This window comes from Aricia agestis, chromosome 7 (genome assembly GCF_905147365.1).
Source record: "Aricia agestis chromosome 7, ilAriAges1.1, whole genome shotgun sequence".
Lineage (NCBI taxonomy): Eukaryota > Metazoa > Arthropoda > Insecta > Lepidoptera > Lycaenidae > Aricia > Aricia agestis.
This window is the reverse complement of record NC_056412.1, coordinates 15,740,712-15,884,890: the sequence shown is the minus strand read 5'-3', so window position 1 is coordinate 15,884,890 and position 144,179 is coordinate 15,740,712. Positions and strand designations below refer to the sequence as shown.

Sequence of the window (144,179 nt, the reverse complement as noted above, 5' to 3'; positions counted from 1 at the left end):
TGTAGTACTTCTCGTAGGTGTTGACGATGTTGATTCTCGTTATCGGAGGCTAAAATGACGTCATCGACAAACGGGAATGCGTAGTCGAGTCCTCGGAGTACTTCGTGAATGAATCTTTGGAATGTTTGGCCGGCGTTTCTTAGTCCGGGGCACATTCGAGGAAATTCGAAGAGTCCGAACGGTGTTGTGATTGCAGTTTTCTCTATGTCCTTTTCTGTGATAGGTATTTGCTGGTAGGCCCGGTTTAGGTCGATCGTTGAGAATATGACCTTCGAAGACAGCTGATTGGTGAAGTCACGTAGTCTCGGGATCGGATAGCGGTCGGGTGTAGTGACTGAATTTAATCGACGATAGTCACCACAGATGCGAAGATCACCATTTTTCTTCGATACTACGTGCAGTGGGCTCGCCCAAGGACTTTTGCTTGGCCGGCATAGTCCTTGCTGCATCATGTTGATGAATTCATTCTTCACGTCGTTGTATCGGTGCGGCGGTAGTGGTCTCGTTCGGCAATATATAGGCGGTCCGGTCGTTTCTATGACATGTTCTACGTTGTGCTTGTTGTTAAGTTTCATGGCGGACAGACGAGTTGTACCAGGGTAGTCGGCCAGGATGTCGTAGTAAGACTGATGCTGGTCGATGCTTCTTATTGTAGGTATCTTCGTGCTGGTCGCTGGAGCTGCCACGGTGAGGTTGGTGATGTTATCTATTAGTCGACGGTTTTTTAAATCGACTATTAGATTGTGGAAATTGAGAAAATCTGCGCCAAGGATTGGTTTTGTGACATCTGCTACGACGAATTTCCACTTGTACGGTCTTCTCAAGTTTAGGTCAAGTTCGAGCGTCTTTTCTCCGTATGTTGCTATTGTTGTATTGTTGGCGGCGTATAACTTGAATGGGAGAGATTGAACTTTTGATCCTTTTTTTCTCGGTATGACGCTAATATTTGCGCCGGTATCAACCAAAAATTGAAGCCTTGTTCTCTTGTCAGTGATAAAAAGGCGGTAGGATTTGCTTGATACGTTAGGTTCCGCCGCTGCTAACGTTCTCCTTAGTTTTCCGACGACTTGTTTTCTTCTTTAAATGTGCACGGAGTTGTGCATCTTCTTGCATTAATTCCGAAGCGGCGATGATAGTAACAGTACGGCGATGGAGTACTACACCGTTCGCGCGAGCGAGACGGCAGGCGCTGTTGTTTATTGTTTCTATTGCTTGAGTGGAAGCGATAAGAACGGCTCGATCTGTACGGTGAGCGGCCTCTGTAGTAATGTTGCGACGACTTGAGTTGGGCGATTTCGTTTGTTAATTGTTTTATGATTTCTAGGAGTTCCGGATCTCGGCTTGCAGGTGAACACGACGATGACGTTGAGGCGACGGCGGAGATTTCTTGATTTTGTTCCAGCATTTTGTCGGCGAGAAGTGCTAATTCATCGAGAGCAGCGGTCTTGCTGATAGTGTCGCTTACTACGAGTACCGAGCGAACGTGTGCAGGAAGATGATTCATCCACATTAGACGTAATGTTGAGTCGGGTACTTTGTCGCGAGCGAGATTGCGCATGCGACGAAGTTCCATTTCTTGTAGTAATTTTTGGAATTGACGTCCTTCGCTTTCTTCGTAGACTGATATGAGGCGTTCTTTCAGGATTTTGTACTGGTTCTGGGCTGGCGGACTGTAAAGAAGATCGGCGATCTGTTCGACATCTTGTTTGTCTAGCTGGGCGATTACCATCTGAGAAAGTTGGGCTTGACTCTTCTTCAGGTCGTGGGTTGCGGCTTCGAAGCTGATAAACCATAATCTGGGACGATCGCGCCAGAATGGTGGTACACGAAGGCTTAGAGCAATGGATCCGAGCTCGTGTGTCTCTTGTGACTGCGGGGGCTGCGTCGGTGGGTTGACCTTCTCGTGGGCTTGGGCGGCTTCACTTCCTTCGGACATTGTTCTTGTTTCTTGATTCCTATGTTTCTTGCTCGGGGTCACCAATGTAGCGATGAGTAGTGCTACTTATTATTGTGATGTACATTCGGAGGTAGAGACGTATTAAAACACCAATGGTCGGAATAGGAATGTGTATTTATTTACATTACAGAGCTGAGCTATATTTAGATTACAATACTTAAGGTTAGTGCGTGCGAGCGGGACGGACGACAAGTACCAGTGCGTCTCTGTCTGTCTGTTGATAAGGAGGACATCGTAGTCGGTAGAGTAGCAATAGGCAGCTACAATAACATTTTCTTTTGTTTGGTGGTGATATTTTATATTATTATAAGGGTACTGAGTAGCCCATCATTACCAGTCATCCTATTATTGGCAGCTTAGGTTTTTGTTTGAAAATACTAGGAAAATTATAGGATTTTCTTTGGTATGAACTCATTCAATGCCAATAATTGGGTGTTTACCTAATATTTAACAAAACTAAACTCCTCCCAAGCATCATCGGCTTGCTGACCCACCGCACCGGGAAGAACCAACATTTAATGATTATTGATTACTTAACTTTGACAAAAAAAATGTATGTAGCATATATAGCCTACGAACTTCCAACCAAAAAGTTCCCGCACATAAAGTGGGAATATGAGCAAGTACACGAACCTCTATTTCAAATGTAAAATTTAAAGTTCAAATACAAAGTGCATACGGAATTCCCGAGAACCGCAGCGTAGTGAGTTCCGTTATATTTCAGGGGCCTGATTCTCGTGATCGAGTATCGCTTCAAGTGCAGACTGTAATGGCCTTATCACATGCCTGATACTCCCAGTGAGGGCGGCGCTGTGTATCTGTCGTGTCCGCCGTGATCAAGCGCGTCTATGGGCCAATTGCCACTGCAGCGTGACACTTAGGGTCAATTTATATCTTCTAGCGCAGAGTCGAAGCGCATCGAAATGAATTTCCAATAACTGAACACAGAAAATTCAACCTTAACTCTAGAGCTGGTGCCTTCTCACGGCGCGTATTATCGCAAGTCGCGCCGCGCCCGCCCGAGCCACGCGCCGTGTGAAGGGGTGGCTCGGGCGGGCTCGAGCAGGCGCGTTTAATATCACGCGCCAGCTCGAGCCACGCGCCCTAAGGAAGTGGTGGCGTGGTTGCGTTCTCACGGCGCGTGCTACCACGAGCCGCGCCGCGCCCGCTCGAGCCACGCGCCGTGTGAAGGGGTGGCTCGGGCGGGCTCGAGCAGGCGCGTTTAATATCACGCGCCAGCTCGAGCCACGCGCCCTAAGGAAGTGGTGGCGTGGTTGCGTTCTCACGGCGCGTGCTACCACGAGCCGCGCCGCGCCCGCTCGAGCCACGCGCCGTGTGAAGGGGTGGCGCGGCGCGGCTCGTGCAGGCGCGTCCCGATCCGATGAAAGTCGGTAACTTCAAAGGCGCGGCTTGAGCAAACAGGCGAGCACGAGCCACCCCTTCTCACGGCGCGTGATATCACAAGCCGCGCCACGCCGACAAAAATTCAAGTAAAATGAAACTTTATTAACACGATAATAGATATCATTTTGCTCTAAGTCACTTCGTTAAATAAGTAAATTTTAATGCAACTTTATTCACTAGGCAACTAGGTTGCATTTCAATCTATGCCGCTAATTTTATTAAGTTAAGTGTTATTCATTTATTTGATAACAGATTCCACTGCTTGGCGGCTACATCGCGCTATAGCTAGCACGAAGATTTTTATTATAGGTGATTAACTAATATGAAACTCTCTTCACTTACACTCATTTTTGGTGTTGTAGAATTATCACGCCAGGGGGATTAAAGTCCCAGGGTGGGATACCCTGGGGGCTGGGACTAAATTCCTATGACGTGCGTGTATTGGTCCTCAAATACTGGTGGCAGTTCATTCCTGAGTTTTACAGTGCATGGCAGGATGTTACGAAAAAAATGCACGGTGGAAGACTGCCACTCACCAACACAAAACACATTTACTCCTTAAGGATTGATGATGGTATGTTTTTCGCGTGAAATGATGACGAAAGCTTGCAGGATGTACGATTCCGAACAATAATACTTAATTGCTCAAAACCTTTCCAGTTCCCCGTGATGCTTTACTACTTTTATAATTCACAATAATAATTATTATTATGTTTCCACTCGTACTGGTGATGGTGGAAGAATGACGCTTCTGTTCGAGCACAACATCACGAAATCCGTCTGTACTCTGTAGACTGTACGGCTACCCTAGGACTACTCGTAAAATCGCTCTGGCATGATAATTCTACAACACCAAGTGCGACTATGAATGGAAATAGTTTCACCTATAACAAATATCTTCGTGCTACCTATAGCGCGATGTAGCCACCAAGCAGCGGCATCTGTTATCAAAATAAAGGAACTAAACTATATATAATAAAATTAGCGGCATAGATTGAAATGCAACCTAGTTGCCTAGTGAATAAAGTTGCATTTCATTAAAATTTACTTATTTAACGTAGTGACTTAGAGCAAAATGATATCTATAATCGTGTTAATAAAGTTTAATTTTATTTGAATGTTTGTCAGCGTGGCGCGGCTTGTGATATCATGCGCCGTGAGAAGGGGTGGCTCGTGCTCGCCTGTGGCTCGTGCTCGCTCGTAATAGCTGGCTCGGCGCGGCGCGGCTTGTGATATCACACGCCGTGAGAAGCCAGCCTAACGCACACGACATTACTTCTATGAGGCCAATCAGCGTTGGGCGGTCGCATCCAAGCAAATCCGCCCGGATGCAATGGGAGTTGACAATTATATTATGATCTTGTGACCGCCACCCAACTCGCGCGTGAGTGACATTCGAGGCAAGAGAATCGGACCCCAGTACTGGCCGAGTCCGACGTCCGTGGCCCGCATACCTGCGAGATTGGCCGCCGCCGTAGACATGGAGGGAGGTTTGAGCAATGAAAATATACACAATAATTTGCAGCAACAATAATTTAAACAATATTCTGGTAAATTGTATATTAATCATGAGTCTTTCCAGAGTTTATCTGTGAATTGTCTCAATGAGCTCGTTATTCACGAGCACTTTAAGTGAAATGTTAAAACATTGAAAGAATCTTGATTTTTTTAATATGCAAACGCGTTATTATTTGTGAATAATATGAGGTTTTATTTGAGACTTTAATCTGAGTTAGAGTGTGTGCTAAAGTCACTAATTCTTAGTTCTTACTATGAAGACTATGGAGAATAAGCATGGCATCAAATTATTTTATTTTTGACATTGTTTGCCACTAGGGGCGTTATTTCTATGCCATAGAAATTATAATTTACGTCCACCTGGTAAGTAACTTAAATTCGTATTCAGCTTCTAAACTACTGCCTTTCAAAAGACTTGTCTAAGAACGAAATCGAAACGAAGTACCACTGAAGTCTCGGGGACTGCTCCTGTAAAAATATAATATGTCTGCGGCGAGTACTGCAGACGTGATAATCTTTTTAACTCACCTCTGGCGTTTACGGGTACGTTTCAATTCCGTAAATAAAATTTTACTTGAGTTCGTGATTTTTTAATCATTTCGCTGGTCAGACGGTCCGTTTGTGAGGCGAATCAATACTTTTGTAATTTGTTCATAAATAAATTTTCATACCGTTTGTAAATAATTTAATGTAGCCACATAATATAATTTACAAAAGGGTTACGTGTGTTGACATGTATGCAAATTCATCTAAATATATCAATAACATACAGTCCTTTGCCTGTGGTTGCCTGGAAGAAATTACTTATTAGTAATAAGGCCGCCATTGTGGTACACTGTAGTCGTTATAAATTAATAATTGTTGTATTTTTACTTCTTAGTGTGTGCAGAATAAAAAATACTTATTATAATAATAAGTATTATTATTATTATTGTTGTTGTTTCTGTTAAAACTTGAGTTTCTGTAACTAATTTGAGACGGATGGTCCTATTCTTTGGTCTAAAACTCTAAACCAATAAACCAAGCACGCAAATCATCATTTGCTAGGTCAACTAAGAAAACTTTGACCCCACCACATTTTCAACTATGATTTCGATCATAATATTGTGTAGGATTTCATTATAATTACATTAAACAATGCTATACTAGTCTTGTACACAATAATTATTAATAATAATAATAATAATATCTATGGACGCTTCAGACCACGTCAGTCTAGCCCCGTGCTAAGTACCTGAAGGACTTGTGTTACGGGTACCAGACAACGGAAATATATTTAATACTTTTATAATATACATATATTTAAGATTTTTATTATAGAATACATTAGATCCAAATAATTTAAACAATACTGTACTAATATATTAAGTAATATATTTTTTTAAAGTAATCATAATATTTAATATAATAAAAATATCTGTGATGTTTAAATGCGAGCTGCGAGCACAACAATGTATGCAGATGTAATCTTTTAAGGAATTAATAAAGGCTTTTTATTTTTATTATTATAGAATACACAATATATTTAATACACATCCATGACCCGGGAACTTTGAAAACTTTTTGTTCCGTGGGCGGGATTCCAACCCGCGACCCCCCCCCGGCTTGAGCTGTCAACAGTCCACTAACTGAGCCACAGAGGTCGTCAAATTATTGTCATTACTATGCCAGTCTCTGTTGAATTCAGTGTCATTTCAGAACTTAATTGCCATAAGGATCTTTTGTCAGTGGACTATTATAATAATTATTGTTGGTTGTGCACTTAATTTTGTTATAATTTAATATATTATATTTCCTTAATTTCCTTAATAATTAAATAATAAGTTCTCAAATTACACTCTGGATTTGTGTTGTGTTTGATTTCCACTGTTAGGATGTAGCTCAGTTTGGGAGTTTCTGTTCATCAACCGTTGGATGAACCTTTAACATAATATGGCAATTCACCACTGTCGGAAGAAGACGAAGAATACATATCTTTGACACTTGACAGATGACAAGTGTTTGCTGGCCGCTTTTTGCCGCTGACCGGGCTTGACGGCATTCGAGATGTGCTGATAATTTTTCCTTGAAAAGGCTTAATCCAGCTGGAATTTCAAGTTTCTTTCCCTTTTGGTTTTTCAATATAATCGCTATGAACCTTTTGTGTGGTCTGCCGACCAAAGTGAATCAAAATTCAAGAGTACTTCAGCTACGCTCCGGAGCGGACCACGCGCTACAGAAGACAATCATCTTGCTCCTACAAGATCCAACGGGCTTGCTGCTACTGAAATTGCCTGAGGAGCACCCCCTGCTGACTATGGAACAGGTTAGTCGGGCATGATACGGATTCCGGAGTGTCTTTTTTGAGAACTTTGTATTATCCCGCAGGCAATTTAGCTATTAACACGCTATTGCCTTTCCAATTGTGCTTTGGCATATTACCTGATATAAAGGCAGGCATGTTATTGTTTCGTTATTGATCGGAAACCATGCGACAATAATTACAATACATTGATGATTGCACAGACTACGGTAAGGATGAGTCATTAGGAACAAACTGTGAAAAATTACATGATTGACCAGAAAATCAATCATGACATGTTTACAATTGATGACTTGACTGCCTAAATCATTAATCTAGTTGTGAGGGTTATTGACTGGATTTTATCTATTTAATGAGGCTGTTGATTGGTTAATGTTTTGTCGTTAAACTCGTTAGCTAATCGAAAGCGCTAGTGGATAACAACAAGATCTTTCATCCGTTGTGGATTATTTATAGAGTGTTTTCAGAGCGAAGTAACTACTCCTCAAATACTGTAGTGCCTGCAGGGACAAGATTTTTAAATGTGTGTATGGTTGCACAAGCACATACTGCATTCTTGCAACATAGTTGGCCTAGCCCAGAGGAAAGAACTAGTCAATACGTCTGGGACCAACCATGTGCGGGTTTTCTCACGATGTTTTCCTTCACCGTATGAGTGTCCGTATTATGTACTACCAGGAACTACGCTCGATGTATATGCATCCGTACGATCGAGCGGTTAGGCCGCTACACCACGTGGTCACAAGCAATTGTGGGTAAATATAGCGGTGGGAGCCTTGACATATTATTTTGATGGTTGTATGGTTATTTGATTTAGTACTGATATCGTTTAAAATTGTGTTTCGCTCGCATTATTACTATCGTGTTTTATTTCTCTCATTAATTGATGTTGGAGACATTTTGCGGCTAAAATTGGCCTGTCCTTACGACAGCAATATAACTCAATGCATACATTGCCGATTCTACATACATTGCCGATTACACGTCCCATGAAGACTGTGCAATGCGGCGCGGATTAATATTGCAAGCAGATCCGCAGGTGCAAACGGGGCCAAATTGAAAATAGCTTACGATATCATAATACTTTTACACCACACGACATTAATTTCTTAAACAATGTTCATTTCAATACAAATGTAGAGTTGGTCGATACTCGATAGTTAGCAAATGTCGTTGTTTTTCATCTGTCATTTCTATTGTTTGAAAAGTAAATGACAGACAAATATACTTCGATGTCTTAGTAATAGGGTCCCGTTTTTACTCTTTGGTTTCGGAACCCTAAAAAACAATGCATATTTTAATCCTCGATGCTATTAAATGGTACAGAAGTCGGAATCCTCCGTACGCGTTTCTAACTCGCAATTAGCGGTTTTTTTCGTATGTATTTTAATTCCGATAGGGGGCGCCGAAGACATCTCGTCCAGACATTTTACCATCAATTATACAAATCCCGCGCAAATGTCGTGTCGTATCAACATCGTGTCGTACCTGTGAATGCATCCGTATTCCTGGCGCGGCAACATGTCGCAATTACACGACGAGAGTCGAAGATGAGCCAACAGCAATAACGCCGCAGCCGCATGTTTGTACTCAACTACTGGGACTGGGGCCTGGGGGACAGCTAGCAAAATTTAAACTAGTTCTGATATACTATAATATCCATATTACTAATATTATAAATTGGAAAGTCTATCTGTTTGTTTATCTGTTACCTCTTCACGCTTAAACCACTAAAACGAATTTTGATAAAATTTAGCATTGAGATATTTTGAGCCCTGGGAAAGGAATTGGGATATTTTTGGCACGAGTTCGTTCGTTTCGGGCAATATCTAGTCTTTTTTTAATAATTAAATATTATCGATATTGTTTGATCCACACTGGAGGTGTGATCCAGTAGTTTAAGAGTTTAGCTCTTAATTCGGAAGTCGTGGTTCGATTCGCGTATGAGAAAAGTATTTGCAAGTTCGGGTATGACAATGCTGACTGATCAGCGGGGCTAAAATGGTCACATTTAGCAATTCCTCTCAATCAATTCAGCAAACGTGTCAAACTGACAAATCTCAAATCAGTACAAAAATACAGAAATGAATTGCAAGCAGAGTTGCATTTTGCGATTGTAGAAAAATGAATCATATTATGATTCATATCATGATTCTTCAGAGCGACCATTTTAGCCCCGCAGTGATCACCGATAACAAAAGTATTATTGCGCTCAAAATGCACGCAGCAATTTTTATTATACTTTATACAGAGTGGTTTTTATTATTCGTAGATACAGAGTGTGACGAAACAATATGATAATAGAATGTTATATAAAAGAGGACAATATAATATAAAGCTTACTGTGAAAACAGCAGTGATATAATAACTTTTTTTTCAATTTTTGTATGGACTTATCTTTGGCGTCGCATTGGGTCATTTTTATACAAACGTAGAAGTCAAAATGTAATTCGTTCAACGCCGCAACTTTCTCAATGAACTCTACATAAAGGACAGATACACACCCTAAAATATTATCACTTTGTTTTGTTACGCCCTTATAGCTATATCAAACTTATTTTTTGGCGCGAAATGTTTGCCCCATTGTCAGGTATGATAAAATAAAATGTATTTGGATATAATAACCCTGGGGGAAATCAAAAGCCTTAGAAAGCCTACGAAATATTGAACGATGAACGTGAGTCTAGTCAGTACTCGGATTCTTCTTTAATGCTGAAACAATATAGCTTCAATCCAGTGCAGGTTCTATTTTCAGTTCAAAAAATGTATATTTACAATACCTTTTTTGAATCAAAATATTTTTAATTAGTTATTAAACATCAAGTTTTAAAAAGACAGACCTACGTCATGTAGTCAGGTTATATTTATTTAATCTGAGGCAAGTTTTGATGTTACATGACCAAATTACGTAAGTCCACCATTTTCCTATGTATCAAGTTCTCTGATAGGACGTCTATACAATCGCTGAACAATATTAATTAAAGTGTTGACCAATCAGACAAGTTTAACGTTGATCCGACATAGACAGGTTTGACATTACAACGAGATTGCATCAAAGCTGCATTAAGGTAAGATTGAAATATCTGAATTGGGGTACAGGTCACAGGTTCGAAGCAAGGGCAGACGTTTGCATGAATAATAAAGTTACTTGTCATACTTTTGTAGATTAGTTTTTCGCTTAAGTGTTCGATGTGCATATTATAATTAATTTTGGTATAGAATTCTACGAACAGTGCGTACAGAGGCAAAAAAAACCTGAATACCTAATCTTTTTTTTTTTATGAAATAAGGGGGCAAACGAGCAAACGGGTTACCTGATAGAAAGCAACTTCCGTCGCCCATGGACATTGGACATTCGCAGCATCAGAAGAGCTCAGGTGCGTTGCCGGCCTTTGAAGAGGGAATAGGGGAGGGTAGGGATGGGAAGGGTAGGGAATAGGGAAGGGTAGGGAAGGAAATAGGGTAGGGGATTGGGCCTCCGGTAAACTCACTCGGCGAAACACAGCGCAAGCGCTGTTTCACGCCGGTTTTCTGTGAGAACGTGGTATTTCTCCGGTCGAGCCGGCCCATTCGTGCCTTAGCAATGCTCTCCCACGTATAATAATGGAATTGTAATAATTAAACGTACTATAGTAGGTACCTTTATACTTTACACCCTTCTTTTCAACAATAGTTATTGTAAGTATAGTTACTTACATATATATTCATAAAATAGTATAACCTTAGGCACGAATCTAAGCACGGTTTCCATAAATAAATTACCTTTATTGTATTAAAATATAAAACATCGTACTAAATGTTATTTACATATTGGATTATTTCGTTTGTACATTTCGTAGTATCAGGTTACAATATCAAGTTTCTCCATATTTTCCTTCGTTTTATTTTTGTATTTTTAGTATCGAATGGCCCGGAACTTGGATTTTTCCTTAAATATTATCTTCATTCTATTTACCTTTGTCTTTTGAGTGTGTTTTTCTTTTTGTAGTAAACGTTGTAATAATAAAATTGTTTTGGATAAAATAGACTTTGTAATTTGACTTTAGTTGTGAATCTTAGTTTGATATAATGCTACCAATTTAAAAACTGCGTTATAAATAAATGCAATGGCACTAAAAAGGATGCCTTTTATTACTGCAAATTGTTTTCACAAATCAGTAATCACTATTTCTTTTTCACTGTTATTCCAGACTTTATGAATTCAGAAAATAGCAAGACTGCTTACATAGATATATTCAGTATAACCATGATGAGTGATGACTGATGATGAATGGCTATGGACATTATTACCTTGATCGTGGGAATCGCAGACACAATAGATTTTCAATTGCTATGCGGCAGCCGGATGCCGCTTGGGGATAGATGGGTTAAATAATTGTTTTCGTTCATAATTTTTTTTCTTTTTTTTTCCATTAGCAGATGGTGTGTTCATTGGTAGTCACTTTTATGAGAGGTGCTCCATTGAACACTCAGCTCTTTCATTACTTTAGAACGATTATTCATTCTCTTTGGTCTAGTATATGCAGACGTTTCAGTCTTCTTATGTCGTGATCCCTTAGCAGGTCCCTAGCAAGTTTTATTGGTGTGATTTTCTAATCTTTTCTTGTATGTTTGTATATATTTAGGTACCTCTTCGTTTATGGTGGTAATATTTAAATATCCATGTATCTCAGAGTTTGTTATGAACCAAGGTGCATTGGCTATTGTTTTCAGACATTTATTCTGAAAACGTTGTAATATGGGTTCATAAAAAATAAAACATTTTACTATTGCCGCAATGCATTGCGAAACAGGCCAACTCGCGCTCCGTCAGTTCTCATAATTTTTATAGTAGCATAATAGAATTAAACCTATATTTACTAAGAAACAGCCTACTAATAAAAATACAGACTAAAACCCCACTAAAAGCCATAAAAACTGTGTTAAACGAGTCTACATCGAAGCCAGGTAGTAAAAATTGTTTATAGCCCAAAAGTCCATATTTAACACGAAAAGGGCAACTGTACTGGCAGCGAATCAAAACGTGATTTATCCATTCAAAGTCGTTTTACTTCGGGGTTCTTTGATATTGAACTTTATGTAAAAGTAATAAAGGTCATGAGAACTTTTAAAGGAGGATATTTCAAAATGCACCCAGAGCGATGTGCAATCGCGGATCCTTGGCACATGTTTACAGAACGATTTGGATGTGGGTTTTAGCTATTGCGGAGTTTAATGGTTAAAAAAAAGTGGACGGATGGCATGAATAATTTGGCAAAAATCCGTGCCGTTTCTTACACTACAACGATCAGAAAATAAAAAAAATCAAAGCCGGTAAATTGTTACTGGCGGGAGAACAGACTCAGGACCGCCATTTTACTTATTGATCATCTTCTGTAGGTGGATAGCCATAGTTAGAGAGAACTATTTCAGTAAAAAAAATAGATTAAAAAGATTGATTTGGGAGCACGGCAGTGCTCCAGCCAAGTTTTTTCGCAAAGGCACGGCCGTAGCATACTTTTCTCGAAGCGGTTCGCGGCTTTTTCACACCCCCTTTATCTTCGATGTTAACAAAGCTAGGGATTTAGAATTTCAGTGACTAGGAGCAAGTATTAAAACTAGCTTAACCTCCAAATTACATAACATTTCGATAAATTGTTTAATAGTTACGTCAAATTTACTACATTTTGTAACTCACTGACTGACAGATCATCAAAATTCTAAGGTACTTCTAGCATACTTAGAACCTTGAAATTTGGCAACAAGGTAGGTCCTTATTCACAATGAAAGGAAAAATTATGAATTGGCCAAGTGCGATTCGGACTGGCGTAAATAGGGTTCCGTACCGTAAATTTGTATGAGAGCCCCCTTAAATCACAAGTTTATGTACTTTTTATTACTTATTATTAAAGTTGAAATACAATTAAGTATTTTCTGAAATTTTCAAAAACCTTACTTTTACAATTATGGATATAGAGCAAAAAAGCCAAAAAACGTGTTTGTTGTATGAGACCCCCGATGAATCATTTATTTTATTTTAGTTGGACTATTAGCTTTTATAGCGACAACAAAAGTACATAATTTGTAAAAAATTAAAATATCTAGCTATTGCGGTTCTCGAGATCTAGCCTCGTGACACACGGACGGACGACACACAGATAGCGAAGTCTAGACTCATTAGGAATAGGCTCCCGTTTTCATCCTTTGGGCAAGGAAACCTAAAAACTGAAAGTATAATATAACTTTATTAAATAAAAGAAAAGATTTTTATGTTTGTGGCTTTGCGAGAACATTAAAAATGAGTTTCGACTTCATAATAATTATTTTACGTACAAAAGGAAAAATAGTGTTAACAAAGTTAACAATTAAACTATGATAATTAAATCTGATTAAAATATAAATGAAATCAGAACTGTGAATTACGATGTACACTCCATACTCGCTCAATAGATGGTGTAGCACTCCCTTTATATCGCGGTATCGCTTGTTTGCGGAGTATGATTATTATGGTTTAAAAAAATCCGAAATAGGTCGTAATACTCAATCGAAAGTAACATCGGTGCGCGAATAACCTCCTGAAAGTTCAAAAGTTGTTGGGCTATCGTCATAGAATTTGTACTTTGTAGAAGTACCTACCTGTTATTATCAATTAATTTTAAAACCTAGAATATATACCTAGAGATAGAGAATGGGTGCTAAGCTAAGTACAGAAAAGTTTTAACGTGACCTGAAAAGAAAAGAAACCTTAAAAAAAGAAATGAAATCCCACCAAAACATTAAATGTAAAAAGGAGCCAAGCAAAATATTGCATAGCCATGCAATATATCTATCGTAAAAAGTTTTCAGATCACATTCAAGCCAAGCCTTCAACTTATTTTGTAATTTAAATCAACATTCAGTGAATTTATCAATAGTTTTCTTTATTTTATAATTATTATAGTGGCTTGGCAATGAGCACTAGAGAAATAATTAATCAGCGACTGATTGGAATTATTGGGTACCATCGTCCACATGCGTCGTTACATACTAAAAAACACTTTACGCTTGCCGTTTGTGTAAGTATGAACTATCCCATGAAGTTTTGAATTTGTATAAGTATGAAGTTTTATATTTGTTTTTCTTGTGCTCATTGCCGAGCCACTATAATAATTATAAAATAAAGAAAAGTTTTGATAAATTCACTTAATGTTGATTTAAATTACAAAATAAGTTGAAGGCTTGGCTTGAATGTGATCTGAAAACTTTTTACGATAGATATATTGCATGGCTATGCAATATTTTGCTTGGCTCCTTTTTACATTTAATGTTTTGGTGGGATATTATATTCAGTAGGAGAGCCGCGAAATATTTATTAATACTAAGGTCACATCATAAAAAGGGCTGAAAAACAGGGCTCTAAACCACTGAACCATCGACCACGAAGGCGTTAGCATTAGCTTCTTCTTTCGACCTTCGAGGCGCCAGAGTTCTGGCCTATGTTTGTGGTCTACCGGAGGTTCTGGGGGAGACTCCGGAACGAAGCGCGTCACGTCGCCCTCAACACGTAACAAAGTGTAGTTTTTAAGGGTATAATAATAATATGTATATTAGTCTGAAAGGTATTTGTATTATGGGCCTAGATACCTGAAATAAATGGTAAAATAAAATAAAATTAGTGGTGAACTTCAATATATATTAGGAATGTCACACGTGAAAAGTAACTCGCATCGTGGATTATTGAGCGCTTTATTTTGGCCGCCAGTGATGAGGATCCGCTAGTGTAGCCATGAGTTCGTACGAAAAAACTAAGATATGTTAACTTTAGACCTCCGTACATGCGTACGCCTATCAATGGCGTCGGACTGAACGCAGGCCGACCTAGCCGAACATACATACGCAGCGTCCGATGATCTGCCTGCAATCGGTGCCAGCCATAAAATTAATATACCTAGCGGAATAGAGAAACAAAGGCCTGAGCAAGAGACATGTCACTATCAGTAACACTTCGTGTTAAAAGAGACGTGTGATGCATGACCGCAGCACTCTTTTTTTGATGTCCAGTCGGCACGTGCCACACGTTGACAATTTAATCTCATAGAAATCATGTTCAATCATGTGTAAAGTCTGGGCAAATATCCTAAAGAATATTAACCCTACCTAACTGTCTATCTGTCTGTCTGTACTTAAGTTTGGAGCTAAATTTGTCGGTTGTATGTCTGATAATATTTATCGCCTACGGCTTACACACAATTATAAAATACTCCGCTATCGGGATTCGAACCCGATGTGTAAGCAATAATAAGGAGGATAGGTATACAATGCGTGAAGCGCTTAACACTGAATGAATATGAAAGATGAAAGGAAACAAGATAAAATACAGAATGAAATTTATTATGAGGATGAATACACAGTAAAGATAAAGCACAGTGAAAGCACACGGTAAAGAAATAGCATAGAAAACAATATGAAAAAGGACAAATGAAAGTATGAGATAAAATTATGAGAAATTATAAAATGATCGAACTACGCAAGCAAAAAGGTCTAAGTACAAGGGACACAGCCCACAGGCGGTGCGTATGAGAGCCTACAGCGGAGTGGCGTGTGCGCGCGGAAGCGATAAGCGTAGCGATTTTGTCGTACATATAACAAATATCGCTACACATGCTTGTGTAAGATTTTTCTGTGTCTGTTTTTACACACAGATGAAACCAATTTCGGTTTCGTTTGACAGCTAGAGATTGTTACTCTATTCTGCTAGGTATATTAACTTTATGGTCCCAGCGGATACTTACGTTCTTACATTAAACATTATTACCTGTATATTGTTAAATATCAAATCTATATAGTGCTTGAACAACTTGCATTCAAAATCTTGCGAGATTTTTAGTGAGACTTGACAGTGCAGCTTGTGACGCAACACTCTGCGTATAATAAAGAGTCTGATTGAAAAGTAGTGTATAATAATATGTCAAAATCTACATGTAGGTAATTAAAGCTTAGTTACTGGTAATAATATTAAATTTCTAGCGGCCGTCTGTACTAAGTTTTGTCCTAATCGAATGTCAATCGGTGGTCACCCTCATCAGATCAAGAAGTCGGTTGGCGCGGTGCCGAATTACATTCACTAATGGGGACGCCTCGCGCTCAACAAAATTAACTGATTGGTTACAACACTGATAGGGGTGACAAACCTTTTTGTTTGCTTGATAAAGAGCTTACTTACGTTTCTTTTCACGAATACTCTACTGCCTTTTGTTCCGTTGTGAAAGCTATCAACCGATTGCTTCAATTAGTCCATTGGCGTAAAATTGGCAGAGAATACTTGTGGTTTTTAACCGACTTCCAAAAAGGAGTTATATTATGTTCGGCAGTGGATATTTTTTTTTTGGAACGTAGTTTCTTATCGCGCGTTGCGCCTTGAGCTAGACTGAAAAAGTTGTATTAGTACCTGCATCGTAGGGGCAGAGGGCGTTGATAGTATTCCTGTGCGTCAACTAGATGGCGTTTTTTGTGAATAAACAGCAACGCGTTGTTAGTATTCTTGGGCGTCAGTAGATGGCGTTTTTTAATAATTTTTGTGAGTGTATAAATTATGTATGAATAAGTACAGGTTTTTTGAACATAAGAAATAACTTCGTTCCATTCGGGCGTCCCTTGACACCTCTCAAGTTTTTTTTTTAATTTCATAAGTTTTAGCGAACATAATCAAATAAATATGTTACCTGCAACTGAACAGAAAAAACCTTTTTTTTTTTTTTTTTTAATGAAATAAGGGGGCAAACGAGCAAACGGGTCACCTGATGGAAAGCAACATCGTCGCCCATGGACACTCGCAGCATCAGAAGAGCTGCATGTGCGTTGCCGGCCTTTTAAGAGGGAATAGGGTAATAGGGGAGGGTAGGAAAGGGAATAGGGTAGGGGATTGGGCCTCCGGTAAACTCACTCACTCGGCGAAACACAGCGCAAGCGCTGTTTCACGCCGGTTTTCTGTGAGAACGTGGTATTTATCCGGTCGAGCCGGCCCATTCGTGCCGAAGCATGGCTCTCCCACGTATACACCTTATTTTAACACAATCAGTCTAGCCGTATTAGAGGGGTTTGGCAACATTAAATTTAATGTAGAGGTATATAGCATGGATGTGCATTTTACTTACATATTTTATTAATAAAGGCACCCTGAACTTGAACGCCTCCGTGGTCTAGTGGTACAGAGCGCGGCTCTTGACTCGGAGGTCGTGGGTTCGATTCCCGCGTTGGAAACATGTTATTTCCAAGTTTGGTTAGGACAATGCAGGCTGATCACCTGATTGTCTGACAAGTAAGATGATCCATGCGTCGGATGGGCATATAAAAAGTCGGTCCTGCGCCTGATTTCTCGCCAGTCGTGTGGGTCTTCCGTCCCACTGGGTTATGAGAGTAAAGGAATAGAGAGTGCTCTTGTGTACTGCGCACACACTTGGGCACTATAAAATTACTCCTGCGTAGCTGGCCTGGTTTCAATGAAACCGGCCACCGTCACCGAAATCGGTGTGGGAGCTATTATTATTATTAATAAAGCCGTTTTCTCTATCTAGCTCTATTATTTTGTCGTTCCGTTTTGAAATAATTCGTTAATGTAAAAAGTAAAGTATCAGTTGACGATCCCTGGAATCGCCAATATAGAGCGATTGGTTGCAATAATAAAGCGTCATAATATTTATGTGTTCGTCGTAAATTGTAAGATGACATGACATATTATAGTGTCGAAGACTATTTGTTATTTAAGTACCCATAATTCAGTAGATTCGTTTATTTTTTGTTACACCCATCTAATATTATTACTACATCCAAAATATTGCCTGCAAAGCTTTGTTTGCGATAAAATTTCTCCCAGAAACAAAATTATCTTCATACGAATGTCTATCCAAATCGTGTCAGTGGTTTTAGAGCGAGAGAGACTCTCTCAGAGAGTAGCGAGAGGTAGCGAGAGAGTAGGAGAGACAGACAGACCCGTCATGGACAGCTGCAGGATCTAAAACCTTTTGGTATACTTCATTATTCAACTCAACGAATAAACCGGTAAAGCCTTAAATATTCCAAATCTCTTAATCTGACTAGGAAGTGATTCCGCTACCACGGCATTACATAAATCCGGCGGGCTTAGGTGACTCGGCTTAAGAATCCGGGATTTTGTTTAAATTAACACCAGGCATCAGGTGCGCAGACAAGTTCATTATTTATAAAAAAAGTTTAAGTTTATGTCTGTAACTCTTTTAGAAGCCAATCAACCCCTGAAGGTACATTTATTTTAAGCCATAGCGGAGCGAGCCGCATTTTTAACTACTAATACAAGATGAAATTTTCCGTGGCACTTGGTTATTTAGATATTAACTCAGTTTTCATAGGTTTCTATGAAGTTTTCGTAGCCATCTGCAAAGTTTTCGTAGACACTTACACGGTTTTCGTTAGACGTGGGAGAGCCTCCCCTATTACCCTATTCCCTCTTAAAAGGCCGGCAACGCACCTGCAGCTCTTCTGATGCTGCGAGTGTCCATGGGCGACGGAAGTCCAGACAAACCATGCAGGTTTATGGTACACTCTCAATTAGACATAAGTTATAATTTGTATTACTTAAATAAACAAATAAGTAAAGTTGTTTTCCATCAGGTGACCCATTTGCTCGTTTGACCCCTTATTTCATAAAAAAAAAGTTGTAGACACCTACAGTCTACAACTCTACACGGTTTTAGTGGACACCTCCACGATCAAACTCGCAAATTCTACGTAAAAATCACTTCTTCAATTATTTATTGCTCAAAAGTAATATTCATTTACTCGGTTATCATGAAATTCGTAATATTTCTTTCATCGCTAATTGTTTATTAAATTTATTTCATCAATCGTTGCGTGAAATGCTGTAATTATTCGTAAAATATTGTGAATAAAAGTTGCTCTTGAATAATGAAAGATCCAGCGGGCGTAAATAGTGAGTGTTTGTTTGACATTTTCGTGTAAATTTGCGAAGTTGACGCCCGGAGCCGTGCGGAACTGTAAAATATCCACCAAATAAGTTTGGTGTGTGTGTGAAATCGTAGCATTCAAACATTTATATTTATATGAAATTCAATAGGGTATTTCTATTGAATTTCATATGTTATAGTTAAATCCTTTTTTTTAATACTACTTTCTGTTGATACGTCCAAGTCACTTTTTGTTATAATGCCGTTTACACAGCGTACGCAACGGAAGCCTCAGATATGTGTGAGAGAATGTATGAAAGTAGTAAAAGACACCGGTTCTATGTCACAAATCTGCAAGAAAGCATTTTAACCGACTTTCAAAAGAAGGAAGTTCAATATTCAATTACTGTAATATTTTACAGCAGAAAGTGCGGTACCTTCCAAAGTAAATAAAGTACCTACCTAGCTAGCCTTACAAGTTACAAATGTATCTTTTTAAGTCCGAACAATGAAATGAATGAGCACAATTGCATACCAAACACAAAGAAGTTGCATGAATATTTCAAATGTTTTAGTCGGGTTCAACAGTTTGGTTCAACTCAGGCTCAAACATGCTCTTTATTTTTCTTTTTTGTATTTTTTTCTATTGAGTCTCCTCTATAACCATTGATTTTCACACAGAACAACCTAAGACGCACGTAATAGCAACGCTGCTTCTGTATCACAACGTTTTTCTTTCTATCATTTTCTCATGTGAATATGCATGCCCTATTACGATGTTTAAGCCTTTAGAATGAAATAGCATATTTAACATCTGTAATGCTTTTGCCGCGAAGCAAAAACGTGTAATGAGACCGTTTAGTTAACATTTTCCCAAATAATCTCAACCACTTCAAAGGTATTTAAAAAATCCAGTAGCTAAATAATTAACACCCACTTCAGATAAAAGGATATTAAAAATAGCATGATGTCGAAAAATATATCAATCGTAATCATCTTTACAAAGAATAATTTATTTTGGCATCGCAGCTTCGCAACGCGCCGTTTCACAGTTCTGTATGCAAGCCTCTGAGATAATGTAGTGCATTACACTAATTACTGTGTACCTCGGTAATGTATTATTTGTACTCAAATGTAATGCAAAAAAATACATTTTTATCCCTTTTAGCTTACACGACTCAAAATATAACGTATGGTTTTATATCCTTTGTTAGCAAAGGTTTAGAAATATAAAATTTTAGTGTCGCTATGTTTGTTGACAAGCTCCTCCGAAACGGTGGAACTGATTTTGATGAAATTTTGTGTTCTCATTTTATGGGTCCTGTTCGGTCGGAGTGCTAATAATAAAAACAATTTACTCACCAATCTTACTATACATGTTAAAAATCATTCTTTATTAATTTTACCAGAAAATATTCGTAATTACTGGCTTCTACGAAATCAAATCTCCTATTTCACTAATTGAAATTACAAAGAAATATTCTAAGAAAGTTTAATCAATATAAAGAAGCAAAAAATTAATTTCTTTCGAGTCACAATATTGGAACACTTAAGTTTTACTGTGGATGTGAATCATTGTATGAACAAGTCTTTAGGTTAAAATAAAATAAAAAGTAAAAATTGTCTTATTTCTGAATAGATTTTAGGAAAATGCTTTCAGAATGTTGATACTACTGGTGTATACCACCATTCCGGGAACTAACCCGGCGAGAAGAACCGGCGTAAGAAACTCGCACGGCGCCCACTTTTTTACCAAAAAAAGTGAGAAAAAAATTTGCTTTAAGATGACAAGAGATAAGAAAAGATAACATATTTTTAAAAAATCTCATGTCGCTACCACACATTTCAGTATCACACTTTATATTCCTATCCTTTTTGCCTATATCGTAACTTTACCTATAGACCTACAATGTAAAGAATAACGGAAATACGGAAAAACTTACGACGTTCGCCGGAAAAGCTGTATTTTATGTGATATCTCTTTTCAATAGTGAAACTATTAATCAATAGCTCGTCGAAAAAGGGAACCCTTTTTAATATCGATACAGATGTAAGTCTCAGACCGCCCTAACTCAATGTGGCTTAGTTTCAATCGGCGACGTGACGGGCATTCGACGGACGAAGCTCGTCTGATGCCGTGATCTAACTCCGTCGAGCGTACCAAGGGCTTTATTCTCGTCACTCGAATGTCGCTTGGACGCAGGCCTACTTAAGGCTGATTTTCCTGTCACGCTGACTGCGCGCACACCGTCGCGTCGGCGCTGGTGGCCCAAGATGTATGAAATTGTTGGAAACGTTTTTGAATAACGCGTAGCGCTCTGCGCTGATATTTCATACATTTCGGTATCGGCGCCGACAGTCAGCGAGCAGTCAGCGTGACAGGAAAATCAGTCTAAGCGCATACATGATTACGTGCAAGTCTGGCTGCGATCGTTTAATATTAGTTTAACCCTTAACCACTGACGTGCAATTAAGTTACATTACCACTGACGTACGTATGGGATACGTATGCCATATTGAATGCCTCCTGATGTACCGATAAAGTTTAATTCTGGTGTCAATTGCAGTCTTTTTATTTGGATATTTTCAAATGACATAAAGATATTAAAAAAATAATTATATTTATTATAAATAAATTTTTATGTTACAAAAACCTTAGTGACTTACAAAGTAGGATACTTATACTTTTTATAAAAAATTAACAAAAATATTTTCTAAACATAGGAACTTATTTTTTGGTTTATATTAATTATTAAGGATTATATTAATTAGTAAAAAATCACAATCACCACAAATCAAATTATAAGGCACTTTTTAAGGACAGTTGTTGCAGGTCGACTTAGAGCACTGCAAGCAAACCGATTTATGCAAACAATTGACATCCGTTTCGGGTTCTGCGACGTTTTTCTTTGAAATATACATGGAAAATTTTCATTGTGTAAAATTTATGGCTTTTGTTGCTTTTTTGACCAACTTTATACAAGGTGTAACAAAACTAAGAGATAATATTTTAGGGTATGTATGTGTTCTTTGTAGAGAGTTCACTGTGAAAGTTGCAACGCTGAAAGAACAATTTTTTTTTTACTTTTGTAGAAGAAACTCGTGACGCTGAGGCGCTTGCCCATACAAAAGTGAAAAAAAATGTTGGTCTTTCAGCGCTGCTACTTTGACAGTGAATTCTCTACAAGGAACACGTACACACCCTACAGTATTATTACTTAGTTTTGTTATACCCTGTAAAATCGCCGATCAAAACAATATATTTTGATCGGAGCAATGATATTCTATGTTACTAACGTAACTAGATTGGAAGTTTACGGTAGCAACGCGTTGCCACTTCGAAGATGCCTGCAGGCATATCTCACATACATAATGACATAAAGAATATATGACTTGACATTGTCTTTTGAACAAAAAAGTGGTTACGCATTTCTGATAATCTTTTGTAAGACATTGCTACTCTAGTATTTTAGAAACTCATTGGATCGGAGTATCTATAAAGAAGCGATAAAGAAAACGTTTCGGCTACAGGCTCTCGAGTACCTAAGACATACAATTTTACCATGGTAAAATGTATGGTAACGTAAACAAATTCCCGGGCAACGTCTAGTTTACGATATATTTTGGTAAAACTACGATAGAGCAGGAAAGTCCGAAGTCAGCAAACCGAAGTTGTTCGTAGTCGCTCACTGCAGCATGCTCGTACTCCATCTCCAATAAACTTTAGCTGAGTTTCCAGATTGCTTCCATTAATTAAATGATTTAAACGTATTTGTGAGAAAGCTATTGGTGTTAAAAATATTTACACAGCCAACGATACCTACATATTGTGTATGCCTGGCAAAATATTGGAAGCGACATTAAATTTTTGTGAAGACAGTGGGCTGAAATGCGTTTGGCCGCTACATCGTAAGATCACGAGCAAGTGTATGTAAAGGGTGACAGACGTGCGAGTGAGTACGCGGACTTACGGCTCGACGATCTTAATCGCCTGTGCGGGCTGTGTGTCAGCAAAGAGGCGCGAGCCTGGGGCATGGTAGTCCAGTGTGAGCGATTCTCGTGTGTCACCGACTCGAGCCGAGTAAGTTCGCGAACTTAAGAGGATTCCACACCGCCCTTTTTTCCATACAAACGTTGTCCCCTGTTTCCTCCCTGGATAATGCTAGTAGAGTTATAATTTTTTTCCTAAATATCTACGGCCACTAATACAATGTCCCTATGTTTTCTTTTTTTTCATAATTTAATTATTAAATAAGATATGAACGTTCAAAAACCCAAAAAAATGGCCAGATTTTCCGCTGTGTTTAAACGTCCAGAAAACAGATTTGGCTAGATTATACAAAAAAAAGCAAAACATAGGAACACAGCTCAAGCCCTTTTTAATCTTTAATGAAAAAAGTACTTAAATCGGTTAAGTTTTGGAGAAGGAATCAGGGGACAACGAATCGTTGATTTTCTGGATTTTCTGCAGTTGTCTCTATCGCGTTCTGCGGTATAGGCTTGAGGTAAGGGAGACAGCTATAGATATTACACGTACTTTTTTTTCATTTCTCTAGCCCCTGTTGTATCCTCTTAAAACCCGCGTACTTTAAGTTCGTACGTCTGTCAGGCACTTAACGATTTATTTAAATAGCGCGTGGTCGCGCTGCTATAATTTACATAGGTACATTCGCTTGTGATCTCGCGGTGCAGGGCCGCCAAACCGCGCGTTTAGACGGACCCATAATAATATAAAAATCCAGTCTATACGTTGCGTAAATTATATTTTTAGTGGAAATACCTATATTGAAAAGAAAACTACCAAATGTATCTCTAACTACATAGTAATTAGTAGTATATTTTGTAAGGGAAAGCTATAATTACTAATTTAATTTTTAATTTTCTATTTAATATTGATAGATATCTTTTGTAAACTACCCTTTGATATCTACTTATTATCACAAAGTATTTTTCGAATGGTTTTATTTACAGAATGTTTTTAATAAAACCATCGGAATGGTTTAACTCTATTCAAATCTATAGACGACTTTATAATAAGCCATTGTATGTATAGTAGAGATATATCTCACTATAAGCTTTTGCGAATATACAGCTGACAGACAGATTCTTGTCACGTTTGATTCCCCCGACGAAATATTGAATCTGTTCCCCGCAGTCATTGATGCCACATCGCCATATATCGCCATGCCACGTGCCATATATTGCCATGCCACGTGCCACTCTCGACGATAAAAACACATGCCACATCTGGTAGGCTATAGTTATAATGTATAAATATTTAAATGTAACTTAGGCCGCATCGATTTGAATATTAAAAGCTATAGAAGTTTTGTGGGAAGTTTGGAATCTGATGTATGTCGTAACCAAGGTTTTGCTGTAACTCATCATGGCTAACCATTTGATCACTTAGTATTTCAGTATTTTAAACCTTTATCTAGTAATATAATTGGCATATACTGTATTTTATTATATGCTTAATACCTTTAGTTACAATAGATTTATAAGGAAAGCAGTTGAGGTTTTAACTTTGTTCATCAAAAGCGGTGTAAATAGATAAACTCCTTTTAAAAATTCTCAAAAACCGGCTAGCTTTTTTACAACATATTCCTTCAAGTCTTATAAGTCTCCACGACGTGGCAGTATTTTCCGCATTTTCCCTTCCCTCTAAAATCTTTGCTAATGGAGTCATTAGTTAGACATACTTACGGCGTACTTACAACGCCTTTTAAAATACTTCGTACACGCGTCAAAACCCAAGTTTGCCATATGAAATAATCTTTTGAAGGTTCGTTCCGTGCATGTTAAATAGGGAAGTTTAATTGCTATAGCAATTAGTAGCGCAATGAGCCTTTCAATTAAGGCGTCATTAGGCGCCGCGTCGCCATCGACAATCCATCTGGCACGGCAATTTTATCAGGGCAATAATATCAGCCTTTACTGTACCGATTCGCTATTACAGAAATCTTTGTTAATTATTCTTTTAGCGGGTCCCTACAGACCTACAATAATATTGAACAATATCACGTATTATGCGTTATACCATTGACCGTCTAGGGTTATATTGAACATCGTGCGCCTTCAATCTAATTGTCAAATAAGTTTATTTGATAATTAGAACAGTTGTTTAAAAAAATTAAGCGTGATATTGACAATATAATTGATCGTCTAGGGGTCGGCTTACAGGGGTGTGTTCTGAATAACCATACTGGTCAGTGCTTATGTAGAATTGACGCCATACTATTGCTTTGTTCCAATATAATATTATTATACACCCGTGCATTGACGTACTATAATATGACTTTTTGGGTAGGGTAGGTGGGATAATTATAATACGTCACACTTGTCTCATCAGTGATACACCATTGCAATACGACGATTCAAGATGTCAGGAGCACTGCATGATCTGTATACTAGGTTATATTTTAGAACTCACGCCTGGTGTAAAATGACTCCGGTTACCGACTTTGATGTCGTACTGTTCAGTCCACTGCCGAGTTAATGCTGATGGCACTGCTATAGGGTAAGTTGATTTAAAGTGACTTCAAAATTCACGCTAATGGGCTAGTAAAAATAATATAAAATACCTACTCATCTTTATAAATTATATTTTATTCATAATACGTCTTCATGTCATAACCGCGAGATGACATCTGTCTTCTTGTCTTTCATCCCGATGGCCTCAGCTTGGTGCACGGTGTCCGGTAGTGATGTGGAGTCTATGTCAGGGACGAGGAAAGTGGCTGTTCCGGCGACCGCCGCGACGACGCCGAAGATGATGGACGGGAGACCACTCCAGTATGGCATCTTAAAGATTTTTAATCCATATTAATACCTCATAGGGTCGATTCAGAGTTCAGACCGCAACGCAAAGCCATGGTGTGTTTAGAATTTAGACAGGGCCCAAATCAGACCGCAAGCGACGCGTAGATGCATTTCTAAATTTGTATGGATTTGACAGATTTGCAAGACGTCTCACCACAAGCGTCTCACACTCACGAAATTTGTCAATTCAGTACTTTAGAAATACATCTACATCTCACGTTGCGGCCTGAATTGACTCTATATATACTCTATAGCTAGATTCTAATGAAATTCGCTATAGAGATACTTAATTGCATCCCAGGAAAGGACATAGGATAGTTTTTTTGCGGAAATATGTACGGTTGCCGCGCGATACTTATCACGGCGCAACGTAGTCCCATCTAGTTGAAAATGATCTACTATTCAAGTTAGTCATACAAAAAACGTTCAGTCACATTATATATTTTTTATAGAAGGAGATAGAGTTACGTGAGTATACGTCGACGGTATTAATATTAAAAGCCTTTAGTCCCGTCTAAAAAATTTGGAAAAGTATTTCATGCCGCTGAATTTATTAAATTCGATGTTAGTTAAAAAATGTTGCGCCTGACAAAGTTCAGCGGGCGCGCATCAAAGGCTGCGTCAATATTAAACAGGCGCTGAAACGATTTAAAGTATTTTAATTTTGTCATTGAGAATGCTTAATCGTCTGGCCATGAGATGCGCGCGGTAGGGGAGAGCGATCCCGCGACAGGTGAGCAACAAGTTGCAGATGTTACAATATAATATTATGTGCTGTCAAACGCCGGTTGCTTACGCAAAACCTATGAAAGTAAATAGATTTTTAATAGGTAGTAGGTAATAACACGTTGAATGTTTTATTCTGTGAAATCACTTGATCACTCAAGTGTTCGGAATGTTTGAAATAAATCAACAATTTATTCATTCATTGGTATAATACAAGTTGAATGACTGTCTGAAAAGAAGGATGATCCATGCGTATCGGCCAATTTAGACCGCAACGTGACGCAGACGCATTTCTGTATTGAATTGACTAGACTTCAATTGCGTGAGACGTCATGGAAATCTGTCAATTCAATATAAATTTAGAAATGCATCGACACGCCGCGTTGCGGTCTGATTTGAGCCGTGTCTAAACAAACCATGCCGAAGTTCCGCGGCGAAAATTCCGCATGATTACGTCAGCAATGCCAAACGCATATAATATAACGCGACGGAATTTCGGCATGGTGTGTCATCGGTAATTTAAAATACATTGCAGGCGGAATCAAGCCGAACTCCGCGGAAATTCAGCATAGTGTGTTTAGACGCTAATTCGCGCGCCCGTAATCTTCGTGGCTTACCAGAAGTGGTGTCTGCGGGGCGAGTATCGAGCCTATACGTCCGAGAGACGAGCACAGCGCGTGCATGGAGTTGCGAGTATACGTCGGGAACAGCTCCGACGTGTAGATGTACGTGATGTTGAAGTAAAAGGAGCTCATCGTCTTCCCTGATATGTACAGGGCTACGGAGAGCCAGCCGAGATCTGAAAATACCGCACAATTCAAGATACCGGTTCTTCTCGCCGGGCTAGTTCCCGAACCGATGGTAAGCACCATGTAGACTTTCTGAAAATATTTGTTTGAAATTTATTCAGAAATAAAACCTTTTTTTAATGTATTAGACCTGTAGTTTTAATAATATACAGATGTTAGTGCATGTTCAGCTACTATAGATTTTTAAGTCTATGTAATGCGTTTGTCCTACAGAATCTCCTCGTGTAGACAAGATTTTTCTATGTAACTTAGACAGCATAACACTGCAAACTTTATCTCCCAATGCTGAATGCAGAACCTTTATGAATGTAGTTTTCTCGTCCAATGTCCACAGACCACAGGAAATTGAAAAAATGGAAAAAAAAATAAAAATAAAAAATGTTTTATTTCTGAGTAAATTTGAATCAAATTTTTTCAGAATGTCTACCTGATGCCTACCACCGGTTCGGGAACTACCCCGGCGAGAAGAACCGGCGTAAGAAACTCGCACGGGTTCCACTTTTTACCAAAAAAGTGAGAGAAAAATTATTCTTTTAAAATAAAGTTTACAATTTAAGAAAGATCCAGCAACTCATTACACTAACCTACCAAATGTGGCTTACAATAAATAAATGCTTGCACATAGATACATAACTCAACAATACTTACTACTAGGCATGAATGGTTGAACGAGGCAGAAGATGGCACCAATGTAGAAGGTGAGGAGCAAAGGGAACTTCCTTCGATAATGCGTCAGCACGTACATGATGCCCCAAATGGCGAACAACTCACACACAGAAATGAGCGCATAGTTCACGTATTTATTGCCCTGCAGAGACACCGAGTTTATCGTCATGCCGTAGCTCACAAACGTGCAGCTTATCCACCACACGAGGCACACCAGAAACCGCTTCCGAAGGGCACTCGATTGGAAGGTATTCTTAAGCAGCTTCCCCAAAGGCACCTTCGATTCCGCCTCCATTGATACCTTTTCCAGCACATGCCTGTCCAGCTCTTTGCCGTTTATCTTCGAAATCTTTACTAGCAGATCCGTAGCCTCCTTCTTCCTGTCTTTAATTTGGAGCCATCGGGGACTCTCGTCAAGGAAGAATATGTAGAAGATGAACAGGAGCGCGGGGGTGTACAGGACGAGTAGTAGATGTCTCCAATACGGCACCATCCATGCGGCCAGAGCAAATAACATGCTCCCAGCGGGATACCCGATGGTGCATATGGACGAGAAAGCAACACGCTTTTGTTTCGACACGAACTCCAACACTGTAAGAAAAGTGCATTTGTGATACTACAGGAACCGAATTAAATGCATTTATCAACACCTTAGCTCAGGGAGTTTTAACAATTATTAGTTAACTTTAATTCAATTAGGGCCTCTTTCACCACTTCCTGATAAGGCTATCCACCACTTAACTTGACACATAGAGTATGGAAGATCTGTCAAATAAGCCTATCTGGCACCTTATCGGGAATTATGAAACATGCCCTTAATATTTAGACATAAACTTTATATTTTATTTTCTGTCAATATCTTCATTTAGTAAAAGTTAAATAATCATCAGCAGGGTAGCTTCCTAGGGAAACATCGATCAACTTTACAAGCTCTGTTTCTTTTGTCTTACACATTCGAAAAGTTGAAGACAAACAACTGTCAGCTGACCTAAAATTGGTGTGTGAAGCTTACTCACTTAGTACAAACGCTGGTAAGCAGGAGTCACCGATTGCAGCCTCGAGGAATTCCAGTGCGATATACAACCAGTACCATGGCGATAGGCTCCGCAGCATGCCGATGACACCGCCCATAACACCAGTAGCTATTATCAGCGTCTTCCTGCCGAATCTGAAAGCATTTTGAAATAAAACTTTAGGCGCGTAAAGAGTGAGATTTCAAGGTCGCGTCATGAAAAAGAGGGTCGAAATAATCACAATATTACATCACGACGCTCTGTCACGATTTTGGACAGAAGATTCACTTCTGACCATAAAGTTAATAAGTATATATTATGCTTCTGACAAAGGTATTCTGTACACACGCTCTTTTGTTTAAATAACAATTTTCCTACGCATTTTCCCATCTTTTTGCTAAAAGATGGCCCTGTGCGAGTTTCTTACGCCGCGCTGGTGTTTTTCGCTGGGTTTTTTCCGAACCGATGATAGACAATAATATCAATTAGGACATCCCGAAAAAGTTATTATAATATAATTATAGTGATAATATATTTGCTTACCAATTTGGAAATGAAAAATTTATTTGCAACAAAATATCAGGCAGCATAGCTAATATTTTAAATTATATGTAACATAAAAATAACAAAATTATAAAAAAATACTATTTCGCGCACATTTCGCGTCATTCTTACATAAACTAAAGACACGTAAGATAGTAAAAATAATTGTATTTTTATCGCTTCTTGACTAAGTTTTTAATTTGCCTTGCAAGCACGCAAGAGCACCGCGCTTTGAAGAATATTATTTTAATTTGTGATGATTTAAGAAATAGGTAATTTACTCTGTCAAGCGCTGTGACGACTATAATAATCCATAACTAACTTGAATAATACAAAAACTGTAAAATTAACAATCCTTACTATTTACTACAGCAGCTGTGACAATGATTATTTTCTTACACCCTAACTAGTTTTAAGTTTATAAAACAATTTTTATGATACGAATTAAATAACATGCGATTTGAATTACCATTCCAATAATGTCTACCTGACTTGAAAATGGCTTTTCAAGTTTATGGGGTCTTCATAGATGTTTTTCCTGTCATGCGGGCAACACCCACGAGGCCAGGAGCATGTTGTTACCCGTACCACCAGGGGTCGCACCACGAATCCGTTGTGAGACTCAAATGAATCGGGATGCTGCGTCCAGCTCTAACAACGTCATTTCACGTTTGTTAGAGCAGGACCCGGCATTCCGATTCGACCGTTTGAGTCTTAAAACGGTTTTATTTTAGGCCTCGATCCGGTGGTATTCCATATAACAGCTCTTAGCGGGCCCCTAGACGATTAATTTTATTGTTCAATATCACGTATTCTGCAATATTTTTGATCGCCTAGAGCTAATATTGAACGCGCCCGCCTTTCAATCTTGCTGTAAAATAAGTTGTTCAATAAAATATATTGCGTGTGATATTGCGCAATAAAATTGATCGTCCAGGGGCCCGCTTACATAAACATTAGACTACGACTGTACCTATCAGATAAGGGTCCGACTAGCAGCAGGCCGAACATGTATCCAGTGCTGTGCGCCGTACCCACCAACGTTCGCTTCCAGTCCTGGCATGCTAGCTCGAACTGAAACATTAGCATTTATAAGCATTTTAATATCATAAAAGTTAGCGGGGCAACCGAATCAAGAAATTCCGTAACGAAAAACACATAACATTCGTCTAGCGTCGCGCGTCGTTTCAGTTCGGCAGACTTCGGCTCGGTGTGGCTCGGGGTGTGGTGCTCGCGCACCGACCGGCACAGCTGTGCGGCGTTGCCAGACTTCGGCAAGGTGTGTGTGTGCGTGCGACTACACGTATGCGAATTATTATTCAAGTTGATAAAAAAATGCTATGCAATAGCTTTACCGCAGCAGTCCCCGACTGCCACACATATTTTTTTAATAATACTGTATGATACTGTGTTATGAGTTATGACTTATCGAATCATCGTATTATAAGATAAGCGAAAAGCAAAGCGATAAGCCCTTATATTATTTGTGTTTTATTGGTGTCAATGCAATTTTGAACCTAATCGGAATAGTTATGAAGCCAGTAAGTGGTATGTTTTAGAGACCTTTGTATTTTAAGACATAATCAACCCTGACTTCTTCTATCGTGAGTGCACAAAAAGAGGCTACGATTCCGTGATTTTCAAACAATGCACCGTTTTTGTTACTTGCTAATGCTATTCATTATCCGACTTCAGAAAAAATAAGACGGTTCGTCTGCATAAATATTTTTTGTCAATTAATTTGGTATAAGTCATCTACCATGGTAGAATTCTAAAAAGCCACGCTCTAAAATACTAGACCGCAGGGGGCACCATCTTGGTTGTTGCATTATTAGTGTCTAAACACTAGGCGGAAAACACGCGACTGAACTCACACGTTCCGACGCATTTGACTGATATGACACATGAGAACCGAATTTACGCGGCGCAAATTCAATTACGTAACTTTGCCCGAGTATTCAGTGTCTCGAGCGCCACCAAATTGACGCCGAAAAAAAAATTGCCGCCGAATCGCTGCCGAACTTACGCTCGACTGTACGCTATAACGCGACGTAATTTCGGCATGGTGTGTCATCGGTAATTTAAAATACATTTCAAGCGTAATCATGCCGAACTTCGGCCGCGTTTTTTCGGCCTAGTGTGTTTAGAAGTTGATTTATAGGCAAATGACGATTGACGGTAACTTATTAGCGACAAACCAAACTTTTAATTAAACTTAACCGAATGACGTAGGTCTGTCGTCTGCCTATGAATCAATTTCTTCGAATGTACATACAAAACATTGCAATTTGCAATATGTCTGTGTGTACTCACCTCAGCTACAAAACTGTCGGGATTGTCGTACACCCACTTGTCGCAGCCGCCACACACGCTCGAGTTGCCGTCTGCGCATCTATAAAAGAAATTTAAAAAATCTAAAAATTCTAAAATTAATTCTAAATTCTAAAATTATGTTATGTGCGTTTTCCTTTGAGTCCCACCTGCAGTTGTACAGAGAGGTTCAAATCGTAAGGGTTGCTTCCCACGGTGCTCTATGGATTACCATGGAAAAGCTTTAATTATTAAATTAAAGCTTTTAAATCCCGCCTGGTTAGAAGTTTTGTCAGTCATTAGACATATTTTTGTAAACAATTAATTTTACAGTCATTATCAAGAAAACTACCATACGGACCAAGTACCACAAATATTTTATCGGCAGTACTATCAATGAATATTTGGTTAGGTTGTCAAGACTAGCTAACAAACATAACTATATTTTTAACTTGACATAACCCACCCAAATAACTTAGGTCTACCAACTGCCTAGGAATAAACTTGCATGACAGCATTTTTGTTACAATATGGCCATGAGGCTTAGTATTGGCTATTGTATTCAACTAAACAGGTGTGCCGTATCGCTCTGTTCGACACTCTCAGATATATAAGTAGCAACAAGTGAACAATAAGCAATAAAAAACTTTTTCAAGGTGTTATTATGGCACTGAGACGCTATAATGCATTTTTAACAACTATTTACATTAACTACGCTATATCTACGCCGCCGGCGCGGCATAGGAGAGGAGGTAATTTCCTCCCCTTTTTTTGCTTATGGCGTAAACAAATGCCTGCCTATGCTGTTTCGTTTTGCTGGCACTCTCGGAATGTTATTATTCATTGTTAACAGTATTATATCACGTATAAAATCGAAAGTTTGTGTACGTGTTTTTGTTACCTTAACGAAAAGACTTCACACTACAACATGACGAGGCGATACGATTAGATGCATTTTTAAATGAGCCATTCAACTTTTGGGTAACACAACCATTCAGACTTTGGGTGTACAATGTACCATCCATAAAGTTACCAATAGAGAAACAAAGGCCTGAGCAAGCGAGATGTCACTATTAGTAACACTGCGTGGTAGAAAGAGAAGCGTGATTTGAGGTGGTATACCTCTTTTTTCATCTGTTTTTGTTCCGTCCGACTCGGGCGTTGGACATCAATACACTTTTCTAAGAATATTTTCGGTAATTTATTTAACTTTAGACATTATTTTTAGGTCTTCTCATTAAGAAACTAAAGTGTAATCAATTGTAAATGATTACTTCGTTAACTATTTACCAAGTATAAACATTATTTTAATATAAGTAATACAGTGCTATCAAACAAAAAAGGCAGATTAACCGAGTAGTGGTATTGGTCGTGAATATCCGACCTTGGCGAAATGGACACGAAAATATTTGTCGGATTATTACGACCTTGGCGGCTAAAGGGTTAGTGACAAAAGTAATCTTTTTTTTTCAAAAATTACAATATTATTATTATTCTATGCAGTTTTATTTTATCCCATTTTATTATTTTTACAATCTTACAATTATTATTCCATAATCGATATTCGAATTACAAGATGTATACAGTACATCACTAACACGCACACGAAAACATAATTGTATCCACAGATGTAAATCAATTTTGGTTACGTTTACGATAGGTAATATTAACTCTATGGTACCATCGAGTAAATTTTTTCATAGACAGTTGACTGACTCACGTTATCATTATGGATCCTGAGATTGACATAACCTGAACGAATTACGTAGATCCACCATCTGCTTAAGAATAAATTTCTCTTATAGTAGATACAAACTCCCTATTTCTCTAAATAAAATGCGGTAACATTAATAAGTGAGGCACTCCCAACAAAATCCAGTTTACATTAAAGATCGTGACAATTATGAGTTAAAATTCATGATCACGCCTGCAGGATTATTGCCTTTGCTTTATAATAAAAATGTGAAGCCTTTCACAGGCTAATTTATATTTAAAATTAATCCTGAAACTAAGCACTAGATAATAATATTGTACATAAGTACATAGAATCTAAAATACTTTCTAATATTGACTTTTTTTTACTATTATTTTTATACACTTCACAGACAGCCTTTAAATACAAAATTTAACGCAATTATTGTCACATAATGATTTTGATATAACTTTAAACAGGGTCTAATAAATATTATTTTACTTTATAAATTTAACTTAACGACGTGATGAGCCTGCATTGTCCAACCTTGGAAGTAATTTAATTTTCCCAACGCGGTAATCGAACTCACGACCTCTGAGTCAAGGGCCGCACTCTGAACCTGGACCAATGGGCATTGAAGTTATGATAAGATATAATCGTACCTTTATGTTTCTAAATATATTATATTTTTTTCCTTTACATGCCCTAATATTTTATCATGCATAGGACTTATACCTTACTTCCTTTTCCTTGACCTTACTGATCAAATATAGAGTGATGAGGATGTCCTCAAAAGTCTTAAAACATTCCTTCCTTATTTCCTCATGTTTAAGGTACCAAGTAATTAATATTTATGATACCAAATATTAAATAGGCCGTTATAGGCCATGGCTTAGGGATGGCAGCGTCCATAGACAGGACCCGATCTAGCCATTTAGCCGCTCCAGGCAAAAATAATTTTCGCCGCCCTTTACATATACAGGAAACATATTCGTTGGGGGAAAATGGGAGGAATATTTAAGTAAAATACTCAAATATTTCCACAAGCAAACTTAAGGTAGGTTAGCTGGTAAAATTCTCAAATTTAAGTGGTGGATGGCTAGGTTGGAAGATAGGAATAAGTCAATATCGCCGCCCCTCATTTTTGCCGCTCTGGGCAAATGCCCGGCTCGCCCCCCCCCCCCCCCCCCCCCCTTAGATCGGGCCCTGTCCATAGAGGCCCTACAGACCTACATATTACGTACACGGTGTGGAAATAAAGTGGCCAAACTGTTGCACTCAGAGTGGAATATTTATTACTTAAATTTTAAGTAATTAATATTCCACTCTAATTAATTACTTTTAAAGTAATTAATTAATTTTAAATTTTGAAATAAGCCTCATACATACAATATTATCTGTCAAACTCTTTATAAAATTGAAGGTTAATCATAATTAAATGTCTCTGTGTACGTCGGTAAGTGACCTAAGCGTGTAAATTCGGCACTGATTTGTATAAATACCTGTATTTAACATTGTCTACAACAAACACGTAGTTCGTAGAGAATATAGAGTTGGTGATAGACACAAATATAATAAGTAGAGCCAACGTCGTGTGGTAGGGCTTGAACAATCCAAACTCGTCGAGAACATCATCCAAAACCTTCCTCTCACTATAAACTGATGCAGTCATTTTATTGTTTTTTTTTTTTTATTTTGTTACTCAAGTTTTTTTTTCACAATACATGTAAAACACTTTTCTCAGACCAATTTGTTTCATGTATGCGGTGATAGCGAGGTACTAACATTCTTAAGGTTATTATACAACTACTATGTATTTTATTTGTATTCTAAACTACTTCTTCAACTTATTATATACCTGCCTAATATATTTTATTTTATGAACTTGACTTGGTCAATACAGACTAACTACTTTATTATATAAGAAAAAAAATATTTTTTACGCCAAAATATGTGGTATTCAAGTATAACACCCACTTTTCCCCTCTTGCTTGTAAAATTAATTTAATTATATAATTTAAATAAATGAATGATCTTTTTAAATAAAATCATCAGAGAGAAGGTTTTATCTACTTTTTTATATTAATAAGTACCCACTAGGAAAAATTTAAATGGCAAAACAATGTTTGCCGGGTCAGCTAGTCATGTTAAATACAAGGTGTAATACAAAATTAAGTGATAATGCTTGTGCCTAATGTCAAAAATATTTTATCATTGTTAGATACTATAATACTTTATCTATGGTTGGAAGTAGGAAGTTCTCTTTCAAAGTATGAATGGGCATTGTCCAAAAAAAATCACATGTACTTTTTTTTTTTTCGTTAAAATACGGTATTTTAAAAATATAAATTAAATAATTTTGAAATTCATTGGCTAGTTTTTCTCAATAAATTTTTAAAGTTTCGCTCTGACGTCATCATCGGCGGCCAGTAATTGACCTCTGCAGTATGTTTTTCCTTTCAATCTTATTTATAATGGCTGGTTCGTCAAATGCAAGTTCTCATTATGTAAAAGCTGATACGAGAAGCTTACCAAAAGTTCGAAACGTAATGTTGGTCGAATTTATTGCTAATTTGCAATAAATTTGACCATTGAAGGTCAAACAAAGGTTAAACATATTTGTTCAAAAATATAAGTAACTAATGGGTATTTTTTTCGTTTATATACAGAAAAACGATCACTGACCTTATTCCTCGAAATGTTTTTGTAATGAGCAAAATTAAAAAAAAATGGACAATCCCCATTATTTGTTTGACAACATAAATAATTTAATAATATAATATTTAACGCTATATTACATAGATCAAAGAATGACATTTTCACGCATTTTGTCTTTTACTTAATTGCATAACACATTATGATATTAGGATTTTTAGTGTGTCTGTCACCAGTTTTAACGCATAATATTACAATATTCACTTCTTATGTAAATTATTTCAAAATTTGTTACAAAAATAAACAAATATGCTAATAAGCCTTGTGGTTTGAGCATTTATTATAATGTTATATCCTTAATATTTTATTTTATATATTTTTCCTTTTTAAATTAATTGTAATTTGTAACTATACTATTCTACACAGTTTTTAGAATACTTTCTTAAGTATATAAAAAATATATTAATAAAATAATGAATGTATAATAACACAATAGTGGTTACGATCTACACCTATTTTAGTCGGTTTCAACAAAACTTTTTTCTCTTCCTTTACTCCAATGCAAATAATAAAAATACTAAATACGTCAAATAAAACAATCTTTCATAAGTATTGTATTTCTTATGCGGTTTTTCAGGTTCTTAAAGTAGGTCTAAGCCAATGTTTCCTAACCTTTTTCAGCCAAGCCTATGAATTACGAAAACAAGAACAGTTTTCACGGATCCCCTTAATAAAATAAACAGCAAAGAAAACTCCGATTATGTATAGTCTAGACACACCGTACCACCGTGGACACACACACAATAATATACTCGCGGACCCCCAGGGGTCCGCGGACAACAGGTTGGGAAACAAAACTAATGCCTTAGCCCCGGAAAACCACACGTTTAAAAGTTATTTATGTTTTTCTTTTTTTTTTAACCCAAAGCGAAGGTCGTTTTCTCATGTACTTTCTTTGTTAACAATTATTATTTGAAAATAATTACTTTAATATTACAAACCAAGTTTGTATTATGTATAGGTGTCTTAAAAATAGCAACTATAATATTTTTACTGTTTACACACGTGCAAACCGATCGCGATTATTTGCAAGGTTTCCGAAGATAGGTAATTAAAATCTAATATACAAAATTCTCGTGTCACAGTTTTCGTTGTCATACTCCTCCGAAACGGCTTGACCGATTCTCATGAAATTTTGTGAGCACGTTGAGTAGGTCTGAGAATCGGCCAACATCTATTTTTCATACAAAAAAAAATTATATGGCAAAACAACTTTGCCGGGACAGCTAGTGTAATAAAATAATATTATGTGACGTTTTTTGCCAGATAAAGATCAGTATCTAATAATAAGCAAAATGACTCTCCTGATTTATTTGCCGAGACTTAACTTTAATAGCTAATAAAATAATAATAATCATAATAATAAAAATTAACCCTACCGTATGACCCCGGTTAATAGTTGATTGTTTGCTTTAAAAATTCTCTGCCTAGCAGCTAGACAGAGTCCTTGCGAGTTAGTAATATTTTCATGAGCTAGGGCTCATGAAAATATTACTAACGCGCTCACATCCCCTGTTTGAAAGCCAAAGCAATATAGATTAAACAAAAATCGGCCAAGTGCGAGTCGGACTCGCACACGAAGGGTTCCGTACCGTTATAGAACGAAAAAAATGTGTTTTTGTATGGGAGCCGACCTAAATTCATTTATTTTATTTTTACTATTAAATAATAAAGTACGAATATAATTAGTGATTTTGTTAATATTTCAAGTGCCTACCTGTTGCCATTATGGATTACGAGAAGAAAGCCAATATTTAATTTGTTTTTAGTATTGGTTGTTATAGCGGCAACAGATATACATAATCTCTGAAAACTTGAAAAGTCTAGCTGTAGTGGTTCTTGAGATACAGCCTGGAGACAGACAGACAGACAGACATCAAAGTCTCATTAATAGGGTCCCGTTTTTACTCTTTGGATACGGAACCCTAATAAAATTAAACTTTTTAAACGGGACTTAACGCGACTTATTTAAGTAGTAATGCTACTACGAGTACATACTTTTTCTCGACGTTTCGGCCGTGTTGCAACGGCCGTGGTCACGAGGGGACTGAGTCCCCTCGTGACCACGGCCGTTGCAACACGGCCGAAACGTCGAGAAAAAGTATGTACTCGTAGTAGCATTACTACTTAAATAAGTCGCGTTAAGTCCCGTTTAAAAAGTTTAATTATAATGCAACGCGAAAGTTTAAAATGTTACCCTAATAAAATACCTGTAAGCGACATTCTCAACAACAAGCACGTAGTTGCCAGTGTAGATGGAGTTGGTGACAGCACCGAAGTTGATCAGGAAGCCCAGCCACAGATGGTAAGGTTGGAAGTTTCCGAAACCATCCAATATGTCGTCCAAATCTATAGTTTTTTGATCCCTAGTCATCTTGTCACTTTGTTACGCACATCGGCACATACAAGAGTTTTGAGAGAAATACACACCAGAGCACTTGCGTATGAAACTCACAAAAATTTAGATGGAACGCAAATTAAGATTAGTAGCACTGAGATTACACTTTTATATTTCAATCTCACAAAAATAAGCCATTTTTGCTACAAAGTTATAGTTAAAAATCAGCTCAATTAAAATGTATTTGATTAAATTTTAGTTTAATGTTTTCACTTAAATGCACTTTGATAATAATTTTATTTAAATATAAATTAGCTCTAATTTTACACTTAAACGTCTGTTATTTACCGAAACAAGGCTGAATTTATGCATACGTACTTTAAATTTCTTATCAAAAGAACTATGCGTGACCGCATAATATTATAAACTCTTAAATATTAATAGTAATTTGGCCGCAGATAAGACCGGTCTGCGGCGACGGTAGAGCCTCTATGGACCAACTTCAATGCTGAATGTTATTGTTTATTGCATCATCAACATCGACAAAATTGTTGTAACAGTAGTTTTTGAAGAAGTAATAAAAAAATGTAAATTTAACAGGAAACAGCTGATTTTGTTCATATGTAAATTACTGTTCGACGATCTCTGTGGCTCAATGGTTAAGAGTGTGTGGCAGCTCAAGCCGGGGGTCGCGGGTTCGAATCCCACCGACGGAACCAAAAGTTTTCGATGTTCCTAGGTCATGGATGTGTATTAAATATGTGTATTAGATTATAATTTTGTTTTTGTGTTAACCCTTCTCTGTTCTTTTCTTTCTCACATTGTGGCTTGTTTATATGTGATTATTGCTTATTTATTGCCATTTTAGATCCATCATAGTTATTAGATCTTAAGATAATGTGTGTAAGATTTGTGCATGTAGAACTACACCTGTAATTTAGGAAACATTAATCTTTATTCTACAATTGCATGTTTTCTTGTCAAGATCTTTTCTAATGTATTTCCTTGTTGGTGTGTCAAAGAAATAAATAAATAAATAATAAAAATCTTAATTATATGTATAGTTTAAAAGTATTAAATATATTCCCGTTGTCTGGTAATAAGAACGGTACTAGGTAGAGAATTGAAATTTTCACAGATTATGTACAGGACAACATTGCTTTTACTCAGTGCGCCAAAACTATATCCGTGTTTTTTCGGATATGAACTATCCTATGTTCCTTCCCCTGATTCAAAGTATCTTGATGCTAAATTATAATATACGTAAAGAGGTACCAGACATACATAATTCTCATTTATAATTTTAGTATGGATTAGCATAAAAAGAATATTATCCGCTCTCGTGCGTGTCGAGTCCTTGACTCTACCTATCACGAGACCTCAAGACAATCACTTAGACGAGGGCTAGAGCTGTTTATGTTTGATATTTATATATTCACAGGCGTTTTGATTAACGTCATAATATTAGGTTTTAAACAATAAACAAGGCTGTCAAAAATAGGTATTAGGTAGTCATGCTGACTGAATGACATGACATAGCGCTATGTAGCCGTAGGGTCTATCGTGTCAATTTTCGTGTCAAACAGCTGTCATATGTCACGAAATAGCTTCCACATATTATCACGATATAGCTGTCATAATATGTCTGTCTGACACGACATTTGACACTAAAGACCTTACCGTCCCTCTGGTAACAATTAATGATATTATGTCGAAAACCCTCATTCGATGATTTCAATTTTCCCTTATTAATCCGTTTCTACGATCTACACTCTACACCAGGGGTTCCCAAACTTATTTTGTCTACTGCCCACTATGAGAGCAAATTATGTTCCAATTTAAAATGCATCCCGATGAAATACATCACCCCTAAGCCTCTACCAATACCCCCATTTTTTCTAAGCACACCGCCCTTTAGACCTTCAGCGCCCACTTTGGGAAAGACTGCTCTACACTCTACGGTCACTGGCTGATATTCATCTAAGGTTTTGTCCACATCTGTATCATTTTCGCGATCATCACTAGCGTCTACACGCGTCGACACTAGCGATCATGATCGCTAGTGTAGACGCAAAATGATCGCGATCATGATACGCCCCGATGATCGCTATCATTTTACGTCCACACTACCGATCATGATACGCTTCGATGCTACGCGACGAAGATCTGATCGCGAAAATGATACAGATGTGGACAAAGCCTAATACAGTTTCTATATGGCAATGACCAATCAGTCCATTACCGCTAAGAGCTCCTCAAACTTGCGGTCAAGTTGACAATGACACAAAGTTCAAAGAGCGCTCGCTATTGATACGATTCAGCGCAGACGAGCTACGGGTAACCGAGATCCGTTTCAACTAAACAATTATGTATCCTTCACTTCGCTAACGTTACTAGAAGACGTGACGAAAATGTAAGAAAATGTTGGGAGTTTAGGGACTTAGCCAATACGCATTAAGTCTATTTTGGAGAATCAGCGGTCAAAACATATGGAATTGATATAAGCGTTCGATAATAGTAGGAAGTCGACATCCGACTCATGTCAATTCCGCACATTATATATTGATCGGCGATTCTATAAAGGATCAATAAAGAAAACGAATTGGCTAAGCCCCCAGGAGTGGTGTGTCTTGTCTGCGCTTTCGGGAAGGGTTTATGAGAAAAGTTTCAAGTCGCGATGCCACTTCGCACCTAAACCCAACAGCCGGCTTCGCTTCCGCCGCTTCCAATTTTGTTTGAATTCCAAACTTCGATCAATAGTTTTGAATTAATTAAAAGTGTTTGCCGTTTGGTGGGAGTGGAGCAACTTTAAATTGCCTGGTAATTAGATAAGGCTTACTTGTAGCCCACGTGCATCGCTCGCTATAAGGCGTGGTGTTCAATTTTAGGTCTCACTTAGGGTGAGGCGGATTATCACCTTATACTACCGCACTCAGAGATTGATTCAATTAATCCTCATCTTTAAATGCTGCTGAGTGCAGCAGTTGTAATTAATATCGCACCTAAAAGATGGAAGAAGTTTGCAGTGTTGTCGTTAGCTAAAAATGTTGTATGTAAGTATTGCAAATTCAATTGAAATAATGAAACCGAAACTTTTTAATTTGCGCCAGCTACGCGCGTTTCTTTCCATATAGCCCGGCCGGCCACCGCAACGAAGTTTATTTTACGCCTAACTGGCCCAGCTGGTCCATGCTGGCCGATATTGAATTACAAATTTCCATTTTTGCATACACAAAAACAGGAACGGGATTTTTGTGTAAACATGCGACATATGGCGGCATGCGGCCGCTGGCCGATGGGCAAACATTTTTCTAGCCCAGGGACGCCGAATCTTTTCGTAACAGCTGGCGATTTTTTAAAGAAAACCTTAGTGAGGTAACGTGCCGTCACATGACATTAATTTTGTTATTCTGGTTTGACGATTTGTTCAGGGTCAATATAAACTTAATGCCCGAATAACATTGACAGATGAATAATATTGAGAATGTTTTGTAAGATGATTACAAAATTTTCTGATATCGTGCCCAAAATATTGTGTTGCTAGTTGCTACTGATGGCACGCATGCTATATGTTGGCCACCAATTTTTTTTTTGATACACAGGGGAAACCCATCACGGGTGCCCCGGGTTGGGGATGAGCATCAGTTAGCTGAAGCACCCCGGGGGTATGTGGGACTCTTACCCACTAAAACCACCTACGGTTTGCCTTCAGCCGTATACGGAAGGATGTCCTGGATCTGTCTAACACAGGACTTCCTCCACGACCGGCCGGTCTACCTCAAATGGGACCGGATTTCCACCAAAGTAAGGGAAGGCTCCGGCAAACTGAAGCATTCCCCTTGGCACCGGGACTAGCTAAGCCGGGCAGGTTCCCATCCTTGTCCAGAGCCCTGGATTAGACGGAAGTTTGGAGGTTCACGAACGACGCCTCCGCACTCCCGTCCTACGCCGGCGGAGCGGAACGGAGGATGGGTTATCCTCTCTGCTCCACTCCGCGGCCTCTTAGACGGTTCCCAGAAAGAGACCGCTTCCTGCCAGGCCTCATCGCTCTCGAGCATGCAGCGGACCATGCTCGAGAGCGAGAGGTATCCGAAGCACCGCCATGAGATCATGGCGCTGCACGGCTCAACGATCGCACACCTCAAGGGTGTGCTGGGCCGTGTCCTCCGCAGCGCCGCAGTCATGACAGGCTAGCGTAGGCTCCCTCCTGGCGACCTTACACAATTACGCACCGAAACATCCTTGTCCGGTGAGTACCTGTGTAAAGGTTCGCCACCCCTGTTCTAGACCATGCATATTACACGGGGCGACAAATCGGAAACTGGGTTAGTGATAGTTTGTTTTCAATTAATTATGAAAATATTTCACGTTGCTCACAACTTAATAGCGCAGCAGTCGTATTTCCTATGTTTTCCTACAATGATATTCTATGTTACTAACGTAACTAGATTAGAAGTTTACGGTAGCAACGCGTTGCCACTTCGAAGATGCCTGCAGGCATATCTCACATACATAATGACATAACGAATATATGACTTGACATTGTCTTTTGAACAAAAATGTGGTTACGCATTTCTGAGAATCTTTTGTAAGACATTGCTACTCTAGTATTTTAGAAACTCATTGTTTTCCTGTGTCATTTTCCGAAAAAGTATGACCATACTAGAAGTCATCAAAAGCGTCATAAGCGCAAATTAGTTACTGATGAACAGACTGACAGAAAGACTGTCACACAAAAATAGCATAATCTGCTTCAATTCAAACTACAAACTTTTACCCTCACAAACATTACAACTACATTATTTTGGTTCCATAGTGCTTAGAACCTTTTTACTGAAGGTCGGACTGATTCTAAATATTAAAAAGAAAGGATATTGACGTTTCGCCCAGTCGATTTGGTATTGTCACTTCTTTAAGAAATTATTCATATAAGCTCCTTAATGTAAACGTTTTTATTATATCCAGTTGAAATTATTATGGTCTAATTATTTTGCACCTATTACAACAAGCGGATTCTAAACACATAGTCTTTACTGTAGTTCCCAATAAGCTGTTATTATATCAAAAACTTCCTTACCGAAACACTTATCTATACGCGGGCCTTTCGTTAGGTACGTCAGTGAGGGGGGAGAGTAGTTTAAGAGCAAGGCAATCACACGGAATGTTTCTGAGGCGCACCACTTCCGAGCCCTTATTTCCTGTCGAACCCAATAGGCCCTACCATATGTTGAAATTTTATTAAGCCCTTAATCCCTATTCTGTAGCAGTCGGGCAAAAGCGAGTCGAAAGAACATAATACTTATTATGTTCAAATTCGTCAATTCAATCGACCCGATTTTGTTACCTTTCTGTTAATTTCCCTTCCGCGTGTACCTATGAGACATCTCAAGTACATAATACGGACGCTCGTACGGTGAAGGAAAACATCGTGAGCTAACCCGCACATAGTTGGTCCCAGACGTATTGACTAGTTCTTTCCTCTGGACTAGGCCGACTATGATGCGAGAATGCTGTATGCGCTTGGGCAACCATTCGGAGATTTAAAAATCTTGTCCCAGGTACTACAGTATTTGAAGAGTGGTTACTTCGATGTGAAAAATACTGTATAAATCATCCATGACGGGTGTAAAAGCCTAGTTGTATAATTTTTTTATATTTTATTTAATACCTTTTAAGATCTGCATATTTTTATCAAACACTATAATACCATAATAATGACACAGCATTATGTAAATGTGAAGCTTAAACGTTGCCAAAGAAGCTACGTTTTACTTGGTGGTAAGTTCAGCAGCTTATAAACTTGGCGAAGACTTGTTTAACGCTATTACTTATAAAACTAGGACATTTTAACACAAGTTGACGGGTCGGAAGAATAGCCAGTGAGAAGTAGCAACCCTCAGTTTAAATAGAAGTCTTTGGTGGCAACTTAATAAATAATTATGTTATCAAAATATATTACTACATTATGTTTTTGTTAAGAGGAGTCCACACCGCCGTTTTCCCATACAAACGTTGTCCCCTGTTTCCTTGCTGGATAATTCCGGTAGAGTTATGATTTTTTTCCTGAATATCTATGGCCACTATTAGCATGTCCCTATGTTTTTTTTTTCATAATTTCATTATTAAAAAAGATAAGAACGTCCAAACCCAAAAAAATTGGCAAGATTTCCCTCTGTGCTCAAACACCCAGAAAACAAAACTGGCTAAAATATACAAAAAAAAAACATAGGAACACAGCTCAAGCTTTGCTTTAATTCTTAATAAAAGTACTTAAATCGGTTAAGTTTTGGAGAAGGAATCAGCGGACAACGAATCGAAGATTTTCTGTTCTTTTATTAGAACTTTTGTCGTGTTGTCTCTATCGCGCTCTGCGGTGGGAGACTTGAGATTGGTGAGACAGCGATACATTTTCCAATACCTATTTTCAATTTCTCTCGCCCCTGGTGTATCCTCTAAGGAGCCGAGATTTGACAAGTACATTAATGTAATTCAAATTGAAATATCAAGGGTAAATTTTGAGAAGTATTTAGCATTGCGAAACATGTCGAAAGTAGTACTCGCGCCCAACTCGCGTAGATTCGCCCGTTTGTTTGAAGTCAGCAGGGCAATCGCGCTAAATTTTTTCAACTGAAGCGCAAATGAAACTCGGACGTTGATCGACTTTTGGTACGATTCGGTATCGCGCTAACGTTTTGACAGCTAGTTGAGACGTTACTGAACCTCAGCCCAAGCGCAAACGCTGTCAAAACAAAAAGTTGATACAATGCTACTTCTACTCGCACGTTTCTGAAACGTTTCTTATTTTAACGTTTCTTAGTGTTAAATTGACAAAAATCGATTGCGGCGCTGATTGGTCCGCTGCAATGTCTGTCTAAAGGTCAAACGTTGTGCTTCGTTCGAGTTCCATCTAAGGTTGAGTTACACAACCTGAATTGAAACGTTTAAAAATAACGCGATTGCCCTGCTGGTACTCCTTAGTTTTGTCTACTATGGGCATACTGTTGATTCATTCCAAAATTCAGTACACAACTTTATTTATACAACTTTATTGGAATGTCATAACTCATACATCACACTTGTCGATTCACCAGTGGCATACCAGTACGATATTATGGCGTCGCATTCATGGGAATTCACTTTTGGCACTTAGTCTTTAGGTAGAGATCGGCTTTCTTAGTTCGAGAACTGGTAGTAACGCCGAAGTTCACGACTAGAATTCGACGTCGTTGAAGAAATTGTTCCCGTAACAGCCTCCCTCGTTTTGGCGGGTTTTGTATCGGAGGCTTTTGACCGCGAACCGAACCTCAACCCTCTGGAACCTTGTCAATATCATCATAATCCTAGATTATTAGGTTTGCGATAAAGAAAATTGTATTATTCCTGCAGGAATTCTCTTAGATTGGATAAGAATTCGCTCGAGTTTTGTTCTCAAAATATTTTCGATACAGATGCCTTTTGAAAAAATAGCAATATTAGTAAGCATATTTTGTAATTAATAAAGCAGATAATTATTTAATGTAAAGCGAGAATAGTTAAAAACCATCGACGCTATCATGGACATACTTTACATGTTGGTCCATTATGATAGACAAATATAGACGATTACATACTTGTAGATGAGCATAAAGGCAGATTTACACTGAGTCCATCACTGACGTCAGTCTACTGACGTGTCAGTGCTGGCACTGCCATAGTACAGATTGAGCCAGTGGCTGTCGTCAGTGTACAGTGTTGACTTTAAATCAATTTACACTATGGCAGTGGCCAGGTCAGCACTGACACGGCAGTGGACTGACGCTAGTTACTGACTTAATGTAAATCTGCTTTAATATTCGTCTTTAATTACCCATAATTTGCTAACACAGGTTCGATAGAACCAATATGAATAAACAAGTAGCGATGGCTTTATTCTACCAGCTTAGAGACCAAGCGATGCCAAAAATTTTGCTTTATAGAAACTACACTCTACATAGAAACTATGATAGACAAAAAAGCAGTTCCGTTTTTCCTAAAAGACACCGCACAAAAAGGCATCAAAGTACAGTTAATTGATATGGAGTGTAATGACGTAGTTTTACGTGCCTCCAGCTTAACGACCGGCAGATTGCGTCACAAATTCCATAAAAATGTACCATTCATGGACACGGACGAGCGAATTTCGCCTTACATACAATTGATTAAAGTCGAGATTACTCTGCGTTCTTCCAAATGAACTCCTCTTTCTAGTCCTCGAGGCAACGCCTTTGAACCTGTTGATCTACGCTCACTTAAGCCCGAAGACGGCTCTCAGTCTGCTTTGTCAGACTAAAGGTTCGAATCAATCCAATTTTGAAGCTGTCTAAACCAAATTTAGTCTGCACTGTATCTGTTGTCTCCATATTGTCTTAAACCTATATTATTTTATAGTTTCAAACAACATAAGTCTTAGCTGTTGTCTTAATCCAGAGCACTGGTGTCGTGACTCGTGTTCATTTTTAATCGTGGTTCAAAATATACATCATGTTTTAACTTCTACGTATGTGTGTTACATGCGTTTTACCGAAGCGAAGAAGGGAAATTTGTCGCGAAGTCGCGACACATTTGCCCAAAATAGTCATGTTCAGCCAAGTGTTTTCTATGTTCGCCAAAACCGAAACCGATGGAAGTCCTAAGGCTTCAGAAGATAACCTTAGACGGAGACCGAAGGTTTCTGGTTAAGTGATCTCTGCTTTAATCACAATTTACTCTACCAGTATTGATAAGAAAGAGCGCAAGATTTTGACAAACCATTAGTATTAATCCAAATTGGTGCAAGTAAGCTTTATGGTTCTTTACATTATATAGAAGAAAAAAGTAAGTTTATACAGGCATTTCGTTGTTGTATTCCTTTGTGTATGCTTAAGGATAAATTGCCTACTTCAATTCTTTCGATGGCTATCAAAAAATAAGAGGCTATAAGATATCCCATAACCTTAGATTTATATTTTTCTAGGATCCATAATAACAACAGATACATAAAACTTTTTTATTTTATCTATATCTACGTGCACTAGTCACTATGAATTATGTCGACTGACAATAGCAAAAAGTGAAAACTATAATCCCATACAGCAATAGGCGACGGCAGTCGCTTTGCATCAGATGACCCGTTTGCTCGTTTGCCTAATTTTATGAAAAAACAAAATATCCTTTGTTATCCGGGCTACTATTATAGACTTATTAATGCATAGTACATTATTATCAGATCTACTGATCTGATAATAATGTTCTGATAAAAACTAATGTTTAGGCATTGCAACCAGGAATCCATGCACTATCATACCATCGCTCTTCACCTCATTTATTTTTTTACTTCGCTATCAAAAATAGTTGTTTCCACATTATCATTAACGTTAAAACCTTTTATAACTTTCCGAGCCAATTCAAAAGGTCATTAGCAGGCGTTAATAACAAAACGCTTACAAAGTAATTAGACAAATGTTTAAAGAGAAAGAAACGATAAAATCGTGTCCGTGCTAAATACGCTACCTGTGATGTGCGTACACACTACAGTCTATACTAACTAATAATAATAATATAATAATATATCTATGGACGCTTCACACCACGTCAGTCTAGCCCCGTGCTAAGTACCTGAAGGACTTGTGTTACAGGTACCAGACAACAGAAATATATTTAATACTTTTATACTATACATATATTTAAGATTTTTATTATATCATACACATATTTAATACACATCCAGGCCCGGGAACATTGAAAACTATGTTCCGTCGGCGGGATTCGAACCGGCGACCCCCGGCTTGAGCTGCCACACACTCAACCAATTGAGCAACAGAGGTCGTCACTGGCGCACTCAGATACGAATATTAACTTAACTGTAATTAAATGAAGATTTTGACATGAGCTTTAATATATTATCCTTCTAACTCTTCGTTAAATTGAAGTTTAATCATCCTTAAATGTTAATAGAATCAGGCGTTTCTTTGAGGAAATCTATAGCTAAAAATTTAGTTAAATATTATTTTTAGTAATATTCCGCAAAATAAACATCAACCTGTAAGTAAATGAGTGATTGTACGCATAGGTATACGTTACAGCCTTTCCCACACTGCCTATGCGTAAACTCGCATAAAAGAACGTGCCACCGGCTCTCACCAAAATGCAAGTTTAAAACCTCGGCATGCGTTTCGCCCCAACACCGGAGTATCCTCCGGATCTACGGACAACGTCCGTTAAGTGCCGCCACCGGCCAAATAACCGCCTTTTATTCCCTATCAAGCCCTAACCACTAACCAGTACCCCCGAACAAATTAAATATTAATAAGCGGTGACGTAGCCAAGCAAGTTTGGTCATTCTTAATAACATTTTTATAACATTATTGTATAAGCGGACGAAAAACATCTATGAAATAATAAGACGTGGGCACTGGGCAACTTGCAGGCGGACCAGACTCATGAGCTAGCGCTAATCTGTATGACAGGAGCCCATAGAACTTTAGGGCATTTAATGGAACATTAAATAATAAATATTTAGGTAGGGCCGCGGGTCGCATAGGTAGTACGCGGCTCAATACAGGGCGGTTTAAGCGGAGTCACGTCCGCGATGTACGCCGGCAATTACACCCCCACTCGGACGGCCCGATGCATATTATATTCCCTTCTCATTGTTATATTTCAACTAGGACTTGGATAGTACTGGATTTGCTTATCTTGAACATTAAGGCTCAATTTCACCAACGTCCAGCTTTAATCGCACCCTGTATAAAACAGACTAGCTATTTGACCGAGCTTCGCTCGGTATTCGATAAAACACGAATAAAATGACATTTTCTAAAAATTATTCCTAGCTAGATCGATTTATCGCTCCCGAAACCCTTAACCCTCATGAAAATCGTTGGAGCCGATCCCGAGATTCCAATTGCTCGTTTAAAGATATAAGATAAGAATAATATGTTTCATAACTAAAAATACTAATTCGGGAGCCGTACATTTTTCGGGTTAAGTATCCTATGTCCTTTCCCGGGATTCAAAGAATCTCCATGCCAAATTTTAGCAAAAATCTGTTCATCGGCTTAGGCGATAAGAGTTAACAGACAGACAAACACACTTTCACATTTATAATATTAGTACTAATGGATGAATAATCAAAACATCATACTACAAACCTTGATAACCGAAGAAACTCCGTAACAATTTAACCTTTCGCCCCTTATTACTTAGCATCATAACCGACTTCATTACCATCACGAAGTAGCGGTAAAGCTATAACGCCTATCTGAAGTAGTGTTAAATATACAAAAGAATACGATATGCCCCCTGTTCGACTGCCGTTTTATGTACACTCGTAAAAATGTTACTGCAGGTACGCTATAGATGCCGACGTAGATGTTGAAACTAGACACACTCGCACGCTGAAGATTTTTTTCGTTCTGTAACGTATATAAACAGGGTGTAACAAAACAAAATGAGGTAAAGGATTACAAACCTACCCCAATTTTTTTGGTTCAATAATTAGTTGACGGAGCCCCGCTACGCGGCTCCTATTTCTGGGTGGTTCACAAATAATTAATAACCACGATGGCAAAGGCGGGAGCTACGCTGCGCTACGCTCCCGCTGCGCTAGCCATCTAACCTAACCGAATCAAGTCGTGTTGGGCCAACATAGCTATTAATTACCTAAGAATTATAGTAACCTGTTCTTATACAATACTTTTGGAATGACAAATTATCGTCCCCCACTCACCACAGCCTTACGATGCCTTGAAAACACTAAGTTAGTAAGTAAGTTGTAAGTAACACGTAAAAACCAGAAGACCTTATCTCAAGATTACGTAAATTTTAAATGCTAATTTCTCCTGAACGGGGGGGGGTTCCGAAACTTCCTTCCTCAACCCATTTGACCACGAAAAAAATCGGTAAACCTTAGTCCTTAGAGATAATACTGTTACGTGCTAGGGTTCGAAGGATTTGGACAGAAAGACCTGCTGACTCTCTTGAAAACTTTATTCACAAGCACTAAGTCCAACACTAAGCACAACGTCCAAACACTAAGCACTATCACTGTCCTAGGTCGTAGCCAAGTCGTAGGTTTCACTGGTTCACTCACTATTGATCACTTGTTTTCACTCCGAAGACACCTTGAAGATCGCTCAGACTAATGATGAGACTGATATCGGCGATCGCTCGCAGCTCGGACAACAACATCGATCACGGTATTATATAGGTGATTAATATTATTTTAAACTTTTACTAATTACTAGAGAACCTGGGGCTGTAGCCAAAGTCCCTTTCGTTAAAAACGATGACGAAATTCGTTATCAAAATGTATGGGATTTGACATTAGTCTTCGCAAGCGAAATGTCATTTAGCGATGACTTATGTCAAACCGCATACATTTTGATAACGAATTTCGTCATAATTTTTAACGAAAGATACTTTGTCTATGGGGGCTGGCCATTTAGCCGAAACTTTTTCATTTTCGCTTCGTTATAGAATCGCCTGTCAAAATGTATGGAATTGACATAAGACGAGTCGAACGTCAGCGTCATACTAACGAACGCTTATGTCAATTCCATACATTTTCATCGGCGATTCTATAACAAAGCGAAAACGAAAAGATTTTGTCACACACACCCTGGTGAACTTCGTATAACTTCCCTCTTAATATAAACCGCCCTGAACATCCACAAATATTTCAAGACTAAAATTAGCCAAATCGGTTCAGCCGTTCTCGAGCTTTAGCCTGACTTAACAAAATTGAAAATTCATTTTTATTTTTTAATAACTTTATAGGCATAGACTAGTTTTTTTATATAAATTTAGGGGCAAACGAGCAAACGGGTCACCTGATGGAAAGCAACTACCGTCGTCAATGGACACTTGCAACATTTGAAGAGCTGGGTTGCCGGCCTTTTGATGGAATACGCTCTCTTCTTGAACTACAGTTCATTCCAGAGATTTGCATTGTGCGACAGAAAGTTACGCGAAAAACGCACGGTGGAAGACTGCCATTCATCAAGGTGATGAGGATGGTATATTTTTCACGTGGAACGATGGCGAAAAGTTGCAGGAGATATGATTCCGAACATTATAATATTCATGTTTTTTATATTATAATATTCATGTATTTTAATATTTAATGGATCTTGTTGTCCGAAAATAAACATATTTATTTATTTATTTTTATTGATTTTATTTATAATATATCAATGGCACAATGGCGATAAAACTGGGCGTAAATATATAAGACCTTTATTAGATTGTACTGGAATATGCCGCGAATGTAGAATCAATATTATCAGGTATATATATTATGCGACTATGATAATGGAAAGAATGAAACGTGCCAATTCTCCCATGTATTATATGACGTCATTATTAAATAGAGAATATAACGCAAAGGACGGAGTACAGGGTGCTACTAGGACATACAGACTACATTACATACAGACATACTTTCGCTTTAATTGTTTTGTGTGTGTGTTTATTAATTTTAGTTTGTTATACATATTATGCATCCACTCGTTTTTAAGTTATCTTTATATCAATGTTCTAGTCGTAAGATGGTTGCCTGGAGTCTCTACTTAGCGATAAGGCCGCCAGAATTGTGTTGTCTTATTCAGATTTCAGTGTTTTCTTGTAATATTTTGTGGAATGCAATAAAGTATATTATTATTATTATTACAGTAAATAATTCGACCAAATATCATGTTGCACACATATCAGAATATTTACTTAAACGTTGTCAAATGTCAAACAAAACTCTTACTGTATGCCGGTGTCGGTGCTGCCGTCATTGAAAATCGTGAAAACATTGCAGTAATTTATTCTAATACAGTAATTATTTATATGTAAATTCTATATTTGCAAATAAAAATACTCAGAAAATTTAATAGACGAGGCTCATTTCCTTCCTTTCTTTCAATGGAATGAAAAAGAGGAACCAGTAACGGCGTTAGGAGGGGGCGACGCTGGGCGACCTTTTTTAACCACAACCAGCACCCTGGGCATCGAAGAAATCTCGCCCAGGGCGCTGGTAGTAATAAAACCGGCCCTGATAGGAACGTGTCATTTTCCTTGAGACTTACCTTAAACGGAAATAGACTTTGATTTGCCAAAAATATTGGTGGCACTTTACGAAGTTTAATTTAAATTTGATTAATTTTATATTCATTATTCCAGCGAGGGTGCTCCATTCAATCTCTAATTGTATGCATTCGCCCGCTCTTGCGCGGTAAGGCTCGGTCCACATTTGTAGCATTTCCATGTATCGTATCCATACATTACGTTCTGCTTTTGATGCAAGATATCCTGGATACTAATATTTTTGTACCTTTATACTATGTGTTTATACTATGTAAAATGCGAAAGTGTGTCTGTCTGTTACGTCTCCACGCCCAAACCGCTGAACCAATTTTGTTGAAATGTTGTATGGAGATAATTTGAGTCCCGGGAAAAGACACAGAATACTTTTTATTCCGGAAACATGTATGGTTCCCGTGCGATTAAAGAATTTAGGCGTATTGAAATTGCGAGTGTCATGACTACGACAGGAAATGTGATATACAGGGTGCAAATAAACCTTCCTGCCAAATTTTGATATATTGATCCTTGTTAAAAATAAAAATACACGTATTTTTTCTTTTATAGTCACTCAGTACTAAAATGTTGAGGAATAGCTTCCGAAAGTTATCCTAAAAAACACTACAATTAATGGACACGATGCGTCGGGTGACATGCCCCCGCGCGCACGCCTCATCCCGCGCACCCCCGCTCATTCCCCCGCGCCGCGAGTGACCGTTCTGCAACGATTTTAAATGGGATAAAATATGTCATTGAAAAAAAATAACACCCATTTTTTTTTGGTTAAATGGACTCTCCTAATGATACCCTGGATTAAATTTGGCAGGAAGGTTTAATTGCAGCCTGTATTATATTCGGCAGCGTTAGTTCCAATTTGGCCACACGAAAAACAACCTTGTAAGCATGTAACCATAACCGATAATCAGTGACGGATTAACCCTTAATCAAATTAAGCAATTGCCTAGGGCATCCCGTCTGAGGGGGCACCAGAAGAGTAAAGGTTCAAAGACCGATCCTAGTTGAGATACGGATAGGGGGGCGCCGGATTGCTTAGAGCATCAAGTAGTCTTAATCCGTTACTGCTGATAATACGTTATTATGCTTTTGAACTAATGATCATATTAGGCGGTTAACTGATAGTGTGAACACGGTCTTATTTTGATAATAACGAATAGTTAATTCGTTATTATCAAAATAGGATACAGGAAATATATGATTCTTATATAATTTGTCCGCAGCTACTTACTCAAACTGGATACTTTCTACTCCTATCTTCTTCTGATTAAGTTCGCTGCGGGTCCCAAGACTTAGCATGACCCTCGGGCTCCTTGAGATCAAATCAAAGGACAAAGGATGTGGTTGGATACCGGTGTCGACTGTTGATCCTGGCGACACAGGAGATATAGCGATGGGAATGCCAAAGCCCATTAAAAAATCTAATAAATTGAAGTCGACGCCAGTTCCAAAAGTTTCAAATATTCTGTCAGAGAACTGAAGATTCAGCTATCTGGTACCGGCTTCAAAATGATGAAGATTGAGTACAGAAATAGTTAAGGTTTAGCCGAATTCGGAAAAAGGCACTATTAGATAAGAAACATTATTTAAAACTTTTTTGTTCATATTATAAAGATGTTCTTATTGTTTTTACCTTGAAAGTCGGTTTTAATTTTTTGTTAAAAATAATCTCAAATATAATATCTGAGTGCCAAAAATTCCAGAAAATTCCAATCGAACAGTTCTAAATTTAGTTTTAATTAAATTCGTAATCAGTTCTGCGTATTTAGTGTGTTTCATCTATTAGTTAATTTATTTCGTAATAACATAGTTATTAATTCATAATTAGTACACTAATTAATATTCCGAAATATTTAGGATTATTAACTGTTAATGGGAAGTCTTACCTTAAATTATTGTTATGTACCTGATATCTATATAAATAAAAATGGATTTTCAATTGTGTTAGTAACGCTAAAACTCTAAAACGGCTGAACGGATTGGGCTTATTTTAGTCTTAAACTATTCGTAGAAGTCCAGGGAAGGTTTTAAAGTGACACGAAGTTCACCGGGACAGCTTGTTATCATTATAATAATGAACTTTATTAATTTTTAGATTCAAATATTTCTAAACCGTCATGCAAAATTATTTACTGAAGCCCCCTTGTGGGCGCTAAAAGCCTGAAGGCGGTGTGGGACTCATAAAAAAAATGGGAGCGTTGTGTAGAGGCTTGGGGGGTGATAAATTTCATCAGGATGCATTTTAAATTGAAACAATCGGGATGCTAAAATATAATTTGTTCATAAAGTGGGCGGTAGACAAAATAAGTTTGGGGACCTCTGCTTTATAGAAACGTAGACTAAAAAAATTATTGATTGGAAATCGATGCTTTCACATTATATAATATGCAGAAGTGTCCTTTGTCTGTTCTCTTCAAGCTTAAGTGGCTTAACCGATTCGGATAAAATTTCGTAGACATTCACACGTGGGAGAGCCATGCTTCGGCACGAATGGGCCGGCTCGACCGGAGAAATACCACGTTCTCACAGAAAACCGGCGTGAAACAGCGCTAGCGCTGTGTTTCGCCGATCCCCTACCCTATTCCCTTCCCATCCCTACTCTCCCCTATTACCCTATTCCCTCTTAAAAGGCCGGCAACGCACCTGCAGCTCTTCTGATGCTGCGAGTGTCCATGGGCGACGGAAGTTGCTTTCCATCAGGTGACCCGTTTGCTCGTTTGCCCCCTTATTTCATGAAAAAAAACGATTACCGCGTGATAAATGAATTATTGCGCTACTAAAGTAGCTAGGTATCTTGTAAGTACATATTTATGAATCTTAGTGCCTGTTTCACCACTTTCTGATAAAGTGCCGAATAGGCTATTCACAACTTTTTTCACAGATTCTACATACTTGATCTGTCAAGTTAATTGATGGATAGCCTATTCGTCACTTTATCAGAAAGTGGTGAAACAGGCCCTTAATAAAATTGACATTGACAATGTAACTAATAAAATTTTATTTATAAAAACATTGCTTCTTACCCGCGTAGCTTTGGTGTAGAGCCGCTACGACAGCGTAGAGCTTTCGTAGCAGTATACCATCAACTCTCAAGTATAAAGGTGCCGGTTGGCAGCGGGCGACATGATAACCGCAGAAGACGTGTCGCAGCGACACTACTGGTTTGTATGTATTTCTATGAAATACCCTGCGCAGCTAGCGACACGAACCTAGCGACACACATAGAAATACATAGAAACCAGTAGTGTCGCGACGACACGTCGTCTGTTGCCGCTTCATGTAGCCGGCATCCAACTTGTACCTTAATACTGTAGCGGTACAACTACCACCATAATCCTGCATCGCGCTATCGAAGTGTTTTAGATCGTCAAGACATAATATTGAACGTTCGATAATGACAATGTTAATGGGCTTCATCCTGACCGACCATGCTACCTCGATCGGTCTAAAGATCTTCCTTTGAGGCGCCCAATCGTATCCTGCAATACTAAACAAAATAACATTTTGTTGGTGTTGAGTAAAATATAAAAAATCCGCCAAGTGCAAGTCGGACTCGCACACGAAGAGTTACGTACCGTTATAGAGAAACATTGTGTTTTTGTATGGGAATTATTTATTTAATTTTATTATTGAATATAATCAAAGATTTTGTGAATATTTCAAGTGCCTACCTGTGGCCATTATGGATTACGAGCCAAAAAGGCCAAAAAAATAAAGTTAATATATTTTAGGAGGGCTACAAACGTGATTTCGATGAGACAGACAGACAGACGGGCAGACAGACAGACAGAAAGACGGACAGACAGACGGACAGACATCGAAGTCTCAGTAATAGGGTCGCGTTTTTACCCTTTGGGTACGGGACCCTAATTACAATAATTTATGGCATTATGGCGAAAAATAAAATAAATAAGGATAATATTTCAAAATAACAAGATTTTATGTAACAGAATATGAACAAACAGTACATACACCTTCTAATAAAAACGAGATATAAATATTTAGAATCTTTTCAATTAAAATGGATTATCTGAGACCAAGTGCAGGGGGTTTAGTGTCGTGTGCGTGACCACGTGACTCCCACGTGATCCAGCGGCTCCATTTAAGTGGGATAAGAGTATTTTTAGCAGCAAAAATGGTTCGAGACAAAACAAATTGATAATAGTTTCTATCAATCCTAAGGATTTGTATGTGCCTTCTATAGAGTTCACTATAAAGGTACGCTGTAAAAGTTACTTTTGACTACTACGTTTTTGTGAGAAATGCCCTGAAGTAATGATTTTGCATATTCAAAAATATAAAAAAGTAACTCTTTTTTTTTTATATTTTACTTACTATCTTTCTTACTTTACTTACTTTCAAAGTTGACTCTAATATTATAAGGGGCACATACACACCCAATTAAGTATTGCCACTTTGTTTTATTACACCCATGAAACAATAATATTCTTCATTATATTATAATATAGATATTATAGTTTCAACGAAACCGGCCTCTAATTTAACCAACAGGTATGTGTGTGTAAAACATGCATAAGAATAATGTGAGAGATAACAAAATACATTGCTTATTATATTTGAAAGTCGAGATTTCAATCAACTTCAACGCCGTTTGAGTACAGTACCTACTTTGAATTATGCGTTCGTAGTATTTGACTGATTCACATTCCAATTTCAAATTTAAATTTCAGCGACGTTTTGATTCTCAAAGTTCACGGGTTTTTGTTTGAGTTAAAAACTGCACACTCATTCATTCAGATAAGTTTTAGATACTTCAATTAAGCTAGTGTTTTGACTTCCAAGTCATAGATTATTTTTAATGAAAATATAATAATTATGTAAAAACTTCATTCATTAAAACCTGCACTATATTATATTAATTTTTATATTGTACTAATAATTATTATTGAATATTGAATGCAGTTTTATTGGGTGTTTTAATATCTGAGGGCAAGTACAATACTTCATTATAAAAATTCTTATTTAAAACATATTATTATAAACCCTTATTTTACAGCCGAGCTTGTTTTGCTTATTTCGGTACCAAACTAAATCTTTGGTTACCACAGGTCATAAAATTCCCCAAACTTCGTCGTCACTTTTACCACACTTCCGAACAAAAACGTCAACGAACAATGTTGCCAACTTGAAAAAACCAAACTCATCATGGCGTCTAGATGTTTTCGCGCCAATTTATCACCGTCGAACTAGGCTCAATTCATTAATAGCCCTCGAGGGTGTCCGCTGTATATTTTTTCTTCTCTCCTATTTCTCTCTATTTTTCTCCTCTCCTTTTACACCCCTTATTTACGACACCTGCGGGTGAAATTCTATTTGCCGTTACAGGCGCAAAAAGTATGGCTATAACAGGAATATTTTTATTACTTAAATAGTTGTTTTAGTGGGATAACCCGACCCAATCATGTAGGCCCGCCATCGTTCAATTAATATTTTTTCTGATAGTACGTACCCCCAGTTTCGGTGATTGTGTCCGGTTTCATTGAAACCAGGCCGTTTACGCAGGAGTAATTTTATAGTGCCCAAGAGGATTACTCTCATAACCCAGTGGGACAGACCGACACGATTGGCGAGAGATTAGGCACCCATCCGACGCATGGATTATCTTACTTGTTCGACAATCAGTGTGGTTGGCCGCCATTGTTCTAAGCAAACTTGGAAAAAGCAAGTTTTCAACGCGGGAATCGAACCCACGACCTCAGACAATAGCCACTGGACCTCGGAGGCGTTATTGATAGTAGTAGCGTATTTAGCATAACAAAAACACGGTTAAAACCCGTGTTTCGTTAGCCACTCGCAAAGTGAATTTTAATGCAGCGGCCAAGGGTACAGGGTTCGAAGTTTGTCCAAGTTTTTTCCCTCGCAATCAGCGGGATAAAGTTTATTGTGGACCCGACGTATCATAATAGAGACGTTGCTTATACCGGCTAATATAGTCCGTCAAGAAAGTGAAGAAATTAAAAAGTGGCATCATCGTAGTGTCATCCCTTTTTTGATGTTGCCACTGCTGCGCCGTTCTAGAGTTTTCAGTTTGCACAATAAAATCTGGAATAATTTGTGATAACAGTGGTATTTTAGACCCATAATGTAATCCTTATGTTTAAGAAGCCTCTTTAACTCCTCTGCGCCATTTATTAAGTAAACAGAACTAAGAACTTGATCCATAACCTTAATTGAAGAAGAAACAAACTTTTCATGACATTAGTGTAATCTACATTAGTGTAATGTATATTCATTCATTCTTCAGTTCAGTTATTTTCTTCTATATAGTCCTTTTCTTATTTATTTTTCTTGATTTTATAAGGGATATGTTCTGAAAAAAGTATGTCAATGTAACTTAATAGCTCCTACAAAGTGTAGCACGTTTCAGAACTTACCAAGTCGTTTTAAATAGACGTTATTTCGCTAACGAGTTATGCAAAATATACTTTAGTGTGGACCAAAAGTATTTGGGACAACTTTTGAACCTTATCATCATATTAATAAGGTCGACACTTCGAATAATAAATACTATAGAAGAGTAACTGAGTCAAAAAATGTTCCACGAATTGCAAACCTAGATGTACAATTCAAAGATCTTTTGTAGTTTCGGTTGATTGTCAAACGCGAGTCGGTCATATTATAATTCTCGTTCCTCTAGCTACGTAATTATAACAAATGGAGCCTTATTTCAGCCGTCAAATGTATGAGAGTTATTGTTCTATGCTGTATTATATTTCGATGGTTCGCCAAGTGTTGTTAGCGTACTTTGCATTAGGTAGCTTCAAAGTTTCACACTCGAGAAACCGCGAAAGATTGGAAGTGTAAATAGAGTCTTATGCTCAGACGGTCGTCAAAGTGGGCAATATGAAACCTTTTGTAGTAACACAGCGCCAAAATTTGATTATCGCGCGGGAACCGTACATTTTTCCGAGATAAGTAGTATCTTCGGGGGCTGAAAGCATTTCTATACCAAATTTCAATAAAATCGGTTCCGTGGTTTGGGCTTCAAGAGGTAACAAAACAGACAGACAGACAGATATTCTGTCCCATTTGTAATATAGATTGATTGATATATACTCTATTATATAACCTAATAAACACACAACCTTACATTAAGATTAGCTAAAATATTTCGTCTACATAAAAACAACTTGAGAACATTTCAGAATCCGTAAAAACAATTTGCCGACGAAATTACAATTCTCCATACATGTAAAATCTGTATCTTTAATACCTTTGATCGTGTTTGCTCTCCAAATATCTTCCAATGTGTAAATGTTTAATCAACTCAAATGTTTTAAGATTACTCTGTCGGTTGCGTGCTCGAATATGACGTATTCTGAATCGAAAGCAAAAAAAAAGTGTAATTTGATATATATTTTTTATATAAAATAAGGAGGCAAACGAGCAAACGGTTCACCTGATAGAAAGCTACGTCCGTCGCCCATGGACAATCGCAACGTCAGAAGAGTGGCAGGTGCGTTGCCGGCCTTTTAAGAGCGAATACGCTCTTCTCTTGATGGTTCGCAGGTCCTAATGGTCTGGAAATACTGCTAGTGACACTTCATTCTAGAGTTTACCGTGCTTGGCAGAAAGTTACGTGACATGCACTGTGGAAGACTGGCATTCATCAAGGTGAGGATGGTATATATTTCGCGTGGAACGATGGCGAAAAATTATAGGTTGGGTTAGGCTATTTGGCAATTAGGCAGATTGCAGGCAGAAATTATTCCGAACAATTCCTCAGAGCACTCCATGATACAGGCAATACAGGATGTAGAGCGAAGCTATATCTCGGCGTAACTCCAAGGAGTCCAGCTTGTTTGAACCCGAGTGGCCCTTCGTCGATGTAAATTAATTTAATTTGATGACATTTTAGTATCCTGTGAAATGGGACGTTTAAAAATTATTAAAATCGTGTGACATACTTTATGTATAATTCTGTCTACTCTGCTTTATGGATGGTCATGATCTTATTGTCATTGATCAGACGGATCGATGTTGCTAGAGGCAATCAGAAGGTGCCACGTTATTGATTTTTATTGTACAAAAGCCCTGATTGCCCCAATTTTACGCCACTTTAAGTTGTGCGTGGGCATACGTTTTCGCGTAAGGCTTCGGCCTCGAATTTTGCAGACAGCGGAGCGGGAGCGATGGCGGCCGTGGGGGACTACGCCGCGCGTCGCTCGCCACGCCGCGACGCTGCCTTCGAGGCCAGTTCCATACATTGGAACGCGCCGCTCCCGCGCCGCCGCCGCCATCTCCCCGCTGCCCATGAAATTCGAGGTTGAGGCCTAAAACTCTACTTGTTATTATACAAACAGTTATTCGTATAAGTACTTCTCGGAAGTTAGTAGAAATTGTGTCTCATATCGGTGGCAAGTGCGGCCAATTAGTTGCCTAGCAATTAGACTGGTATGGAATAATTGAGTTACGTCACAATTTACCACAATCTTAATTAGACGCGACTGACTCTGTTCTAGTTCTAAAGGGCTTGCACACGAAGCAGGTTGAAACCGTTATCACACCGACGCGCGACGTTACTAAAATGCTCCATTGCTATGATCTCTACTCTACGACGCCCGCAAATTTGTTTATCGCGCAGGAACCGTATCTTTCTTTATCTATTTTTCCAGGATAAAAAGTATCCTATGTCCTTTTTCGGGACTCAAAGTTTCTCTATACCAAATTTCAGCAAAATCGGTTCACGGATTTGGGCGTGAAGAGGTAATATACAGACACCCTTTCGCATTTATTCGTAACAGATTTATTAGTATGGATTATTATGAATCTTACGGGAGCTTGCAGCATTTAATTCGACATTGTCCATGGGAGTGTGACTTATGAGTGTCTCAAAGAGTACAGGCAGAGAGAGATACAACCCTGTACAGTCCATCCACATTATATATTATTCTATTATAATATTATAAATGCGAAAGTGTGTCTTTCTGTCTATTACATCTTCACGCCCAAACCGCTGATCTGATTTTGCTGAAATTTGGTATAGAGAAACTTTGAGTCCCGAAAAAGGACACAGGATACTTTTTATCCTATACCTTGAGTCCCGAGAAAGGACAAAGGATACTTTTTATCCTATACCTTGAGTCCCGAGAAAGAACAAAGGATACTTTTCATCCCGGAAAATGTACGGTTCCCGCGCGATAAACTCCGTTGCGTGAGTTTGGCGCAACGGAGTTGCAGGCATCGTCTAGTTAAAAATCATTTTATAATCGATTTCGACGGCAACACGAAATAGAATTTCCTAAGTCGCCCCCTGAGATGGAGTTAAACTTAAATAAAAATCGTTTATCATAATTCTTGAGTCTGTGGGGACGACACAGGTGTCACGCGTCCCAACTTTTATACCTGTACGTTTCCTTGGTCATGCGGGACAAGAGTTTTATAAAGATAAGTGCATCAGAGGTGTTACGAATAAAAATTTATTTTCTCATCACTATCAGCTTTCGTAAAAACACATGTGTGTAAGGGCGCTTTTCCTGTAGCCACAAAGCGTCCCAAGTAGGCACATTCTTCGGTGGATTTTTGAGCACTACGGTCTACGGTAATGTTCGAGGGAGGATTTTGAGTCAAAATCCTCAAAATTTTTGACAGTGTAAAGTTTTCAATATGCTCTATATTGAACATTTTAGCCCATTTGCGATAATGATTCTATTTATACAGAGTGTAACAAAACTAAGTGATTTAAATACTTAAGGGGGTGTACGAGTTCCTTGTAGAGAGTTCAGTGTGAAAGTAGCAGCGCTGAAAGACCAAATATTTTTTTCACTTTTGTATGGGTTTCATTGTCACGAGTTACCCCATACAAAAGTGAAAAAAAATGTTGGTCTTTCAGCGCTGCTACTTTCACACTGAACTCTCTACCAGGAACACATACACACCCTTAAGTATTATCACTTTGTCTTGTTACACCTTGCAGAAGGCTTCAGGCTACATATATTAAGTCATAACGTCACGCTGCGACCAGTAGGAGCGAGGAATCGGCGGAAAATCTAGAAAAAACGTGGAAAAAGAAGAAACGAGGAAACTTCATGTATTACTTTTTTTTATGAAATAAGGGGGCAAACGAGCAAACGGGTCACCTGATGGAAATCAACTTCCGTCGCCCATGGACACTCGCAGCATCAGAAGAGCTGCAGGTGTGTTGCCGGCCTTTTAAGAGGGAATACGGTAATAGGGTAGGGAAGGGAATAGGGGAGGGTAGGGAAAGGAAAAGGGTAGGGGATCGGGCCTGTTTTCATGTATTGCCGCGGGAAAAATAGCAGACAACAGTTAAAGTAATAAAGATCAGGGATTATGATAGGCTTTGATTACTTAAGCGAGTTTAACCTGTTGACGTACTATAGCAAAAACGTAAAAAATGTGTTTAATGTGGTTTAGCCCACGGTTTAGCCAGTCATCTATTTCATCATCATCATCATCATATCAGCCTATAGTCGTCCACTGCTGGACATAGGCCTCTCTCAATGAACGCCAAGATGACCGATCTCCTGCTAGGCGCATCCAACATGGGCCTAGTCATCTATTTATGAATCCACGATCCAACCATTTCTGTGCCTCCCTCGAGTCTCGACGTTGGCTGGAGCTAACAAGTAACGGGAGACATACTTATTAGTTTAAACGTAACACGATGCTGAGAGCTAGTTATATTTTATGAAATCTTATAATATTCTCACAATTCGAAAGACAAAGAATAATCAAAGTTATTTAATGTTCTCGTGTAATTTTTAAAGGAGATAATATCGTATATTTATAATTGGATTCCCAGCAACAGCTTCTAGTATATCCATGGATGATGGATACAAGCATCCATATAAGATACATGTATATTACGTTTATATAATCAACCCCCTACCCTATTCCCTTCCCTACCCTCCCCTATTATCCTATTCCCTCTTAAAAGGCCGGCAACGCCAGCTCTTCTGATGCTGCGAGTGTCCATGGGCGACGGTAGTTGCTTTCCATCAGGTGACCCGTTTGCTCGTTTGCCCCTCATGAGTTTTTATGACTGAAAACTGTGTGAAAAAGCTCGGTCTCTTGTTTCCACAGATTTTAAAATATCAATATTGTGAATTGAATTATATTTTGATACTTTTGAGCTCACTTGTGCTCTGTAAACTTGTATGGTTATATTTGTAATATTATTGTGCGTACGCCGAAAACCGATACAGGAAGACCCTAACATCTGGTACGTGTATGCTCGTAAAGTACTTTTACGACCTCATGCTTTTTTATATTCAATTTTATCGGGATCCTAACAATATATTTTTATTGCATTTAAATTACATCGTTACATTTCGAGCTCTGTTTCGGCTGAAACGGAACTGTGAAGATATAATATTTCACTTTAATTGTAGATACTCAGGGCCCCCGCTATGTGTGTAATGCACATGGGCGCCATCCTCTAAGGGCGCCAAATTTCCATCTTTAGGGGCGCCAAAACCAAGGTTCCAAAAAATTTGCTTAAAGGGGCGTCAAAATCCTTTTTTGCACACAGGCGCCAGTAGCCCTTACGGTGGACCTGTACCTACTGATAAAAACTCCAGAAAAGGATGATAATCATCATTCTTCAGTAAATTTTTCTACTACGTCGGATTTATCTGTCTGTCCTTTTACAAGTTGAAACATAAATGAGGATAATATCATCCCTTATCTACAGTAAAATGTGAAAGTTACATCGCTGAAAAGGTTACTTACCCTTTTATTTTTGTACTAAATGATTAAATTTTTACACCTTGTATTTGCTTAGATCTTTAAAACTTCCCTGCGGATTATAATCCATACATAATATATATGTATTTTGAACGTCTATTATCTCAAAACAACGTTTCCCAGCTCAGCTCATAAGATTACAGGTAACTCCTAAGATAAAACAAACGCTATTTCAAGCGTAACATTGAAATTAACATGAAACCTAGATCCAACTGGCAGCTCCACTTTTCTCTTTTGTCCGTGCACGAACCCAATAAGGGATCTGTCGAAACGTCCACCAACGGATGCGCCCGCCATGTTTCTTTTTCCCGCGTTTACACAGACATACAGAATGGACGCGATAGATTACAGAACCTAATAGAACTGACTGTTAGCGTTAAGTTTGAGTCCTTTCTAATAATTGATGTTCTTAAAGTTTGTCGTTAAAAGTATGGTACAAAAGTTGGCCTGATGGCCATTAAATTGTGTAATTGTGTAATAATTGAGATTGTGTACTGTGTCGAGCTAGCGAACGGTCGTGCTCCACGTTACACACGCCGCAAATATTATTTGATTAATATTTTCGCGAATCGCGCGGCACGTTGCCGCTGCACATGACCATGGCGCTCGTAGCCAACGAGTTGCTGGCGTTTATCCAGCACGCCATCGACACCGTGGACGAGGTCAGCATCATGCAGATCTGCAAGTCCTCCTTCACCAGTGAGGAGATTTGCAAGGGGAAGCAGCTGCTGTATGAGACGCTCGACCCTCAAGTGGAGGGATGTCTTCTTACTGATGTAGTCCACGACGTCTTCGACCTCCATGGACCGATGCAGGCGGGATATGTACAGAGGCGTCGCGGGGACCTCGCTTCGCAGACGCAGCTCAGGTAGGTACATATGGCGCGGTGCCGCGATGGTTGCGGGCGGCGGGCTTCTTCTTCCTTCTCTCCACCAGTATGAAGCCCTCCTCATCGAACCTCCTGCTTTCGTCCTTGCCAGGTCGAGAAGACTTAAAAACTTAGAGAGCTGAAGACTCCGTAGTCTTTGTCTCGCCACAAGGTCAACTTCAGTTCCTTTGTGGTGAGAGTACCGACGCATCTTCTATCGACCTTTGAAGCGGAGGAATTCTGGCCGACTGATGTGGTTTACCGAAGGCTCCGGGGGAGACTCCGGAATGAAGCGCGCGTCACGTCGCCGTTAATTCATGATAATGTGTAGTTGTTAAGTTTATATAATTTTTATGTATGTTAGTCATTAAGGTATATATTGTATGGGCCTACGTAGCCTGATTTAAATAACTAAATAAAAAAAAAAACCTATGAATTTACAGCAGCTGCCGCCCATCAGTACGCCCATGGGCCTCCAAGAACCCCTGTTAAATTTCCAGGTGTGAGCGAACCCCTCTTATATTGAAATCCTCCCCCCCTGCCCTTTAGGAAAGGGAATTCACCGCTTTGCGTGAGAGTTCGAAATACTCTGCCTTTCTAGCTGCCCAAAAATCTATCAAAGACATCCTTTTGAAATCAGCTTGAATAGTTTCATTAACGGACATAATTATTATCTAACAATGGCTCCTGTTGCCACCATTACGTAAATCTTGTCGCGAACCCCCTGCCGTCGAATGGCGAACGTTCGCGTTCGCGTACCCCACTTTGAGAAACCCTAGTAGTAGACAAAGTAGGTATATTATCGTAAACCGTATGACAAATCAAAGTAACAAAACTCTTACATTTTAAAGTACCCCTTCCCCTCTGCCCTCTTCGAACATATCCGTTTGACCATTCAGTTTTCAATAACTTACTCGTATACTTAAATAATGAGGATATGACAATTTAATCGTTACCTTGTTAACACCGTGCGAAAGCTAGTAATAATCTAAACTGTCTAAGGAAAATATTGCCGCTGCGGTAGCTTTCGCACTGTACCTATATTATAAAATATCTGTTCAGTGAGTCGCTGTTGCTTGTTTATTATCAGACTGATAAAATTGTGTTATACAGCGGAATGGGGGTTGCATAATAAATGAGATTTTTTCGCCGGAGCCGGCCAGCTGAAGGGCGCAGGCTGCAGCATGCAAATGAATCCGTTCCGACATTGTAACTTTAAATTGGTTTAGCATAATCGAACTGTCACTTCACCATATTATAGGGAACTGCATCGAAATACTATACGATGGAAAAGTTATCGAGTCAAAAAGATGTTTCCTCAAAATGCCCACTGCAGTTACTGCTAATGTACTTTTACTGCAAAATGCACAAGTTAGTTGTGTCGTAGTGGTTTTTGAGACGGTCTATTTTATGTGGATTTTTGTATGTTATATCTTTTTTATGCTAACAGGGTCATTCTTTCACCGATCTTAGTATTAGCTCCGTGCTTTCTAGTTTCTACCATACCAGTGGGAAAAAGAAATAGGACATAAGCCTATTGTCAATGATATTGTACTTATACCTGCGAATAACAAAAACTAAGGAAGAGTAACTCCGTCAAAAAACATGCTCCGAAATACTCGAATATTTTAATACATTTGCAATATTTAGGTGGCCTTGAGCGGCATAAAGGCTGACGTTACATGACAGTTCGAATGGAACCAAATTTAAAACGGTAATAGTATGGGAGTTATGTTTCCTTAATTTTTATTATTCGTAGACTTATACAGATCTGTTACGTCCATACTATTTTCCGGCTTAAAATATCTCTTCCGAATAATTTTCAAATTCAAAATTGCAAACATAACTTATCTGTCAAATTTGTCATTTGACAGATAAGTGAAACAAAAGATACGAAAAACCATTTACATAAAAGAGACAGTTATATTTTTAAACGTCGAATCGTATCGCTGTCTCTTTCTTCGCCTGAGCTATGACGAAAATTCGATTTTTTCTAGATTGTTCGAAAAAATAATTGAAAATGTAAATAATCGAGGTATTTATTGTAATCAAGACACGTGGTAAGAGATTCTATATGTTTTGTTTTCTTTTGAGTCATAATTGGTACATTTACGAAACACGCACGACGTCATTTTCAATTTATTTAGGTAAGACAAGACACGGCACGTTCGTGACTGCGCTCGATGCAGACTAAATAACAGACGGTCCAATTGGGCCGTATTTGAATCTTGACAACGCGCGCGGTAGTAACATATCTGCTTTGAGTTTTTCATCATTGCCTCTTGTATAAGAATGAGAACATTTTTATTTTGTCACCACACAACACAGTTTTTTGCTAGGTGCTTATAAAGAATAAAAAATTAAATTAAAATTGATATTTTTTATATAAATTCTTTAATCAGGTACTTATACATTGGCTATTTTAAAAGTCATTTAAAACCATGGGCGTACCCAGGTTCTCGGTCAGGGGGGGCAAATCAGATTGTTTTTTTAAAGTAATTTTCGAGGCAAAACGATTTATTACGTCTTCCGTGAAAGAATCGCTCATATCTTTTACAAATTTTCTTTGAACACTAAGCACGCAAAGCCTATTTAATATCTTCTGTCATAGTCGACCTTATTGTCTAAACACACCATGCCGAAGATACGCGGCCCAAGTTCCATGGCCGATATTACGTTCCGTCGCATTTGGCTGATATGACACACGATAAGAGCCGAAATTAGGCGGCGCCTAGAGGCATAATATTTAATATTTATGTATGGATGCTCTCTTGGATCGTGAAGATGTTGATAAACCAAAGATAGCTTTCAATCATGGGTATTCATCACACACTAATGTGTACACGCCTTGACGCGCTACGCCTAGGATAAAATTACTTGCAGACTAAACGTAGATATGTATTTCTTAGAAGGTTTGCACAATAGGAATATTCGAATTTCCAGTCTGTCACAACAAAATGAGAAGTAGCGGGTTTAATTATGTAAACGGGGTTTCCCTCGCACCGCACCTGTCATGGGTTTGACAGGTTTTTATTGGTTCCGTAACCCTCCGTATTACGCGCACTGGCCCGTGAAATCTCCGACATGAGTTCCCAGAAACGACGCCTCATTTGATATTTCAATGAATTCGATAGTAAATTTTAGCTGGTGTTTGTTTTAATTAGTAAAATAAACGTCACTGGCCAAGTGCGAATTGAACTCACGCACGGACTCTACCATTGACTAGATAAACAACAGGTAGGTGTATAAGGATTTTTGTAGGACGCCTTATATAGGTACAAGGTGTAACAACACGAAGTGATTATACTTTAGGCTTTGAATGTCCGTTTTATTGAGTTTACTGTGAAAGTGGCAGCGCTGAAAGAGCAATTTTCTTTGTGATTTATATGGGCATTGGGCAAGCACCCGAGTGTCATATAACATATTATGAATTTTCCCATACAAAAGTTCAAAAAAAAGATACTCTTTCAGCGCTGCCACTTTCACAGCGAACTCTAGATATACAAGGGACTTATACACACCCCAAAGTATTATCACTTAGTTTTGTTACATCCTGTATTATTTAAAGCTAGTAATTTTAAAAATTTACAAAAAATGGTTTTTTTTTTTGTGCTGAAGGCAGGTCAAGTGGCCCTGATGTGGTTGGGGTTGGTGCCACGAATTAATGCTTTGGAGTGTTCAAGGCCAGGAATCTCAACCCAATGCTTCCTGCTTAGTTCGCGAACCCATTCCTCGAGCACTTGCTTTGTAGTACTGGGAGATATTCCGCAGACAGCCTGGGCCATATATGAGACTCTCGGCCCCTAGCCTAGCCAATTCGTGGTGGTGTTGTTACTTGTTCCACTAATAAGGCCCTAAATTATGAGATGTCAATGGATTCGTAAATGTAGTCTAGCCAGACAATGCCTCCTCTATCTAGCCAGATAATAATCAACACCCTATCCTACAATTTACAAATTTGTCGGGACTAGGGAGTACTCTTTCCAAAAATCATAATCCCTCTCGCCTCAAACATGGGAGTCCTCGATCGCAATATTAATCAGTGTCAAGTCTTTCGAACAATTCCTGTTGGCTATTGTCCGTGATAACGACGGTCCGTTATCGAGTAATTAATTATTATCGGCCTGTCCGGCTGTCTGCACGCACCGCCTTTGTCAGAACACAACATCCACTCCCTTATATTGAAAGAAATAATTTGTTATGATTATTGAGATGTACAAAATAAAAAACGTGTGATGTAAACGATTTTTAGGAGTACCTAGGTAAAATATTATAATATTATAAATTTTATCATAATATAATCAGGGCGAGCGAAGTGAGACCTAGTATATCCCACAACCTGTATATACGGTAAAACTATCAGCCCTATCGAATGGCCATTAATGAGCTTTATCATAGTAGGTAATTTTTATTTATATGTATGTAGATGTGTTATCATCGGTCGGTCAAGGTTTGGTTACTATTAAAATATATTAAAAAAACTGCCTACCACGCAGAAAAACGACGCGAGCCCTCACAAAGCTCAGCTTTTAGCTAGTACCTAGGTATACTTTGGTTAAGAACTTAAGTATAAGACGTGTAGGTACTTGTTAATTTTAACTCGCGAAATCGGCTTGAAGTCATACTATAGAGCTGTTTTAACAAACGAAAGTGTATTGTGAATAATTGTCATTCGGTCATAGAAATTATTATTTTTTCTATTAATAATTATAAATTATTATTTTACATTTTATTATACTCGTGTTTCGTCCTCGAGATTAGTATAATTAGAATATGAACACACAGTAGTAGTAGCTAGTGTCTCCGCTTCAATCACTATGTTTAGAGGTTATAACTCTAAAAAAAAAATATTTAAAAAAACTTACAGTTGGTCTCTGGTATATACTCTATGGTTTGCTCGCTTTTCCTGTTCCGGTGGACTCCATTTTCCTCCTTCGGCCAACGGCGTTGATTCGACTTCATAAAGTATTTAGTGCTCGTCCGCTACACTAAATTCCGCGTTCGTGCTAAAATCTGTTAAAAAAATGCCAAAAAGGCGTAACCAAGATAAATTGGATCTAGTTTTTAAAAAATTACGTAAGTTGGAAAAACATTTTAAGCGCGATCGCCATGCTGAACAGGAAGATTCTTCTAGTCAGTGTTCTAGCTCTAGTTCCAGCTCTTCATCTAAATCAGATTCTCCGATGGAAGAAACACCAGGACCACCATATGGTATGCAGATAACTCATAATATTAATAACGTCCCTCGGGACTTCAAATTTTTTCCAGCACCCACGTGTTGCCTCGACACGTGGAAAGTTTTTCAGCATACATAAATATAACAATATATTGGGCATAATTATGAAAGATCCGCCTTTCACGCGTCACAGACGCGGTGATTTATAACGGAGTCTTGCTATGCAGCGCTTTTTAAATGGCATGAAATACAATGGAGCACGTGGTCGGTCTTCCCGACGGCTAAGGCATGCATACGCTATAGCCTTTAACCGGTTTCTCGCGTCACAACAGCTATCGCTTGAGCTGTAGGCGCGGTGTGTCCGTTAACGACGGTTTTCAGATAATAACATGCCTTTAACCGGTTTCTCGCGTCTCAACAATCTTTGCTTGTAAAGACGCGGTGATCTTCCGTTCACGACGGGTTTCAGAATATAATATGGCTATAACCGTTTTCTCACGTCACAACAGCTGCATTGGCTTGGATAGACGTGGTGATTTACGACGGTTTGTATCTTATTTCAGGTAATATGGCTAATGAGCCTAGCCAAAATGTGCTTCCCCAGACGTGTTACGCTGCTGTAGAGCCTCAATTAGAGGTTCAAATCAATTCTGATGTAAATTTGCTTCCAAGTACAAGCAATATTAATGAAACTGGTGAAAACCAGGGCACAAATGATGATTTTTCAGAAATCTTGGGCGAAGATCCGTCTTCTTCTGTTGCATATGGCCCAGATATCCACAAAGAAGTAGCTTCTAGATTCACCTACATAGCCACTAAAGGGCTAGATAAAGAAGCACGAAAAAATCTAGTAGAAAAGTTTCAAATACCCAATAATTCTAAATTCATAGCTGCACCAAAGCTTAATGCTGAACTAAAGGCTGCCATAATCGACACGGCTGTAAAACGTGACAAGTCTATTGAAATCAAACAATGCGAGATAGCAGCAGCTATCTCTTCGCTGGGGACTATTATCTCTAATGAAATCAAGTCGGGCTCGGATAAAGAGCTTATACAAAGTCTGATGGACATGGGTCGACTACTATGTGATATTCAATATAACCAGTCCATATGCTGAAGAAGCCTTATTTTAGGTCATGTAAGGAAGGAATTAAGAGACCCTCTTTCTTCAACTAATATAGAGGAAAACCTCTTTGGACAAAATTTTATTGAAACTATAAAAACTGCAAAAGCAGTTTCTAAATCAAGCTCTGATCTTAAACCAGAAGCACGTAGGAAATTTTTTTTCAGCAAGCTCCTCAAGAGGTAATTTAAACTCCAAGGCGAGGCCCACTACTCGCAGGCAGCAGACGGGCCAAACGCCACGCCAACAACAGCCTGCTGCGGCACGGACCAGACCTGTGACACAGAGAAGGAACGGTCAACCTTACTCGAGGTCATCCAAACAAAACCGCCGTCAGTAGACGAAGTGTGTTATGCAGGTAGACTTTCTTACTTTTATAAACAGTGGAGTTTAATCGCTTCTAGCAGTACTATTTTATCTTGGATAAAAGGCTACAAAATTAAATTAAGTCTATACAACAAAATTTTCCTCAAAGTTCCTCCAATTTATCTATGTTAGATGTAAAGGAATTAGAAGAACATGTTAACAGTCTAATATCAATTGGTGCTGTATCACCATGTACTCCTTGTGTCGATCAATTTGTATCCCGGGTTTTTCTAGTTCCTAAACCAAATGGTAAAAAAAGATTTATTTTGAACCTAAAAGAATTTAATAAATATGTTAATAAGCAACATTTTAAATTGGAGGATATTCGAACGGTGTTAAATCTCATTACCAAAAATTCTTATCTGGCAACACTCGACTAGGAAATATCTTCGTTTCTATATTGGTCACCAACTGTATGAGTTCAATGTTTTACCATTTGGATTATGTACAGCCCCTTATATTTTCACAAAAATAATGAAGCCAATTGTGAATATATTAAGATCTAATGGGTTACTGCCTTCAATTTATCTCGATGACTTATTACTGATTGGGGCTAGTTATGATGAATGTGCAAGAAACATAGATATTACGAAAAGGTTACTAGTGAACCTAGGGTTTATTATAAACCAAGAAAAAAGTGTTATGTATCCATCAAAGACAGTAAGATATTTAGGCTATGTTATTGACACACACAATTGGACTTTAAGTTTACCATGTGAAAAAAGAATTAAAATTAAAAATGAACTTTTATACATTATGCAATTAAAAAGATGTAGAATAAGAAAATTTGCAAGGTTAATTGGGTTATTAGTTTCAACATGTCCAGCCATAGAATATGGTTGGTTATATTTAAAACAGTTAGAGAGGTGTAAATATCTTAATTTAATGGAAAATAATGATTATAATGAGTACATGACATTACCTAGTTCACTTTTGCCGGATTTGAATTGGTGGCTTAGCTCCATAATGTATTCAAATAACAGTATCAAAGATGACAATAACTATTGTCTAGAAATATTCTCTGACGCCTCAACTACGGGGTGGGGTGCCAGCTGTGGAGACCAAAGGGCTAGCGGCAGATGGTCACAAGAGGAAATTCACTTTCATATAAATCAATTGGAACTTCTTGCAGCATATTTTGCCCTAAAGATATTCTCAAAAAATTACAGTAACTGTAATATTTTAATGAGGGTTGATAATACAACAGCTATTAGTTACATCAATCGTATGGGAGGTATACAATATCCTCATCTTTCAAAGGTAGCAAGGGACATTTGGCAGTAGTGTGAAGTACGTAAATTATTTGTTTTTGCTTCATATATTAAGTCCTCTGATAATATTATTGCAGATCAAGAGTCAAGAAGGACCCATCCAGATGTAGAATGGGAGTTGTCTTTACAAGGCTATGAAATATTACTAAAAAATCTTTCAGTAATACCAGTCATAGATTTATTTGCTACACGAGTAAACAAAAAGTGTGTAAAATTTGTTTCTTGGTTTAATGATCCAGATGCTTTTACAATAGATGCTTTTACATTAGATTGGTCCAAAATTGGTATTTTTTATGCATTTCCTCCAGTAGCAATTATTCCTAAAGTATTAAGAAAAATTATTGTAGACAAGGCTGAGGGTATTGTGGTTGTTCCACTGTGGCCTACACAACCCTGGTACCCTATGTTCTTACGCTTGCTAGCTTCTAAATTAGTATATATTGATTGTAATAACTTCTATATTCCTGATTCTAGCCATTGGAACATCCACAGAAACATTACCCTGGTTGCAGGGATTTTGTCAGGACAGCGTTGTTACAACGAGAAATCCCAAGTGCTTCAGCTGATATAATTTTAGCTTCTATATCGGAAAGTACCTTAAAACAATATGATGTATGCTACAAAAAATGGTATGATTTTTGTGTTACTAATATGATAAATATGTTTGAACCTTCAGTTCCTATGATTATACAATTTCTTACCAAGATTTTTGTAGATGGTGCCCAATATGGGACTATCATTTCATATAGATCTGCTCTTTCTTTTATCATTAAAAAATTACCTGATGATGATAGGATTTCCAGGTTTTGTAAAGGTGTGTTTAAATTAAGACCGTCATTACCACGTTATAACTTTACTTGGGATGCAGGTGTCACAATTAACTATTTAGCAACATTATTTCCAAATGAAAATTTGACACTTGAACAGTTAAATAAGAAGTGTGTTACTCTGTTGGCCCTAGTCACTGCACACAGAGTGCAAACATTGTCGAAAATTAAATTAAATGAAATAGTCTATTGTAATGATAAAATAATGATTAAAATCTGTGATTTAATCAAAACTTTAAGACCAGGTATGAAACAACCATTATTATACCTACCTTATTATTGTGAACATCCTGAGATTTGTCCTGCTAGTACATTAAGAGCTTACATAGACAGGTCTAAAGATATTATAAGACCAGAAAATTATCTTTTTGTCAGCTTTAGAAAACCATATAAAAATGTATCTCCTCAGACGCTCTCTCGTTGGATTAAAATTACATTACAGGATAGTGGGATTGACGTTTCCATATTTAAGTCTCACAGTACAAGACATGCAGCAACTTCTATGGCCAAGAAAATGGGCATTAATATAGATAATATCAGACAAGTTGCTGGATGGAGCGGCAATTCCTCTACCTTTGCTAGGTTCTATGATAGACCTATTATTGACAAAGACAACCTGGCCTTGGCAAATACGCTGTGTTCCTTATAAGGTTATACAAATAATAGAAATAAAATTATCTATTTGTTTATGTTCATTTATTACAATATTATGTATTACAGTGTTGTTTTATGGTTTTATATATATTTCAAATATAAAGTATTGTACATGATTTGTGATATTTATTACTCTAAACATCTACTGTGTGTTCATATTCTAATTATACTAATCTCGAGGACGAAACACGAGTATAATTAACGATCAAACGAACTTACCTGTACGTGAAGTTCGATCGTAATTATATGAGTGTTTCGTCCGAAGAGATTAGTATATCCCACCCTCCCTAACAGGTGTAGGTACCCATAGATAAAATATCACAAATCTCTCTCAAGAAATGAAGTCGAATCAACGCCGTTGGCCGAAGGAGGAAAATGGAGTCCACCGGAACAGGAAAAGCGAGCAAACCATAGAGTATATACCAGAGACCAACTGTAAGTTTTTTTAAATATTTTTTTTTTAGAGTTATAACCTCTAAACATAGTGATTGAAGCGGAGACACTAGCTACTACTACTGTGTGTTCATATTCTAATTATACTAATCTCTTCGGACGAAACACTCATATAATTACGATCGAACTTCACGTACAGGTAAGTTCGTTTGATCGTTAATTATTTGACATACATTTAGATCAAAGTAACATTGTGTTTTGTATTTTTTTCCCAAAATATGTAGGTAAGTATTTTTATTTCGGTATGTAAATGATGAAAATCAAAGACCTGTGAAAATAAAAAAAAGCTTATATCGCTGTATTTAAAAAAGTGTTAGTGCTTTGTACAAATACAATATTATAAATACTGTGGGAACTATATTATAAATATACAGTCTGTCAAGAAGGTGAAGTAATTAAAAAGTGGCAACATCGTAGTGTCATCCCTTTCAAATCAATCGAAAAAAAGGATGACACTACGATGTTGCCACTTTTTAATTTCTTCACTTTCTTGACAGACTTTACATAAAATAAATTAAAAACACTTCAAAAAGACTTGGCTTAAAGGTCTCCGTTACCAGACCATTAAATCTTAAAAAAAAATACAAAAGTCAACCTGACGGCTGACAGAACGATTTAAAAAGAAGAAGAAGTAGTCGTATAAAAAATTCAAAATACGGTACCTACATGTTTTACAGAAATATTAATAAAAATTGTATAACAGTTTGATAAATATGCACATTACTGTAAATAAATTTATTTATCAAAACTCATTATAGATCGACATTCAAAATGGACCATATAAGTCAATATAATTGGCAAGTATTCTTCAGTAATTCTTCTGTAGTATCTTGTTCAAAACGTGTTTACAAAACAATGTACTCAATCATAATTTTTATTTTCAGGTGCTTTTCACAACCTGACCTACAGTTTCTCAGAGTAGAGGACATTGAAAATAGTGTGACTGAAAAAATTCTTCGTAACAAATTCCGAGATCCCTTGATATCATCAAGTGATTCTGACGATGAGAAACCTTCTATTGACTGGGAGAAAATCTTCACCGAGAAACAAGCTGTAGGTTTTTCTTATTAATTAATTTTATTTGCCAATAAGAAGGCAGATTAAACTAGAAAGGAAAGGAAATTCCTTTGTCTTTGTCGAAAATTATGGCAGTCTATCAGGTTAATTATTAGAGATCTGAGATCCTGGCTTATTGCAATTCCTGAATCCTATAGCATGTATGATATAGCTGTAATAACTACTATTTATATTAAGTTTTTAATTTTTTTATAATGAATTATGATTTATGACCTATCACACTGTAAAAATTTTTTTTCACCTTTATTGTCCCTATAATATGTTTAGAATTTTAATCTTGAAAACTACACTACAGACTTTGCATTTTTTATAAATAGATATTCAAAATGGAGATTACTTATTTTAATAAATAAATAATATTTTTTTAAATATTATTATTAATGATATTATATTATATTCAAGCTGCCTACCTATTATCATTATTGATTACAAGCAAAAAAGGCCAAAAAAATCTGTTGTAAAAAATTTGTTGTATGGGAGCCCCCTTAAATATTAATATTATTTTGTTTTTACAGCAACAAATATACACAATCTGTAAAAATTTCAGAATTATAGCAGTTCTTGAGTTACAGCCTGGAGACACACAGACATATGCACAGACAATGAAGTCTTAGTAATAGGGTCCCGTTTTTACCCTTTGTGTACGGACCCTAAAAACGGAGATCACAATAACCTGGTCAGCATGTAAAATTTCAAATGTGTGTTTCAGGTGGACAAATTCCGCAGGCTGTATGTGCCAGGCTTAAGACAGGTGCCACAATATCCTAAGGTGTCAGCAATCACTCAACAACAGCACTATCAGTGTATGAAAGTGCTCTGCCATCAGAATCCTAATGTCCTTGAATTGGAGTTCATGCCGAGACCCACTAAAGGAGACTTCAGAGTGTTTGAAGTAGGTTAATTTTTATGTTATGTAAAAAGCTAAAGTAATAGATTATAGCAAATAATAATAGGTTTAAGTTTAAATATTTACACTAAGGCCCCTTACTGCAACTTTTATCAGCGATACAGTTGCAATGCAGCATCGATGCAGTCACAAATGGACCACCTTTACACACTTGCGCTACTTTAAGCATTGATACAGTCGCGATGCAGAAGCAAAAAATGCAAAAATCTGTCTAACGCGCAACTGTATCGATACTAACGCGCAACTGTATCGATACTAACGCGCAACTGTATCGATACTAACGCGCGACAGCATCGATGCAAAAACTGCTGGTGTCGCGATGCTATCGCGCGTTTCGCGAAAACGCGCGACTGCATTGTGTGTGCATGGGCGCTGTTAAAAGTCGCACTGTGTGCGACTTTTAACAGCGCCCAAGATGGAGCCTAAGACGTATTTTTTTATTTAAAGATTTATTATAGTCCCCAATGGGTCTTCATTTATAAATATTTGTACTTTATAATGTAAGTACATCAGAAAAGTTGATTCAAGGGCAATTGGTGCACTTGGGTTTTGTAAAGCCCAACCACCCATGATTAACATTGGCTTGATCTTACCCAACCAACATAATATCTCCAAGCCTCCAATAAATCAATTTATTCAACAATTTGCTTAAATTGTATGAAGGTCTTAAATCTTCACATTTTTTAGGAAATAAAAGCTACATATGAAAAGGAACAAAAAGAGTATCAAGAATGGGCAAAGTCACTCTGGCTCACCAGCCATTGTACCCGCGCCTTAAGACCAAAGCCACCCGTGGAAACTACTTATGAAGCAAGATTCAACATGAAAGCCCACGAGTTTGTCTCATATCCCAGTAATTATAAAATGGCTGCTCAAATACCTCTAGACTTTGTTCAGTCTAGTGAACTCATACATGATAAGGACTTAATTAGTGTAAGTATTTAGTATGTGGAATTAATTTATGGAAAAATAATTTATTTTGAACAATGCGTTCGTATTGTATTCGTCACGAAACTGTATTTAAAAAGTTGAGCTTTGTCAAACCCTGCCAATTCTTTTATGATCTATCTTCATAACTGACAATTCTGGTAGGACATTGGTGCTCTACCAGAATTGTCAATAAACTATTCTACAAAAAGTTGAGACATTCAGTATTAGATGCATTTCTATTGTTCTGTGTACAGTTACAACTTATAAGTTTTAGCCATATTATGTTGCAACATAAAAACAAAACTTCCTTTGCTCATAATTGAAAAAATATATAAAACCGGCTTTAATATAATTAAATCATCACAGGTGAACATAAAGGATCTCCCGCAAATACGATGCGAGCCGCTGACCAAGCACCAGACTATAATGAAGCATATCCCTGTCCCCGAACCATGTAACAAGCACAAGTGCAAGTTTGTACTGCCAAGTAAGTTAAAATAATTATGTTGATTGGTAAATAACTGTAAAAGTTACTTTTTTTAACCCCCGACAAAAAAGAGGGGTGTTTTAAGTATCATGTTATTATAAGTGGTTCTATTAGAAAAAGTAAAATATATCCCTTAATTGAAAATGTGTTCGATTTAGGAATGCAACTTTTGCTTGGAAATATTCATATCCTACTTCCTACTAATATTATAAAAGCGAAAGTTTGTTTGGATGTATGGATGTATGGATGTATAGATGTATGGATGTGTGGATGTATGGATGTTTGTTACTCTTTCACGCAAAAACTACTGAACGGATTTTAATGAAACTTTACAATAATATAGCTTATACATCAGAATAACACATAGGCTACAATTTTAACCGACTTTCAAAATGGAGGAGGTGTTATGTTCGTTTTCTTATGTTCAACGATTACTCCGCCGTTTGTTAACCGATTTTCAAAATTTTTCTTTTGGTATGTAGGGTATCATCCCAATTTGGTATTATATTCACAAAAGTGGTGATCTGATGAAGGATCCATAAGTAATCGAGGGAACTCCTCAAAATTTATGGGGAAACATGTGGTGACTTCGGTTTCGTGAGAAGTATTCTAAGCATATGCTACAAACAAGTAAGATTTTGCACCGAGGTATACCTGGTATACCGTGGTTCGGAAGGTGCTGAGAGAACTCCTGATTCTTTATAGATACAAGTTTGGCAGTTTCGGCGTTGTTTTAAGAACGGAAAGCATAATTATGCTACTATGCAAATTACATTCAACATCATCATCATCACTACCATAATATTATACCATGCATCATCCCATGATTATGAGCCTTTTCATAGTCTCTTAGATCGAGGCTCGAGATTGTCAAGCAATAATTTAAAAAAATCTACACTTAATATTATAAACCTGAAGAGTATGTTTGCTTGAATGCGCTAATCTCAGGAACTACAGGTTCGATTTTAAAACTTATTTCAGTGTTAGATATCTCATTTATCGAGTAAGGCTATAGGCTATATTATATTATATTATCACGCTAAGACTAATACGACCGAAGAAACTCAGGAAAATGTGGTAAAAACGGGGAAAATTTTAGAAAGGGTTTATCTCCCGAACTACTGGAGCAATTTTTATAGCAATATTTTGCACTTATATAGAGTAGACCACGTGGAAAGAGTATTTATAGCTATTTTTATTCGAAAATGTACGGTTTCTGTGAAATTCCTAATTTACGCGGGAGAAGCCGCGCGGGACATCTAGTACTTAAATATATTCTGTAGACTGATTAAAATGAAGCCTGCAACTATTCGTTTATGACGCGGTTAAACCATACTTATTGTGGCAATAAAAACTATAATCTATATTATCTATACTTCTATACTAATATTATAAAGAGGTAAACTTTGTTTGTTTGTTTGTTTAATTGTAATGAATAGGCTCAAAAACTACTGGACCGATTTTAAAAATTCTTTCACCATTCGAAAGCTACATTATTTACGAATAACATAGGCTACTTTTTATTATGGAAAATATAGGGTTCCGTAAGATATTTTGGTTTTTCTGACACAAGGTGAAAAAAATCAACCAGAAAAGTTACTTATTTTGCGTACGCTGCCTAAAGTATAAAAGAAAGAACCATACAATGTTCCAAAAAAGTAAATGTAGATATCTTAGATATCTACAAAAATGTCCGCGACACATTATACCTATCTATGTCGATTGAGGCACAACAACCATTTATTTTTTTAAATCTTGATTTTTTTTTTGGACTACATTTAAACGCATTTATTTTACTCATGCTGATAACCCTAATCAAAATAAATTATTTCATCACTAAGTACAGTTTGTGTAAATAATATTTTGTCTTTGAATGATTAAAATTGGACGTTTGGTTTAGAAGTTATAGCGAAATTAAAAATTACGATTTACGCCCGTTTCGAAGTGGGCGCTACCAAGGCGGGCAGGCAAGGGGGTGCACAGTAGCGAAGATTATGACCGGCCCTGCAGCTGGTGAATCCTACTTCCTACTAATATTATAAAGGCAAAAGTTTGTTTGGATGAATGGATGTGTGGATGTATGGATGTTTGTTACTCTTTCACGCAAAAGCTACTGAACGGGTTTTAATAAAACAATACACACAATGTGTGTTACAATAATATAGCTTATACATTAGAATAACACATAGGCTCACAGATATAATATTATAATAGGCTACAATTTTAACCGACTTTCGAAATAGAGGAGGTGTTATGTTCGTTTTTAGGGTTCCGTAGCCAAATGGCAAAAAACGGAACCCTTATAGATTCGTCATGTCTGTCTGTCCGTCCATATGTCACAGCCACTTTAACTATAAGAACTATAAGAGCTATACTATCGAAAATTGGCAAGTAGATGTAGTCTGTAAACCCCATTAAGATTTTGATACAAAAATGGAAAAATTATTAAAAATTTTAGGGATCCCCATAGGTACAACTGAAACATTTTTTTTTTATCTAACCTATGCATGTGGGGTATCTATGGATAGGTCTTTAAAAATCATATTGAGGTTTTTAAAATCATTTTTTTCTAACCTGAATAGTTTACGAGAGACACTCTTCCAAAATGGTAAAATGTGTGTGTCCCCCCCCCCTCTATCTTCTAAAGTAGGGGTATGATAAGTCTAAAAATAATATATAATGTACATTACTATAAAAACTACCAACGAAATTTGGTTTGAACGATATCTAGCAAGTAGTTTTTTTATACGTCATAAATGGTAAACCTTAAATGAATTTTCATTAAATCAACTGAAATATAAAAATAAATCAAAAACCCTTTAATTTCATTGAAATAAACCTTATTGCTGTTGCAGAACCCTTAATCGGCGAGTCCAACTCGCACTTGGCCACTCTTTTTTTATCTTTAACGATGACTTGTGAACCGATTTTCAAATTTTTTCGTTTGGTGTATAGGTTATCATTCCAATTTGGTACCATATTCATAAAAGTGGTGACTTGATGAAGAGATCCATAAGTAATCGAGGTAACTCCTCAAAATTTATATGGAAATATTATGTGGTGACTTCGGTTTCGTGAGCAGTATTCTAAGCATATGCCACCAACAATTAAGATTTTGCACCAACGTATACCATGGTTCGGACTTCGGAAGGTGCTGAGAGAACTCCTGTTTTTTTATAGATACAAGTTTGGGAGTTTCAACGGAGCGGAAAGCATATGCTACTATGCAAATTATCTTCATCTTAATCATCATCACTACCTTATACCGTTGTAGAACCATGTGTCGTCCCGTTTTGACACCGCGGGTAACACCGCGGGGCACAGCTAGTATACTATAAATAGATAGACATACTTTCGTCTTTATAACATGTGTAATAATATTAGTATAAATTCAAAATATACTATTAAGTTTAAAATTTGTAATGAAATAGTAAAAAATATACTATTTTTCTAGACGAGAAATCAGTAACAGAGCTACCACTAACCGAAGTTCAGAGGGAACTGGCTCAGTATGCTGCGGATAATAATGCTCAGATCATAGCCACGGAGAGCGCTCTCAGATGTCTGGTAGAGTTGGACCACAGCTGGATGTTACCTGTTGCCGTGTGCGAGGTGTTTGGACCTGGTGAGTGGTAACAGATAGACCTGGGAGCTTAGCCAACACGTTTTCTTCTAATTTTACTTCATACAATGAAATGTTCTACTTTTCAAGCCCTTTCATTTGATAAATAATGTGTCATCCCTACAGCTACAGCTTGGGAATGGGTTCCATACAAAAATACCCCTTCTCCTTTGAACTAATTCAAAAGTATTTTAAAACCAATTTATTTCAGATGGCGATACAAAGAAAGTGGTAGTACTAGGTAGCGATTTCGCTATGCAGAAGGAATCCGTACTCGTCAGAACATATAAGGCTTTTAAACTTCTATTGGAACATTTTTTGATACCGTAAGTATGTATATTGATTAGTTTCAATTGGGTTTTGTTTGGTTTAGGTTCGAACTACCTAAACAAAACAACAAGTTCTCTGTGTTCAATAGCGTAGATACTACTGAACACAGAAAATAAATTAGCTATTTAGATTTCTTTGTTGTTACTTAATTTATATAATATAATTCTTGGAAATTACAGACCTTCGGAGAGAGGAAAACTCCTAAATAGTCAGAACGAAACGAAACCAGAGAATGTAACAACTGACAAACCCGTAATTGACACAGGCTCAAGTGACGACGAGGATAATAATATGCTGTGTATAGACGGTAATGATCTTTTAAAGTAAATAAAAAATAGGTTTTATGACCTGCTTGATTGCTATGATTGGGGCCAAACCAATCAGCTATGGTCCAAGCTTGCGACCATAGCTGAATATAATATACTTATCTTGGATATTCAACTTATTTAATATTTAAAGCTTACATGAATATAATTATTATCTTTGCAGAAGCTGAATTGCAAATGGACGATAGCGATAGTGAGAACAATTTAGTAATTGACGATATGGACCCACAAAATATAGAAACGGAAGAATTGAATGGTCAAGCAGAAGAAAAAGAAGAGAAAGATAAAGAAACAAATACAAATGTAGATGAAGACAAGTCAGTTAAACATACCAAAGAACGAATAGGAAGGAAACAAAATGACAAACCAAACAAGGATGAATTCTACAACTGTTGTTGTAAAGGTGAGTGCCGTATTAAATATCAATGGTGTGTTCCAAAAAATTGCCCAGTACACTGTTGATGCATTTCGAAATAAACTGGCCAGTGAAGTTAAGTATGAATTTGATGGGATGTTCTCAGTTGCAAATATTACGAAAAATTATACTAATACGTCACACTTGTCTCACCAGTACAATATAGTGGCATAACAGGACAATATATACGTGGAAGAGCCATGCTTCGGCACGAATAGGCCGGCTCGACCGGAGAAATACCACGTTCTCACAGAAAACCGGCGTAAAACAGCGCTAGCGCTAGCAGTTTCGCCGAGTTGAGCGAGTTTACCGGAGGCCCAATCCCCTACCCTATTCCCTTCCCTACCCTCCCCTATTAGCGACGGAAGTTGCTTTCTATCAGCTGACCCGTTTGCTCGTTTTATTTCATTAAAAAAATGGCGTTGGATGCAAAACGTCATCAGACCTTTTTACTGGTTTATATTTCGGAACTTACGCCGAAAAACGTAGGTCCGCCTATGAATCAATTTCTATGATAGCACTATAAGAAAAAATGTATATATAATAAACAGATGACGGACCTACGTAGTTCGGTCCGTTTATGTCAAACCTGGCCGACAAGTCAAGACTAATGCTAAGTACTGACATGCGGTTTTGCTCGATAGTTTCACTCCAAATCGAGTAATAATTACTGTGTGGACCTCAAGACTGACAGCTCGAAGGCTCGCATCGAGTCGCTCGAAGGCTCGCATCGAGCCGGTTTGATAAAATGAAATATATCGATTTAGAATAAAACTATCGAGCAATGCTGAATGTGTGGACGAAAGCCCGAGCCGCGGGTTTTGCTCGACGTTATGGCTCGATCGAGCAAAACCGTATGTGTGTACTTAGCTTAACATTGAGTTGACACAGCCCGACCAAATAAAGTATTCTGATTGCAGACACACAGTTCGAGATGCCGCCGCGACGCTCGTACCGCAGGTGGCAGCTGCGGAGCGACACCGACACCTGCCACATAATAGTGCACTGCTCGCACCGGCTCAGGGTGAGTATACTCGGATGTTTGTTACTTCTGACCGTAGACTAAGGTTGACAAAGAGGTGAAATTTGATCTTGTTTTTTTTGTTTGATAGCTGCCATGATAGAGAGTGTTCTTAGCTGTAATTCATCATCATCAGTTTTGGTTTAGTTCTAAATTTCTCATCGTCTAGTAATAGTTATTTGACGTTGTTAGTGGCGGCCGAAAAGGAAGATCTTCCGACCGAGCGAGGTGGTATGCTCGGTCAGGCCGAAGCCCACTGACGTCATTTCAGACGTTGTATATATCTTGCCGTTCTCCGAAACTTCGATAGCGCGATGCAGGAATGTTAGGCGAATTGTGGGTACCGCCACATCACTCCCCCCCGAAGACCTGTGGTATTCTTCGATGCGCTTGTGTTGTCAGGTGTGGGCCGAAGCTACGCGTGCAATGACCAGGAGAGGGGGGACCCCGTGCTCTGCTTGCTGACCGGTCGGTGTAGTGAGAAAGCCCGATGATGCCGATGCGGAGTCGCCCAGGCCGCGGTACATTGCGGCTAGTGGACGATGTACCCGATGAGGCGATGCTAGCTGGCGCGGTGCGGAGGGGCAGGGAGTGATGATGATGAAGGAGGCGTGTTCTGTCGAGGGTCACCAATGTGGGATATGCGTGGTGGCCACAAAGGATCGGGGTCACCAATTTGACGTTGTTAGTGGCGGCCGAAAAGGAAGATCTTCCGACCGAGCGAGGTGGTATGCTCGGTCAGGCCGAAGCCCACTGACGTCATTTCAGACGTTGTATATATCTTGCCGTTCTCCGAAACTTCGATAGCGCGATGCAGGAATGTTAGGCGAATTGTGGGTACCGCCACAGTTAAAACGTTTATAATTTATATTTGTTAAATACTGTTTTAATTAAATACTGTTAAGCTAAATAAAATAAATTATAATTGCATAAGTATAAAAAATGCTATGCAGCATTTTTTGTACTTATGCAATTATAATTTGCATACGTCTAATCGCACGAACACAAACACCGTACCGAAGTCTGCCGAACTGAAACGACGACTGATCGGAGTAGGAGTTAAGTTTATTTTCGTTACGAAATTTATTGATTCGGTCGCCGCGCTTGAAGCCCGCGATAAAAGCTACGCAATAGCTTAAAAATAAACATTATCTCCTCAGGACGAAAGCGGGGAGGTAGTAGTGGAGCCAATACCGGAGTACCAGATTGATGTTGGCGCCAGCGAACTGTCCTCCGACCGATCAGCTGCTCTGGCTCTAGCGCTGCGCCTACGTCCCGCCGCCACGCTGCTCACAGGTGCGACAGAGATATGTGTGTGAGAGTGACAGAATGAGTGCAAGTTACTAATGTATAATTTTTTTTTTTTTGAAAACAATGTTACACTTTTTTGCTAAAACGTGTTTCTTACGCCGGTTCTTCTCGGTGGTAGGTCAACATGTAGGACATTCTGAAAGTATTTGCTGCAAAATTATTAAAAAAATAGACGTTCCGCACGGCTTCGCCTGCGTTAATTAGAAATTTCGTGGAAACCGTACATTTTTCCACAAAAAATAGTACGAGTATATGTCCCTTCACGTGGTCCTCGATCTATATCTGTGTCAAATAACATAAAAATTTCTCCAGTAGTTCGTGAGATAAGCCCTTTCAAATAATTTTCCCCGTTTTTTTCTACATTTTTCTCTGTTTCTTTGGTCCTATTAGTCTTGGCGTGATAAAATATAGCCTTACTCGATAAATGAGCTGTCTAATACTGAAAGAATTTTTCAAATTGGACCAGTAGTTCCTGAAATTAGCGCGTTCAAATCAAACAAACTCTTCAGCTTTATAATATTAAAGTATGTATGACATATGAATGACTTTATCAATGTTATAGTGAGAGTGGACAACGCGACTGGTGACGTCATCAGCTACGAGCGGCGCCGGCCGGCGGACGCGGACGCAACTGCGGCGCGACTCCACTCCGCAGTAACACATCTCACGCAGCTCAACACGGGACATTATGTATTGAAGCATGAGGTAAGTGTTTTGTGAGGCAATCTCTCGAGGTCTGTTACTTAGAATAAGGAATTTCCACTTTTTTGGCACAAATAATAAAGTGAATGTTTCACATTAAATCTTCATAATATACTTAGTTTATATTCGCTGTGTATTTTTTATAATTAAGTAAGTTTTTTTTCTCGTATCCCATATACGAGATAATTGATATTATTATGTTCCTTTTTTATTTCTTATCTTTTTTCAAAGGTGTTCTAAATTCAATATCAGTTATTTTGCTTAGGCTATGTTTTATAATCGACTTATCACTTATGCGCAGCCATCGCACGGCGCGAACGCTCTTCTGTACGCCACGTGCGGCGCGGGGGCGGAGCTAAGTCTAGTGCCGCAACGCGCGCCGCAGCCTGACGACGCGGCGCAGCTGCGAGTGCCGCCGACGTTAGCGCCAGTGCTGCTACCAGTACACAAGTAAGGGCCCTTTTCCTGTCATCTGGTCCGCATGCAAGTTGACCGCATCCTATCATTTCATAGATGCAGGGCCCCCGTAAGGGCTACTGGCGCCTGTGTGCAAAAAAAAAGATTTTGGCACCCCTTTAGGCAAATTTTTTGGGACCTTGGTTTTGGCGCCCCTAAAGATGGCAATTTGGCGCCCCTAGAGGATGGTGCCCGTGTGCATTGCACACATTGCACATATGGTAGCGGAGGCCCTGCATAGATGTTTTTCCTGTCATGCGGGCAACACGCGCGGCCATGAGCATGTAGTATATACTCATAATTTTGAACCTGCGTGTACGCATGTACGCACTTGACGTACACGTTGTACGCACACACTGAATGGTGTTAAAGAGAAATGCAAATTTTTCTTTACAAAACCGTTTTCAGGTTATCATATCATATATGTTTTAAATATCAAAGAATGAGAACTTTTATACATTAAGCAATATGCTAACTTTTTCTGGTCTGACCAAATTAGAGACATTGTAAAAGTTTAAACTGTGCAGGTCTTTGGCATTGCAGCTGTCAACAAATGAACGGATTCCGATCTATTATTTTTTGTTTAAAATCTGACATGATCGAAAATTCTTAGCTATAATTCATCATCATTACCTCGCTCACTGTATCCACTCTTGATTTTGTATACGCAGGTTTCGCAAGCAGCTGCCGTGCGCTTTCAGTCCGTACGAGAAACAAGTTAAGCCGCCTCGACCGCAGCCGCGGCAGAAAACGCCGCCGCAAGCGATTAAGGTACGTACACATTTTATATTTACTTATACCAGCTCAGTGTAATCAAAACTTGAGGGGTGTCAAGAGACACCCGGATGGAACGAAGTTGCTTTCTATGAGAGAGTAAGAGAGAGATAGACAGAGTAATACGCGCACGCCGCACGGTTTACAACTATAGAAAAAGTGTCGTTAAAAAATTTTGTCTTAATTTTTTTCGTCTAGCCCCCTTTCGCAACGCGCGATAATGAACTTCGCTCCAATAATTATATTTTGTGAGTTAGTCTGCAAAGTGTTTATAATATGATCCAAGATGTTTGAAGTAAATGGCAAGTAAAATAAATAGATAATTAAGGTCACTTCACATATCAACTTTTTTTTATTGAGCTATTCAAAACTTAAGTCACACCCAAAACAAATAAAACATGGGGTTCCTGTTATTTGGTAAAAAAAATGTGACATGTTTTTATTGTTCGAGTGTTTGGATAATAAAAGATCAATCATCGGAACAGAGATTCGAGAGACAAAACATGTGAAAAACCGTAGTGGGGTCATTTAATATACCTAGTGGAATAGAGCAACAATCTCGAGCTGTCAAACGTAACCGAAATTGGTTTCATCTGTGTGAAAAAATATGTGTACGTATACACTTACACAAGCGTGATTGAACATGATTTCTATGAGATTAAATTGTCAACGTGCGGCACGTGCCGACTGGATGTCACAAAAAGAGCGCTGCTGTCATGTATCACACGTCTCTTTTACCACGCAGTGTTACTGATAGTGACATCTCTCTTGCTCAGGCCTTTGTTTCTCTATTCCGCTAGGTATATTAGCTTTAGGAGTGGGGTTAGGAGGTTTTTGTGATTATCTGCCAAGTATCTTTTTTTTTCTATCGGAACCTTGTATAAGCAATCATTTCTTATTTATAAAGTCTGGCTGTCGCTCGTGAAAAATAGCAAAATATAACCATAATAATTTGATCACTTTGATCCCTAATGTAAACTCTTAGAAACTTAACTCCGAGAATTTTCCGCCTTCAATAAAATAATGTGGTTCAATCAATAATGAATACAGTATGATAATGTGATGAAATCTCTGGCATTTCATTCCTAGAGTTCACCTCAGAGCAGATTTTGATGGAAGGAATAGCTATATTTTTCAAAATTCGAAATGTTTTTATTCAAACTACGCGATACGCTTTTTGAACGTCGAACTTACAATACTTTAAAGGTGTAAAATATTTTATAAAATAAAACATATTATCATCGTCATATAATATATTAATATCGTTATGCCTTATAGGTTATTAATTATAACCAAGGAACAAAAAAAATGTATAGCCAGCATAGGATCACCCTATTCCCAATGTGTGTGTTTTCAAAGAAATAATTGACTTGATGTTGACATAAAATCTACTCTAAGGTTAACAACCGTATAATAATATGATAAACTTGTATGTCCGTGTATGTATGTTTGTTTGACCTGGTGTCGGGAACATAGTGTTCAACAGTTGAGTATTATTAATGATCCATATAAAATGCCGTGCGTAAAATACACATTACAATAGTATTTGGTCCTTCGAGCCAAAAAATGTGGATGTTTATAATACCGTGTTTATATATTTGACACCTTTGAATATGGAGTTGCATTTATTATTGAATTGTGCAATAAATCTAGACAAAGATCAAATGAAACATTGTTGCCGTCTATGAAGTTTTAAAAAAGTAAAATTTTAAGATTTGTTATGTTTTTAATGTTCAGAAAGCAGCTTGGCAAATTGACAAGTTACTCTATTTTTTTTTAAATAATATAAAAGTATCAAAAAATACCTTACAAAAAAACATTTACACAACGATTTACAAGGTCTGCTTGTCTTTGTCTTGTACGTTAGAAAAGTCACGTGACAGATGAAAACCTGGAATAGCCATACGCTGCGTAAAATTTAATAATATATTCATTTGTAAAAGTTCAACTTTATATAACTGTCGCAGCCAACTGTTTTAAATAGCCGTTCAATCAAACAGCTAGCCCTTTGACTGAACAACTCCATTCAATCACACGTCTAGCTTTTTAATTAAATATTTAAGTGTTTGAATTAGTTCAGCGCTCACCACCGCGGCGCTAGGTGCGTTTTGTTTACAATATGGCATCAACCAACCGGTGTTTTGTGGTACTAAGATCTTTTTCATAAATATGCGTTAGAAGTATTATTAAAGAGACAGAAATTATGGGGGCACGTAATATACGAGTGAATCAAATTTTAAACTAATATTCGAGGAGAAATTACGGGATTACGAAATACATCACAAAAGTATTTATTGCGATTGTGTTCAAAATGAGTTAGAATACAATAATAATAATAAATCTGCTTGTTATCATTACGCTTGTGTAATAATAGCACTAAACTAATGGTCATCTTAGTTAATTTACCATTTAACCAGTTGGCTATGCGTCATCTAGCTGTAGTGTTGAACGTTGCAGTCAACAAGTCGGCTAAACGACGTATAGCTGTTTGATTAAATAGCTTTTTTAACCAGTCGACTGCGACATAACTAAAGCTCAATGTGTATTTTACATACGGCATACTATGGTCATACCTGGCATTCGTCATCTATGCTTTCTAGAAACATTGTCTATGATTTCACTAGTTGTTGGTTTGTTTAGTTGGACACGGGCACGGCGGCAGGCGGCAACAACAAGGTCTGCCGTAAAACCGACGTCGAGTATAGCATTACGTAACGTATAGGTCCCAGCTTATTGCACACGACCTAGTTGGGACATTATTAAGAAAGTTATTGCTTAGGCTCAATTTACACCGGCGCGGAATGGAAACGTCAATTTCGCCTAATGACGCGAGAATTCGCAGGAATGCTCAAGACTTCCCTGGAATGCTCGAGACTTCCCTGGAATGCTTGAGACTTCCCGCGAATTCCCATGTCATGAGGACATTAAATTGTTTAATCTGTATCTTTTAATTGACTAGTTCGCGCCACTTCCCGCGGATCCCACAGACGGCACCGGAGAATTCTAGAGAATTTCGCGGAAGACGCGTGCCCAATTTTTTCGCTCGTATTAAATTTGTGTGTTATACTGTTGATATAAAGTTCATTATGCTATCTACAGTTTTGTTGCAAGTCGCTTCCGTTCCATTCCGTGGCGGTATAAATTGAGCCTGACGTCATTTCAAGTTGATGTTGTCAATGGTGTTAAGAAAAGGTCTGAATGAAAATCCAAAAAGAGATTTATAGGGTGTTAGATTTGCGCAACTTGTTTATCGAGCGGATCGGTGCAGTGGATAATTGCAACTTATACTTATTTTTGTCAAATAAAAACAAAGTAAAAGTATCGACAATAAAAATACTTTTTTGTTAATTAAAGAAATATTAATAAAGGAAAATGTTGATGTTGATGTTGCATGTATATTTTTCCGCAATAAAAAATATGTTTACTTGTCAAAGGACATAAAATCTACATACCTGAAAAATTTCACCCAAATTGGTTCATTGGTTTAAGCGTAAGGTTGTACAGAGTACAGACAGACAGACACAAATTTTCAGTTTGGATTCATAAATTGTCATTCTCATAATTTTTTTTTATTATATTTCTTCAGACCTTTTCTCAAATGCTGTTATGGAATATTGAAATGTATGTATGTAAGTGTGTTTGTTTAAGATATGTATGTATGTACTGTTTGTTAAACATTATAAAAAAACATTCGCTGTTATATCTTTTTGTACAAAAGAATAATAAATACCGGATTCTCTTTCACGGTTGAAAAACTTATTTCATGATTGAATTAGATTTTAATTAATTTAATAAATATTATGGTATCGTTTGTGCATAATAATAGATATAAATAGTTGGTGCCTACTTTAAAAAATATTACTTATTAAAATGTTTTCTGTTAGCTATTAAATTATTGTTTGTTTCAGTGGCCGAAGAAGAAAAAGAGAAGCAAGAAGAAATAAGTTATTGATTTGTAATAATATTTATATTAATGTTGACTATTCTTTAATTTAAGTATGTGATTCCTAAGATTTGAACTCACATTCTGAAGAAAGGTCACGCTAATCAGACTTAAAGTTAATCCTCATTTAAATATTATGCTACTTCTCTAGTTCTTCGTACTTATTTAGAAAAGAAAAATGCTTTAACTCGAACAGCACAAGTGGGCAATAAAGTAACTTTATTGTTGCCTTTTTACGACTAAATTCTTAAAAAAGTGGGCGATTAATAACGGTTATATATTAGGCTGTTGGTATCTTTACTTTTACCAGTAGCTATAAAACCGGCCAAATGCGAGTTGGACTCGCCCATGAAGGGTTCCACAGCAGCAATAAGGTTTATTTTTATGAAATTAAAAGGTTTTGATTTTTTTTTATACATTTCAGTTGATTTAATGAAAGTTAAATTAAGGTTAACCATTTATGACGTATAAAAAAACTGCTTGTTAGATCTCGTTCAAACTAATTTTCGTTGGTAGTTTATATATTATAGTATTGTACATCATACTATATTTTTTTAGACTTATCATGCCCCTACTTTAGAAGTTAGAGGGCGGGGGGACACACATTTTACCACTTTGGAAGAGTGTCTCTCGCAAACTATTCAGGTTAGAAAAAAATGATGTGAAAAACCTCAATATGATTTTAGAAGACCTATCCATAGGTTAGATGAAAAAAATTTTGTTTACCTATGTACAACTAAACCAAAAATTTTAGGGGACCCCTAAAATTTTAATATTTTTTCTATTTTTGTATCAAAATCTTAATGCGGTTCACAGACTACATCTACTTACCAAGTTTCAATAGTATAGCTCTTATAGTTTCGGAGAAACGTGGCTGTGACATACGTACGGACAGACAGACAGACAGACATGACGAATCTATAAGGGTTCCGTTTTTGGCCATTTGGCTACGGAACCCTAAAACGGCAGAATATTTTCTTTGGGACTTTGGCAGTAAAATTGCTAATCGGATTTATAATAATAAACTCACTTTGTGATAATAAAAATATAATTTATTGCATACAGAGCACCTATGATCTAAAATGGAATAAATAGTTATACTATTAATAAAATACTCATCATAATAATATCTAGGCTGCTTCGTCAAAAAAGCCGTTTAGTTGAGTTGCAATCTGAAAAAAAAATTAAATATTTTTTAAGCTTAAGAAAATTCTGAAAAAAAACTACTGCGGCCATGCAGATTCATACTGAACAAAAAAACAAGTTTATTACTTGGTAAGTAACGACAGGTAACAGTAAACAGTATAGAAATAGATTTTTGTAATTTTTGTCCTCTCATCAGACTCTGATCGGTACATTTCAAGCATCTTATGATATAAACTCCAACTAAAGATTAACTCGCTGTAGCGTGTTAGACATGATGTTAGACGTTAGTCATGATGGAGTATCCATTACCTACATCCTTTACGTACGCCCGTTTCGCCCGTTGCATGCGTCCGTTGCGTGCGTTACTGACAAGCTTACCTTCAAAGCTTCAAAGGGGTCATACTTGCACTGGCGTGTACTTGACATACTTCTCGGGGTGCTTGGAGAAGGGCGCGAGCGCGTATCTGTGTCGTGGAGCGCGGTGTACCGCGGCAGTAGCGCCTGCTTGTTGTCCTGTTTCAGGGCCTCGCGAAAAGCTAGCTGTAGCATGCTAAGACATTTGTGACGTACGCCAGTTGCGTACGCCCGTTGCGTGCGACCGTTGCGTGCCACCGTTGCGTGCATCCGTTGCGTGCGTCCGTTGCGTGCATTACTGATAAGCTTACCTTCAAAGGGATCGTACCTGCACTGGCGTGTACTTGACGTACTTCTCGGGGTGCTTGGAGAAGGGCGAGCGCGTGGCTGTGTCGTGGAGCGCGGTGTACGGTGGCAGTAGCGCCTGCTTGTTGTCCCGCTTCAGGGCCTCGCGGAGTTCCGCGTCGGGCACGCTGTACCCGCGTTGGGCGCGGCACGCCTCCTCCCACTCGCGGTTAAACGCCTGAGATATACATATACATTAATTCAATCAACACAATAATAATATTTACCTCACTACTATTGTAAATGAGTCATGTGAAAGTCAGTCACTTGAAATAATATTTATAAAATTATTTACAAACTTAGCAATATCGCTTGTAATTCGTCTTAAAATATATATATCGACCATTAAAACGTCACAGGCATTGGAAAATAATCTGTAAGTCCGTAATTGTTACACCGTTCTAAATTTTAAAACCAAGTTATCTCAAAAGTGAAAGACTGAGGACATTAATCACTACAGCAGTGGGTGCAGCATAGCAGAATGCTGCCAGCCTTAAACTAAAACATGACTGAGATAAAATTAAACACGCGTCTTACCGAGAACTTGTCCTTGAGCATCTGTCTGTCCTTGTCGCGCAGCTTGGCCGGCAGCTGCTCCTCCAGCGTCAGGTGAGACAGCAGCTTGTTCCAGCTACAAATATTCATATTATTATTAATACGAAAGTGTCTCTGTGTTTAGGTAATGAGGCAAGTCTATAGTACTCCTCTCGATTATTGATACCTCTGAACCGACTTCGATAAAATTTGGGACGGTAATACACATACCTCTCATCAGTACATAATACACATATACAATATAAATACAAGACAACCTCATATGGTCGCTGTTAAGCATTTGTGTACTAGCCCACATTTTTTTTGTAGAATTTTGAACGCAGTCTTGTTTTCAACTATCTAAATAACATATTTACTGCATTCATAAATCATTTTTTGTGGGTTAATACATGAATGCTTAACAGCGTCCATATAGGACAATATGAAATGCACTTTTACCTATAATCAAGGATAACCTAACCTAAGCAGTAGGAAGTTACAAGTTGAGGGTACCTCTGTAGATATGCTGTCTTGTAGTCGTCGATCATGTTGCGGTATGTGGCCTCGCACTCCGGCTCCGAAAGACACAGCACGTCGAGCAGAGAGCTGCGCTGCAGACCCTGCGGTGCGACAGCAATGCAACAGACGTTAGACAGCAGAGATAATATCTGATGTCTGTTACAAATGGTATACAAAGTTTTAGACAAATAGCAGATATTGTGAAACAAGTTAAGAACCACATATCATTTCGTATTGGAAATAGAACTATGGGCTAAATATAAAGCATATTTTACCATGAAATTTTGCATTTGAATCGTATTTCCATGATTGATGTAATAACGACCGTCACCCAAAAAAAACGTCAGGTAAAAAATGATATTTGAATGAATGGGCCAGGAATGATTTTTAATTTCTGGCTAAACTCTCATTTTTGGCAGGAGGTTTTAAGTGACACTTGATAAGATGGCGGTGTTTAAAGATCCTACAAATGGCGGTTTGATCCTTGTAGGGATGTGTATCACGTATGTTTACCTGCAGTAAGTAGAGCGTATTGTTGAGCAGGAATATCGCCTTTAGAGCGTCCGGGTATTGCTCGCTCTTGCTGCGCAACGACAGGTTCAGTTGGGCCAGCACTTTGCCTGTAAAATGTAACATTATATTATGGGTTACATATGGGCCGATTATAATTAAAAGGTAGATAATTATCATTTTTGTTTAATTATAAGTTTATCAATGTAATAATTGGGCTAACCCGTTTTAAATTAATATAAATAAATATTTATGATCATGAATTTTAATAAAACATTTAAACACCAGAAAGTTGTCATGTCAAAACACTGACGTTTTAAGAAAATCGAGCGTCAGAATATTTACCATAAACTAACGTGACGTTCATTAAAAAACTCTGAATTTAGTATTAATTACTGCATTTTTTTCATATCTATTTCAATATACTTACGCATATACAAAGAAAGCATCAAGGCGTTTTTGTCCTGCACGTTTGGAAACTGGCTAGCGGCGCGCGCGTACGAAGGCTCTGCCGCCAGCGCCGGCCCTAGAATTAATAAGTCAAAATACAATGATACTAGGATCCATTGCTGATCACTGATCAGTCACAAAATATACCACACGCAGTAATGTTATTGGCCACACGAATAATGAAACCGGATGAAATTGGCAGGAGTAAAAGTTTCTGAGATCGACGTGTACTAAAGTTATTAATACTTTGAGTGTCCTATACTCTAATAAATAGCGTTCACTGTAAAAGTAAAAGCGTCAAAAATATTTTTTTAATCACACACCGATGACGTGGGCGTGGTGCGCGAGGGCGTGGCAGTAGGCAAGCGCGCTGGCGGCGAGCTGGTGCACGGTGCCGTCCACGGCGCCCGCCTCGCCGTCGCCGCGCACGCCGCTCACCCACTCCTCCAGCGAGCGGACGCACTGTAACATATTATATAAACTATCAGAGAAATTTATTCAGAAACAACATTTTTCACCACATAAATCGAACCTTCAACCGCATTGTGCGCCGTTGAGTCGCATTGCCGCCTAAGGTGCTGATGAATGTGTCCGCACCGTACGCGCCGCATTTCGTGACATCATATTTTCATACAACGAATTCTGGGATGCGGCGGGTGAGGCGCGTATGGAAAACACACTATAATATGATCTACTCACGTTGTGCTGGGCGGTGTTGAGCAGCTGCGTGTAGGGCGCGGGCGAGGCGGGCTGCAGAGCGCGCGCCACGTCCGGCTGCAGCCGCTGCAGGCGCGACAGCAGCGCCCAGCACGCCGCCGCCCCTGCGCCGCACTTCGCCGCCGCGCGACGCGAACGCCCGCACGCCCGCTCCACCTACATGTTTAACCAACTTTATGTTAAATGTTAGGGGTTAAGTTATATCTAGCCTAGTTAGTTAAAATCTAAACAAATAATGCTCGATTTTGCTAATATAAAGTTTACATATTCTTTCGTCCTATCGGTGAAAGTTGGGTCATAAGGATCTGATACGTTGGAGATCTCTCGTCATTTAACAGTAAAGAACGAGGCAACTTTGATTTGCGTGCTAAATACAACTTTTTGTGTGTGTTTGTGCGTGTGTGTACCTCTGCCGCGAGTAACGCCAGCGGCTCCCGCGTCATGGCGGCGAGCAGCGCGGGCAGGCGCGGCAGCGGCACCAGGCCGAGCGCGTGCCGCTGCTCGCGCCGCGCCAGCCGGCACAGCGCCGCCGCTAGCGTGCCCGCCGCCTCCGCCTCCTCGTCACCGCCTTCCTCCCCGCCTGAAAACCGCCATCTTGTAAACACAAAAATAACGCAAAGAGCGTCCCATAAATAAACCACCACTTCGATAAATAAAATTGTAAATAACGACAAACTGACTATCCCCCGGCCACCATCTTGTAAAATAAACACTTAAAAATGACGCAGAGAGCCGCCATTTCGTAAAAAAATACATTTTGTAAAAATATCGACCAAACGGAACGGCATAAACTGATTGTCCCCCGGCCGCCGTTTTGGAAAAAAGGATACAAACACATTCATTAATCATTGGCATAGTGCAATAATAACGCGAATATACAGATTTATATAATAATAGCTCCCACACCGGTTTCGGTGACAGTGGCCGGTTTCATTGAAGCCAGGCCAGCTACGCAGGAGTAATTTTATAGTGGAATAGAGAGTGCTCTTGTGTACTGCGCACACAGCGCAGTACACAAGAGCACTCTCTATTCCTTTACTTTCATAACCCAGTGGGACGGCAGACCGACACGACCGGCGAGAGATCAGGCGCAGGACCGACTTTTTAGATGCCCATCCGACGCATGGATCATCTTACTTGTTAGACAATCAGGTGATCACCCTGCATTGTCCTAACCAAACTTGGAAATAACATGTTTCCAACGCGGTAATGGAACCCACGACCTCCGAGTCAAGAGCCGCGCTCTGTACCACAAGACCACGGAGGCGTCCACAGATTTATATAACTAAGTAGTGACTCGTATCTTTAACATAAAAAGTCACTAGTAAACGTCAAAAGTCACTAATAAATATTAAATGAAATACTCACTGGAGTCGTTGATAGAGCGTCGAGGACCGATCGCAAGACCCGTCGACTGCTCCAGAGTCTGAGACGCCTTCATCATTATGTTGATTGCCCGCTTCTCCAACCTGTTAAATAAGTTTATACAAGGAATAGTATAGGTACATACCAGTGGCGAAGGGTGAATATTTTCGGAAGGGAAGCCGGAGTAAAAAGTCTACTTACCAAAACGCTCAGCACTGATGTTCAACAAATGTTCGAGTTTCAAGTTTGATAATGATGCCTTTGAAAAATGCCTTCTGAGTTAAGTTGTATGCGTGACGGCACATTCGGTCACTCAAAACTAAGTTTGGAAAACGAAGTTTCCTTCGACAGCAAATAATCTGTCAGACAACAGTCTCAGCTGTACGAGTCACAAATCACAATTAACAAATCACAATACAAATTAATTTAAATTCGCGATACTGCACTCTTTTTAACGCTTTAAAACAAATAACATTCAACACAACACAAGTTGTTTACAAACACTCATCCGCCATTTGACTCATAACAATTTTACTTCATGACTCATCTTTCTCGCTCGCACTTGTGCGTTGCTAATTAACCTTTCTCCGTAATAACTCGCCGAGCATCGGCTTATTTCCGAGTATATTGACGCGTGGTAGAACGAGACAGAACATGACGATCAGTTCACAGGAATGAAAAGGACAGATGCTTACTATGAAATATCGTTGTATGAAGAAATAACCCGCCAATTTATCGGCTTCTATCGGAGATGGCCTGCACGTTGCATTGCCTATATAAATTTGTAGGCGATTAATTATTAATTCAAAGTTTTTTAAGTATGTAAAATATTTATTAGATAAAAATGTATTTGGCCCATAGATTCGATTTTCCAAAAGGGAAGCCGACGGGAATCGGGTTATATGGACTCTTTGCCACTGGTACATACTTCATATTATGATTGTGAAGATTTTTACACAACTAATTGGTGAAACCCACATTTTTTTATTGCTTAAGGTGTCTTGATGAATCATGAGTATAATTTTGACTCGCCATTTAGCATATTATTTTAATTCTAACTTAATTTCAAATATCAACTATATTTGAAAGTAAGTTAGAATGAAAATAATGTTAATAACTTGAATAGCAGATTTAGAATTTCAGTCGACCGTTTTGAGACTTTCACCTAATGTTAAAATAAGATGTAATATGGATAAGCTTACACTTTTTGTATTTTACTGGTCCTCCTTTGAGTGCTGTCACTACGATTGAGCATGTTTTTAGATCTCTGTAACAAAAAGTACGTATATTGAATCGATTTGCATCATGTCTTATACACGTACATATCTTGTTTCACTCATCGCGTGGAGTCTAACTCACCATCAACGGCGACGCAGCCATGGAGCGGGACTTGAGATAGTCCCTGAAGGCCACGAGCGAGTTCAGTGCTGCTGGCGCCCGGATGGCCAACAGCGGGCCAGCGGGCGGGCGGCCGGCGTCGCTGAGCCACGTCGCCGCCGCCCGCATCGTCTCCAACGCGGTGCTGGATGAGTTACTGTTGCTCACACTCACGCTGTCCACGCTAGAGTCTGGAAATTAATGGTGAGATCTGAGTGTGAATCATAATAGGTTATAACTTGGTATGCTGATAAGTGATAACCATTACTCTGAGTGTGAATTATTGTAACTCAAGTTTTCGTTGATAACTTTTACACACTATTGCCCAGATTCTGAGTTTGCTGACAGGAGTTTATCCTTTTAATGGTCTTTCCCATTAAAAATTTAAATAATGCCAAATTTTATGGTTTTAAAGTGACTATATGTATTTAAATTTTGAAGCAAACAGTAAATGACGTCACTTTTCTCTTTTTGTTTGTAAAACATAAACTGTCAAATCACCTTCTTCCAAAGCAATCATGTCCATAAGTGAGGTCGGTGAGACGGGCCGAGTGTTTCGGTTGAGGAGATCCTCAAATGCACTCTCCAGCTTTAGCACTCCAGTGTTGTAGAGTTGGTTCTGCAGTTCAGGAAATATAATAAAAGTGTTGCAGAAGTACTCGTGAAGAACAACAAATTTCAAGAAATAGTATTTTCTGTTTGGATGCAGAGTGAACATTATCTGCAACTTTGTGGAGTATGTGGTTTGCTAAGGGTTTTTTTTCCTTTAGTTTTAATCACCAATTATCGCTAATTAATTAAATATTACTAAACACAATAATGATACACTTTTGTAAAGCAAGATAAGTCTCAAGTTATCCCACACAAAACTGTGAATTCGCATCGCATCACAAATATCTGTGGACTTTGAAGGAAAATATACTGTGTAATAACTTACAATATTCTCCAATTCAACACTCTGTGGGTTGTTCTTGTTGAAGTAATTCTGTGCTTCAGCCAGTTTATCTAGTGCCTGAAAATTTAATTATTTGCCTTTATTAATACAAAGATATGTTTCTATTTATTTCTATTTTCTGATAAGTTGGAAAAGCCATATGACAGACAATGCCAGCCAGATGGATTAGCATAACATAGAATTATTATTTGTACAGATTTTATTTTAGTATTTAGTTTCAATTAATTCATCAAGCCCCATACGGTCACCGGTGACCGAGACACAATAGAAATTCTATTGAGTCTCGTTTTTCCACGATCAATGGGTTAAATTGGATGAAAATAGTAAAATGTAAAACCTTCTTTAGTATTTAAAAATAGATACCTCTATTTTATTTTATTTATAGCCTTTATTTCAGTCCCTCTAAATAAACCTTAAAAATATAGGGAGATACCTCTAAATAAACATTTAATGATTCCGTTGAGGCGGTGTGAGGTCCACCCTGTATGAGGTCTGCCAGTTCTCGTGAGACCATGTAGTAGTTGATTACATGGTCCAGAGCAGTCACAGTCTTTTCCATGTCTGTAAATAGTTCAAAGAATTTTAGGAAAAGAAGAAAAATTGACTTGGGACTCTTTGTTCATTATATTACAACAGCTTGACAACTCTCCACAGAACCACTGTTGAAGTTTGTCTACATGCATGCATAGATTACACATACACAGTACACATAGCTGGGCATTAACTCGTTAATCCGTTAATCGTTAATTAACGAAGTTAACATTTTGATTAACGGATTAGCTTTTAAGTAAACTTTTAAAAATATTAACGGACTGGTTAACTTCCGTTAATATGCAGAAGTCCGTTAATCGTTAATCCAATGCCTACTATTTACCGCACGGCACCGCGGCGCGGCGCGAAAACAGGTACAGACGAAAAAAAAAACAATACTAGATATACATTTTCAGGCGCATGCGAGTGAGAAGATATTTGTTTCGTTTTATCATTTCATTACTCAGCACCGGTGCTTATAGAGAGAGTGATTTGTTTATTGTTATTACAAATCATTTGCATGTTGATTAAGAAGAGTGCAGTATAATTTCTTCTTTATCAACATGCGAATGATTTATAATAACAAAATATTTCTATAATAATTGTTGTATTCTAATTTCTACCTAGAATACAATAATTATAGAAGTATTTTGTTTTGTCCCTAACCTGTTAACTTCAAGTCAGTAACTGGCAGGAGGTAGCGCAGGACAGGGCTCAATGGCGGAAGCTCATTTCGGAGGCCAAGATCCACTTTGGGTCGCTGAGCCAGCGGAGTTAGTTAGTTAGTTGTTAACTTCCAAAACCTTAAACCAACAGGTTTTGTATGTACACTAACGCAATGATATAAGTTACAACAAGGCCATATTACACATATTAATGGATTAACGATTAACATTAACTTGCGTTAATTCGTCCGCAATGTAACGTTTAAGGAAGCTAACACTTTTTTTAACGGATTAACGAAGTTAACTATTTGATTAACGGTGCCCAGCTATGACAGTACACACATACATAAGTGTGTATGTGTAAGCATTGCATGTAGACAAACCAAGCCAACCAAACCAAAGCCATAACTTTAAGGAAGCTTTGTGTTGCTGTGTTTGAAGGAACAGTGCTGTAATCGTATCTTCATCGTCACTAGTGTATCCCGGAACCTGAGCACTTTTGTGGTACACTTTACAGAAAAACTATCACGCCTATTGGTTTGTGCTTTAACTTAGTAATTTTTATTCATATGTAGATTGTAGATGTGTTATCATCTGATAGTCAAGGTTTGGTTATTATTAAAATATATTAAAAAAAATGAATTAAAGATTATTACCAAGCAGAAAAGGACGGAAACGAAGCGAGCGAGTAATACTTAATATGGCTAAAAATTCTACTTAAATACTAACTACTTTATACAAATGACTTACTTTGATGTATCTGTTGTAACCTCGCTGTATCTCCATACAGAGGTAGGACAGCGGTCTCCAACTGCTGAAGCCGTTGCTCACAGGCACCCAGAACATTACACACATCGCTAGCCAGAGTTGAGCTACGTTTTGCTGCCGCCTTCAGTTCTTGTATGTTGGTCATTTCCTAAAAAAAGTGGGCGGAACATTCATACTGTTGGTTGCAAAAATGTAATATATTTCACCTTTTTTCTTAAATTTATGCATGTAAATGATTTGAAGATAAAAATAATGATCAAAATACCTTTTTTAGCTTCATTTCTATTTCAAATTTCTTTTCTACTGCATACATGATTATGGTTTCTGTCCTAAGATTTTTTACAACAGTAAAAGATCCAATATGTAATAATTGGGCTCACGTATATAAAGTTTCAGATGGTACTGAAATAATTTTAATATTTATTACATTAAAACCAACATAATATTTCAAGGAAAATGTACGGTAGGTACGTATAATTTTTCGTGTATTTTGATCTGTGATTTCAATGTGATTTTGATTTTTGATGTCACTTTTTGACAGGACGATGTCGATCAGCTGGCGTTTTATTTTTTAACATAATATCTACACGGATGTAAAAAAAATATTTATGTCCGTGAATATCTACGAATAATAAAAACTATTTATTATTCGTAGCATAATATATATATATATATATATATATATATATATATATATATATATATATATCTGCACAGGACGTGAACGTTTTCGGTAGAACGTAGCGTGTATGCAGTATGGCTTACATTACATTAGAGGGAAAAGCGAAAAAGCGAAAACAGGAAAATGAACATAACACAAGACAAATTAAAATCAAGCATAAAAATTAAAAAACTAAAGACATTAGACAATCAGCAGCATAATTTTAATAATTTCGATAAATTACTATAAAAAGATATAATATAATACATTCATAAAATTAAAAATTGTAGTTCTTTCTTACATATTATTTTATTTTTAGTACTGGTATCCGAACACAGAACACGCTTGGTGACGTGCCAACTTCATCGAAACGTGGCTGACGTTTGCTTTTGTCATCCGAAATTGTCATTTTCTTCGACGTTCACTTTGTGAGTCCGGTCACTTTTTCGTATTTAATTTGTGCGATTCTTCTCGAAAAGAGAGAAATTTAAACGATATCAAAAGAATATTTAAAGGTGCGTTAATATTTCGTTGCAAATTGAAAACAAAACCTGTGTGATTTATTGAAATATAGAATTAATAAGGTGGGATTGTTTTTTCCAGAACATGGATCAAATCGCCAAGTTTGTTGAACCTGGTAAGCAATTTGCCAAGGACTCCATCAGATTAGTCCGCAGATGCACGAAACCCGACAGAAAAGGTTGGTAACGTAATATAATAAACTTTTAATATCGCTTTACTTAAGTCTATTGTTTGTTGTGAATTTTATTGCTGGCACTATGCCACAACATCAAAGACAAATAATGGAGCTTCATACCCTAGCCAAGTCACAAGGTATAGGTTACTACTCTTGTTTATAGGTATAACTTCACCTTCAGTAGGCTTAGGAAACTAAATTCATACACCATATTGGTTTACCAAATAAGCAGTCTAAAATAACCAGAAAACCCCTGTTTTATCAAGGTTTTTTATGTTTATGATACTTTATTTCTGCTTAAAGATAAATTCTCAAATGTAACTTACACAGTAATATTTTGTCCTTTAAAAAAATACTCAGATCTACTTATTTTTATTGATATACAGCAATGTAGATCACTATAGTCTTCTATGAGGCATCTCTTTCAATATGTTTTGCTTGTTTCTGAAAGTAACTGTAATAATAAAACTATTTACTCAAGTTATCACTGTGGATCACAAGTATTTTATGCCTTGGTGTAGCTGTTTCTCTAAAATTTATGAGCGGAATCAAAGCATATCCTTCTGAGAACATTGAGTTCTTTCCTTACCAGTTTATGTAACGATTTGAATAAAATACTTATTAATCAGTACATAAGTATCTTCAAAAACTTCCATTTTTCACCACTGAAATTGTTTTTTTTTTTACAGAATTCCAAAAGATCGCCATCGCCACAGCCATCGGTTTCTGCATCATGGGTTTCATTGGTTTCTTTGTAAAGCTCATACATATCCCCATCAACAACATCATTGTGGGATCATAGACAACTTTAGTTTAGTTTTTTTATCTTTAAGCCCTCGGACACCTCTAAGTTAATTCTCATGTTCATATCTCTTTATTAGATTAAATTATTCCGTTTTTAATAATGTGTTTTATTCTACAGAGCAGTATTTATTTTGTATACTTGTAATAAATTTTAGTAAATCCTATCAAAATATAATAATAATATTATTTACAAATAAATATTATAATAAAATCAATTGTCAATTTTATTGAGTTATTTATTCAACAAATAAAAATAGATAGCATAGTAATTAAAAATAGATTTATTCAAATTATATTTATACAACAAATTGTAAAATCCAGTGTTTAATGTATAAGTAAAACATGTACGTCTATTTACATTGAAGTCTGGTGGGTATTGAGTTCATGGAGGTAGCCAGCCTTGGGCTCAGGGTGAGGTAGCAGTCAACCAAATTATTATTAGGGAAAACATACACTTTTTGATGTTTTAGGACAATTACAGAGTATTATAGTTCCTATTTACAATAACTTTAGTAATAAATTAATTTAATGCTTTCTGCATAACATGTATATAGTATGCCGGGTTTTCTACTTGGCTCAGCGGTTTGAAGTCTGCGTATATACTGTGCTTCGCCTTGTTGTCGAATGCTTCATCCAACATCTGTGTGAACTTTTCAAGTCTGTGCGGGTAGTAGCACAACCGGAATTCGCTGAAAAAGAATGTTTACTTCTATAGATTTATTACATAATATTTAAAGCGTGGTGTTTCGAACCTCTTATTAGAAAGTTTATTTTTTAATCATGTGTTAAATCAGATTTGATATTTACATTTAGAAAAATCGAAGGCCTAAAAATCAAACCAAAACAATCCGGAACTCATAAATGGCGCTCAGTTTCTCAAAAATGCTCTATTCAGGGTGCAATTAAACCTTCCTGCCAAATTTTTTCCAGGGCTTAAGTATCATTAGGAGAGTCCCTTTAACCAAAAAAATTGGGTGTTATTTTTTTCAATGACATATTTTATCACATTTAAAATCGTTGCAGAAAGGTCACTCGCGGCGCGGGGGAATGAAGGGGGCATACGTGGAGGCGCGCGCGCGGGGCTAGTAGTGTTTTTTAGGATAACTTTTGAAGCTATTTCTCAACATTTTAGTACTGAGTGATTATAAAAGAAAAAATACGTGTATTTTTATTTTTAACAAGGATCAATATTATATCAAAATTTGGCAGGAAGGTTTAATTGCACCTGTATAAACTAGATTGTTCAACTTAACGATAGATGGCGCTTTGAACCAGTTTTTTACATTCGACTTTCAAAAAATATTATGTAAGTATATTGTTTACTTCGTTTACAAATGTTATGTCTTCACCTTTATTATTAGATCATACTAGATTAAATTGTAGGTTGTATCCGAACTACCTGTATTCGCTGATAGCGCCGTCATTGGTCGCTCCGATGCAGTAGTCGAGTGCCACTAGCTCGGGCTTGCCCTGTACAACCAGCACCGATGTTTTCATGTCCACGGGGTATTTTGACTGAAATAAAGAGGCATTAAAATGAAATAAAAATAAATGACATTGTATCCCTGGATATTTTAATTAGGATATAGGATTTTATTATATTACTAAATTATTTTCTTGTCTACCCTAGCCTACGTCATTGTGCGGTCTAGACAATATAAATTATATAATGATTAGAAATTATTATTGAACACCACATTCCTTAAAATCATAGCAGTAGACTGTTACAGACGGATGGATACATTAGATGTTGCCGCAACTGCGCTAATGCGCGGTAATCGTACTGTCAGAGAAGTTGATTTCTAGGCAGATGGGGGTCCTACGTAACGGCTGTTCCCAATATTTGATCTATCTCCGGTTTTGCCCTACTAGAGATAGGAATAGCTCACATTAGACATTAGAGACATATATTTTATGTCAATTCAATGAAAGCTGCGATCGGTTGTATGTCAAACCAGAGATAGATTGAATATTGGGAACGGCCGTAATTTGGTCGTGTTACGTCAAACCCAGCCGACAGATCACAACATTGAATTGACATGATCCGACCAAATGATGTTGGCACGTTGGTCTATCAAATATCAACTGCTCAGGAATCAATTTCCTCGTTGGTACATTATTCTGGATATCTCCGTTCAAATTGGCTTAGCAGTAATAAACAGACAGACAGACATACCTACTTCTGCGCTTTTAAATTTCAGCGGTTCATGGGCGTATATAAGGGGGGGTCCTGGCAGTGCCGTAAATAGGGCGGTGCCACCGGTGCCCAGGCACAGGGCGTAGACCCTGGGGGGCGCAAGAATGGCCAGACCAGACAGATCCTTATTTTTCGAATTGCTCCCGATAAGTTCCCGCTGCGCCCCAGAGACGTTTCCCAATGTAGTAAAAAAATATCCAAAGCCGAAATATAACCTCCTCCTTTTTGGAAGTCGGTTAAAAAACAAAGGTGCAGTTACATATGGGTGGTTCTACAAAAATTGGGTAACTTTTAGGGATATTTTGTTTACTGTAGTTTTTATGGTAAATTTAGACATCTTTGGGTTTAAAAGATGGGTAATATAATGAATATATTGTTGCAAATCGGGACAGTCATTTTTTTAAGTAGTTTTTAAAATATTTAGATTTTTCTGAATTTGACTGCCATAGGACTGACGAGGGTGACACAGTACTGATATATAATGCAAACATAATATAAGAAATATATGACATTTGTGGCATTTATTAAACGCTTTTAAACTATAATTATATCACTTTAATTATTTTAATGTAGGTATCAAGTTCTTAGTAAGTTAAATATCGAAAAATATTTTGTTATAATGCGGAGAAAACACTATCACACCTTTATAAGAATTTTGACAATTGTAATAAACATTCTACTTTTACATAACAGGATACATTAATATTTAATAATTAATATCAACAAACAACAGGCTGGCAGGCAACAACAAACAATATAAGCTCGCACAGGGCGCAAAAAAGACTATTTACGGCACTGGGTCCTGGGGGTCCGGACCCCCCCATTACTATCCATGTTACTTGTCCAATCGACAATAAATGTATCGCACCGATTTTAATCGGCGAGATACATGTATTTTTTTTTCTATTCACAGTATAATAATAATTATACTGTGAAGCGTGTCCGTTGGCAGAGTAGGTACCGTGATGCGTTCGTAGTTCGCTGCAGGGGCGCGGGGTGTGTGGATGCGTACATGGGTGCGTATGTGTAGTGGCACTTGTTTAGAAAATCAAAAGAATTTTAAAAAATACTTTTGATTTCCTAAACACGTTATCGTATTTGCTGCTGCGGAACCCTTCATGGGCGATTCTAACTCGCACTTGGCCGCTTTTTTTACGTTATAGGGACAGCGCAAGTGCTGTTTCACGCCGGTTTTCTGTGAGCCCGTGGTATTTCTCCGGTCGAGCCGGCCCATTCGTGCCGAAGCATGGCTCTACCACGTGCAATAATACAATATAAAACTATAAAATTACATAATATAAAACTGTCCGTTATTGTACACGGATGGTAACAATAAGAGGAAGCGATATGAGTGCTCACGTATAACATTATTAAATAACACATTTCGTCATAACTCATCACAGGTCAGTGCGATAAACTTTACTAGTTCAGACTGATTACACCGCTTTTAATATGCTTTAATAACATAGGTATAATTTTCGTGAAAACAAGTCAATATAATAATATCCCTTGTCATTATGATCAGCCGTTGATTAAACAACTTTATAACTATCCCCACGAAATAATATTTATTTATTGAAACACACGTAAATAAAGGTACTATTACTGTCTACAGGACAAGTTTAAAAAAGTAACTATCAGAAAAATCGAGAAAAGAAAGAAAGAGGTTAAGAATACATATAAATAACAGTTTTTGTTATTTTTTTTATAAAATAAGGGATGCAAGAGAGCAAATAGGTCAACAGATGCGTTGCCGGCCTTTTAAGAGGGAATACGCTCTCTTCTTGAAGGTATGCAGGTTGTATTGGTCCGAAAATACTGCTGGTGTTTATTCTATGCCTTGTCGGCCCGAGGCAAGTTCTTATTCCATTCCATCCTAATATGGCGTAAGATGGCTCTCTCTTGCTTGCTTAAATGGAGATAGCACATTTCATACTTACATTATAATAAATGGAGTGTCCCGGTGCGCCTCTGCCTTCGATCATGGCGTCGTAGTTCCTATGGTCAATGAACAGCAGGCCGCCAGGTTTGAGAACTGTCGCGAAGTTCCTCAAGCACATCTTCTGTGTCCTCTGGTCCGGGTAATCATCTAGAAGATGGGCGAAGGAGTTGCCGAGGCAGATGATGGCGTCAAATTTAGCGCCGGGCTGGAAACGGTTGATGTCTTCCGGCAGAGTTTCCCAGCTAGCTTCTTCTATCACTGGAAATCAAAGCGCCATAATTAAAAACCGGTTATCGTCTTTGTATAGTAGGTATATTGAGAACTTAGTTATTTGCTTATTAAGGCAAAACCGAGTCAAAGAATGCCACAGGAATGCTTCTCTTTTACAGGACAAAAGTGAAAAGGTAGCCCTCGAATTACTTCAAAGCAGTTCAGTCACATTGTAACGAGTTACGAGACGTGTGGATGCAACGAGATAAATTTTTAAATGAGCCTTTATTTACGACATAAGAAGATAAACAATTAAATATTAGTAAGAAAGTGCCTGAGGATGGTACATAATGTTTATTATTTATAATTTATGTCCAACGTACCCCAGGCGTCGTATCTGGCGTCCTTGCGTTTGTCCCAGCGCGCCTTTAGCGCGTGTTTCAACATCTTGTCTGACGCGTCCACGGAGACCACCTTGTATCCCTCATCCACCAACATCATGGAGTCAATACTGCAAAAACGAAATGTTCAAACTTACTTACAAATTACAATATCATAATTCGTAAATATTATATCGCATACGAAATGTTTCGTTTACACGATAATCATAAATGCCCTGTGCAAAAGAAATAGGAACATATTCGGGGGCAACTCGAATGAAACTCACCCAGTACCGCAGGCGGCGTCCAGAACCTTCGAGCAGCCATGTTTCTTCAGGAGACCTGTCAAGAAATCCTTGTAGTTCTGCGTTCGCTCGTTGCTGTCACCGATATACTTCTTCCAGATCTTCGCGGCTTTCCCGTCGGCGTACTGGTCCTTCACTCCCTCTGAGGGTATACCCTTCGACCTCGAGTGGAACACTTTGTCTCCCGACATGGTCTAGCTGAAAAACCGTTTTAAACTTTAGCAGGTCTTGTACTATCAGATAAGTAGATTCATAGGTAGATGGCGGACCTACTTAATTTGGTCGCGTTATATCAAACTGAGCCGACAGATCACGACCAAATTGGATTGACATAATTCGACCAAATGATTCACAGGCAGTATCATTCTGTCTACTCTGCAGGCAGTCACTCATATGCCTATGAATCCATTTCCTCAATGGTACCTACTTGTGAGTTGTGACTGTTACCTGATTGTATCTATGTTAATTCTTTTTGATCTAGATGTAAACAAACACTCATATAATAGGACCAAAATGTAATCGTACCTAGTTCATACTCATGAAAAGATGTTGTCGTATATTGTTAACTGTGATTGTTAAGTATATATTATTGTCTCTACTCTCTAAATACTCACAGTGACGGTTGCTAGGCGACGGTCTGTGAGGGATCGGAACTCGGATCTTGGCGATAATTGCAATGATATTCTATGTTACTAATGGATAATTGTATGTTTTGTAACCATTTCTAATTTACATTTTTTGGATTCTGTGGTAATAAACGATTGCACTGCATTACATCATTTTTTAATTTTCATTCTAGTATTTTGAGATCGTGGGTGTCGCAGACACAATAGATTTTCAATTGTTATGCGGCAACCGGCTGACTCTTGGGGATTGATGGGGTCATTATGATAAGGTACCTTTATCATGTTTGCAGACTCTACCACAGAATACAATTTAATATTATTAGTACGGTACTATGACTCTACACAGGGATAAGGGATTATTAAGAGTAGCACCATTAATATTAATACTTATTCAATATAAAGGCGTTATCAGATAGCTTATCATAACATAACACACGTAAGAAGCAGCATCACCCTAATGCCACATTGAACTAGTGTTATATCTCTTATCATACTGTGATTACAAAAGGTTCAAAAACATTGATAATAAAATTTTATGTATTTTTCGTAATATTGAAATTAATTAGTTATTATAATATTATCCCGTAACGAAATGCACTTACTTGCCTACTAGATGTTTTCTGGAATTTCGTTGCACCAAAATCCGGATTGCCGGAAACCGTGCATTTTTGGGAATAAAATCAAATCCATCTGAGAGTAAAAGCATACCCGTTGCAATTTTCATTAACAGATGTAAGTGTATACCTACCGGTTTTACCTTTATCGACAATATTACAAGTAGGTGTAAGGTGCCTAAGGTTTACTTAGTGGTGTTAATTAGTAATTACTATTTACTAATTCTACTATTATAGGTATGATCTACTTATGGTGAAATTTATAGTTATATTTCATCATTAATTACTTTTAAGCTGTGTTTGTGGAAGGCATATACGTCGGCATGGCGATCAATGGGGCAGAAATTATTTTTAGAATTAGAGGTCACTATGATAACATTATGGTTGATAAATTGTCACCATCATTGTCAAGAGAGTCACAGGTATTTTTTTATTCCTCATAAAGAATCATAGTACATTTTTACGCACTTATAAATTGTACTTATCCCTTCCCAATACCATGTCTCTTTTCCCAAATATTTCCTTGTTTAGGTGTATTGTTTTTAATAAGCGGCGTACTGCGTGGTTCCTTCATTTCCCTTAATACCTCTGTTATACTTTTTTCTGATATAAAAATCACTTTATAAACCTCGAATTGAAAAACTGTACACGAATAAAATCACTTACATGATGCAACAACTGACGAATGATAGCGCGCTCCCAAGCCCACTGATCATCTCAGTACAATACTAGCACTTATATCGCGCATACTAGAAGCGCGCTCGGCGTTGCCCGTCTAATGTGCAAGTCATCGTCGAATCATCGATAAACAAATCATCGTTAAAACATCATCATGATCATCGAAAACAGCAACATTATGGACGCTGTGCATTAGTGTATCAACCTACACAAAATTATGTGTTGAGTTATTCAGTCATGTTCTGTAGATGATTTAGATTGCATTCATAATTAACCAGAAATTATGCGATAATACACAAATGCTTAACAGCGACCATTTAATAACAATAAGGTAACAAACATACAGATACACTCTCGCATTCATAATACTTCAAATATAATTATTTCGACTCATTTTCATAAAATAAAGTTTGCTTCAAAAATCTGAAATATTTTTGAATTTTCAGATCTTTGAACCAAGATGAGAACTCAATAATAGTATTTTCTGTAGGGAATAATGCCGATTTCTCATCTGCAGGCCATCGTAAAGGTTATTTTCGGCAAGTAAAAATTAACACACAGACGGACAGTATCAATGTAAATATCTGCTCATTCGCTGATTGTTTTGTGTCGGTGATGTAAATCTCGTGCGACTTACGAGTTACGAGTTACGACGCGATGTTTTCAGCGTCACGTTTTTGCTGTTTTTTGTTGTCAACTATTAAAAATTGAAAACAATAAATTTTATTGTAAGATATAATTTAGGGTCAATTTATACTAGCACAGAGTCGAAGCGCATCGAAGCGAATTATTAAAACTGAATATATAACAAATGCAACCTTAACTCCAAAGCGTTAACGCACTTTATTACTTCTGAGAATTTAAAAAGGCGCGCGCATCCGCGCGAATTCGCGTCGATGCGCCCGACCAACGCTGATTGGCCTCGCAGAAGTAATGTATGTGTTACGCTCTGGAGTTAAGGTTGAATTTTCTGTGTTCAGTTTTTGGGAATTCGCTTCGCTTCGACTCTGCGCTAGTATAAAACTATAAATTGGGTCAATTTTAGAGTTCATCTAAAAATATAACAGAAACATCATAAGTAAACAGTAATAAAGGCCGGCAACACACCTGCAACTCTTCTGATGTTGCGAGTGTCCATGAGCGACGGTTGTTGCTCTCCATCAGGTGACCCGTTTGTTCGTTTGCCCGCTAAATATTTTATAAACAAAAATAATAGCAAAGAATTAAATACAGAGTTATCGAGTTAAGTTTGCAGTATATCGTCAACGTATCTTTTGAATAGCAACGGCTCTTTACTATAAAGAAGATGTGAGTGGAAGAATCTCACAAGTAGCATTTCGTAACATACGGACAAGAACTCATTTTTTCCTGAATTATTTTAATAAAACTTGTAACTTATCTTCTTCATAACCTAGCTAATATAATATCTGGCTACACATATGATCCATAATTTTTCTATTTCAAATATTTTTTTCGGCCCTAAAGCCTCCATTTAAGCAAAAAACTGGAAGTTTTTTCATGTTACTTACCCTATTCATCCACTCACGTCTTGAATTATTATTATTTTTATAAATAAAAAATATAAATGTATAAAAAACTTATTAGGGTGGGTTACAGCAGGCGTAGTTATAGTTAAGGTTAAGGTTATCGTCAAATATGGCGTCCATTATAGACTTTTACTAGGGATTTGACAGTTCATTTGACATTTTGTTATGGTTAAAGTTATAGTTAAAGTCAGTTGGTGCAACCCACCCTTAGTTTAAATAACAATGAAACAAAATCGTACAGATGAAATAGAAAATTGTTTATTTCGTCAAAAATACCTACTTATTCGGAATTACAATACTACAAGTACATAAATTTTATTGTCTAGCTTAATATGCTAGATGCCAAAACAAGAAACAAACCTAGGTTGTGCCATAACCACAAATTGATTTAAGGATAAGGGTCAGGTCACATAGTTTAAGTGTGAGTTAAAATTTTAGGTAAGTATGTTCTTAACTTAGGTCAATTATACAAGGTGTAACAAAACTAGTGATAATACTTTAGGGTGAGTATGTGTGAAGGAGCAATTTTTCTGTGATATGTAAACGCCCCAGCGTCATCAATTTTTACATATAAAATTTAAAAAATAGTTACTCTATTTTTTAAATAGTATACAGCGTTGCTACTTTTACAGTGAACTCTCTATAGGGGGATCCATACAAACCCTAAAGTGTTATCACTTAGGGTGGGTTGCACCAACTTACTCTAACTATAAATTTAACCGCGCAATTTCGCTCTGTTAAAGTTAAGGTTGGGTTGCACCAACTAACTTTAACTATAACTGTAACTTTAACTACAATGCAAAATGTCAAATCTTTGGTTAAAGTTAAAAATGGACGCCATAAAGACGCCATATTTAACCATAACCATAGAGCTCGACAAGGTTTTAAATGCGCGTGGCGAAAAAAGGAACTAACGCTGTCAACAACACATCATACAAAAAACGCCATTTTTGACAGTTCTCCTTTAACAGCAGCGCACCCGGCCACGTTCATTTATAACCTTGTTGGACCAGCTGTCATCTGTCAATTTCTCCGGTCAAAGTTAAGGTTAAAGTTAAATTTGCCTTAACTATAACCATAACTTTAACTTTAACCACGCCTCTGGTGCAACCCAACCTAAGTAAAATTTGGCATAACAGTCACAGTGTTGCCATAACTAATATTTTTTTCTGTCAATTTGTATGGAAAATTCATTTTTTACATTCTCAACCCCATTAACTTTAGCGACAGACATCTGTCAAATTATGTGGTCAAAGTTAAGGTTAAAGTTTAACTACCTTAACTTTGTCCATAACTGTAACTATAACCACGCCTCTGGTGCAACCCACCCTTAGTTTTGTTACAACCTGTATACAACTGTGTCGACAATATTATAATGCATGATTAGATAAATCATATAATGATAAAATCAAAATTGTAATGTTTCTACCTTAATTATTCAGCTAGCTTTTTACTAGATATTAAAAAATCTTAAAAGAAACTAAGTCACAACTTAGTATTTTCTGTAAGTTTTTTCTATATGAAACAAAATTAAGTTAAAAATGTATTTTAACCCTCTTACTGATAATATAAGGTAAAAGCACTAATGGCAGACGCTTTAACATGGAACATTTGAATGTTGTAAAATATATATTTATTAAAATAAAGGATTGATAACTTCTTCCATGTCTTCAGTAACTCTTACAAAATAAAACTGTTATGATTATTCACTGACAAATCAATTAAAAAATATATTATTGATCTTTTTGTAAACTTAGTCATAACTCATAACAACTAATAGATGACATCACAGAACACGAACATCACTAATAGTAGACACCAATATGAACTAATAGTTGACATAGAACATTACATTACAATTAACATTTTTCATATTATTAGGTCTTTATTTGCCGTTTTTTCAAAAGATTTCATTTACTTCATCATAGTAACTACATGCATATGAAATATTATGCATGTTGTCTCCAGATTCTATCCATTCTTCTTCCATGATAAAACTATCTTTCCTTTTATTTTTATTTTTCATATATTTTTTCCCATCACATTTATTTTCAGTCTTTAGTCTCCATGCTTCTCTTGCAAGAGGCTCTTTTCTTCTTTTTTTTCTCAGCTCTCCTTTTTCTTCTTTTTACTGCTCAAAAACTAAAGCAATCAATTTTTAGGTACAGTAGTTCTAATTTGTCAGCTTGTTAATAGAATTATATTTTCAGAGAATATTGATGATATTTTCAGTAGAATAAACTACAAAATAACTTTAGTATGTATTGCAAAATGATGATATGAGTTCCATGTCATCTATTAGGTTTTTTACATTTTCAAGAACTAATAGTAGACATTCTTTATATTGTTAGAGAAAATGGATAAAAAATCATAAATAAACATTAATTAGTGTATACAACATGACCATTAATCCAATGAAATCAATAGAAATTACAAAAAATCAAATAAATGTATTCAAAACTTACGTGCAAAATTTCGCCTTCCACGTCAACACGCGCTCGGCAGTTTCTTAGCAAATAGCTAAGAAACTGCCGAGCGCGTGTTGACGTGGTCACATTATTTACGAAAACTGATCCCATTTTAAAATTTTGTTCCCGAAGGCGTCCCTAATATATTTTTTCACGTCAACAGATAGCTTGAGAAGCTTATTAAATTTATAGTGTTGAGAAAAAATTAGACAAATTCTTATTGTTATGATATTTTTGTCGTAAGTGTCATCTATTAGTTCCGAGTCTACCATTAGTGATTTTACCTTAATTATTTATTTATGCAAGGTTCCCGAAAAAGGGACAAGTATACTTTTTTATAGTTATTTGCTGTTTAAGTATTTTTCTAGTTTGTTAGGTGGTTAATATTTTTGTGAATAAATTTTGATTTTATACTGATTTTATATAACATTTTTTTCCACTTCCATAGGAGCAAATTTTATCATAGTACCTTCTGGTAGTGTAGTAATAGACCTAACTTAATAATGTCGGTCTTGTCTACTATGTAAACCTTAATTTGAAGTTCTATGTTTTAGTAGCTTTTTTATTTATCAATTTTTTAAAAACGCTATAGTTAGTAGCGGCGCTAGGCGACCGCCCAGAGCGTCTGACAAAAAGGGGCGCCAAGGGCAAACAAAAAGGGGACATTTCGCCCCGGGCCCTGGTAATGCCAAAACCGGCACTGCCTATATATGGTAATATTTACATCCCGGCCCCCACATCAGAAGCATCAATACCCAGCATCGCCAGATCGTCCATCTGCTCTTTATTCTTCTGTGCTTTTTCCTTGTCTTTTTTCTTCTGGTTCGCGTTCATATTATTCTGGTTAGTATTATTATGGTTCATATTCTGGTTTGTGTTAAACCTCTTATTCTGAGTCGTGGTTCCAGGCACATGATCGTAGAGCTGTGGCCGGGGGAACATGGGGTTCATGGCGTTGTATCCCATCATCATGGGTGGTTCCCCGAGGATGCTGGGCTGCGGGAAGGGGTTCATGCCTGGCTGGTTCACCATGCCTGAAGGGTTCACCATTCCCGCTTGGTTTACCATTCCCGGTTGGTTCACCATGCCCGACGGGTTCACCATTCCCGGTGGGTTCACCATGCCCATCTGGAACGGGGGCATGTTCATGTTGACCCCGGCGAACATGTCCTGCTGTTGGTCTTTCTTCACGTCTGATGGGAAGATAATGTCTAGGGCATCCTGAAAATCCTTGGGCAGGTTCTGCTGAGGCTGCGTGCCCGGAGCTCTGTGGAATAAAACAATAGACTTTTAATCAATCTAGAGGAGTCAACTTTGAAGTAGGGTATATGCGTGATTTTTCAAAATTGATTAAAACTCTATATGACACCCGTAAGTCCGTTGTGCCAAAATTCGTTTGTCGTGCGGGAAATGTACATTTTTCCGGGATAAAAAGACATGAGGGCGGGCGGCGGCAGGGCGGGCGGCGGCAGGGCGGGCGGCAGAGCCTCTGTTCCGCCGCGCGCTCCCAAGCCGTGATGGTATAACAGTGTAATACTCACGCTGGCGGCGGTATGTTGACAAGCGTGGGCGGCGGGATGGACATTAGGGCGGGCGGCGGCAGGGCTGGCGGCAGGGCGGGCGGCAGAGCCATCTGTTCCGCCGCACGCTCCTCCTGCGCCCGGGCTATTTTCTCCTTGAACTCCGCCACCTGAAGTTAGCAGATAAGTTATGAGTTATGAACACTTATGAGTAACTCTAAAACTGTTGATATCAACATAATTTGTGAATAAAAATAATCGAATTAAAAATTAAATCTCTGAACCCCCACGAAAAAGGGATAAGTTAGACGTGTCCGCATGTATGTTCATAATAATCTATACATTTTCTTCTATTTGGAAATTTTTACTGTTACGATGCTGTTTGATGCAGCGCAAAGCGAGCAAACGATTACAAAAGCCTCTTAGGCCGGTATAAATAGGCCGTGTTCGTCGGCGTAATTTTTAGCGCATTCGCTGCAAAACCTAGTTATTGCGCATGTCCAAATCATGTCATGCCATGGCAACGACAACTGTTTACGACTTGACATTTAACCCAATTGCAATTTGTTGGTGGCGTTGCAATGAACAAACCAGTGGGAGCCATGCTTCGGCACGAATGGGCCGGCTCGACCGGAGAAATACCACGCTCTCACAGAAAATGGGCGTCAACAGCGCTTGCGCTGTGTTTCACCGAGTGAGTGAGTTTACCGGAGGCCCAATCCCCTACCCTATTCCAGGCCCTACCTTCCCCTATTCCCTTCCCTTCCCATCCCTACCCTCCTTTGTTACCCTATTCCCTCTTAAAAGGCCGGCAACGCACCTGCATCTCATCTGATGCTACGAGTGTCCATGGGTGACGGAAGTTGCTTTCCATCATGTGACCCGTTTGCTCGTTTGCCCTCTTATTTCATAAAAAAAAAACAATAAAAATTTTAAAATTTTCCAAGTGATCCATATCCATATTTTCCAAAATAAAATAATCAAACACTATCATAGTGTTAAATTAATTATTTGTGCAGCTGTTAGACAATTTAGGCTTATGTATTTATGTTTAGCTTTTATTATTTTAATCATGTATAAACAATTAAGACGTTGTTTACGACTTGACCAGCAACTTGTTATGGCGTTGCCATGACATCTTTTGGACATGCGCAATAAAAGGTTTGTCCAAAAATACGCCGACGAACACGGCCATAGTCAGTACTCAAGATGCATCTCGGTCTCAAGACACGGTTCAGGCTCTGTGATTAGTTGTCTGTCAAAATTTGGACCAATCACAGAGCCGAACCGCGTCTTGAGACCAGGTCGCATTTTAAGTACCTGACTATTTATACCGGCCTTAAAGACGCTATCACACCATTTTAAAGAATTAGGAGTCACACTGCGAGGATATTTTGGTTTCAAATGAAAGATAATATATTCATCTCCACGTCTACACCATAAAAATTTTATAGCCGCATACAAAATTTTCACATAAATACGTTTTAACCATCACAATAATCGCAAAAGATTAAAAAAATGGGGTCTGATTAGGTACCAGTATAGCTAAATACACTGAACTAAGGAAAATAAATATGCAAAAAAATTGTTGCTTATTTAGTCCCCAGTACGAAGTGCTAAATATTTTATATAGAAATAAATAACATTTCCATTTATTATAAAATAAATAAGAAACGCTCTCAAATTTCTTCATACATTTTCGCCCTATCAAGAACGCGGCGAGCGTCGTAACCGCCACTGTACAAGGCGCGCTGATATGAATGTTATTTTAATGTCCTTTACGTCGATATTTATACTGAGAGACATCGACCTGCTAATTTTTATGTGATAGCGTCCTTAATGTATTTGGGCGCGGCAGTAGCAATTAAGTAAACCATTTGTTTGTGAGTGAATCATCACCTTTTTCTGTATCTCCGCGTCCATGGCCTCCTGACGCTTCTTCATCTCGTCTTCGTCTTTCTTCTTTGATTCTTCTTTCTTTTGCTCTTCTGTCTTCTGAGTCTTAGTCAAGTTCTTGTATACCGGCATTTTTCCTACAAGGAAGCAAAACAACCAAATTGAAAAAAAGCATTATTGACATCTTTAGGATTTGTGTCATACTGGCAATAGTTCAATGGGTTTATTTTTGCGTCTGATATTTTGTAGGTAAACCCACTACCATCAGAGTAATTAATACACAGAAAAATTGCAGTCCTACGTTATTTGGTCGGGTTATGTTAAGTCGATGTTAGTCGTGACTCGTGACTCGTGAGCCGGGCTTGACATAACCAGAACAAGTTACATAGGTTCGCAAATTACTCATAAGTTATACAATAATATAGAACGAACCTATAAAAGGCATCTTCCTTATGTCGGGTTTCTTTCTCTCCGCGTTAGTGTCTCGTCTGTTGTCTCTCTCGTCGCGTCTCTCTCTCTCGTCGTGTCTCTCTCTCTCGTCGCGTCTTTCTCTCTCGTCGTGTCTCTCTCTCTCCTCACGTCTGTCTCTTTCGTCGCGTCTCTCACGTTCGTCACGCGAGTTGGACTCACGACGCTCCCTGCTATAATTAGAGAAAAATAATTTTTAAAATTGTTACAGTGCAATGCAAATTTATGCCTTTGTCCAGAAATCTAATCATAGTGTTTTGTAGATGATGTTGTTGTAGTTTAGACGTAAATTACTTGATAGATTGATTACAAACTAATCATTTTGATATCATAATATTTTTTAAGTTTTGGACCAATAGAACATGTTTGGTTGCTCTGTTATTTTGGATGAAATTAAAAATGAGAGTATCTTACCTTGGACTCCGCAAAACCGGCGTGGCATCGTGGCGTCGTGATGCCTCCTCCATTTTCATCCTGTCAATAAATTGGTCATATTTTTAATAACAATTTTATATGAATGTTTCTATGGTTTATATTAGGGAGGGAAGTGATACGAAGTTTATAAAATAAGTAACATCTCTCAAGTTTATAAGAACTTGAGGGATGTCATGGAACGAAGTTATAAAAAAGAGAGAGAGAGAGAGAAACACGCGCTACCGCACGGCATTTAAGCATTTTTGCTCTAGTTGTAAATTGTAATATACCGACACTTTTGTGTCATGTCGTTACAACTTTTTCCGTCTAGCCCCCTTTCGCAACGCGCGATAAGGAACTTCGTTCCAGAAATATAACCGGATATCGTCTAAAGACTTGCAAGGGTCACCTGTTTCTAATGGTGTCGATCAGTTTTCGGCCATCACCACCATCACGCACAGCAGACATCCACTCCGACAGCTGCTCGTCTTGTATACGACCCTTCTCCTTCTTCTCTGTGTATCGAACAAAATATCAAATATAATAGAAACCACATAACTAGTACGTAGCAACCGAAAATCTACATTTTTGAATTGTGTTCGAACAGATTAAACGTCAAAATAATAATGACCATAAGCAATGAAGTTCATGTTCATCAAAGTTACATAATGAGGATGTTTGATATTCTATTTGCCACCACCGGGTGCCGGGATGTAGCCTTAAGGTTCATCGTGTCAATTAGGCATATTATCGTGACACATTGACAGTTATATCGTGACTGTTTACCTTTTTTCTTCTTCCTCTCGCTGTCACTGTCACTGTCGCTGTCACTGGACGAGGACGCGCGCTTCCGCTTGTTCTTCTTCTTCTTCTTCAGCCGGCGGCGCTCCGGGGATTGGCTCTTGCGTCTCATCTGAAAGCCGTCTTTGCTGAACGCGATAGTGTGCGACGTGTATCGCTCCTCTGTTGACGTCGCGCGGGCCTTCTCAAACGCCTTCTGCCTGTCCGACATCCAGTCTGTCTCCCAATGCGGGTTCTGCTCCACGAAGTTCTGTAATAGATAAAGTTATGCTTAAGTCAGATAAGAAGTAAAGAGGATAGTTGATTTTTGTAGGAGGATATGAACGAAGCTATGATTAATAGTGAAACATATTTTTTCAAGAATTCAAATCCAAAATAGTCTTGGGCGCAAAAGGATCCATTAAGATTGCCAGGTGCCCTTTGCTTTATCCGAAACTTTATGATCGTCACGTCTAATGTGAAATATCTATTGATTATACTATTTTTATGAGCAATTCGAACCCGCGATCCCCGGCTTGAGCCGCCACACGCTCAACCATTGAGCCACAGAGGTCGTCGAGTTGCGACCTAATCTTTATCTATTTATACAACTAAATACAAACGTGGTATACTAACGGTAAAGTTTTTAGCGTGAACGACGGACTTGAGATGTGCGGAGGCGCAGTGTAGGTCGCCGATGAACTGGTCGCACAGCTTACAGTACCACGCCGTCGACGGCACGAAGAATTGCAGACCTGGATTAAAGGGATTTTAGATAATTGGACTCAGGTCTAGGCCATATAAGCCAATCTTACCGCTAAGATTATGTTTTAATGAATAGTAATAATATAGTAAGATTAATATTCCTGTCACGCGTGTCAACACCCGCGCGCGGATCTTGCCTGCATACAAGTTGGAACGTGAATATTTCTACGCTAAGATTTTTCCAATTATGTATACGCCATGTAGTGTCCAACCGAAGGTCTATTTTTAGCCGAAGCCGATTAATCAGCAATCGCCACAACCTTCGGCCGAAGCCGAAGTCGAAGGTTTATAATCTTAATCTCGACTCTCAGTAATTCATTTTGTTCAATGTACAAGCTACAATTGATATTAAAATTATTTCAAAATTTCAATATCGAAGGTTTACATCTATATTGACTATCTCATATAGAAGTTGATTTAAAGCTGGTACACATTGGGCGTTGTGCGGCGCGCGTTAGGCGCGCGCTTTGCTAACGCGTGTTTTGAGAACCCCGGATTCTATTGAAGCGTACACACTCAAGCGCCCAATGCGTACCAGCGCTTAGAGATGGTAATAAAAGCTTATGATTTTGTGATTTATTTATTAATTATTTATAGTCTGGTTTAAAAGGAATGACTCAAAGGATTCCCTCCTTTGAGTGATTTCTTTTACTCCAACGCATCGTTTTTTAGTAATTAGCCAAAAACCAAAAATTGAGACTTTTGCACCCTGCCCTCACTCCGGCTCACCTCCTAGACTTCAGGACTTTTAGTATGTTTTGTCCCTGTACCCTGAATAAGTTCCAGCAGAAATCTCTTAGGTTCCCACTCACGCATTCTACAACAGCTACTTCAAATTTATTGACTGAACTATCATAAAAAATAATTATTTCTTTATTATTTCACAAATAACAATAATTAGACCAATCAATCATTCTTTGGTTTACGAAACTAGACTAATAAATAAAATAAACAAACGTTAACTTCTTAATAAAAAATTAAATTATTTATTATTAAGAAGTTAGTGTTTGTTTATTGTATTTGACAGTGACTACTGACTCCCAGCGGCCTCAGTATACACGACCGGTCCGTCACTCTCTCACGAGTCACGACTCACAGTCTTTCGTAACATTTATTTCAATTTCGACGGTTGCTTGAACTTTCGGCGAAACTCCGAAGGCGGTTTTTTTGGCCAAAGGCGGCCGAAGCCGAAGCCGAAGCTTCGGTGGGACACTAACGCCATGTTGCAGAAAATTCAATTAGATATTCAATCTCAATTTAGAAAGAACTAGACTTAGTTTCCTAGACTAGTTGGTTTCTAGATTCAGATCTCTACTTTGGTCACATACCCTTGATGGGAGTCCTCTTGTTGGGCGCCGAGGGATGGTTGGGGAAGCCCTCGTTCATGCCGACTATGGAGTGCCACGGCGCCTCCAAATGAGACGATGCCATCCTAAAAAATTGCAATAATTTCACGTATCTGAGGTAGTGCTTCCAGGGAATTTTTAATAATCATTTTTAACTATATTACGCTTACAATTACAACCCCGTTAAGGCGGAATTTGTTTATTGCATGGCAACCATACATTTTTCATATTATTCTTTCCATCTCTAAAAGTTGCTTGTGGAGTTAACACCAAATGAAAATGCATGCTTCACTTGATAAACGAATCTCGCTTTATTGCTGACAAGTACTATAATAATTAAGATTAACTTTAGCTAGTCAGACTTACTTGTGATGCTGCGCCGAATGCAAATGATTCAGGTAGTCTTTGGCAGTAGGCGGGAACTCGTTGCAGACTCTGCACCAGTGCATCTCCGGATCATAGTAAACATAGTTGAACTTGTTACCCGATGGTGACCTGAAATTATAACAGTATTATTTTTTCAAAAATATATTTAAGATTCTTTCGTAAATAATATTTATATATGAAAAAATCCTTTATTATATTTTAACCATCAGGTTTTAGTTAATTTACCAAGCATTGCTTTAAGATCGCTCCGCAAACATGGAAGTGGAAACAAGAATGCACAGTATTTGATTTTTAGGTGTTTTTGATTGGACAAGGTATTATAATTTATAATATAGAGAGAGAATATTAGGCTGCCTTCACATTACTCGCGACTTAATGTGAAGGCGGCCTTGGGGGAGGCAGGGGGGCGCGCTCCGCTATTGGTCGATCAGTAATCAGACAGATTGTTATTGTACAGTGTATTGTATACATTAGGGCATGTAGTGACATGTGTATTGTATACATTAGGGCTACCATCCGTTCCGAGTTTTTGAAAAGTGCCCGGGTGAAATCCGGACACTTTTGTTGATAGAAATCCAACTTCTTAGTCATGCAGCAATAATAATAATAGCTCCCACACCGATTTCGGTGACGGTGGCCGGTTTCATTGAAACCAGGCCAGCTACGCAGGAGTAATTTGATAGTGCCCAAGTGTGTGCGCAGTACACAAGAGCACTCTCTATTCCTTTACTCTCATATTACCCAGTGGGACGGAAGACCGACACGACTGGCGAGAGATCAGGCGCAGGACCGACTTTTTACATGCCCATCCGACGCATGGATCATCTTACTTGTCAGACAATCAGGTGATCAGCCTACATTGTCCTAACCAAACTTGGATTGGATATTTCCAACGCGGGAATCGAACCCACGACCTCCGAATCAAGAGCCGCGCTCTGTACCACTAGACCACGGAGACATATGATTTAAAGGATAAGAAGGAAGACTCGGAATCATTTACAATTTGCGGTAAATAAAATACTTAGGTAATACATATTATCATCACTGTAAGAAAAATTCACATAAAAAAAGTTTTTTATATTTAATAATTTTAAAAACAAATAACAATACCCTTAAAAACTAACAAAATAATATATTTTTTACAATAAATTATTTTATACACTTTAAATAATATTCTAACAATAATTATATCTTCTTAAAAATACATTGGTACAAAACAATGAATTCTTAAATAAAACAATAACAATAAGTTTCTGAAGTTTAAAATATTTAATATTATAAAACAAATTACAGATAAAACATGTCACTTAGGAATTAAAGCAATTTAAAAAAACAAAGCAATGAAATTATGTAAGCAACAAGATGATTTTTCTTCAAATCTTTTTCAGTTGTAATGCTGTGAAGATTTCTCCTTTGTTGAGTATACCCACTATTTTTGGTAATGAAACATTTTAGTCAAATTCTTGAAACACCGCAGGTATCCTAAGAAGTTTAAATCCACACCCAGCCATCTCACAATTCAATAGAAACTTATTCAAAATAAATATATGTATATTAAAAATATTTATTTCATGTATCTCGCATAAATAGAGAACATACCTGGATTTACGTTTGGATGTACGTTCAGATGACTCTTCAATTTCCGGTACATCGGCAGCCTCCTCGCCAATGATACCGTTCAGCATGTCCACCACATTGTTGATTGTCTTCAATTTGTTTTGAATCTCCAACTATAGAATTGGAAAAATTCCAATTAGCAATCTATACACACAAGGACTTAATATCCTTTGAGTAAAGCTCATGATACAGCCAAGTTTTACTTACAACTAAAGTAGCATAGCATTATAATACTTGAATACATTAATAGCTTAGTACAACATTTGAATATAAAATAGTCAGCTTATTAGAATCAAACCTGTAATTTAGTATTTTCTTTAAGAAATCTTTTAGTATCGGGACTTGGGGAACGCTTCGAGTCTCCACGCAATTCATTACGCTGATCTTTTAAAGTGTCCAACTCCTTTTTAAGAATCCCAGCTTTCTTTATGTAATCTTCTCGTTGTTTTGATAATGCTGCCTTCTGGTGACGCATTTCCGTTTCAATAGCAGCTGTGGATTAAAGTGTTTTGATAATCACACAAGACAATAATATTTTAATTAAAAAATGTATACTGCAAAGTTTTTTACTCAGATGGTTTCTTGATGGGACCATGACATTACTGAATTTAAATTTGTCTTACAGACACAAATAATACACATCTCTTAAGTTTATCAAAAAAATTAAAGCACCGAATTAAAATTTAAGTCTTTAGTGTACAAAACCTGTTGTCACATTAGATACTCTTTTATTATTGTTTTGCAAGACTATTTCACTAATTGTCTTTTTTCAAGGCTTTTCCAAACCATCCTATTTTTTATACTCTGTAAAAAAATCATAATAATCACACAATCACAAATTAATGCAATTTTAATTGATAATCATGAAGGTTTTCACAAGAAAAACCTATTTTAGTCTTACCCCTGCATTCAACATCTCAATAGCACACCCATTTGGGATGTTAGGCCTCAAACCACACCAACATACTCCTTGAACCAGCTTCTTTATGGCTAGGCTTGTTTAACGAAAACTATCACATAAGTAATTTAAAGACTTTAAAAAAATTTGCAAACAATATTTCCCAACCTTTTTCAACCACAGACCCCTAGGAAATCACGCAGTTTTCATGGTAAAACAAACAGCCCAAAAATCCAGATTAGGTATACTAACTTTAGCTTTAGGTAGTTGATCTTATAAATGGGTGTGCAAGAAGTGCTAGATAATGTACAGATTGCTAGGTGTGTAAGGTACAATCACCAGTATTTGGTGTCTTTGGCCTTCTGTGATCTGGCTCACTGGTGCAGTAATTACAGTAGCGCATCAATAGTAGTCGCAGGTTTAAATCCCATTACGGAACATAATTATATAAAAATATTATTAACTATTATTATTTATCTGCCCCTCGATTGCTGCTTATTATTTTATCAAAACATTATTTTTAAATATTATTACAACCTCTAATCTTAATATAAAAAACATATAGCTATTTAATATGTTATTTTAGGTACTTAATTAATGATAACTAGCTATTTGACCTAGCTTTGCTCGGTATTCAATAAAACACAAGTAAAATGACATTTTCTAAAAATGATTCCTAGCTAGATCGATTTATCGCCCCCGAAACCCCCTATATACTAAATTTCATGAAAATCTTTGGAGACGATTCCGAGAATCCAATTATATATTTTATATATACTAGAGATCGCCCAATGGTCGAAATTCGACCTTAGTTTCAACAACATTAGGACTACTATGTTTAATTTGTAAAAAAATATTGACTTTATCATATATTTTTTTCAACTCTCATTTCTGGGACTCAGCTGATCTCAGACTGGCCGTGTAAGCATTGTCTAATAGTATCTAAGATTCAATAAAAAAAAACTATAATCCATTTTCAATTTGTCAAGTTTGTTTGTTGTGTTGTCGTCAACAGACTTGAACCATAAATAAAAGAGTATAATTTGTAAACTGTATAGGTTTGTCACTCAAAAATCTGTCATCTTCTTGAGTGTGCGTATTGTAGTGTGTGTAATGTTTTATTTATTAAAAAAAGTGTGATAAAAGCATAATTTCAAAATAATATAAGCTCGATTCACTCCTTCACACTATAACTGTGCAAAATTTCATTCACCTACGTTTCCGCATTTTTCGTCAAAAGGGATACAAAGTTTTTCACTTGCGTATTAATTACAAGGTACAAGAATTGCTTGTTTAAAGATATAAGATAATATTGGTCCAGAAATGACACCGCGGACCCCCAGGGGTCTGTAGGCCACAGGTTGGGAAACACTGATCTATAAATTAATGATTAATATTAAATGTTACATTTTGAATGAGTCAAGTAACCGATCTTACCTTCTTTCTTTATCTGGTCTTCCATGTTGTAGACGGGTGTTGGAGCTACTGTAGGTGGAGGTGGGAGAGACATTTGATTCCACAAGCTCATGTCGGGTGCAGGCGGAGCTGGTGGGGCTGCATTCACCGATGGAAACTCATCATAGATGCCCGAATACTGTGGTTGATAGTTGCTACCGTAATTGGCACCCTGACAAATATGTTAAGTATTTGTTGAGAGAGTTACAAACAAGTAATCTGTAGCTCGTTTAAAAGTACATAATATTATAGAAAGTATACATAAATAATGTGATAGAGTATTGAGAATCAATTGATATAAAAGCAATTAAAAATAATTACGTCTTGTCCTGGATAGTTCGTAGGGGGCGGCTGGTACGTTTGATTGTCCCATAGTTCGCTAGGCTCGGGTAACTTCGAGATCTCACTCAAGATATTATCATCAATCAAGTCTTTATCGGGCTTACGAGGTGATCGGCTTCTTTGTTTGTCCCTGTTTGTATCGCGTCTTTTCACAGGCATAGCATTTTTTTGGTAGCGATCGCGATAGTCATTGCGACCCCAGCTTCTATCGTTTTCCCTATAGCGGTCTCGTCGATCATCCCTGAACTCTCTGTAGTCGACTCTACGAAAATCTCGCGACATGGCGAAACTAACACTTTTAGTTATGCATATCAGCTTAAAATACTAAGAAAAACTCATAACACCGAACACGCTATCTATCGGCTATCGGCAAATTTGTTTCTTTTTGACAGGCAGTGTTGCCAACACGTCTCATACAAAATTTGCTAAACTGCTGTTAAAATGTTGCCAAAATTATGCCAATTACTATAAAATTATGCTAACATTTTTCAAAGTCAAATAAAACGTTATTTTATCCCTCGATCGTGGATTCTTGGAAATCTATTGTTATTCTATTGTTATCGCGGTCGAATTCGACCGCTTGGTTGTTGGTAGGTTTGTTTTAAATCTCAATTTATTTTATGTTTTAATCAATCACGTCATCGAACAAAATATTAATATCTTTGTCTTCATCGATAGTAGCTGAGGCTGCTGATATTTCTTCACTTTTTTGAGAGACTTTACATGTAGACATAGAAGATTCATTGTCCAAACTATAACTCTCCTTGGTACCTATGAACTGAGTAAGAATAACAGCATTTCCCTGTCCTCTTTAGGGCGCGTTCAGACGTGCGCGTGTTCTGCGCGGGTTCTACTATAGCGCATGGGAACAAACGCGCGCGGCCTGCGCGCATTGCGCGTGTTTTCCCATACGCTATATCCCATAGTAGAATACGCGCAAAACATGCGCACGCGCGTCTGAACGCGCTCTTAGGCCGAATCTGATGTATAAAAAATATTAAAATGGCATTTACAGTTTTCATCGTCAAACGGTTGCGAATTTTGGTTTTAACTACATTCATTTGGCTGAAAACGTGTTTGATTTCGGCATTAGAATGTGGTAGTGATAATAATGAGTAATAAATACTTGTCAGAGCAATTTTATTACTCTGTTTTAGAACACACGCTTTAGTAATTAAGTCGGATCGTTTGTTTCATGGTTCAATTTTTATAAAATAATAATATGCTAAAAATATGCTATTTGCTAAACAACAAATAAATATGCTAAACAACGTAAAAATATGCCAAATTTAGCATAAAATATGCTAAGTTGGCAACACTGTTGACAGGACAGAGTACAGACCCACGACAGACGTCAGCGGTCATGGTTAAGATAAATTTAACTTTAACTTTACCCTTAACTTTGCCCGGAGAAATTGACAGATGACAGCTGATCCAACAAGGTTATAAATGCGCGTGGGCGGGAGCGCTGCTGGTAAAGGAGAACTGTCAAAAATGGCGGTTTTTGTATGATGACAGCGTTAGTTCCTTTTTTCGCCACATGCATTTGAAACCTTGTCGAGCTCTATGGTTATAGTTAAATATGGCGTCTTGATGGCGTGGCGATTTCAATCGGTATTTTAGCTCACAAAAATACCGAATGAAAAGCCCAAAAAACGTTATTTAAAACTTACGTATTTAATGTTAAATCCACGTGTTCGAGGAATTCTCTGAACATTCTTATAGTTTATTATTTAGCGGAACCACAAAACTTAACAATATCTAGCATAAAATGTTCACTAAAAACCTTTATTTAACACTTTTATTACATGAAATATGCCGACCGACTCCTTTGTTATGTCCTAGTAAGTAGGACATAACATTACACACTTTTGACGCATATACACCGATATAAGGCTCTCTCCAGTCATAGTAGGTACCTCAATGGTCAGACCACAATTTTGACATTTCATCATCGTCTACAAGTCAATTACGCCTTCTCGCTCGGCTCGGCTTTTTAACCATGGCCAGTGTCAAGTAAATTATGGCGGAATTCTTTTTTCATAGAGTTAACAAAATCTAAAGTCGTTTTTCCAAATCGTCAAGTCGAAACTCTAGTAAAAGTCTAAAAAGTAGTCAGTAATGTCAACGAGTCAAGTCAGTGGTAGATCCTTTACTAAAACTTTCGATGGAGTTTGGAGGGAACACAAAATGGCACGTTTCTTGAAGTTGTATCACTTGCCCACACTTGTGCACGACAACGAATATATAAGGGGTATATGAACCGCTACAGTGCGACAAGGCTTTAAAAATGACCTTTTTTATGATGGCAGCGTTAGTTCCTTTTTTCGCCACGTTCATTTAGGCGCTTTGCAGACGACGGGGCGGGGCGGGCTTTTTGTCCGCGAAGCAAGCTCAAGACCGCGTTTGCCCGTCGATGACTGCAGCTGCCCGCGCCGCGTACACAAAGCACACGATGGGTCATGGGCGGAGGCGGTCAGTTCAGTACTGCAGGAGTATAAATTATTTGGCATATTTGGTACCACAATTTCGTTTTTTCATTTACGTCGTGATATTATATTCTTTTAACGACGTATCATATTATATTAGCGATCTGTTCTGCACTTCAGCAGTTAAATCACAATATTATCTACATCACTACATCGATGACGTCCAACACTAAAAAGCGCGTGGTGTGGACTGAGCTAGCCGCCCCGCCGTCTGCGTTACTGCACGTAAACTGGTTTGTGTGATCCACGGCGGGCAGCCGCGGAAATGCCGCGCCGCCAGTGCCCCTCGGGCACCTGCGGCGCGGTCTTTTTGCCCGCCGTGTGCGTTGGTAATATAGGATTCCCTTTGGGCTATCGTTCGCCGCAAAATTGACCGGCCCGCCCCGCCCCGTCGTCTGCAAAGCGCCTTATAGCTCTCTCAGCTGTAATAGTGAATTTTATATAGTAAGTTTTTCATTTCAACCAATTACAACGTCTTTTGCTGGCGTTAGCATTGCCGATATAGCTGCTGCTATAAGATAGTGCATATCTTATCGCAGCGAAGTGAGAGCTACGAGAATAATGCTTAATTAATGGATTAGCAGTTAAATATCTTACTTAACTTATTAACCCTGTTTATAAAATAGTAATTAATTACTATTATTATTACATGAAGAAGATAAGGGTTTTCGGTATAAAAGTATTTTGAGAATAAAATACGACAAAAATATAATGCCTTTATTTTGTATACAAAATAGAAATATAACAATTGATGCCTTGATTTGCATTAATGTCAAAAGTTAAAGTTCTTATAGTTACCCTAACTACATAACATATCCCTAATAAATCTCTACCTATATATAATTCTAACGTGATGTATTGGTGCTTACTTCTTAATAATAATTATAATGCATAGGTACTTAAAGCTTGTACTACATACTATTATTGTAATTACTTCAAAAATTAGCATTATTTTGGGCTGTCCTTATCTTTTAATTCATTTTCGCCCGGCGGGTGTAGTGGTTCTGACACTTCCGACTCTTTCGCCTGTTTAGTCTCGTGTTTTTTAGATTCGCCCGGCGGGTGTAGTGGTTCTGACACTTCCGACTCTTTCGCCTGTTTAGTCTCGTGTTTTTTAGATTCGCCCGGCGGGTGTAGTGGTTCTGACACTTCCGACTCTTTCTTCTGGTTGGTCTCGTGTTTCTTAGACGCAGGAGGCTCATATGGTTTCTTTCTTCTATTCCTATTTTGTGTTTGTCTGAAAGTATAAAAATCACGTTAAGTTATTTCTGGATACTTTTCTGGAAAATAATACATTTTTTACTTCCACACAAATTAAATCACACAAAATTCTACATTAAAAATAATTCAGTCTGCTGAACCGATTTTCATATAATTTAAGATTGATATAGATACTTTGTGAATTGTGTGCCGCGAAAGAACATAATATTATGAAGTTTAATCGCGGAAGAACATACGTATGAGCAACATAAATTTTAAAAAAAGGAACACTTACAGCAGAGGCATCTTGCGGCCCGTAAATGGCATGAATGGCATACGCATTAGCGACGGTGGCATGATAGGCAGACCGGGGGGTGGGCCCAGGAGGGACCCCTCCATAGGCATTGGCATACACATGGGGTCCAGTCCAAAGGGGGCAATCATCGCTTGCTGCTGCAGGATCTGCGACGCCATCTTCACAACTTGGTCCATATCCAGACCGTCTGTATCTGGCATTCCTGGGATGTTGAAACCGGGGACTGGCATATTTGCAGCGGGGACAGTAACAGTTGTACTTGCTGGAGTATTCACAATTGTAGGGGCTGGGGGCGGGGCTTTACGAGTATTTTCGTCTAATTTCTTCTGTTGAATCTCAGTTTGGATTTTAATCAGATGTTTCTTGAATTCATCGACCTAGAAAAGAAATAAGGTTATAAAAGGTATTGTTAAAAAATATATTATAATAATTATTATACATTAACCTATTATAAATAATTTTCTATTAACACTTACCTTTTTCTGTATTTCAGCATCCATTTCTTCTTTTTTCTTCCTTAAATCCTCCTCATTTGAGACTTTTGTTTCGTGTTCTTTTGAATTTTTGATTTTAAAAGGTGTTATTTTGCCTGTAAAAAAACATTGTTTTGAATATTGTTTTCTTACTGTATAGCCTGATCGGAGATATGAAAAAATGCAGTAAATATATTTTTCTTGCAAAGGTAATAAAAGTGCATATTTTGTAGTTTAATTGCAAGTGTGTTTGTATCTTTACTAATATTATAAAGCGGAAGAGTTTGTTTGTTTGTTTGAACGCGCTAATCTCAAGAACTACTGGTCCGATTTGAAAAATTATTTCAGTGTTAGATAGCCCTGCATTTATCGAGGAAGGCTATATAATAGGAGCGAAGAAATAGAGGAAAATGTGGAAAAAACGCGGGGAAATTATATGAACGCGCTAATCTCAGGAACTTCTGGTCCGATTTGAAAAAATATTTCAGTGTTAGATAGCCCATTTATCGAGGAAGGCTATATTTTATCACCCTAAGACTAATAGGAGCGAATAAATAGAGGAAAATGTGGAAAAAAACGTAAGAAATTATTTGAAAGGGCTTATCTGACGAACTACTGGGGCAATTTTTCTGTATTTGGTACCTACAGATAAGAAGTAGACCACGTGAAGGTTCATATCTAGGCCATCTTTTGTGGACTAATTTGTCTGTAAAATATCTAATTTACGCAGGCAAAGCCGCGCGGAACATCTAGTATCGTATAAAGCTATTCATCCAACTCACCAACTAAAAGACTACTCTTTTCAGACAAATTAGGCTCTGGCGATGAAGGTACGGAGACTGGACTGGCGTGTCCATTTCGTCTTCGTTCGCTTCGCCCCTCAATTCGCTCGCGTCCACTTCGAATTTCACTTCGCTCACGTTCACTTCGCATTTCGCTTCGCTCGCGTAAACTTCGCACTTCGCTTCGCTCGCGTAAACTTCGCGCTTCGCTTCTCTCGCGTTCTCTTCGCCTCTCGGAGCTGTGCTGCCGACTTCGCTCATAGCTGCGAATGTCAAGTGCCCTATCCCCAGCCCAACTTCGGTCATGATGCAGTACTCTGTCGTAATGTCGATCTTTGTCATGTCTCATAGAATGTCTGTCATCATGTCGCAAACTTCTATGATCATGTCGCAAACTTCTGTCATCATGTCGCATGCTTCTGTCGTTATGTCGCAAACTTCTGTCATCATATCGCCAATTTCTGTCACTATGCCGCGCTTCGCTGCGTCGGTCCTCGCTTTTGTCCCTGTATGCTCGAGGCGGACTCACATCTTTCGTTACTTTTCTGTAAATGATTAGAAATATATATTAGGAACAATACAAATAGTCGATGATATTGACGACTTCGTTTAATGAAGCGACAATGAGGGTTTTTGATATTCTGTTTGACACCAGAGGGCCTAGACAAGCGGCAAGCTATTATCGTAAACGCCAACGCCACAAAATGTATGGGATTTGACATTAGTATTCGCTAGCGAAGCGATGACTTATGTCAAATCGCATAAATTTTGTTAGCGTTTACGATAACCGCTTGCCACTTGTCTACTAGGGCAGGTGCCGCTATGTAGCTGCTGTCTGTCGTGTCAGATAGGCATATATTATTGACACAATATGACAGCTAATCTTGACACATGACAGTTATGTCGTGACATATGACAGCAGTTTGACACGATAGACCCTAAGGCTACATAGATCTCGACAAGGCTTTAAATGAACGTGGCCAGAAAAGGAACTAACGCTGCTATCATACAAAAACGTAATTTTTGACAGTCCTCCTTTACCAGCAGCGCCCCGTCCACGTTCATTTAAAGCCTTGGAGTACTTTAGCGGCACCTGTTGGCAAACAGAATATCAAAAGCAGTCATTTTTCGCCCAAAAAAGAAAACAACCGCGGGCAAGTTATAGACTTACGTGGAATTAATTTCGTCCAATAGCTTTCTATCGGCGATCAAAGGCTCTAGTCTTTTCAGCGATTTCTTACTGACTGACGGCTCACTCTCAGGATCCTTTGTCTTGGGTCGCTTTACTGCAATAGAAAGTTTATTTTGACTCGTAAATTTTTAATGTCGTTTTAGACAAATTTTAAACATGAAAAAACTTCAGGCCCTACTTATAACCGCCGTATTCACAGACGAACATAAATTAATTAGATATATAATTATATGAAAATTTTGATTATAAAGAGTTCACTCTTTCACAGTGAACTCTTTATAATCAAAATTTTGATCATCATCAGTGCAATTTTTTTATGACTACTAGAGATCGCCCAATGGTCGAAATTCGACCTTAAATTTAATTATCTCATTTTAGCTCCCCGTTTAAAGTATTGACTATTTCAGATTTAATAAAAAAATCATCGATCAATTTTTAATTTGACAAAGAGTATAAAGCCGGCGCCAGACATGGGCTTCAAAGTTTGAGCAAACTTTGCACAAATAGGAAAATGCCAGCAATTAATTTGCACAAATAGGCAAATGTCAGTGCCACACTTGGCGAATTTGCGTATTTGATCACATGTCTGGCGCCCGCCTTAGTATATCAATATGTATAGTATAGGCTTGTCATTCAAAAAGATGGTAGTGTGCACATTGTATAGTTTGTGCGTTTTATGATGATATGCGTGAGACATTATAATTGACAATAGTAGGGAAGTTACCTCACAAAAATTAATCGATAGTTTAAAAATATCGAATCATTTCGTAAAGGAATTGCAATCGAAATTATCGATTTCGTACTGACATTTCAGTGGTGCCGGCGATTTAAGATGGCCGCCCTTTTTATCGATTTGATTTCGATTCAACAGAGTCAATCTCTATTGACATAAGTTCCGTTTCATGCTTATGATATTTTTCAAATGTTTTCGTAACAATAATTTTATACTCCTATTTCACAGTTAATATTTATAATTTTTATTAATAAGTTAGCATTTAGCATCTTTTCATTTTTATTCATTTACAATTATAGGAAACATTTGTTTTTGTAGATGGAATATAATTTATTACATTTTGATTTTTTTTGTTTTCTTGTAAAAAAAACCCGTAGCAAGGAACATGAAAACTGTCACCCATATCATCTTAGAACGCACAAACTATAGTGTGTGTAATGTTTTATTTGTTAAAAAAATGTATGACAAAAGCATAATTTTAAAATAATAATATTAGCTCGATGCACTCCTTCACCATATAAACTATAACTGTGCAAAATTTCATTCTCCTACGTTTCCGAATTTTTCGTCAAAAGGGAACCAAAGTTTTTTTGCTCGCGTATATTGACGATAGGGGACAGCAGCTGTACTTAACATTCAACATACCTTTCGCTTTGAAAACAGTAGATGCATCACTATCACTACTGGAAGCGCTTGTATATTTCTCTGGTACCTTTTCTTCGTCTTTTTGCTCTTCCTTGCCGCATATGCTCTCTATGTTGAAAGAGTCGACTGCTTCCAAACTGATAGTGAGGCGCATATCTTCGAATGCCTTCTGTCTGTCGAGTATCCAATCTGATTCCCAGTGAGGGTTCTCTTTAACGAATACCTAAAATTCATATCATAACAATTCAATGAAGTTAAAAAACTATTATATATACCTTCTTACTACTAATAATAATAACTAAGAAAACTTAACTCCCATACTTCAACCTTTTTGAATTTGGTTCTTTTTCGCACACTAAAACATGACAATAGCTACGAAACACTAATATTCAAATTTAGCCGTTGACAATAGTTGTCACTTGTATAAAAACACAAAATTGTGTACCGAATACATACATAAAGTATGCATGTATTCAGGTCACATTTTGTAGACTCGTGGATAACATTTTTGACACACTTACTCTTCCTTAGTTTTTATTATTCGTAGCCCTCTTACTAATAAAAAATATTTAATACGGTGTATAAGCTATACGAATTTCATTTATTGTCTTTGTCTATTAAATCTGGAAAAGTTGCTTGATAGTCAAGGACAAACGATAGCTTATAGATTATCATGTAACTATTGTTATAATCACTTATAACTAAGTGAATGAGTGTATCTTACTAGTGAGTTGAGAGTACTGCCTGGTTTTAACTTCAGTCTCGAATTTGGAAAAGTCTACTGAGCACGAGATGGCACTTTTAAAACTCTATACATAATATAATCTATATAAGATAAACTAGGTGGAAACGCAGCCTAAGGGGGTCGCGAAACTTCTGAAAGAAGAGAGAACTATTCTAGTGTAAAGATTAAAAACATTTAAAAAAAGTGTGTAGTGTTTTTTTTAAATGTTTTTAATCTTTACACTAGAATAGCTCTCTCTTCTCGACCTCTGGCGACAAACCAGAGATGTGTTAAGATACAATAGCATCGTCATACCGAGCGATGTCATGGCAAGCTCACGTCAATGAATCGATTCTATTGGTTCACAAAAACACATTCCTCGCAACACATCTCTGGTGGAAACGCAGCCAGGAGGGAACCAGCCGCTCTTACACAGTACACTCTATGTAAAAAAAAATAAGAAACCGGAGTGTTTGTTACTACTCACGGAATAGTTCTTGGAATGCGTGACGGACTTGAGATGCGCGGAGGCGCAGTGCAGGTCACCGATGAACTGGTCGCACAACTTGCAGTACCACGCCGTCGACGGCACGAAGAACTGCAGACCTGGAGAAGGTACTGATATCATGACATTGCAATACAATGCAGCATAACTCCAAGTTAGTTGAGCGAGAGTATCATATCCTGCGCCCCTAAGAGCCAGTCCACACGGCGCGTTGCATCAGCGCTGCGTCGACGCAGCGCTGCCGTTTGACGCATAGCCGGCCACACGAGCGCTACGTCAACGCAGCGTTATTACGAAGCAGTCTTAACGTCAACACCCCCGCTTTGTCTCGGGGGCTGCTGTCCGTCATGTGTGTGTTGCGCACTGCTGTCACGACACAGCGCGCCGTGTGAACACCTTGGTTATTTATATGTAAAACAACGCAACGGCAACGCTGCGTCGACGCAACGCGCCGTGATGACTGGCTCTTAAATGCGCAAAAAACGGTTTTCAACTCGTTGCAATTGGTTCATCTGATTGTCACTTATGTGTGCGAAAGAGATGCACGCATAAGTGAGTATCGTTCTTATACATGTTTTGTATAAGGTGAGCTTATGTCTTAAGAACATTTTGCTACTCGCGTTGAGTAAAGGATATAATTTGTATAATACAAATTTCGCTTTAGGTACGGTATTCGATATATGGTTCGTGAATGACATCGACTTGTTTAGTACTACTAATAAGTATTTGACAGCCCTGACTTCGGTAATTAATTTTCCGCTGCTTCTTGGAGTTTTTTGGACGCGAATTGCGAAAGCTATTTGGCGATGAGCAAAGAAAAGGGCCGTGTCGTCTGCGAATAGTGCTTTTTGTACTCGAGGGTGGGTGGGCAAATCGGACGTGGCGGTAACGCGTTTTTCTCTCTCTCTCTCATGGAAAGCAAGTTATTTTCGATTCGTCTTTCTATTTCACATTGAACTACTGTTTAGCGGTGTAGCAACGATTTTTTTGTTGAGTGTTTTTGTTGTTACAGGTTTTTTGTACATAAGAAATAATTTATTTTATTTGGAAAACAAATAGTTACATAATAAAGCTAATGTAGATATCTAGAAATATTACAAGGAAACCATTAACATGTTTTCACATTATAATAAACTGGAACTTTGTTCCACCCAGGTGTCCCTTGACACCTCTCAAGTTTTATGATGTACAAAATTTTAGTATGTTTTCGTACCTTTGATCGGCATGCGTTTGGTTTCAGCCTGGGGGTGTGTTGGGAAGCTGTCGTCGCCGATTGTTCCGTGCCATGGCGCCTCGAGATACGCTGTCGCCACCCTGAAACATAATTTATTGTTTGCATAGTGTTTTAACCACAGACATAGATCACGATAGATACCGCATGTGTATGTAAGTACTTCGCGTGACATATCGCGTTCCAAATGACGAGCAATGCTCGTCTTTCGAAAGTGTTCATTAGTCTGCCATCGGAATCGGACGTCAATCAGAATTTTTAAAATGTCTTAATGCCTAATTGTGCCATATTGAGCTGTAGAAATTCGGATAGCAACATTGGCCTAGATAATGGACACGTTTCGTATCATCGGCATGTCACAGTAGGTAGGAAAAAAGTGGAACGCTCGTTTTCATAGAGGCGGAGGGACATGCGGTATCTATCTTGATCTATGTCTGCAGTTTTAACTGTGTAGTTGTATAAGGAAAACAGCAACGAACCGTTTCGAGAAGTGTGCGGTACGGCCGTGCCTTTGCTAGAGACTTGGCTGGGGCACTGCCTTGCCCCCCCCAGATTGAATGGCATCCGTAACACGTTTTCTTCGAAAACTAAGCACGGAGTCAGACTGACGTGGTGCGAAGCATGCATACTGCATATATACAGTGTGTAACAAAACTACAGTCTGTCAAAAAAGTCATGAAATTAAAAAGTGGCAACATCGTAGTGTCATCCCTTTTTTCTTAGATTGATTTGAAAGGGATGATACTACGATGTTACCACTTTTTAATTTCATGACTTTTTTGACAGACTGTAAGTGATAATACTATAGGGTGTGTACGTGTTCCTTGTAGAGAGTTCACTGTGAAAGTAGCAGCGCTGAAAGACCATTTTTTTTCTTTTGTATGGGCAATGGCCAGAGCGTAACGAGTTTCCCAATACAAAAGTGAATTTTTGTTGTCTTTTAGCGCTACTACTTTCACAATGAACTCTCTACGAGGAACACGTACACACCCTAAAGTATTACCACTTAGTTTTTTTACACCCTGTATTATGTATATAGCAACATATAGTTGCTCCGAACTCCGTTGCACAGGAATTCGTTTATCGCGCGTCAACTGTACATTTTTCGCGGTAAAAACAATAGTCCTTTCCAAGGCCTTATAGTATCTCCATAGTCCATACCAAACATCTAAATCGGCTTAAGCATGAGAAGTAACAGACAGACAGGACTTTCGCATTTGTAATATTAGTTTGAGTTTTGTAGTTGTGCTGTACGTTCTTATATTACTTAGTCTTATGATCCTGCGAGTGTAAGTGGGACAGGTAGTCTGTAGCCGTAGTAGGGAAGATGTTGCACACCCTACACCAGTGCAGCTCAGAGTCGTAAAACACGTAGTTGTAGCGTTTGGGCGGCGGCACCCTGTAACACAAAACGTGAGAGTTACACGACTTATAAGACTCATAAAGGTGGATATTAAAGTTGAGCGCGGCCTGTAAAATGCCAGACACATGTTTTAAAAGGGGCAATCGGGAAAAATAATCCTAATGGAACGCTATACAATCCCATGTACTCTAGTCTCTACCAGAGAAGTTTATTCATGGGCAGATGGCGTTTCTACGTTACTTGGTAGAGTTAAGGTAGACACATTACACCGACTCGACGCCAACCCAACTCACAGTTTGGCATTGAATTTTTAACTTTATGTAGTGTGACTTAGGAGTTAATTTACTAACTTGCGAATAGCTAGGTGACGACTAGTCGCCAACTGGCTGTCCACGCGGTGTGAGTTGGCAAATTTTGCTGTTATGTCCTAACAATATAGCTTACATTTCCATGCCATGCTGTGACTTGAGTTGGCGTCGAGTCGGTGTATTGTGCGATGACCTTTATGTCAATTCAATGTCAGTCGTGACCTGTCGGCTGGTTTTGACATAACGCGACTAGGGAATGCAATCTTGATCTTGCAAGATCAAGATTCCACCAAGATCTTGAGTGATTTTCCAAGATTCAATCTTGAAAGCCACCAATCCTGAATTTCGAAATCCTGTTCACGATCTTGACAAAATAGTCCAAGATTGTAACAAGATTTCGAGATTTTCAGACTGTTCATACCTGCTCTGCAAAGCGAGAACCACATATTTAAGGCTATATAATATAGTAGACAGATAAGCGCAGACGACAGACTATCCGTGACGCACTTTTTAGTCCGTGGAAATAGAACCTATGCAATTGCCAAATTATATGCAGTAACGCACACGTCTGCGCTGCGCGTCGTGTGCGTTACTGCCATGCGCAAATTAAATAAACAATTGAAACTATGTTCATAAGCAAAGCAACTTACTTACTATAATTGCACATTCAGTTCAAGATATCTTGAGAGCAAAGTTCAAAGGCAGAAATTTCATATTTCTACTTCAGCTTCAAAGAGTTCAAATAGAAATGTATTCGTTGACTAATAAAAAATACGGACTCAATGATAAATGAATTTTAACTATCAAAAAAGTTTTTTATTAAAACGAAAAATACAAAAACTTTTTTCTAAGCTGCAACATAACATTTTTAAAATTGCGCATTTTTTGTTAATGGTAAGTCTACGCCACAACATAAGATAGTTAGCTAGTAATACTTAAATAAAAAGGGGGCTTATAACACCTTTCCTAATAGCAGAAAAAATATGTAAGCACAGCCTTCCAGAAATCTTGCAGAATGTCATCTAAGTACATATTTTTGAACATGTTCACATATTCGCTACATATAGCCTAAGCTTTAAAAAGTTGCTGACTTGCTTCAAACTTGCAAATAAGAGAACTTGCAGTCAAGAGCAGAAAAAAGGGATGTTATAAGTTATAACTACAGCATTTATCATATCCATGTAATATACAAAGCTGGGCATTCACTTGTTAATCCGTTAATTAGCGAAGTTAGCATTATGATTTGATGAACATAACGACTTTTTTTAAGTTAACTGTTAAAAACGTTAAGGACACTTTAACTTTCTTTATGTAGAAGTACGTTAATCTATAACTAATATTATAAAGCGGGAGAGTTTGTTTGTTTGTTTGAACGCGCTAATCAGAAATTACTGGTCCGATTCGAGAAATTATTTTAGTGTTAGATAGTCCATTTATTGAGGAAGTCTATAGGCTATATTTTATCACGCTGAGACTAATAAGAGCGAAGAAATAGAGAAAAGTGTGGAAAAAACGGGGAAAATTATTTGAAAGAGCTTATCTCACGAACTACTGGAGCAATTTTTATGTTATTTGGCGCAAATAAGAAGTGGACCACGTGAAGGATCATAGACTATTTTTTTTTTTGAAAAAACGGGGAAAATTATTTGAAAGAGCTTATCTTACGAACTACTGGAGCAATTTTTATGTTATTTGGCGCAAATAAGAAGTAGACCACGTGAAGGATCATAGACTATTTTTTGTGGACTAATTTGTCTGTGAAATATCTAATTAACGCGGGCGAAGCCGCGCGGACCGTCTAGTAGTTAATATAATGCCTACTATTTACCGCGCAGAACTGCGACCGCGCCACGTGGCGCGAAAAACAGATTCAGTATGATACGTATGACAAGTGCCGGACGGCGTCCAAAAAGTGAAACAAAAACACACCAAGAGAAATGTTTAATTACTTAGCTACTAATGAACCATTAACGTTTAATTAAATTTTTCAGACATGTAACATATAACAAAGCATTTTGATAGCGGATTAACGATTAACAAAGTTAAATATTTGATTGACGTTGCCCAGCTAAGACAATATTATAGCAAAATATAATTGCAAAAAAATCTGCAAATAACAAATAAATTCCATGCCAATAACTACTCACTTGATTTCTCGTTTTACTTCTGTGTTCGCTGTATTCTGTGTATCTCGGTTTCTTTCACCAATCATCCCGTTCAACATTTCGATCAAATTATTGATATTTTTTAATTTGTTCTGGTGCACCAACTATACAAAACAAGCCGAGTTTAGCTTTGGCTACATTTAAGGAAGTGGAAAGCAAGCAATAAAGCAGATTTTTTTAAATTTCAGATTCGTGTATTATGGTTTATATTTAAAACACATTTTTTCAAAGTTTTCCATATTTCAGTTGAGGGTACAAGCTAGTAAGCAGAAGCATTATAAGCATAGATCAGCAATTTTAATGAATTTTATACAATTAATTACCAAAAAAAAGTAACTAATAAGTAATGAAAAGCATGTAATATGCACTTAAATAATGTTAGCAACACAGTTCAAAACAATAAGAGTGCACTCTGATCACAGGGCTTTGTACCTGCTTACCCTAAAGTGCTAATAAGCAGATACAACCTGTACCTGTTTTTTGAGTACCTCAGGATTAGCAGTAATTAGCTTATTTATTTTTATTTAAGAATTGTAGGGAATGCAGGTACTTGCTTACCCTGAAGTACAACCAATGAGGGTTCAATTGACTGCTACATATTTGTAACATTTTTTAAAGAGAATTCTATAAAAAATATGAGAGCTCTCATTCATGAAACATTTAATTATGTTACAAATACAAAACTGTCAATTATTTCTCCTTGGTCCAGTAATCAAATATAGTAGCCCCTTCCCTCAATTTTCTTTTATACCATCAAAGCAGATTCATACTCAGGACCTTGCCAGGTTATATCATCATAATGTTAGTTACAAATCTTGCTGGACTGGACATAAACCTACTAAAATGTACTGACTATGGATCTCTGATGGTACCATAGAAGAAATCGATTCAGAGGCAGTTGATGGACCTACATCCAATTGATGTATCCAGATTATGTTATTAATGTCAGCTGTGAGCTGTAGGACGCGTTTGACACAAAGCGACCAATTTACCCTGGTTGCCATATACCTATGAATGAATTTCTCTGATAGTATATATACTACATTTCATAATATAATAACTTATTCTGTTCATCTAACCAGAAGCTTGGTATTATCCTTCAGCAGTAGCATGGTATCAGGACTGGGAGGCCGCTGTCCATCACCCTTCAATTCTTGACGACGTTTACTTAATATTTTAATCTTTGCCTGTAAAGTCGCCGCTTTCTTCATATACTCTTCTCTCTGCTCAATTAAAGTAAAACTTGGCTGCTTTTCTGACTCTACAAAAGCGTTAACATAATAATAAAAAAGCATAAAGAAATATAGGCATAAAAGTTATGATTGTAAGAGTAACATAGTTTATAATAATTACCATATAGTTATAAATTAATAATGAAAATGGTAAGCCATGGTACACAAAAATAGTATAATTAGATGCAAGATGTAGGTATTTACCAAGTTCTAATTTTAGTGATAACCAAATAAATAACTTAAAAAGTTTTACTTTGAAGAAGCAAAATTGTGATTACAAACAAAGCAGCAAATTAATATAAAGTGTAAGACAGACTTCGTAGTGTTTACTCTATAGAAATAATAAGATTGATTGTTTTATAGTAAACAGCGTTAAAAGTAAAATGTAAATGTGATAATAACCAGCCAATCAAATAATTGGCTGGTTATTATCACAGTCTTGTTAATTGCAAATACTATAACATGTATAATTTGTATAAGATAACACTAAAATCTTCTTGACTATTCTTGGAATGTTGTTTAAATAAATACATAATGTACTATCTGAGAAGTTAATTCCTAGGCAGATGGCGGACCTAAGTAATTAGATTGCATTAAGCCAAACCCATCCGACCAAATAGAGCTAACATTGAATTGACATAAGCCGACCACATGATGTAGGTCCGTCAACTGCCTAGGAATCAATTTCCTCGATGGTACTTTGGTACCATACTAATGTGTGGTCTATAAACCATTTTATATCTTTGATACTGGTCAAACTTGATTAAAATCTTAAGAAAATCAGTGTGTCAGACAAGGTTCATTGAGTATTAATAAACGGCTCTTAAAAATACTTCATAAGAGCAGTTTATTAATGTGGGCTGTAGATTCATGATAATATCTTAACATTACCTGTCAATGCCTCCTCTTCCTTAACGCCGGTTGGTGGTCCAGGTTGTGGCAAGATGTTACTTGACACTTGTCGATTGGACTGAGAATTCCACTGAAGAATCATCATCATCTTGGACAATTCATCCTGGTCTTCTCCTAGAAATGGTTTTGGTGTTTAAGGTACAGTTGGAGAAAACTTCAAGCATAAAATATATGTAAATGGTTTTTGGCTTTTTCTTGAATGGATACACTAACCTTCTTTTTTTAATTGACTTTCAGACTTCAATTGTATTTTAGGTGAGCTTGATTCAGGAAATATTCGTCCCCAAGGAATTGAAGGTGTAGAGGACACATGATTTGATTGAAGGCGAATTCTGGGGTCTTGAGGATGAATTCCATTGTTCCTCAACTTGACAAACAATTAAATTGAATTATAGCATGTTACTGATATAACAACAAATATGTAACAGAAATTATATTTTGATAAATCTCAGTTGTGATTAAAATATGTCATGAAATATTTTATGCTACCTGGTAGGCAAGTACAAAGTAATTTGCTATGGAATCTAAGAATATTTTGTACTTACATTATGGTTATTATCTGAAGGGTTCAGACAGTTACGATTTTGTATATTATTTTCAGGCTCTTTATTCGCGGAAGCTTTCGACATTTGGTCCAAGTTATATTGTAAACTTTTATCACTTGGAGCCTGCGACGAACTGTCGGTATTCATCTTTGAAGTCAAACTTTATAACCTTCAAAAAAGACACGCATGAGCCGTGCACTAACGTAATACATTTAACTAATTATTAAATAACTAAGTATATTAGTAGTAAAAAGGATTAATATAAACAATAGCCGAAATTTAGGAATAATATTGCATACAAAAACGTAAAGTGTAAACAAAAATAATAATGGCGTAAAACAAATTGAAGTTTGAGTTTTGACGGTTAAATTGTCAATGTCAAATTGAGATGCGCGGTAACATGGATACTTTTTTTAACCAATAAAATAGCCAAAGAATTCAAAATAAAATGACGATAAGACATTAAAATTTTGTATTTGTACCCAGATTAGATTATAAATTATAATATTAATAACATTGAGGTACTATAATACTTATCTATGATTAATAA

The 144,179-nt window shown here is 37.7% G+C and overlaps 6 protein-coding genes and 1 long non-coding RNA gene across 14 annotated transcripts; 1 reads left to right on the top strand and 6 right to left on the bottom strand.

Moving 5' to 3' along the window:
* Positions 1 to 25,676: 25,676 nt before the first annotated feature.
* Positions 25,677 to 38,868, bottom strand: LOC121729176 (solute carrier family 22 member 1-like). Of its 2 annotated transcripts, none has more exons than XM_042117612.1 (7): positions 38,586 to 38,868; positions 31,971 to 32,049; positions 30,631 to 30,731; positions 29,118 to 29,269; positions 28,084 to 28,692; positions 27,244 to 27,425; positions 25,677 to 25,882 (listed from the first exon to the last, which is right to left on the bottom strand). In XM_042117612.1, the coding sequence occupies exons 1-7, from the start codon at positions 38,747 to 38,749 to the stop codon at positions 25,709 to 25,711; spliced, it is 1,461 nt and encodes a 486-aa protein (XP_041973546.1). In that variant the 5' UTR covers positions 38,750 to 38,868; the 3' UTR covers positions 25,677 to 25,708. The 2 variants fall into 2 exon arrangements, with proteins under 2 accessions (XP_041973546.1, XP_041973545.1); XM_042117611.1 differs by lacking the exon at positions 38,586 to 38,868 and adding an exon at positions 35,163 to 35,419.
* Positions 38,869 to 40,764: 1,896 nt separating this feature from the next.
* LOC121729177 lies at positions 40,765 to 59,840 on the bottom strand. The gene is made up of 3 exons (XR_006035926.1): positions 59,827 to 59,840; positions 56,767 to 56,769; positions 40,765 to 40,913 (listed from the first exon to the last, which is right to left on the bottom strand). It is a non-coding gene; the product is annotated as an uncharacterized LOC121729177 (long non-coding RNA).
* A 16,081-nt stretch (positions 59,841 to 75,921) lies between these two features.
* LOC121729173 (protein transport protein Sec61 subunit gamma) lies at positions 75,922 to 104,057 on the top strand. Of its 5 annotated transcripts, none has more exons than XM_042117604.1 (16): positions 75,922 to 76,057; positions 76,145 to 76,313; positions 77,047 to 77,229; positions 77,932 to 78,177; positions 78,541 to 78,661; positions 82,116 to 82,286; positions 82,495 to 82,609; positions 82,793 to 82,920; positions 83,103 to 83,342; positions 84,275 to 84,378; positions 85,536 to 85,671; positions 86,249 to 86,391; positions 86,690 to 86,838; positions 87,516 to 87,615; positions 90,259 to 90,294; positions 91,527 to 91,587. In XM_042117604.1, exons 1-16 carry the CDS (start codon positions 76,032 to 76,034, stop codon positions 91,560 to 91,562), a joined length of 2,103 nt encoding a protein of 700 aa, XP_041973538.1. In that variant the 5' UTR covers positions 75,922 to 76,031; the 3' UTR covers positions 91,563 to 91,587. The 5 variants fall into 5 exon arrangements, with proteins under 5 accessions (XP_041973538.1, XP_041973539.1, XP_041973537.1 ...); XM_042117607.1 differs by lacking the exons at positions 90,259 to 90,294; positions 91,527 to 91,587 and adding exons at positions 103,062 to 103,158; positions 103,845 to 104,057 and having other exon boundaries at positions 75,947 to 76,057; XM_042117605.1 differs by lacking the exon at positions 90,259 to 90,294.
* Positions 92,592 to 102,269, bottom strand: LOC121729175 (exocyst complex component 7). Of its 2 annotated transcripts, XM_042117609.1 has the most exons (18): positions 102,063 to 102,269; positions 101,780 to 101,945; positions 100,267 to 100,394; positions 99,816 to 99,890; positions 99,380 to 99,497; positions 98,861 to 99,069; positions 98,704 to 98,768; positions 97,505 to 97,605; positions 96,544 to 96,716; positions 96,119 to 96,292; positions 95,743 to 95,881; positions 95,400 to 95,495; positions 94,973 to 95,079; positions 94,454 to 94,560; positions 93,944 to 94,037; positions 93,510 to 93,584; positions 93,111 to 93,232; positions 92,592 to 92,733 (listed from the first exon to the last, which is right to left on the bottom strand). In XM_042117609.1, the coding sequence occupies exons 1-18, from the start codon at positions 102,108 to 102,110 to the stop codon at positions 92,718 to 92,720; spliced, it is 2,013 nt and encodes a 670-aa protein (XP_041973543.1). In that variant the 5' UTR covers positions 102,111 to 102,269; the 3' UTR covers positions 92,592 to 92,717. The 2 variants fall into 2 exon arrangements, with proteins under 2 accessions (XP_041973543.1, XP_041973542.1); XM_042117608.1 differs by lacking the exon at positions 93,111 to 93,232 and having other exon boundaries at positions 93,390 to 93,584; positions 102,063 to 102,266.
* Positions 104,058 to 104,222: 165 nt separating the features above from the next.
* Positions 104,223 to 110,980, bottom strand: LOC121728930 (glycine N-methyltransferase). Its single transcript, XM_042117262.1, has 7 exons — positions 110,900 to 110,980; positions 108,976 to 109,191; positions 108,692 to 108,819; positions 108,097 to 108,356; positions 105,359 to 105,474; positions 104,398 to 104,648; positions 104,223 to 104,342 (listed from the first exon to the last, which is right to left on the bottom strand). Exons 2-6 carry the CDS (start codon positions 109,182 to 109,184, stop codon positions 104,480 to 104,482), a joined length of 882 nt encoding a protein of 293 aa, XP_041973196.1. The 5' UTR covers positions 109,185 to 109,191; positions 110,900 to 110,980; the 3' UTR covers positions 104,223 to 104,342; positions 104,398 to 104,479.
* Positions 110,981 to 115,542: 4,562 nt separating this feature from the next.
* LOC121728703 (zinc finger matrin-type protein CG9776-like) lies at positions 115,543 to 127,182 on the bottom strand. Of its 2 annotated transcripts, none has more exons than XM_042116939.1 (14): positions 126,794 to 127,182; positions 126,455 to 126,644; positions 124,418 to 124,611; positions 124,102 to 124,232; positions 122,482 to 122,610; positions 122,098 to 122,201; positions 120,641 to 120,759; positions 120,011 to 120,275; positions 119,634 to 119,739; positions 119,225 to 119,284; positions 118,775 to 118,983; positions 118,346 to 118,479; positions 116,468 to 116,616; positions 115,543 to 116,193 (listed from the first exon to the last, which is right to left on the bottom strand). In XM_042116939.1, exons 1-14 carry the CDS (start codon positions 127,094 to 127,096, stop codon positions 115,647 to 115,649), a joined length of 2,640 nt encoding a protein of 879 aa, XP_041972873.1. In that variant the 5' UTR covers positions 127,097 to 127,182; the 3' UTR covers positions 115,543 to 115,646. The 2 variants fall into 2 exon arrangements, with proteins under 2 accessions (XP_041972873.1, XP_041972874.1); XM_042116940.1 differs by having other exon boundaries at positions 118,775 to 118,980.
* A 2,824-nt stretch (positions 127,183 to 130,006) lies between these two features.
* LOC121728702 (zinc finger matrin-type protein CG9776-like) lies at positions 130,007 to 143,947 on the bottom strand. Its single transcript, XM_042116938.1, has 14 exons — positions 143,630 to 143,947; positions 143,298 to 143,451; positions 143,064 to 143,198; positions 142,020 to 142,201; positions 140,923 to 141,044; positions 138,372 to 138,503; positions 137,087 to 137,187; positions 135,856 to 135,974; positions 134,645 to 134,867; positions 133,246 to 133,360; positions 132,075 to 132,619; positions 131,296 to 131,408; positions 130,799 to 131,196; positions 130,007 to 130,540 (listed from the first exon to the last, which is right to left on the bottom strand). Exons 1-14 carry the CDS (start codon positions 143,774 to 143,776, stop codon positions 130,252 to 130,254), a joined length of 2,775 nt encoding a protein of 924 aa, XP_041972872.1. The 5' UTR covers positions 143,777 to 143,947; the 3' UTR covers positions 130,007 to 130,251.
* Between the last annotated feature and the right edge of the window lie 232 nt (positions 143,948 to 144,179).

What these genes read in the sequence shown, in the direction of transcription:
- LOC121729176 (XM_042117611.1), bottom strand. Translation starts at nt 35,332, where the DNA reads ATGACTGCATCAGTTTATAGTGAGAGGAAGGTTTTGGATGATGTTCTC. An exon ending in GTAGACAATGTTAAATACAG is followed by an intron (nt 32,050 to 35,162) that starts GTATTTATACAA and finishes TTTCTTTTATAG; the next exon opens with ATGCGCAGACGGCAACTCGA. An exon ending in GTCGGACCCTTATCTGATAG is followed by an intron (nt 29,270 to 30,630) that starts GTACAGTCGTAG and finishes AAATGCTTTCAG; the next exon opens with ATTCGGCAGGAAGACGCTGA.
- LOC121729173 (XM_042117607.1), top strand. Translation starts at nt 76,032, where the DNA reads ATGGACCATATAAGTCAATATAATTG. An exon ending in GTGCAAGTTTGTACTGCCAA is followed by an intron (nt 78,662 to 82,115) that starts GTAAGTTAAAAT and finishes CTATTTTTCTAG; the next exon opens with ACGAGAAATCAGTAACAGAG. An exon ending in CTACAACTGTTGTTGTAAAG is followed by an intron (nt 83,343 to 84,274) that starts GTGAGTGCCGTA and finishes TTCTGATTGCAG; the next exon opens with ACACACAGTTCGAGATGCCG.
- LOC121729175 (XM_042117608.1), bottom strand. Translation starts at nt 102,110, where the DNA reads ATGTATGCAGTAGAAAAGAAATTTGAAATAGAAATGAAGCTAAAAAAG. An exon ending in CATTAAATGTTTATTTAGAG is followed by an intron (nt 99,891 to 100,266) that starts GTATCTCCCTAT and finishes TTAAATTTTCAG; the next exon opens with GCACTAGATAAACTGGCTGA. An exon ending in AAGACAGCATATCTACAGAG is followed by an intron (nt 94,038 to 94,453) that starts GTACCCTCAACT and finishes GAATATTTGTAG; the next exon opens with CTGGAACAAGCTGCTGTCTC.
- LOC121728930 (XM_042117262.1), bottom strand. Translation starts at nt 109,184, where the DNA reads ATGTCGGGAGACAAAGTGTTCCACTCGAGGTCGAAGGGTATACCCTCA. An exon ending in CGCCAGATACGACGCCTGGG is followed by an intron (nt 108,357 to 108,691) that starts GTACGTTGGACA and finishes TTTGATTTCCAG; the next exon opens with TGATAGAAGAAGCTAGCTGG. An exon ending in GACACTCCATTTATTATAAT is followed by an intron (nt 105,475 to 108,096) that starts GTAAGTATGAAA and finishes TCTTTATTTCAG; the next exon opens with TCAAAATACCCCGTGGACAT.
- LOC121728703 (XM_042116939.1), bottom strand. Translation starts at nt 127,096, where the DNA reads ATGTCGCGAGATTTTCGTAGAGTCGACTACAGAGAGTTCAGGGATGAT. An exon ending in CGAACTATCCAGGACAAGAC is followed by an intron (nt 126,645 to 126,793) that starts GTAATTATTTTT and finishes CATATTTGTCAG; the next exon opens with GGTGCCAATTACGGTAGCAA. An exon ending in AGACCAGATAAAGAAAGAAG is followed by an intron (nt 124,612 to 126,454) that starts GTAAGATCGGTT and finishes TTTAATCCACAG; the next exon opens with CTGCTATTGAAACGGAAATG.
- LOC121728702 (XM_042116938.1), bottom strand. Translation starts at nt 143,776, where the DNA reads ATGAATACCGACAGTTCGTCGCAGGCTCCAAGTGATAAAAGTTTACAA. An exon ending in AAGTCAATTAAAAAAAGAAG is followed by an intron (nt 143,199 to 143,297) that starts GTTAGTGTATCC and finishes AACCATTTCTAG; the next exon opens with GAGAAGACCAGGATGAATTG. An exon ending in TACTGTTTTCAAAGCGAAAG is followed by an intron (nt 133,361 to 134,644) that starts GTATGTTGAATG and finishes TTTCTATTGCAG; the next exon opens with TAAAGCGACCCAAGACAAAG.